Source organism: Megalobrama amblycephala, linkage group LG15 (genome assembly GCF_018812025.1).
Source record: "Megalobrama amblycephala isolate DHTTF-2021 linkage group LG15, ASM1881202v1, whole genome shotgun sequence".
Lineage (NCBI taxonomy): Eukaryota > Metazoa > Chordata > Actinopteri > Cypriniformes > Xenocyprididae > Megalobrama > Megalobrama amblycephala.
The window spans coordinates 31914096-32052636 of NC_063058.1; the positions used below are offsets into that span (position 1 = coordinate 31914096).

The window sequence follows — 138541 nt, forward strand, 5'->3', positions numbered from 1 at the left end:
ATATATATATACGTTTTAACCATAAATGCTCATCTTGAACTAGCCCTCTTCTTCTTCTTCTCTATTTGAATTCCAGCAGTGTAGACACTGCTAAGTGTATTACTGCCCTCCACAGGTCAAAGTTTGAACTAATTTATCATATACAATATGCTAATGCAAGTATATAACAATTAGTTCAAACTTTGACCTGTGGAGGGCAGTAATACACTTAGCAGTGTCTACACTGCTGTAATTCAAATAGAGAAGAAGAAGAAGAGGGCTAGTTCAAGATGAGCATTTATGGTTAAAACTTAATCTTTTAAAACTTGATCTTTTAATATCACTTTGTAGCCTAGGCTACATTAAGCGATGTTAAAAGCTTTTTCTTTATAACGGTTTTCTATGGGAGAAAAACACTTAAAGGGGTGGTTCAATGCGATTTCACTTTGCAACTAAGTGGGCGAAGCCATGTGGCACAGTATAATGGAAGCGGAAGAGTTGTTTACACCGAACGCGAGCTGCGTGACGCGTCAAAAGATAATATAACCCATTATAATCTGTGATATTTTCACACTGGATGCGGCGCTGAAGACAGATTCCAGAATCTACACGAGTTCAATGCTGGATTGCACAAAGGCTTTTACTGAAAGATGAAGCAGTTCCCACTTTAAAAGCAGAAGTTGCTGTTTATCGCTCCCAAACTGTAAGTACGTTTTATTGTTTGTACATGTCTTTTAAACATTTAATGCATCAAGGACATATACAAAGAGCAACTCGTTTCTGCTAGCCAGTTAGCTAAATTCTAGTGCAACAAACACCAACAAACTTCTATGTTCATAGACAAACAGTTGTTCATGCTATAAATTAAACGCTACCTTTACAAAAATGCTACTACTCAGTCATGTATTCGGCTACATAAAGCTTTAATCAGGATAAAACTGTATATTGAATGCTAACAAACAGCAGTGACAGCATAAACACTTTGACACAAATACTAAATGAAATACCATTCATAAACGTCCTTTAAAAGCCACGATTGCAGAGGTTCTGCTTTTTCCTCCTCATCTGGATCTGATTCAGGCTCAATTTGATACAGCAATGCGCTACTTGCATAACTTCTTCCACATTCTTCTCATTACGGCTCAGTCATTTCCGGTTTAGCAATGGCTACGTTTTACACTCGCTGTCTCCAGGATCTCCCGAAGATCAACGTTAACGATGTGCGTCGTATTTGCAGGAAATCAACCACAGCCCCATCAAGTAAGCTGGAGAAAGGTTTCAAATTGTATGCAGCCTCATATATACACAGCTATGACGGTAAGAATATATCTAATATTACACAACTTGCAATGCTATTACTGTTAGCTAACTGTTAACAAACAGAAATACGTTAATTTTTTCAGCTAACGTTATGTGTTTTTGTTATTGTTGTCCAGTATCAAATAAAGACAGGTTGTCAGGGGAAGTCAGTGTTAGAGCCTTGTGTTACAGGTCAATGAAGAAGAACGAGGCCCCACACAGTTTAATAGTATGCTAGAGACTAGTGATGGGCAGATCGAGGCTTCATGAAACACTGAAGCAGTTGAATCAAATGTGCCGTAATGATTCGAGGCTTCGAAACAATCTGACACCCGTCTCCACGGTGACCCCTAGTGGTCAGAGCAGTGCAAATGCAACAAAACTCAGGCCAAACATGCATTAAAAATACACTTTAACAAATGTATTGCAAAAGTTTTATCTAAAGTAAAATCAATCAAATGGAATTAACTAATCATCTAATAAGATTAAATATAGAGTGTCTGTAGCTATAATATGTGTTCTTTTATCAATTTTAAAGGCTTGTATCTGTTCCATGGCTCAAGCTAAAGAAGCCAATAAGAGATTAATAACTACCATTATTCATTTAAATTATTCTAATGTATAATTAAAACATCTACAACTGTATAAAACTGATCAGAGATCAGGTAAAACCATAGGGTAAAGCCCTAGACACTTGTTCAATAGTTCTCAGTGAATCTGCATGATTCATGGGCTCACTTTATCATCGCCCTCTATCGGTGAACCATTGAAATTTCGAACTGTTTCGAAACAGTTATGACGTAATGAAGCCTCGTTTACTAAAATCACGTGACTTTAGCAGTTTGATACACGCTCCGAATCACTGATTCGAAACAAAAAGATTCATGAAGCTTCGGAGCTTCATGAAGCAGTGTTTCGAAATCGGCCATCACTACTAGAGACTTAGGGTTAAGCAAGTTCAGGTGTTCAGATCTGTTTATAATGTGTTCATATGCGTTCAAATGTGTTCAAATGTTTCCTGTTGTTAAACTATTACATTTAACAAGGAGGTTTTGCAGATGGATCTGAATATTGTCAGTCTGAATCTGTAATTCTTAAGATTATCCGTATAATTTGAGTTTAAACATTATTCCATAAACCCAAGTATTACAATGTGATCTGCATCTGCAAAGCCATCTTGTTTACTGTTCTACTAACATTAACACGGTACTAACTTTGACTCTATTGTCAGGAAGTATAATTGGTGTTGGTTAATGATTGTATTTGTATTTTTTAGGTTGGACTAAGGGATGCTTCCCCTGTGGTGCTAACACAAAGCAAGTGCTCATGTGTGGCAGGCACTGCTTTGTGCAACCATACTGTTGCCTTACTTTACCAGACTGCTCATTATTCCCAACTCAATATGTCCATTGTACCCCCTGTGCTTAGCTGTACTGAAACTGAGCAGTCCTGGCATAAACCACGAACAATGGTAAGTGAACATCATAGTTTCTTTGGCCTTTTATGTATAAAACAGTATAGTGGTGTACTTGCAAAATACACCAACAAATTGGTGTACTTGTCCTTTAAGGGAGAGATAACAGCACTGCTCTGACAAACATCTGAATTGTAAAAGTATATAGTATGGTAAGAGTTTCAGTTTTATTCCTTCTAATAATAATTTGTCTGTCAGGGAGTGAAACCAGGACCCATCAATGCCATGGTCATCACAAAACCTGTACCAAATCGTACAGCACAAGGTGGAGTAAGGTAAATTAAGCTATCAAATTTATTTTCATGTGTACAAGGATGTTAACAACAATTATAATAATAATATGTTGGACATTTTTTTGCGAAGACTAATATGCATTTAAAGTGTTCATAAGCATTTAAAATAATCCAGAGTAAAAAAATATAGGTAACACTTTACAATAAAGTTCATTAGTTAACGTGAACTAATAATGAACTGCTCTTATAAAGCATTTATTTATATTTGTTAATGTTCATTTCAACATTTACTAATGCATTATTAAAAGCATGTTAACATTAATTAATGTACTGTGTAAACTAACATGAACAAACCATGAACAGCTCTTTTTTTAACTAACTTTAACAAAGATACAGTAACAAATGAACTGCTCATGGTTAGTATTGAAAAGTGTTACCAAAATATAGAAATATTATTTTTGGGGAATTACAAAACAGTGAAACTTTAGTAACAATAATTTTCATGCTTAACATCTATTTACAGAAGTGGACTCTACAGAGGGATGGTGGGTGTTTTACCAGATCCATGCATGTTCAGAGTTGTGGAGGCCTATGCAGAGTTCACCCTTGAGGACAAGCCACTTGTTACCACTATGAACATGTCACCTGAAAAGCCACTTGTAGAAAGCGCATTTGGGATGGTTCAGGAAGGAAGTATCTTGTCGTTCCAGCAGCCTGTCTTAACATCACGGTACATCCAATTACACGACGCTCCACCCAGCCTCTGGAAGGATATAGTCTTTCTCCATCTAAATGTATGTTTGTTTGCACTGAGGAGCAGCTTTTACACCTTCAAAGTTTAAACACACCATTAGATATGGCTCAGAAAATTGAAGAGGCAACACGTGACCAAAGCTCTTGCCCTGACTGGCATCAGCTTCGCAAACCAAGAGTTACAGCCTCCAGGTTTCGGGAGGTGTGCCACGTCAGAGGCCTGAGCTCTGCTGAGTCCCTCTCAGAGCGCATCATCTGGGGATGCCGGCAGACAGCAGAAATGAGAAGAGGTGCTGAAATGGAGTCAGAGGTAACAGTGGAATACAGCAAGTTGACAAATGTTAACTACTCACCCTGTGGTCTAATCATCCATCCTGATGCTCCCTGGCTTGGTGCGTCTCCTGATGGTGTTGTGTTTGATCCCACTGAATTATCCTCAATTTGGGCTTGTTGAAATTAAATGCCCTAATGCCAAAAACATTGTTGACTGCAAATATTTGCAAATGGACAAAGGGTTGCTCACTCTAAAAAAGAGCCATGCATACTATTGGCAGGTGCAGGGACAACTACTGGTCTCAGGAATGCAGTGGTGTGACTTTGTGGTGTGGGCCCAGGAGGATTATTTTGTCCAGCGTATACACAGTGACACCCACATGCACAAAGTTATGCACTTCGAGAGAAGGTTGATTGTTTTTACTTTTACACATATATGCACAAATACTTGTCTATGAAATAGTTATAATTTTAAATTTGAAAGTCAGTGAAATGAAAAATCAGTAAAACAGCACTGACCAAAAACATATTTATTAACATATTTAATGTGTTCTTTTTTCATATGTACAATGACACAATGTTTCCAGAAAAAATAAATGTACAAAGTTAATTTACCTTGCTTGTATCATGACATATCATTTCCTTTTTTTAGATATACATTAATAGTTGGCATTTATAGAAAATTGACAAAAAACAATGAAAGAAAACAATAAGAATTTGGAACAACACACCTAGTACACACAATGAAAACGGGTAGACTACAGATTTTAAACTATAGATTCTAACCCTAACCCTATAGAAATATTTAGACTTATTTGACCCATGTCTTAACTAATGCCTTGTTTTGATAATTGGACAAAAGGCATGCAACTGTAAAAAGTTGACTAAAGTTAACAGTGTGAGACAGTGTGATGACACCATCAAACAGCTTGTTTTCTTTGATCCTCCTGATGACACGTTCCACATGAACTCGCAGTCGTGCTATGGCTTGTGTTTCTTTCACCTGATGTGCTGGCATCTGCTTTACCTTAGACAGGAATGGTGGACAGTACACTTTGCACTTGACACAGTCACTAATCAGGAAGCCCTTGTCTACCATAATTACCATGTCCTCTGTCAGTCTTTTGGCTATTCCGCACTGTTTAAAGATCTCCTTGTCACTTATTGACTCAGCATAAAGCTGAGAGACGAATGTCACTGCACCATGAGGAGCTATGCCAATGAGGCCTTTCATTGTGCAGTGAGATTTGTAGCTTGAGTACATTTCACTCTGGAGTAGTGGCGAGGATGGTGTTTGACATCTGAGTTCAGTGCAGTCAATGATAACCTGTGTGTCTGGGAAATCAATGAAGTCTTCAGGGAGGTTAGATTTAACTTCAGCTGCTGAAAGCCACACACACACTGATCCCAACAGTGGATAGAGGTAGTTTGTCCATGTTGAAATGATTCTGCTCACTGTGGATGGGTGCACATGGAAACGGTGTGCTAGGTCTCTCTCCTTCAAACCAACTGACAGGTAGATGAGGAAAAGAAAAAACTCATCGATTGGCTGCAGCAGCTGTCTCTGGAAAGGTAAACATGCATGAAAGGTAAGTTTTGTATTCACCCAGGCAGCACAGTAAAATTCATACTGCATTGTAGGCGTTTTGACAAAATGTAAATGTACAGTCACTCTTATTGTGTGTGCTTGTGTTTAAGTGAATAACATACCACTGATGGTCGTGCATGTGTAATCTCTTCATGTTTCCTAGCAGCAGCTTTGGACCTAGAAACACGAATGATTTTGTGGACAGATGGCTCAATCAGCCACCAAAAGGCCATCAGGTGACGGTAGCTGGGGAACCTGTTAAACCACCAGAAGCAGTGTTTTTAATCATAAGCATCACTGTATACACTTACGTATATTTATTGTACGTACATTAACATGTTAAGCATGCGTGAGTATATACAAACAACGTATATTGAGCTCATTTTATAACCATAAGGAGTTTAACCAAACTTCAGGCTTACCTTGTGTAAAATCTAATGTCCTCATCTGAGCTGGCAAATCGTTCCAATCCGAAATCACATTGAACACGTAGCTCATGTAGCTGTTTATTCAGCTCCTCCACTTCTTGGGACAGTTCTTCTATTTTAGCACATGCCATGTCTAATGACGATGCCTCGAGAACGTTACAGTAATCGTGATCCATAGTTACATAATCGGGAAAAATGACATCAAGGTTTTGAAAATAGTAACAAAGTGATTGTAAAAAACTGTAAAGCAACAGGTTTTCAATAACGAAGAATATGTAAAAGTATGGTATTTGGGGTAAAAAGCGCCCCTGCTGTTGAGGCAAAAGGCACAATAATTAATATAATAATGAATAACTGGGTAAATGGTTAGATTCACATAGCAAATATCATATATCAAATTGAGTATCCAACTTAGATAATACCATATTTGTAATGAAACAATCATATTTTAAAATTTGATATTAATCATATCATAATAAAATATAATTTATTGTTACTGTAAATCTATATTAATGTTATGGGATATCCTTCAATGCTTTCAGAATTATTACTTTTAAAAATAATGTATTTTTAAACATATTTTTATATTAACATAGGCCTATTTTAATGACAGTATATTTATTGAACAAAAATGATTTTTTATTTATCAAAATAAACATAAAATAGTACAAACTTTTGATTCTTTGTAAGATTATCACTGTTATTGTCCTGTTTATTACAGTGAATCTGCTTTGAATCAGTCTGTACTGAATAAAGCGCTGTAGAAATAAAGCTGACTGATGTTTCTGGTTGTTCAGCGTGTTGTGATGTATTCAGTGAGAGTCTCTGTACAGATGAAGGTGTCAGTGGATCACAGATGCTGTTTCTCATCTTAACACAGTCAGATCTTCTGCTCTTGTGCTGTCTGTGTAGTTAAGGAGCTCACTGTGATCTCAAGCAGAGCTAGAGAGGTAATGACTAGTTAAATCTGTCATCAATCCAACTTAACAAAAGACATTTCACATTTTATTATACAGTATTTCAGAGTACTTTCCAGTGTTGATGTTTGTTGAGTGTCCAGCAGATGGCGACAAATCTCCATTCAAACTGATGAAGTGAAACAGGAGAGACGCTTTCATTCATACAGAGGCTTCATCAGTCTGATCACGTGAACGTTATTACACCTGTACAGCATCTGGGAGCTTATATTTCTGACCAGAGCTTTTTCTTGCGATCATGTGTTGTGCCGAATTCAGGTAGTGACTTCAACGATGGGGTGATAATTTTGCAGACCCCCCGAAAAATGCGATTAGCTCCGTAATCTGTGCATGACTTCATGATGGCTTCAGTCTCCTTTAACAGAATAATAACACAACCCAGTAGTCGGAGTTCTGCATAGTGACTGATGACTCGATGATCGAGTGGGCGGGGCTTCTGTAGTTCAGGTGCGTTCAGACAAGTGCGTTAAGAAGAAAAGACACCGGCTTCAACTGGCTTTCTAGAAAGATGATTTAAAAATAAGATTGTTACCGACATGTTAAGACAAACATGCGATCCTCTGTGCTTTTACTGCTCGTTGGGATTTCTCACGCATTTGCCGGTGAGTAGTTTATTCTGGGTTTAGATTCATCTTACTTTTGACGTTTAAAAACTAACGCACAGCACTTCCGGTTTGGCAAGAACGGAGCGTACTACTTTTATCTATTTGCATTTATTTACTGTGATCAATATCATATTTATGTGGCCGATTGTGTATTTAAGCAACAAGACTCATATTGGTCGTGTGCTGGTATTTTTACTTTCATTTTTGTGTTGATAGGCTAAATAACCTGTCATCATGTCGGACAAATTAAAATGCTGAACAAAATTGAATTTGTAGCAGTTTTGAACATTGACAGTCTGAGATATGAGTTTTGTGTGTATCTTCGGATAGTTTAATAAATAAAACACTCTTGACATCACAATTGTGTCGCTTTACACCCCACAATTTTTACTTAAAACAATTTTTATATAAAATGAACAATTATTCAGTTATTTGTAATATACAATGTCATTGTAAAAAATAGTTTCAATGGAGATAGCTACTTTTTGACAGTTCGCTTACATTACAACTTACTACTTTTTCAGTTTGAATGTAGCCTAACTAGTTTAGCTGAAAGAAAAGATGAAATCTGAAAAAAAAAAAAAAAAAAAGTTAATTTTCAGGATAATATTTTAAAGATAATTTTGTACAATCCAAATAAGCTTTATCTTTAGAAAGGGTTTAACAATGTTTGTCATGTTTTTCAATTATTGCACATGCACCTATAGGTCAATCAAGGTCAGTTACAATAACTTAGAACACTAAAGAGACCTTTTGTCACGTAAATCACAAAGTCCAGGAAACAAGATCCATTTGCAGCATTTATTGGGAAAATCCAGAAACGTAATCCACAGACAGGCAAGGGTCAGAATCCATAAAGGCAGTCCATACAAAAAACATGAAACATGAAAACCAAAAACCAAAACGGAGAACCGGGAAACCATACATGAAAACACCATAACAAGAGCAGAGACAAACCAGGTATAAATAGACAGACACTAATGAACAAACACAAAACAGCTGGTTGCAATGACAAGGTCTAATGAGTCCGGGAAGTGAGTATGGGTAATGTAGCCCAATGGGTGAAAACAAGAGTCTGGGATGGAGTGCCCTCTAGTGGCTGATTAGGGCACTCTCACTAGTGATCATGACACCTTTCTACTGACTCTACGCCATGCAATGTCAACTGGCGGCCCGCGGGCCAAATCCGGCCCGCCAGAGATTTCCATCCGGCCCCCAGAATAATACTGAATTCAGGAATAGCCTTGTAAGAGGAAAAAGTTTAGGGCTGGTCCGAATACCATTTTTTGATGAACATCGACTATTCGAAGCTTCGGAGAGAGGGGCTGAACATATTTTTCTCTCTAATAAAGGCAGGAATCTGTGTCTGTATGTCCGTTTGCATTTTTATTATTTCGAGAACCGTTGATCCAATCGACTTCACAAGGGAGTGCAGTGTCGCATTTGGTGCAATATAGATGGACACGCGAGACGCGACACATTCAGAATTAATAAACTTTTAGTAAACTACAGTTAGAGCAGCGCGAGCGGGAAGCGGCGCACCTCACGCGGGCAGGGCTTATGCTCCGAGAACGGACACTGCACTAGTGATGTAAAACGCACACACACAGGTCTGTTAAATTAAGCAATACTTTTAAGGTAGTCTAATAATTTTCTGACTAACAAATTGACACAGAAATTTAAATAAAGAAAAACGAAATTAAGTTAAATTAAAAACGAGATTAATTTAGAATAACGGGTAAAAATGCTATTACATTTTGTTTCTATTATTCTATTTTCCACAATGTCAAAGCAACAAAACACAAGCTCAGACATGCACAAACTCTCGGTTCTATTTCTAGCATGCACGCGTTTTCTGCGTGGCTCGAGCGCGCCTGAGACGCGTGTCTCAGTGTGCAAACTCCAACCTGTTAAATATGGGAGCCGAAATAAAACGGACACGCCACGCAGCTGAGACGCTCACGCAGCCAGTGTGTCGCCGGCCTTATTCAAGGGGGAATGAGAACCGTTTTTTTTATTTTTAAATCTAACGAAACAAAAAGCCTTCTGAAAAGTAGCTTGTGCCATAGCCTGCCTTCAGTCAAGAATGACGATAAACGCGTTCTCTCATTGAACATCTTTTATTGTTTCACGTGCTCATTTTTTCACAAATGTCAATTTTCCTTGCCTGGGATTTGCGCACAGTTGCGTGACAGTGATGGACAGCTTGACAGCCTCACAAATATGAAGCCTAAAATATCGCTATCGCCCCCTGGTGGCTTGCTGCAGTACAGGTAATATGTAAAAAATAACATAAATTTGGAATTAGAATTAGTATATCAAATAATAACATATTAGGATACAATTCGAATTTTATTTTATATTACGAGTATCTGGCCCTTACAGTGTCTGCAGTGAAAAATTCTGGCCCTTGGACAAATATAGTTGATGACCCCTGCTCTACGCCATAGCTGTCAACCCTCCCGTTTTTTCCGGGTTTCTCACGTATTTTAGCTCTTTTCCCGCTGTCTTCCCGTTTTAGTATTTTCCCGTAAAATATCCCGTATTTTTACGCTCTGATTGTGTTAACTCAGAACACGCAACTATCTGTGTCTGTGAAGTGGCTTGCACTTGGGTTGCTAGACCTCCAGTCAAGCAGGTGGCAGTATACAGACAGTAGCTTAGGCTCCTATCGAAGAAGAAGAAGACAGTTGCAGCGGCATCACATACCGCAAACATCCCCTCACTATCCGCTAGCTGCCTGTCCCCTGAACACACTGTAAAAAAACGCGGTCTCTGTAGTCGCCACAAGCTCCGAAAACTGCAATAAAAACAAACTGGTGCAGCCTGGACCACAAAACATAATAAACATGCTCCAGCCAATAACAAAAAGCAGCGTCAATACGCAAGCTACTTACATTTTAAATGCGCGTTCATGACTGTTTCAGGAAGCACGGAGGGGAGGGCCAGGAGGAGGAGGAGGGAGGGTCTAGCTAGCCTCTGTTTTGTTTGACAACACTTCGAACGTCAACAGGAAGTTACTCCGCTCAGAATCGCTTAGAGCGCCTTTAATGATTAGTGCTTCTTTTTTTTTTTTTTTTTTAAGTTTGTGGGTAATAATCGTGTAAAACAAAAAAATCCCTTATTTTGGGATGGATTCCGGGAAATCTCCCTTATTTTCAGTGTTCAATGTTGACAGCTATGCTCTACACACACACAAAAAAAAAAAAATAGAAATGCAGGAATGAATAGGCTAATTGTTAAATAATAATTTAGTGATAGTGATATAATAATATATCTTTACTGCTTATCTAAAACATGGAAAATTCTAAATCAAAAAATCAAAAAAAATATCTGTATTTAATAAAAAAAAAAAAAAAAAAATATGTTTCACCTCCTGCCCAATATTGCTAGCCTATAAAAACAAGATATACTATATTATGTGCAAAAAAGGGGTCAAATCATATTAGGCCTAGGTTATATTCTAAAATTGTAAATTTACAATCTAAAAACAAAATGTTTTTTAAAGCTGAAGTTAAATACACTACACTAAAAATGAAAATAAATAAAAACAAAAGAACAGACTAATTATTATTATTATTTTGATTACCCTTGTAACACCGGCCCTGCTGTTCACAGTGTTGTATAAGCTAATTATTATGGCTGATTTCTGTCCACAGGAAAACACTCTCTAAAATATTTCTACACTTCTATGTCTGGAGACGAAACGTTCGCTGCAATTGGTCTCGTTGATGACATTCAGTTTATGTACTTTGATATCAACACAAAGAAAGCTTCACCAAAAACAGAATGGGTGAGAGAGATTGAAGAATCAGATTACTGGAAAAGTCAGACACATTCATTGATTGATCAACATCACTGGATTTTAAACAACATCTGGACAGAGTCAGCAGGTACGCTGGACACACTATCACAAGTACATTTACACATAATATCTTCTGATAACATGACCCAGAATGAATGATAAAATGAAAAATCAGGAATTTAGTGCATATTGTTTATAACATTTACAGTATACCAAGCGTGGTTCAACAGCTGATCCTGATCTAAACCGGATTGAGTTTGTCTAGTTCTGTCAACTCTAAACTTACTCTGAAACTCGAGAGTTTGTTCAACTAGTTTCATTCAACAGGCCTCAGAAGAATGAATGATATATCGCACTTTCTCAGGCAATCTCTCTCTCTCTCTCTCTCTCTCTCTCTCTCTCTCTCTCATAATAATCTGCTCCACACAATACAGTAAGCTTCAATAAAGTGACTCAATGTTCCTTCGTTACTAGTTCTGAAATGACATTTTAGAATTAGTAACGGAGGTTTGGGCTCAACTGTTAAACTGTCAACTTGAGATTTGAATCCATGGCGGAAAAAAGTAGTTCATCACAAAAGAGTGTTTTTTAAAGACTATTCGTTGTTGTTTCTTGTTGATTTACACGCGTGTGCCGTAGAACTGTTGTAAAAACAATATCACACTTGTTTGCTCGCGTAGAGTGTATGTTGTTCATATCCTTCATATCTTATCTCCTCAGGTGAGCACACATACCAGATAACCTATGGCTGTGAATGGAACGATGAAACTGGGAAAACAAATGCATTCCGTCAGCATGGATATGATGGAGAGGATTTCCTGCTTCTGGATTTGAAGAGTGATAAATGGATATCTCCAATAAAGAAAGAATTCAAGGCTAAAGAGAGGTGTAACAATGCAACCATACGTGTTGCTTACTGGAAAAACTACCTTAAAATGGATTGTATTGAGACTTTGAAGAAGCTCCTGACGCTTGGAAAGAGCAGCCTGGAGAAAACAGGTATATGATTATTATCAGTTAGTGCATAAAAATGACACTATAGAAATGTATATTCATATTTATAAGTTTATCATGATATTCATGATGATACATGAAACTTCCCAGAAAGGAACATGCAAAATCTGTAACTGGTGCAATGCTTTTTTTTTTTTTTTTTTTTAATGTAGGCCTACCTATATGGACCTTTTACCTTTTGAACAGGTACTGCTCCAGTGACATCTTTTGTACCTTCATTTTTTGAGTATAGAATATAGAATGTAAGAGCGTTAATTCTTTGTTATTTCTCACTGGTTATTCACCGTCACGTGGGCACAGGTGATCACTTCCATTTTCTTTATTATTTCCTTTGTTGGATTGATTGTTAGTTGGGAAGGGGCGAGTGGTGGGAGCCAACTTTCTGTTTACCATATTTGTGCTTGTTTTAGTTGTTTTCATGTGCTTAAATAAATCCGAAAGCAAGTTAAATCTTCGTCTTCACGAGCCCACTACCTAGCCTCTATGTGGCTATTGGATGCCGCCAATATTAGTCAACAGAAAACGACGCTTAGTTCCAAAGATATTCCTTTTGCGTGGCACTGGAACGCAGTTGTGGATTGCAAGTGAAAACGGATATGCGATGCACAGCACTTTAACCGGTATGTGAATCAGTTTATTATCATGCTGTTTGCTGCTGGTCGATTGGAGATAGCTGGTTGTGCTTATGCGTGGATCTGTTTGTTTGGATAACGATGGACTGGAAGAGCGTAGTTTATGTCATGTGTGTTACATGCAGTGCTGGGATTTGCACAATTCTCGCGTGTGATTAATCGGATTGCTTTGGAAGTTGTATGTGCGGCTGAGTTTGTTTGATGAAGGAAAATGGACGAAGATGAAGGTGATTCGGTTATGGAGAACAGAAGGGAGCGTAAGCTCACATCAAAGGCTTGGGAGTTAAAGGTCGAATCGCTACAAAGTGAACAAAATAAAAAATGTGATTGCTTCAATGAAAGAGCTTATGCAAAATGATGAAAATTCTTCTAAGGTTTATTCTTTATTGGAAACACTTAAGCTTTTGAGAGATGATTGCATTGTGTTGCATGAGGAGTGTGATTCATTTACTTCCCTCTGAGGAACAAATAAAGCAAAATGAATGGTATGGCTCAATTTTACGATTCAACAAAGGGTTTATAGAAGATGTGGAACAATGGCTGTGTGCTCTTAAATTTAAGAGAACTTCACTGACTCAAACTACAGCAGCAGTGTCTAAACAAAGTAAGAAAAGTCCTCTGTCATCTCATTATGCAATAGATGGAATACAGTCAATAAACATGGATGGTCAAGTGCAAGCTCCTTTGGATGATCCATTGCCTGCTGCTGCAACCTCTGATGCACATGCAAATTCAAAAATTCTGAATGCATTGAATGTAATGCATTGACTTGTGAGCATTTCATGGATGTGATCAAACCAACTGATAACATCTCAAATGTATTCAGCAAAAAATCAAGTAAAAAGAGCTCCTCTTCTGGTTCACAATCTAGTAGATCATCTACATCATCAGCTCATCTTCAAGCTGAAGCTGAAGTGGTGACTTTAGCCAGTCAGCAAATGCTGCAACAGAAGCATGCTGTGGAAGAAGAAGAGCGTTTAAGAAAAAAGAAGGAAAAAATTGATCTTCAAACTAAAATAGCTGTGTCTATGGCTAAAGTTAATGTGTACAGCTCTGCTGCATCAGAACAAAGTGTACATTTGGAAGCAAGAAAAGCAAGAAGGAAAATTATGAAATTAGCTCCTCAAATTTGATGGCAGTGGCATTAGTTCAAGCTGACACACATGTTGAATTACAGTCTCTGTCTGTTAACAATTCAACAAGAGGTGCAAGAAATAAGGAGAGTAATTCTCAGCCTCAACCTATGCAACAACCAAGGTCCATAACACCATTACAGACAACTGCATCAATGAATGGCCAGCTACCCTGCAACCGTAGTAGCGATGCACTTGTTTCAAGACCATCATTTACTGATGGAGAGCAAGGAAATATAAAGAGTCTTTGGGAAAAAAAAATGAAATCACTGCCATGTTGGTTCAGCAATGCAATACTTCATTACTTCCTCACAGAGATATTGTATCCTTTGATGGAGATCCTTTGATTCAATGCTTTATATGATCATTTGAAGAGATTGTGGAAAAAAGGGCAAATGATTATGGTGACTGTTTCTATTTTCTTGAGCAGTATATCCGAGGTCAACCAAGAGAACTTGTAAGAAGCTGTCAACATATGGCTTCTACACAGGGTTACTTGAAAGCCAAAGCCTTACTTAAGGAACACTTTGGAAACGAAGTCAAAATATCACCATATATGGATAAAGTGCTCTCTTATGGCGTTATTTTACTGTCAATTGTCGAGAGCACATTATTGTGACGCGAGAGCATATCAATGTAATGCGCGAGCGCAAATCTGTCCGCTCGCGCGCGGATTTCCTCTGCTCTCGCGCAAATCTGTCCGCTCACGCTCGGATTTCCTTTGCTCTCGCGCAAATCTGGACGCGCGCGCTCAAATATACAGTGCTCTCTTATGAACTGCCTCTCCTCTCGCTCAGATATTGCGTGTGCACGCTCAAACTGTTTCCTGCGTGCTCAAACGTGTCCTGCGCGCTCAAACTGCACATGTGCGCTCACGAATCTCTCCGTGCTCTTGCAGAAATTAATTTGCTTTTGGATTAAATGCTGTCAAAAGTTATAAACCAATCAGAAGAGACGACTGATCCATGAAAATGCTACGTGGAATCTTATTGGCTGAGCGTGAACTGCGCCTGGAATTCTTTCGACAAAAATATATATTTTATTTCTTTACAATTTAATAATATTTATCAAATGTAACCTAGTCTAACTGCATCACATTACAGGTCAAACCCCTATTTATCTAAACAAACAAACAAAAAATGTTTCTTAAAGTTATTGTGGTCATACGTTTTGTGTTGAAATTTTTTTTTAAAAATAGGTAACATTTTACAATAAGGTTTTATTTGTTAACATTAGTTAATGTATTATCTAACATGAACTAACAATGTGCAATACATTACTGTAATTATTAATCTTTGTTAACGTTAAAAATACAGCTGTTTGTTGGTTGTTTACTTCACAGGCATTTAATAATGTTAACAAATACAACATTTGATTTTAATAACGTATTAGTAATGTTGAAATTAACATTAACAAATATTAATAAATGCTGAAGAAGAGCAATTCATTATTAGTTAATGTTAACTAATGCAGTTAAATAATGTTAACGCAACCTTATTGTAAAGTATTACCAACAAACATCTTCTGATTTAAGACGAACAAGATCAGGGTCAAATCGTCATTCCCTTAATACTTAATGTGGAGATCACATACCACCATTGTCAATTTCTTTTGAGGTCTGGTATAAAACATGACATACAAAATACCTAAGCTCTTGTGTATGCACGATTAAGCAAAAGAACGCGATCTTATTCCTAAATGACAACGATTCGGTTATGTCTATTAAACCTTTTGAAATTACAATCATACCAGAATATTTAAACCTGCTTTTGCATTGCTGCTGAAAGCAGTGGTCATGTAAGCTATATGTTTTAAACAGCTTCACAAAGTGTTTCAACAACATACTATTGCTACATCTGTGTTGCAAACATTAAATAATAATGCAAGTATTGCAATAACAATTTATAATCTGAATATACACTGATTTCAGCAATTAAATAAGTAGCTAAATGAATGTTGAAACTAATGTTGTTACACTGTTCTGCCAGTAGGTGGTGACCAGTGACTGTTAAAATGTATTTGATGTATCAGAATCATTAATTCCAGACCTCAAAAGAAATTGACAATGGTGGTATGTGATCTCCACATTAAGTATTAAGGGAATGACGATTTGACCCTGATCTTGTTCGGTCTTAAATCAGAAGATGTTTGTTGGTAATACTTTACAATAAGGTTGCGTTAACATTATTTAACTGCATTAGTTAACATTAACTAATAATGAATTGCTCTTCTTCAGCATTTATTAATATTTGTTAACGTTAATTTCAACATTTACTAATACGTTATTAAAATCAAATGTTGTATTTGTTAACATTATTAAATGCACTGTGAAGTAAACAACCAACAACAGCTGTATTTTTAACGTTAACAAAGATTAATAATTACAGTAATGTATTGCACATTGTTAGTTCATGTTAGATAATACATTAACTAATGTTAACAAATAAAAACCTTATTGTAAAATGTTACCTATTTTTTTTTTAAAAATTTCAACACAAAACGTATGACCACAATAACTTTAAGAAACATTTTTTGTTTGTTTGTTTAGATAAATAGGGGTTTGACCTGTAATGTGATGCAGTTAGACTAGGTTACATTTGATAAATATTATTAAATTGTGAATAAATAAAATACATATCTTTGTCGAAAGAATTCCAGGCGCAGTTCACTCTCAGCCAATAAGATTCCATGTAGCATTTTCATGGATCAGTCGTCTCTTCTGATTGGTTGATAACTTTTGACAGCGTTTAATCCAAAAGCAAATTAATTTCTGCAAGAGCACAGAGAGATTCGTGAGCGCACGTGCAGTTTGAGCGCGCCAGGACACGTTTGAGCACGCAGGAAACAGTTTGAGCGTGCACACGCAATATCTGACCGAGAGGAGAGGCAGTTCATAAGAGAGCACTGTATATTTGAGCGCGCGCGCCCAGATTTGCGCGAGAGCGGACAGATTTGCGCGAGAGCAGAGGAAATCCGCGCGCGAGCGGACAGATTTGCGCTCGCGCATTACATTGATATGCTCTCGCGTCACAATAATGTGCTCTCGACAATTGACAGTAAAATAACGCCATACTCTCTTGGAAGTCCATAAGACCTGAGTATACAAAGGCCTTACAAGATAATCATCTTTTGCTCAGAGCTTGTTGTAATGCCATGAAAGATGTTTGTTACATGAAAGAGTTAAACTTGGTTACTAACGTGCAAATTATTCTTTCGAAGTTGCCATTTAAGCTCAGAGACAAATGGAGAGCTGTGGCGTGAGATTTGCAGGAAAACTGTAATGAACCAAAATCATTTAAAGACATTGTGAATTTCGTAGAAAAGCACGTCAAAATTGCTACTGATACTGTGTTTGGAAACATTGTTGGGGCTCCTCTTGGTGAAGGTCGAAGCTTGCTTCATTCTAAGCCTAAGGGAAGTAGTTTCGCTACCACTGTCTCTGTAGCAGGAATGGAAGACATTAGGAAAACAAACAAAGGTGTATCCTGTCTTTGTTGTGGCAAAGAACATTTTTGAATTCCTGTAATGTGCTTACCAAAAAAACCCATAATGAAAGGATGGATTTTCTGAAGAAGAAAGGAATCTGTTTCGGCTGTCTATGCACAGGCCACATTAGCAGAGATTGTAAGAAGCGGATTACATGTAAAGTGTGTGGAAATAAACATCCCAGCATCCTTCATGTCTTCCAGCGAGATGAATCAGAGGAACCAAAGCAAGCAGTAGGTAGTGCTTGGATCTCTGTTCTGTGAAGATGCTTGTGCCTTGTCCATTCTTCCAGTATGCGTTAAATCTAAGAATGGAAACAAGATTTTGAAAGCGTATGCCTTTTTAGATCCAGGCAGTTTGGCAACCTTCTGTACAGAAAGTCTCATGAATAAGCTTAAAACCATGAATCAAGATAAATTGGTTTCCAGTTATGTTCTCAAGGATCGTTGCTGGATTGGATCAGGCACATTATTGTTTACTTCCTGAAGTATATACTAAGAAAAGTATGCCATTATCCAATTCTAATAGTCCTATGCAGAGTGACCTTGTTCGATGGCCTTATTTAAATCACATACACTTGCCTTCATTCGAAGCACGAGTTGAACTCTCAATTGGAGCAAATGTACCAGAGGCACTGGAGCCATGATGGCAGGTTGTACGCAGCCAAAAGAATGGACCATACGGGGTAAGAACCATACTTGGATGGACGGTAAATGGACTGCTTAGAGCAGTGGTTCGCAAACTTTTTAGCGTGGAGCATGGGCGAGGCTAGCCCCTTTTTAGGGGTGCTTCACCACCGGGTACAATGTTCTTCCGCAAGACGCGTGCAGTTCTGTTTATTAACTGCTAGAGCGTGAAACAAAAACAGCAGCGCGACAAATAAACTGCGTATCTGTGTAGTGCGTACGTGTGTCTCTGTTATTAAAGTTTATCGTTAATTTGATACTCATTTTAACAATCGGGAGTCATGTAAACATGACGTCACGTGCGTCTTTTCTGGTCAGTCGTCATGGAAACATGTCCCGCATTTTCATCAGTCTGTTCCGACGAGCATACAGCAGCCTGCTGGAGCAATTGTGTAGTGATCATGTTCTCCAACAGAGGGGGTTGTGCAGCTACACTTGGTCGTGCACGCCACTACTTCATGAGGAACGTAATCTGGATCTGGACCAGAGCAAAGCAAAGCGCCTTTATCGTCAAATATCAAAATAAACATCGTTATCAGTTTCAAGGTTAGTAACTAACTATTCAAACTGTTTGTATGTTTTATAACAGGGCCTCAACAGGGTGCGAGATTGTTTTGCACAATTTTAAACGTCCACAAAAGTTCTGCAGTCAAGTTTTTAGGTACCGATCGAACTGCCTCGATACTACCGAGTATCGAAAAGTGTCTTGTCATTCGGTACCAAATTTCGGTACCTCAGAATGGAGCCGAGGAGAGGGGCGGAGAAATGCTTTCGCTGTCTCGTTGAGGAGCAAGTAACGTTGCGCTACATTGTTATTTATATCTAAATATATAAAACTATACGCGCGAGAGAGACCCTATGTGCGAGAGGGCGATTGAATCAACGGTTTCGTTTTCAGTTTATCTCCGAATGGACGGTGAGAAACGGCTGTTTATGTGAGCAGCCGGTTCACTACAGATACTGTTAACAGAAAACAAAAGTGTCGCACTGCCTGCAGAAACAGCGGAACGCGCAATGTTTTTTATAGTCTAGTTATGGACAGGTACAACACACAGCAGCTTTACATCAGTGTTCGTTCCTCAAGTCTATGGAAACACGCGACCGGTTCGTGACAGGCTCGTTCGCCTGCACGATCACAGGCTCTGCCTCTGGTTCCAGAACGCGAACAATTCTGCTGAAAAGAGGTATCAGCGTCCTCCTGATACTGCGGATAATTTGCGGGTCGGGCCAAGTAATAAAAAAATAACATTCAAATTAATTGCGGGTGGATGAGAGATGAATCATTAATGTGTTGACTTTAATAAAGACACAGAACTCTTATTTCACGGTAAGACGCAACGAACTTGCGTCACTCTTACTTCCGCTTTGATCTTGTTAATAATAATTAATTTTTTGAAGAAGAACAATTGCTGAGTGATTTAAAAAGAGCCTCACATACTTAATTTTTGCATTGAAAACTAAACTTTATTAAAACTATTTGCACTGATTTATTGTGTTGGGTAAATTTTGTTAATTTGTGCTTTTTTATTCCCTGCAGTGGCTCAGGAGATGAGTCTTTGAGTCTGAAAAAAAGTCAACAAAGTTAAAATATAAAACCAAAGATTTTTTTGAGGTTATGTAATCTTGTTTAAACAGATTTTATAAAAACTGGTACCGAAAAAGGTATCGTTTAGGTATCGGTATCGAAGTCAAGGTATCGGTATCGTCTCAGTATCGAAAATTTTTGAACGATACCCAGCCCTTTTTTTTTTAAATATAATATGTTTTTGTAAAGTCACACAAATGTTAGGCTATAACAGTATTGTTTTGAACTGCTTTTACAGTGGTTACTATTAATCGTGTAAAAGGTTTTTTTTGGTTGTATTTTGGTTGTAAATCCTAATATTAAAACTAAATCATAATTATTCATATAATAATAGCCTATAAGGAACCCACAACAATTAAAAACAAAAACATTACAAAATGTATTGTCCCTGTTTTTTAAATAGATAATAACAAATAAGATTTTTGTTCACATAAAATAGGAAATGTCCCCAGTTTTCATTTCAGAATTCTGGTCACCTAATTCAAAAATAGTTATCTGCATGATGCGTGCTGCCTTTAGGGTCAGTGATGTTGAATTTAAATGACATGTAAAATAAAGACAATAAAGTTGAATCTAATCTAATCAATCTGATGACTGTTGATACAAAAGGAGGCACATGGAGTTGACGGTCAGGAAAACCAGCTGAGTGAAGAAGGTTTTGTGTTTGTTACAGGGGGCTGTCTGTGTGAACTCTCACAATTAAGCTGGTGTTCTGAAAAGTTCTCAAAAAAAAAAAAGAAAAGAAAAAATCTGGATTTTGGAGTTAGTTGAATCAATGTTAAAATGATAGTTATTTTTTAATTGACATTTTTTGGGGGTTTTTTTGTGTGAAAAGAGGGTGGGTGGTGGCAGTGGGGTTCATTGGGTGCTCAGCACCCCTAAAGCTCTGACCCTAGAATCGCCCCTGGCGTACTCCGCGTACCCCCTCTCTTCCACTTAAACTGCAGTCACACCTTTGCCATTAAGGGACAATATTTGCCCCTAAATTGATTTCCCAGTGCAGATTTTTACCTTCATGAATAACTTTATAAAATAAATAATGTTTTAAATAAAAATGTTCAATAGAGAAATATGCAATGATGGTAAAAACAAGAAAAACTTTTAAATATTAAACTATAACTTCCAGTAGGTGGCAGCGAGTCACTGTTTTTATGAGTGAGTCATCAAGTCATTCAATTCATTCAGTAATGAAGCAGGTGGCTGTGAATGAATCATTGAATCATTGACTCTTACTAGGGCTGGGCGATATGGCAAAAAAATAAAATCTCAATTTTTCAGAATGATTGACCGATTCACGATTTCGATTTTTTTATTTTTTTTTTTTAAACTGTTTAACTAGTCACCTTAAAAACTTACCTACAATATGATTTAAGTAACATTTTCTTTATTAACAATCTGGTTTAAAAAAGTTCCATTCCAAGTGCACCACACATGAAGTGATCAACATGGTGTAAATGTAAAAGAAATTGTTAAATATCTTTGCAGAAATATGCAAAATGTTAAATATGCAAATGTTGTACAAGCTTATCTTAAACACATCCTACTCAGAAATAATATAAAATAAGAAAATGCTAAATATTTCTTAACCAAAAATAGCAATAAATATCACCAGTAATAGGCTAGTATTAACAGCAAATGCTTTGTAAAAACAGAAAACAGCTTTCAGCCTGTTACATCATGAAATATCAAACAGGTTTACAGATTTTTGTATTCCATTGCGCTATTTGTCCTGTTGCTTTTATGTTTGGTGGACATGTTTAGGTATTGCACTTGTGTCTCGCCTCTTTTTCAAACGTCTCGCCCATGAAACAGCATTCTAAAACCATGGCAGTCAAGTAAAAAAAAAAGCTCAACTCGCGTTCAATAACTTTGCCTTTTTTTCTCCTTCCACTGCCTGCGTCTCATTTTTATAACGCATTTCTGTATGAACAGCTGCTGAATAGTGATGTTTTCTACGTCCATAGAGCGTCACATGAGAGCAGTTAATCAGGCGCGCCGGTGCCATCCTGAGGTCGGATCATTTTCTTCTCCTAAAGGCCCTTTCACAGAGGTTGCAGTATGCGTTGTGAAACCCATTTGTTTCAAATTGTGCCGCGCGTGGACTGCGTTGAGCAAAGTGCACACGCTGCGGTCAGAGTTCAAAATAGATAAACTTTTTCCGCTGTGCTCCGTGACGATTACCCGCGTGACCAATAGCAACGGGGCATCCAAACAATTGGAAAGCAAAATGGATGAACAGCTATTTACTGTGTTGGAATTTCCAGAGCTATATAATACAAGTTTGCTGGTCGCATAGAGACATCGGGAGAAAAGCTGTGTCATGGAGACATGACAGACACTGTCAAGCTGCTCTCTTTTTTTTCTTCTTAGAAGCAGGGCTATTGCTCACTTCTTAGCATGGGACATATACTTTGCTGCTGACCGAAAGGTGAAACAACAATCAAATGACCTCAACTCCCGATACAAGTTTGGAAAACTCTGCCTACTGTGCTCTGGCCAGCACAGTGCAAATCGCTTTGTATCTGAAGGGCTGTGCTGAACCCAGGGGCGAGCGCAGCACATACCGCGTCCTGTGTGAAAGGGCCTTAATGCATTATCATTGCTGTATTGTCAACATGTCTAATTGAATGCTTGCTAACATTTTTATTCAAAATCGCGATTTCTCGATTAAAAAAATAATAACATCGAGGCAAATCATAAATTCAAATTAATCGAAAAAATCTGAAAAACCGCCCAGCCCTAACTCTCACGATTCTTTCAAAGCCGTTCGCGAAACACAGACTTGTGTTGTAGTTCTGCTGTGGTTTTCATCAGAACTATTATTTCATTGCAAAATACAGTAAATACTGACAGTACTGTGTTTAAAATGTACATTTTGTTTTTTGACCTGTTGTATAATGTCACGTTTGCAGTCATATGGATATTTGGGAACAATTGCATTCTTGCTCGTTATCATCATTAAATACAAGAACTCACACAAGGTATGTTTTTGTATCGGAGAAAGTTTGAGTCTTAAATCGAAATTAATCCATTATCTGTGTCTATATTTGTTCTTCATGCAAGTAAATGCTAAATCCCCTCTTTTACAAAGGTGCATTGTCGAGAACGACAGTAATTTAGCACTATTTAAGGCAGCAGATTCTGCACGCAATCCATCATATTTATGTTACTTCAGTGGATGCAGTCATTTTTGACTGCAAATGATGAGGTAATTTGATTAAATGCACAGTTAAAAATACATGCTCGGTTTTTAATATTACTTTAAGGTAGAAACAGGATTTAAGGTAAACAGGATCTCTGTCTCAAAATTGGATGAGCTTTGGAAACAACAGTTTAAGACTGATTTCCCTGAGAATGCCCTGGATGAAATGGTAGGGATGTCTAAAGAAGATTTCAGTTCATGGATCTTGTGTCAGTTTATAAAACTAATAGATGGTCATTATATTATTAGTTTGTCGCTGCCGAATGAGGATGTGGTCTTTCCAAACAACAGAACTGTTGCAGAACAACAGGCTTTGAACCTGCAAAGGAAATTCAGGAAAGATTCAACATTTCAGGCAGATTATACTACTTTCATGGAAGATGTAATTTCCAAAGGATATGCGGAAAAGGTACCTGTGGAGAAACTTGAGAGGTATGATGGCCATGTTTGTTATATACCTCATCACGAGGTTTAACATTTGAAAAAGAAAAAGATCAGGGTTGTTTTCAATTGTAGTGCCTCCTTTCAGGGAGTATCATTGAATGGACAACTACTTCAGGGACCAGATCTAACAAACACTTTAATAAGTGTCCTCACAGGATTCAGAATGGAGTCTGTCGCCTTAATGGCTGACGTTGAATCAATGTTCTATCAGGTAAAGGTTCCTGCAGCAGATTCTGACCTTTTAAGGTTTCTGTGGTGGTCAAAAGGTGACTTGAGTAAGGACTTGGAGGAATTCAGAATGGTTGTACATCTGTTTGGAGCTTCCTCATCCCCAAGTTGTTCTAATTATGCACTCAGGAGATGTGCAGAGGACCATGGAGATGTTTTTAATTGTATTACAGCAGAGGTCATCCGAAAACACTTTTTTGTGGATGATTGTCTTACTTCAGTTCCCACAGAATCTGATGTGATCCAACTATATAAGGAACTTCATGCAATGTGTGCTAAAGGTGAATTTCATCTGACCAAATGGATGAGCAACAGTCGTGGAGTGCTGAATGTCATACCAGAAGAAGAACGGGTGAAAGAAGTGAAAGATCTTGACTTGAACCATGATGTGCTTCCAATGGAAAGAGTACTGGGTTTACAGTGGTGTGCTGAATCTGACACCTTCAGATTTAAAGTAGTAATCAAGGACAGACCTTTAACTAGAAGAGGAATACTTTCTGTGATCAGTGCTATATATGATCCTCTTCCATTTTTGTCTCCAGTAGTTCTTTCTGCAAAGATGATTCTTCAAGATCTTTGCAGGGAAAGGATTGGATGGGATAGTGTTATACCCATCAAATATGTACAGAGATGGAGAAATTGGCTAGAAGATCTTTACGGCTTGGATAAATGTGAGACAAAAATATGTTTGAAACCTGTAGAGTTTGGAGAGGTTACGTTGGCTCAGTTACACCACTTCTCTGCCAGTGAGGAAGGTTATGGTGTTGTGTCCTACCTGCTTCTACATAACAGTCAGAGCATTGTACATTTAGCTTTTTTGATGGGTAAGGCTCGAGTAGCACCAGTGAAATCTATCATCATTACCCGCATAGAACTTACAGCTGCCACTCTTGCCAGCCGAATGGACAGGCTATGGAAAAGCGATCTAAGGATGAAGCTACAAGATTCAGTGTTTTGGTTGGACAGTACTGCTGTGTTGAAATATATTCAAAATGAATCTTCCAGATTTAAGTGTTTTGTTGCCAACAGAGTGTCGGAGATCTTGAGAGCATCTAGTGAAGCTCAGTGGAGGTATATAGGTTCTGCCAACAACCCTGCTGACTTTGCTTCAGGGGGGTTAAAGGAGCAGATGTGGACATTTGGCCCTCCTTTTCTTACTAGATCACAGGAAGAGTGGCCAAACAACCCAATCAATTTGGAAAAGAGTTTTGTACAAGACGCAGAAATCAAGCAAGAAGTTGTGGTTAACACACTACTGGTTCAAACTGAGGAGGGAGGCTTTGTGACGGTTTATAGCACGACATGGTCAAGTATCGGAGTTGCGTTCAGATAATGGAACCAAGTTTGTTGGAGCTGAACGAGAATTGAGAGAAGCCATTAAAAACTGGAACCGTGATAAGATCAATGATGCTCTAATCCAGAAGAGTATCAAATGGATATTTAATCCCCTACAGGATCTTATCACAGAGGCGTCTGGGAGAGGATGATACGATCAGTGAGGAAAATTATGAATTCTATCTTAAGAGGGCAGAGTATAGATAAAGAGGGTCTTCATATGCATTTGTGCGAAGTGGAGTCAGTTATCAATGGCCGTCCTATAACCAGATCATCCATGGGTCCCAATGATTTAGAGGCTCTCACACCCAATCATCTGCTACTCCTGAAAACCCAACCATCTTTTCCCCCTGGTTTATTTCAGAAGGAGGACATATATGTTCGTCGTAGATGGCGACAAGTACAGTACATGGCCGACCTGTTTTGGAGGAGATGGTTAAAGGAATATCTACCTCAGCTACAGGAACGGCAGAAATGGCTTGTAAAGAGAAGAAACTTTCAAGTAGGAGATGTTGTACTCATTGTCAATGATGCTGCCACTCGAATCGCATGGATTATGGGTAAAATTATTCATACTACATCAGATAAAAGTGGTTTGATTCGCCAAGTTAGGATTACAACAAAGTACAACTGCTTAGACAGACCGGTCACCATGATTTGTCTACTTCTTGAATCTGAAGAAGACTGTAATTGATATTTTTGTTGAACGCTCAATGACATACAGACATACTGACATGGATATGATGACTGACAGACTTTCTTTGGACCCTTTTTTTGACAATTTATATGCATTTATTGTTGTTGTTAATTGATGATGATGATTTTTTTTTTTTTTTTTTGTCTATAATAATCACGGGGCCGGAATGTAAGAGTGTTAATTCTTTGTTATTTCTCACTGGTTATTCACCGTCATGTGGGCACAGGTGATCACTTCCGTTTTCTTTGTCGGATTTATTGTTAGTTTGGAAGGGGCGAGTAGTGGGAGCCAACTTTCTGTTGACCGTATTTGTGCTTGTTTTAGTTGTTTTCATGTGCTTAGTCTTCCTTTGATGTCAAGATGACCAAGTGCGAACGAGTCACGAGCCCACTACCTAGCCTCTATGTGGCTATTGGATGCTGCCAATATATAGAATATGAATTTTACTAAATTAACAATAATGTGTTAATAATGTGTTTAAAATGAAGTGGTGTATAAACACAACATTTTAAGATTTTTTTTTTTCTTTCCAGACTTTAAAGACGAATCTGGATAAAATCTGGATATGCAAAAAATAACCTTACAGTGTCTCTCTCAGTCTCTCCTCAGGTGTCTCTGTTACAGAAGAACTCCTCCTCTCCAGTGTTGTGTCACATCACACACTTTTATCCCAGTAATATTACAATCACCTGGATGAGAAACGGACAAGAGCTTAAGAATGTGAAGGTTGGGAATCTTCTTCCCAATGAGGACGGCACCTTCCAGAAGACTGTGACCCTCCAGACTGAAGCTGATGAGTGGAGGAAGAATGAGTTCAGCTGTGTGGTGAAACACCAGAGCAAAACCTTCAGAAAGACTCTGACAGAGAAGGAAATCAGGACTAATAATGGTAAGAGACTTTTAGTGGATTCAATGAATGTTTCTCAGACCACTGTCAGAGAGACCAGAAGATACCAATGAACCTCTGCGTCACAATACAGACACAAGTATGAGCTCGTAACTCCTGTTGTTTCTGCACTGCACTGGTTGCTGTTAAATATAGCAGTGATTTTAATTTTATTCTACTATTTGTTTATGAAACCCTCAACGAATTAAACCCCTTAGTACCTGACTAACCTGCTTCACCCGTACACTCCTTCTAGAGGTTTGAGATCCAGTGATCTCTGTCTACTTAACGTTAAAAAACTGCAGGTCTGAAACTCTGGAACAGTTTTTCTCTTCACATTAGATTTGCTCCCTGTTTCCATCTTTAAATCTGCTATAAAGACATGTTTATTCTCTTTGTCTTTCAATACTTCTTGATCATGGTGTGATTGTTTTATTACTGCTGTGTGTTCCTTACATTTGGTCGTCTTATTTTTTCTTCTTATTTATTTATTAATTTTTCTGTTCAGCACTTTGGTCAACCTTGGTTATTTTTAAATGTGCTTCATAAATAAGTATTGTATTGTATAACTAGTTTTTGTGTCTTCAGATCTTCTTTCAGCAATCTGATGTATATTTTCTATAAACAGAAACATCTGCTCCGGTTGACATGACTGTTGTTGTTGTTCCTGTGGTGATTCTGCTGTCGCTGTTGCTCATCATTGCTGTTATCGGGTATTTGGTATATCAGAGGAAATTGAAGTCAGGTGAGAAACAGTAATGCTTCATGATTATTATCTTAGTACCGATAGTCATATTATGTAGTATTATTTGAATTAGTAGGTCAGAACCAGTTTCTGTTTTAATCGTTCATTGATCCTCTCCCACATAACTGTCCCTTAAAGGGTTAGTTGACCTAAAAATGAAAATTCAGTCATTAATGACCCTCATGTCGTTCTACACCCGTAAGACCTTCATTAATCTTCAGAGCACAAATTAAGATATTTATGTATTTATTTATAAGATATTTTTCAAATCTGAGAGGTAAATGACAGCAATATAATCAACACTGCCAGATGCTCAGAAAGGTACTAAAGACATCATTAAAAGTCATGTGACTGCAGTGGTTCAACCTTAATGTTATGAAGCAACAAGAATACTATTTATGCACAAAAACAAAACAAAATCACTTTATTCAACAATATCTTCTGTTCTGTGTCATTCTCATATGTTGTTTACATCCAGTGCTTCCAAGTTCTGCGTCAAAACACTGGCTCATTATTGGCTGGCTCCTGCGTCAGCATCACACACATACGTTGTGCTGATCACATGACCGAGACAGGATTCAAACGTAGAACCTGAAAGCGCTGGATGCAAACGAGATTGACACAGAACATAAGATATTGTTGAATAAAGTCATTATTTTTGTTTTAGTTTTTTTTTTTGGCACACAAAATGTATTCTCGTCACTTCCACTGTAGTCACTTCGACTGTTTTAACGATGTCTTTAGTACCTTTCTAGATCTTGAAAGTGTTGATTATTTTGCTGTCTATTGAGGAGTCAGACAGCTCTCGGATTTCATCAAAAATATCTTAATTTGTGTTTTGAAGCTCTTACGGGTGTGAAACAACATGAGGGTAAATAATGACAATTTTTAATTTTTGGGTAATGTGGCAAATATCATTTTTTTTATTCAATTTTCAGTAGGAAAGGTGTCATTTAAGCGGCCTCTAAAGTAATAACTAACAATTTTTACAACGGAAGTGATTCAATCAAAAACCAACTTTAGCTCGATAAGAATTTTCCTATTTTCACTGTGAAGCTGCTTTGAAATGATATGTATTGTGAACAACGCTATATAGATGAAGATGACTTGACTTTAAAGCAACAATTTATGTAAATCTGGTTTATGAACAACAGAAATTCATAACTAAAGCCTTTTGAGAATTAAAATGTTGGTGACACTTTATTTTTCAAGACCATTTTTCTTGATTATTGAACTTAGATTTCATTTTTATTGTTTTTCAGGATATGTTCCTGCTAAACGTGAGTATCCTGTAATCTGTGTTTGGTGTAACAGTATCAGAGGTGGACAAGCTGTCTTTACAGAATAATGTGTTACATTTATATATTTAATTAATTAATTAATTAATGTTTTGATAATGTAGAATAATTTCTAAAATGAAGTAAATTAAGATTATAGTATTATACAATGAATCATCGTACAATGAATAGTTCTGTAAACATTGTATAAATAAGATCTCAAATCCAGAAGAAATTCTGGAATGAGTCGGAATGACGTGTCAAGAGTTTATTTTCTGTTGCAGCGTCTCCCAGTGAATATGAAAGCTCAGTTCAGTCATCAACAGAAGCGTGAGACATGAGTTACGGTTTATTGATCACTGCAGCCATCTGGAGCAGATGAGGTGAAGCTGATTTAATGTGTGATTTTGATCATTTCAGGAGATCAGACGGATGATCGAGGAGAATCATCAGATCTCACTAAATCTATATTAATATTATGGGATATCCTTCAATGCTTTCAGAATTATTACTTTTTAAAAAATTATTTATTTTTAAATCTATTTTTATCTTAACATAGGCCTATTTTAATGACAGTATATTTACTGAACAAAAATGAATTATTTTATTAAAATAAACATAAAATATTACAAAATTTTGATTCTTTGTAAGATTATCACTGTTATTGTCCTGTTTATTACAGTGAATCTGCTTTGAATCAGCCTGTACTGAATAAAGCGCTGTAGAAATAAAGCTGACTGATGATTATAGTTTGTTCAGCGAGTGTTGTGATGTATTCAGTGAGAGTCTCTGTACAGATGAAGGTGTCAGTGGATCACAGATGCTGTTTCAGTCAGATCTTCTGCTCTTGTGCTGTCTGTGTAGTGAAGAAGCTCACTGTGATCTCAAGCAGAGCTAGAGAGGTAATGAATAGTTAAATCTGTCATCAATACAACTTAACAAAAGACATTTCACATTTTATTATACAGTATTTCAGAGTACTTTCCAGTGTTGATGTTTAAGTGTCCAGTAGATGGTGCCAAATCTCCATCCAAACAGGTGAGACTGACGGCTTCAGTCTCCTTTAAAGCGGAGCTAAGTAAGATTAGCGAAGCTCCCCCTACAGTTTCCTTCAGTGAATCACACTGTCGTAAATACTCCATGCGCAGCTCTGGACTACAACGACTACAACGCTCACCAGCGCAGTAGATTTGCAAATACAGTACAAGAAAGAGGAGGTGGGTAATTTTTCGAAATTGTCTTATAAAGTCATAATATATACATTGTTTTTGAATTACCGTAAAGCATTTTGTCACACTCGCGTGAACGTGAACATGAGGCGAGATTGTGTCGGGTCGATGCAGCTCAACTTGCAAGTGCTGTTTTCTGGCGTAGACGTGCCAGAGGGGGTTAGTGCTCGCCTCAAACATAACACTACGAGTCAATTAACCATCGTAAGGACTTAGAAAACTATTTATGAAGGTAAAAAAGTTACTTAGTTCTGCTTTAACAGAATAATAACACAATCCAGTAGTTCCGCATAGTGACTGATGACTCGATGATCGAGTGGACGGGGCTTCTGTAGTTAAGGTGCCAGACACAAATTAACGGATGGGCATTACATTTTTTTCAGGGGGGCACAAATGAGATCAACCTCATTGCATACATTAATTACGAATTAAATGGACCAAAAAAAAAAAAAAAAAAAATGAGGAAGAACTAAACATTAGTCGCAGGGCTCGACATTGCCTGGGACAAGTTGATTTTTTTTAAAGGGGCAAGTGAAAGAGAATTTTAATTGCCTGGCCTGATTAATACGGCAATAACAAAAAATGACTAGGGAATCACCAAAATGCGATAATGCCTTTGCATTCATTTAGTCTAAGTGGCTTAGTGCATAATAATATCGATATTATCGATAGTGCATAATAATATATAGGCTGATGTATTGTACTGATGCTAACAAATCGTTGCGCTGTTGATGCGCTCGCGCTGCCTCTCAAGGAGAAATCGAAACAAATGAGCGCAGCAGAAACAAAGAAACTCAGTTAACATCCTGCCAGTAGCGTCTCCTGGCCATAAATTTAGGTAGGGCAGATTCTGGGTCTTAGTGCTAGTTTATGATAAACATTTATTTATTTATTTATTTGATAGGGACAGTGTGTGTTAATGAACAGATATGATAGTACATGAATGTAAACACACCGGATTGTAGCCGAAGGCTAATTTCCATCCGTTGTCCCCGGGACTGGGGTCACAATGGGCCAATCCATAGACAAATACATTTCATATATAACAAAAGAAATACATTACACAATCAACATTATTGCACATCCTCATATTGCATGATCCACAATTATTGTACACAACTCACATTGCACACTACTCACATTACACGATTCACATTATTACACAATCCACTCATTACACACTCCGCTAATTGTACAAATCGTATTTGTACAATTTTGTAAGCTTTCCTAATCGCTGAACACATCAGACACACTTTGGCAGAATTCGAATGTCCTTGCGTTATTCAGCCCGAAGGTGGCGCTCTAATGATGTTTGACAGACTTTAGTACAACAAACAAACGCATAAAATCTGAATTGCCTCAATGTAGTATTTATTGTGTCCAAATGGTGTTTTAGGATGTTACAAGGTATGTAGGAATTGTCTATTCTCAGAAGAAATATAAAACAAACACAACAGAATTACTGTATATAAAAGATATTCACATGAGCATGTTTAAATTAAGGTTTATACTCTCACTCCTTTAATACGCTACTCCACATAGGAAGAACAGACATGCCATCTATAGATGACCTGATACAGACACATATGTGAAGTGGACTGATGTCGTCTTGGTCACGAGCGAGGTTTACGTGAGGTAATGTCACGGCTAAATTATAGCGGGGCAGCCAGAAATCTGCTCTCTACGAGAGGGTGCTGCAGTTCCATTTTACACCACAGATTTACATTGGAAATTTGTGTGGCGCTGTAGAGCTGGGAGGGCTCTGAGACCGGATGCCCCGCTTATCATGATTCATGCCTGACGAATCCTTGCGCTCCGTTTTAACATATCCTGCTCACTTTACGACTAGAACATCTGAACAATGTTTGTTGCGGAATGCTGAACATGTTTATAATTTATTATTAATTCAGTGTATATAGAGGTCTATGTTTGGATGAATATTTTGTTGCAGATGAATCGCCTTCAATAATGAACGCGATATTGCGCAACTTGTCAGTGATCTACGGTTCTGTCTATTAAATGCCGCTCCATTTGAAAGCAGGTGATGGTGATTTAGCGGTAATCAGGGAACCGGCTTTACTGACGAAATGCGCGTGACAATCTCATGCGATATATCGCCCAGCCCTAGCTCTGCCCCACCTGCCCATACAGACGAGCCGCGGCTGAATACTGCAGGAAAAATTCAAAATGTGGAGATTTTTTATTTATGACATGATACAGTTAAGCAACATCACACGACCAAGAGTTCCGAATCATACCATCACGATTGAAAATGTGACACTGATTTCATGTGGCAGTTCTATAAACAAGTAATTAATATGAATTGACTTAGCCTCTTTCGCCTAGCATTACCTCGCTGATCTCTACTGCCAACTTTGGTGGTCTTTGATCAAAGAAACGCTGTATATCCTCAGTCACTGTCACGCGAGATAGCCCAGCATAGTTGTTTAAAAAATGACAGCTAATGTTAAGTGGCAGCGCTATGCTTAGCACACAGCCAAACATTTCCACTCTCACTATCGACAAACCAATCAAATCCGTTTAATTGTTTATTTATTTATTTATTTATTTTTAAATCAGACCAAACACATTTTTATTTTTATCCAGGAGTTATGTACTGTATATACAAAACGATAACTTTTGATAACAGTAGCCTATTGATAAAAAGCAAGGACTGGTGGTTGGTGGGAGTTGATTCGTCCAGGGCGGGCACTAGTGACTTACTGGGCGGGCCAGGCCCCCCAATGCCCGCCCATGGCGCCAGGACTGCACCGGTGTTACGAGATTTTCGGTTTCTGAGATTTTCGGTTTCAGGAGGCGGAGCATACATTAATATTAATGAGTTTGCCAGACATGCGCGATTGCATGTGCAACTGAGAATTTTAGTTCACATTTAGTGGATTATATCCCATAAAGATAATGTTCTCAGCGTCACGGCTGACTTATGCCTAAACTACAGTTGTTTACTTCTAGGTAGTTTAAACTTCTAGTTGTAAACTTCTAGGTAGTTTATAATGTTTTCATTAGTATGCACGATTTGTGCAGTCGTCTGTAACAATGACAGACGTTTCGTGTAACAGCAGAACACCTTCAGCTATCGTCTACAATGAGTTCAGCTAGTTGTGCTCTTCCATAGGCTACCTTGCGATGTAACTGCTGATCCCATAAATGTGTCTGTGTGTGTATTTTTTTTGTAACCTACAGACTACTGGTGTGATTATACATGTGTTAGCTTACGTGTTCAGACTAACATTCTCTGGTTTTCCGGTTGGTGACAAATTCTGAAAATATTGCTGAAACTATATTGTCTTTTCATGGTTTCCATTTATATATATTAAAGAAAGATACACTGACACCACAAGGTTCAATTTTTCAATTGCACAATAAAACCAAGCATCCCAGAACACCTGAATGAGTTGAAGTAGAATATACTGATTTCATATAACAAATAAATGGGAAAATAAATAACATATTGTTAAAAAAAGCTGCCATTTCAATGATGTATTGCTATGGTCTTCTGTTACCTCATCTTATGAAGATTTAAAATGAGGTCATCACTCTGGAAATGAAAGAAATGTCTCAAATCAGTGACCTAATAAAGATTTTTGCAACCTTTTGTTATTCTCTGTCATGCGTTGTTTTGACCATATGTGACATAGGCCTATGTGATATGAACCTGGATATACAATGATGATCAGTGATATAAATGGACAATTTATTTTGATACACAAACATTCATTATTTGACATATATTCAGGTTGATCGGGAAACTTTTTCCCAGTCATATCAATGGTAAAAAGTGTCCCAGTCAACCTGAATTCACTGGTCATTAATGTTCATAAACATGCATGTTCTTCATGGGGTTTTAATTAGGGGCACATAAAATTTTGAAATTGAAATTTTGAAAAAAAGAAAAAAAAATTAAACTATGTCAAAACATATATCACAAATCCTGGAATAAAGATGGCAATATGGCCTTGATTTGCTTTTGATTAATAGATGCTTTGTATAATGTGTGATGGAGTGAACATTATGTGAGACATTTAATGACATTTTGTTTTTGTACATAAAGATGGGCATGGACTTGCCAACAACAAACTTTAGCTACTGTAACAGTCCCTTAATATATGGAAATATGACACATAAGAAAGCTATTCTCAGATCAAAAAAATTAAATTTTTAGTCAAAGATTTTGACATTTTTACCTCTCTTTGAATTTTAATGACTTTTTTATTTACTTAAAACTATTTTTATAACAAAACGTTATCTTTTTACAGACTGGCCCCCAAATAATTTGCACAAATGCATTTGCATTAAAATACTATTTGAATGTCTGGAATCACTGTAGTTTTTTAAGAAATGAATTTCACAAGGATGAAGTTTATTCAACAAGGATTAATTAAATTGATTTTTTTTTTTTTAAAGGAAAAAAAGACATTTCTAATGTTACAAAAGATTTCAATACTGTTCTTCAAACTTGCTGTTCTGTGAATCAACAGGCACTGTATCATGGTTTCCTTGTTTTCAGCACTGATAATAGTAGCTAAGGATGTTTCTGAAAGCAGCATATCAGAATGATTTCTGAAGGATCATGTGACACTGAAGACTGGAGGAACAGGAATAAACAGCATTTGAAATATATTAAAATAGAAAACAAATTGCAGTATTACTGTTTGCCTATTTTTGATCAAATAAATGCAACCTTGGTGAGCTTAAACAAAGAATTTTATTAATCCTTTTGAAGAGCAATAGGCCTACATCATATCAAAATGAACAAGAATTTAAGAACAATACCACAATAGATATAGCTAAGTCCTCAAAAACATTTATACAAGTTTATTTCAGTTGTTACAGGCAGTGACGTACTTAATGATAACAACTAATAAAACACCGAGTTTTAAAACATCGCAAAGGAAGAGCACAACTAGCTGAACTCATTGTAGACGATAGCTGAAGGTTGTTACACGAAGTATCTGTCATTGTTACAGACGACTGCACAAATCGTGCATACTAATGAAAACATTATAAACTGTTACATCTTAAGCCGAGTTCAGACTGCACGATTTTAGCCCCGATTTTGGCTCGCCGACAGGTTTTGAGAAATCGCCGACAAATGCCCGAAATCACAGGCAAATCGGTGCTCGTTCACGCGAGTGACAATCACGCAGTGTGAATGAGCAAAGATGCGATATGAGAGAATCGCCGACGAGTCGCCGACACCCGTGAGATATTTGGCATGCTAAATATCTGGACCTGTCGGCGATTCAAAATCCTGCTGTGTGAAAAGTGTTCTGACTGAAAACTACATCGGCGATGACCGACAGCCAATGAGAGAGCAAGATACAGATCAGCGGGGAGTTCGGGGAGGAGTTATAGACCACAATATCAGCAAGCATGGCTTCGTTTCAGATAAACATTACAATTATATAAAACAAAAACAAAGCACAAACATTTGCTTGACCATCAACAGCAGCACATTGAAAAGTTATGTATTTAGTTCCAACTGTCGTTGCAGAACACACAATCCTTGTTCTTCGCGTCTCCCCAAACATTTCCTTCTCCATATTCTTCTTTTATTTATGTTGTTTTCGCTGCAAATCAGCGCACAGGCAATTCATATTTCAAGCTTCTTGCGGACTACTATTTTTAATAATAATCCCACCGTGTGTCTCAATCAGCTCCCTAGTTCAGTAGTCAGGGCACTGATCAGGGTATCAGCCGCATTCACTTTCATTATATACTGATTCACGACCTAGGGAGCTGATTGAAACGCAGGACCAGTCTCACGTGAGAACTCCGGTCTTGAACGCGTGATATCGCGTTGTTTCCTTGTCATGTCTCGCGTGTGTTTGGTTGTGAAACGTAGTTTGCGTGCCAGACAGAGTTGTCTGCGATTCTTCCTATTGTAAAGTCATGCAGTGTGAAACCTTCTGTCTCCGATCCATCGTGCAGTTTGAACACAGCAGCGACTGAATGCTGGCCAAGATAGTCATGCAGTGTGAAAAGAACAGTGACCCGACTACTTTGAAAATCGTGCAGTCTGAACTCGGCTTTACCTATAAGAAAACAACTGTAGTTTAGGCATAAGTCAGCCGCAACGCTGAGAATATAATTATCTTTATGGAATAATCCACTAATGTCTTGAGATACAATGTGAACTAAAATTCTCAGTTGCACGTGCAATCGCGCATGTCTGGGAAACTCATTAATATTCATGTAAGCTCAAAGACAATTTACAAATATCACTAAATTTGTTATTATCGATCCATCTACTTCTCTGGACCTTGAATGTGATCATTTAATTGCTTTCTATAGGAGATAAAAAGAAAACAGATTTCATCATATATCAAAATAGTGTAGCACACAGAATCTTTGTAATTGTTTTTGAAATTGCTGTTTATTATTTTGCACTGCAGTTCTAGGGTTAAGGCAGGAAGTTAATGAGCCCGGAAGAGAGGCGGACAGAGAGTGAGTTAGTCTGATGCGGGTGTGTTGCAGTTGTTCTGCGTTCCGATTAAAACAGTTCAGAACGAAGCCTCCCTTGTCTGTCGTTCCTCAGATACTACAATATCTTAATTTGTGTTCTGAAGATGAATGAAGGTCTTACGGGTGTAGAATGACATGAGGGTGAGTCATAAATGACAGAAATTTCATTAATTACTCACCTTGAAATGGTTAGTTCACTCAAAAATGAAAATCATGTCATTAATTACTCACCCTCATGTCATTCCACACCCGTAAGACCTTCGTTAATATTCGGAACACAAATTAAGATATTTTAGTAGAAATCCGATGGCTCCATAAGGCCTACATAGACAGCAATGGTACTTCCTCTCTCAAGATCCATTAATGTACAAACAACACATCTAAATCAGTTCATGTGAGTACAGTGGTTCTACCTTAAAGGTCCCGTTTTTCGTGTTTTTTTGAAGCTTTGATTGTGTTTATAGTGTGCAATATAACATGTGTTCATGTTTCGCGTGTAAAAAAACACAGTATTTTTCACATAATTTACTTATCTGTATACCGCTGTTTCCACTGTCATAAAAACAGGCTGATGACTTCCTTGTTCTATGAAGTCCCTCCTTCAGAAATACGTAACGAGTTCTGATTGTGCCAGCGGTTCGTTCCTGTGTTGTGATTCGACAGCTCTGAGCGCACCGTGCCCGGAAAAGTCACGCCTCTTACCATAACGTGGAGATGCACGCGCTCAGTGTTATTGTAAACATGTCTTTAATTTTACCCTATCAATTTGAGCCGGAATCAGACCCGGTGATTGGACTGCGGGATGAAAATAACAGCGTTTCGACGACATGGCGACAAACACGCTCTACAAACGCAACTCTTGTGTATTCCTGTGGGCGGAGGTTAGTCAAAAAACTGTTTTAGTGACGTCATTAAAGAAGGAAGTAGAGGGATGTAGTCCAAACTGGCCGTTCAATGTAGGCGACTTCTGTTAAATAAAATATCTCGCTTGGCATTGAACTTTGAGCTTTAAAATTTTACAGATTTTATTTATACTCTAACAACAACATTACACACTAACTAAAGTTTGAAACATGGGATCACAAATAATGGGACCTTTAATATTGTAAAGTGACGAGGATACTTTTTGTGCGCCATCAAAACAAAATAACGACCTTTCAACAATATAGTGATCGGCTGATTTCAAAACACTGATTCAGAGCTTTACAAATCGAATTGGTGACTCTGAGTGCCAAAGTTGCGTGATTTCAGCAGTTTAGCCGTTTGATAGGAAATCTGAGTCACTGATTTGATTCGTAAAGCTCTGAATTGAATTCGCAGGAACTGATTTAAATGTTTTAGTACATTAATGGATCTTGAGAGAGGAAATGTCATTGCTGGTGATGCAGGCCTCACTGAGCCATCGGATTTCAACTAAAATATCTTAATTTGTGTTCTGAAGATTAACAAAGGTCTTACGGGTGTGGAACGACATGAGGGTGAGTAATAAACGACAGAAATTTTCATTTTGGGGTGAACTAACCCTTTAAGATCTCAAGGACGCTGAGCCTTGTGTGTAGATTAGATCGGTTTTATTGATGTTTAAGACACACATCTGGAGGGACACTAACATCATTTAAAAAATGATCTGGATGTTTCTTTTTCCAGAGTACAGAACAACACGTCACCATTTCACCATCCCCATTTCACATAAATAATGTGTTTTAAAAATGTTAAATGCACAAAACAGCTCAATGTCAATATAGTCTGACTACAGACAGACATATTTTTCCATATTTACCATTCATCAGAATTACATTTGAGAAGTAAATAAATAATCACCTTATCCATCCTGTCAGGGTCATTTTTGTTTTTCATTTCAGGTATTTTTATCCCTTTGATTTAAAAAAAAAAAAAAACTTTTACAGAGAAAAAAACATGAACAAACAAAAATAAGTGATTGGGGTGTTTTGACCCTGTGATTGGGTTAAATGTTTGCCCAACCTTCTGGGTAGTTTTATTTAACCCACTATTAAAAATTACTATATGGCTGGCTTAAAATGAACCCAATGTCTATTAAATATATTAATAAATGTTAATTTCCAGCATACATTGGGTTAATTTTAAGCTAGCAATACAGTAATTTCTAAACAATAGTTGGGTTAAATAGAACTGCCCAGCAGGTTGGGCAAACATCTAACCCAATCACTGGGTTTGTCCATATTTAACCCAACTTGGGTTATTTTTAACCCAGCACTTTGGAAGTGTAATGCAGGTTCTTAAACATTACATTTTTACATTACGTTTTATTTCTGTAATAACCTGAGAAATTGAAAATGAAGTTTACAAATATTATGTCTGGAATATTTCATCATGATCTGTAAATCATCACCAGCCTCACTGTATTGCTGTAAAAGCTGCAGCAGCTCCAGCCAATCCTGCTAATGCTGTAACAGGAAGTTCATTTCCTCCTATAAAGTGACCAATCACAGCTCCAGCTGATAAACCACACACAGCACCTGCTGCTTTCAGCAGTAACTGTCTAACAGCACTGGGACGCTCAAGAGAAGATGAACGGATAAACTGACTCTTCAACATCAATCTCCAGAGAATCCCAGTGAAAACTCCTCCAGCTGCTGCTGATCCTCCAGTATTGAAACCCCTCATGATTGTCCATCCATGTGAAGTTTTCCTTCCACGCTGAAACACCTCCCGTCACTACAGCAAAAACCATAATCACACATATATATTTCAGCTTTATCTGTTTAACAATCAGAAGTTTGAGCTCCTTCCAAGCTTTCTCCTGTTTCTCCAGTATCCTGGCTCTTTCCTGCTCCTCACATTCTTTCCTTACACGCATCTCTGTCTCTCTTCTGACTCTGTCTAATGTCATTTGATGTTCTCTCTCTTTCCTCTCCTCCTCTGCCCTCCTCTCCTCCTCCTCTCTTCTCCTCTCAGTCTCCTCCATCATTTCTAGTGTGTAACGGGAGTTTCTGTTCTCAGTCACCAGTCTGTCGATCTTCTCCATGAGTTCAGTCACCTGCCGTCTGTTTGATCAATCTTTAATGTTAAACTCATGATATCTCTGACCACATCGATTAATAAAACCAGATAATTGAGGATTTGCCCTGATCATTTCTCCTAGTGTTCTCATGTGTCTCTGATCTGCATGAGTGAAGATCACTAGAGTAAATCTGAGAGCTTCTGCTCCAAACTTCTGCTCAAACCAGCTAATGAAATCCATCTCCTTCTCAGTGAAAGTGCTTAAAGGCAGAAAAAGCAGGATCACATGAGCTCCTGGTGAACATAATTCAAGAGCTTTCTTCAGCTCCGAGTCTGAATCAAAGTCAGTGTGAGTGGAGAAGATGAAGTCTGGAGTATCGATCACTGTCACTTTCTTGTTACTAACAGATCCAGTGTGTTTCTGACAGAATCTGGTCACTGATGAAGATCTCATTTCTGACTCAAACACAGTTTCATTAAAGATGGTGTTTCCTGTGGTGCTTTTTCCTGCTCCGGTTTTACCGATCAACAACAGCACTGTGTTCTGAAACATGCAAAAATCACATAAGATGAAGTGCACACATTATTTATTGTGTTTACTAAAGAAACAAATAGGCACTCACCTGCTCCATCATCTGATGCTCCTTTTTCTCTTTGCTTAAAGACTCCACCGACAAACCTGAGACGATTCACAAAACAGACTAAATGTAATAACAACAATGGCTCTTATGCAAGAAACACAAACACTCAAAGATGATTTTTACTTCTTTGTAAATATTTAATTTAAAAGACCTGAAAAACGATAAGCTACAATTTGGTTAAAAAAATCTCTATAGATACTTCAAGTTTTGGTTTGTTTAAGATTACCTTTCCACCTGCAAATTAGCATATTTATGTTAATGTAACTCGAAATAATTAATTCGAATTCAAAGTTAAATATAAATTTGTAATATAATATACACTACAAATATTAAAGGTTACACTCACCGAGAAGCACAAAATGCAGTCGAAGTAAAATGCGTCCCCTCAGAAGCGAGCTTTAACAAAATGACTGAGACGTTCATCTGTATCAAAGGGGTCTGTAGGATCACGTGACGCTCTGAGCAGCGGTTTGTTTTAAGAACAGAAGGGGGCGCTTTGATGCAAGCAAAAATACCCCAGCGAGAATATCTTATTTATTTATTTATTTATTATATGCCACCATGACATAGTTTTAATCAGGACTGGAAGTTTAAAATATCTGCCTAAAATGATCCAAAATAGGCTTTCTTGTGTGTTTTATTACTAACAGATTAAGCAGCTCCAAACAGGTTTCATTTCCTTAACATCACACCACCTGTAAAAAACTAGTCTATATGAAAACTTGGCATCATGACCAGTCAAGACTGGCTGTAACTTTAATCTAATTATTCTGTGGTATTTTCTACATGAGTGTGTATCTTAGTTTAATGTATCAATTGTGTAAACAACACCTTTTGTTCATTATCTCATTTATAATATTTTCTGACAGGCACAACAAGCATAATATGAAAGATATAAATGTTGTGTTTTCTGGTAAATCACGTGCTTGTGTGAATTCTCCTTTGGGAATGGACTCTTGGGCCAGAAAACAAGTGCATAGCAACTACACAGAACAGCCTGCATCGAAACAGCAGACAGCCTTATATCCAGACTGTTTAAATTCAGAAGCACCACATAAATACAAAAACAGTACATGAATCATCACAACTAAATCTGTATTTTCAGTTTGACAGTTTTAAGAATATTATATGTTTTTGGCATCTTTGGTTTGACAAGTTGATAAAATAGTCAATAAAGCAATAAGCTCCAGAAGCTGTGGTTTACAGGGATTTTAGAAGTCTAATGACTTACCAGATATTTATTTCGAACAAGTTCTGTTATATTTCATTTCAAACAGACAGCAAAGAGTCAGTAGATTTGTTTTTGTGTTGAGGAGATGGAGAAGCTGGGGAATTGTGGCTTCTGGGACTTCATTTACCACATCTTCCATCATGGGGAGCTTGAATTCCCATTTCAAACAGAGTCTAACCACAACGAATTTTCCCAACTTCCCCCTTCATCCTGCAGTCAGTGGAAGCCCCAGTCCTCTGATGACCTGTAACCAGAGAAAGAGGGTCTGCATCAGTTGCTGCAGACCACCAGACTTCATTTTTGGCTGCTCCAGACCACAGCAGCCCTCCATGATGAGACGGAGTCATTCGTCTGTGTGTCTCCTCGCCCTTATGAGCGCATTCTGGGGCTCTAGAGGTCTGAGTTTTGGGGTCCCAAGTCTGGCGTCACTGAGCGGTCTGCAGTCCCTGATACGGCCACAGAGGCTGTCCCCGAGCTGCCCACTCTCCCTGTCCAGCCTGGTCTCATTGTTAATACATATTAATATGTAACTTTCAAAGACACAAAATGTACATTTTTGTACGTGTAGAGAGGCGCTGAAACGTACAATATGGACATATTGGCAGTATTTAAACGTAGCATTATAGAATTTTTACAGCAAAAAAACTTAAAATATTTACAAATCATTAATGTCATAAAGATATATGTATAATTTCCCTTTTATCTTTTTGTAGATAAATGTAAGATCCCTAAACCTCACCTGAACCTAAACATACTTATTTTATACAGAATATTAAAAGAATAAACAAAATGGACAGAAATGTAGGAAAGTGACAATTTTAGTAAAAAATATACAGTGCACAGCATAAATGAGTACACTCCCTCTGAAACTTCTGCAAGTCAGCAATTACTCAGTTAATTAGAAGACATGTTAGGGTTCTTTAGAGATATAATGTTCCAGCAAGTCTGCCTAATCAATTTCCAAAGAAGCATGTCAAAATTATTCAGGAAAATAAGATTTTCTTATCAAGGAGATAAAATGTTGTGTAGAAAAAATGAGTACACCCTCCTAAAAGTTACTAAATAAAACTAAATAAAATTAGTTTTATCATGTTTATAAAAGATAGATACACTAAACTGAGTCTTTCCGAAAAAAGCCAAGGTCCTGTAGGCGTGTCTGCTAAAAGAGATTGCATGCTAGCTGTGACAGGACTATAAATAAAAAGGGAACAAAATTTTTTGTGTTTTTTACATTATATGCACAAAACACAAACATCTGATGCAGCTTTACTCATCATCCACGTTCTGCAAATCCAGCACCGAACTGGGACTTGTTTACAAAATATTCATCACCGAAATCCTGAGAACAAACAAACACAGATGTACAACCCCGTTGCTGCCTTGGAAAAACTAAATTTATCCACTGTTTTCCTTAACACTGGGTTCTTTGGGAAGCTGAAAACGGTAATCTTTCCCTCACAACCAAAAACACACTCTTTTGTTGACAGGAGCTGCATCTCATTTCGGATGCTGCATCCTCTGGAGGTCGCATTTGAAGGCTGCATACGTCATCAAAGATGTCTTATTGAAGAAAAAGAAACCGTAATAAAATTGACTGATATTCATTTGTGAGGTGTAAAATACTGTAACTTCTTTCTTACTTTGCAATCTAACAGTTATTTTTCTTAAATGAGACCAATGATGTATGCAGCCTTAAAAGGGTGCAGCCCCTGAATTGGGACACAGCCATTGTTGAAAAATCATTCGGCTTCCGTATCCCGAAAAAAGTGCGTTGATGGGCGGCTCTTGCTCTTGTTCTGGGTAATGTGTGTGTGCACGCTTATCAGGGAAAAGTGCCTACAAGGAATTCCACTCTCTTTTGACGTCATACAGGACACACTCAAAAAAAAAAAAAAACTCTCTGAAAAGAACTCTCCTGTACCAAAACCGGAAGTAGTGTATTTGAAACAAAAATACATCGCCATACATCCAACTCATGTTTTGAAACTTTGGTCATGTTTAGCATGAGAATGCAACTCTTTAACAGTGTAAATAAGTCATAATGCATGAAATAGCATTGCACCCCCCATCCATTTTTTCAACATGACAATGAGGATATGCATTCTCCCAAGGTGAAAAACCTTCTGTGGACATGTATTGCACTCAATCTTAACACTCTTGAGCACCTGTGGGGGATTCTGTAGAGACGAGTTGAGCAACACTCCCCATTAAAGATCAGGGCATTTAAGGAGCTCATCATCCAGGAGTTAAGCAGGACGGATGTGACAATTTGTCATGAACTTGTGCACTCCGTGCCAAGAAGGGTCAGAGCAGAATATTCAAAATTATGGAGGGCATACTAAGTGCTAGAATATTATACATTTGTTGAATTAAATATAGGGTATACTAATTTCTGCAATCCTTAAAGGGTTAGTTCACCCAAAAATGAAAATTCTGTCATTTATTACTCACCCTCATGCCGTTCCACACCCGTAAGACCTTTGTTCATCTTCAGAACACAAATTAAGATATTTTTGATGAAATCTGATGGCTCAGTGAGGCCTGCATAGGGAGCAATGACATTTCCACTCTCAAGATCCATAAAGGTACTAAAAACATATTTAAATCAGTTCATGTGAGTACAGTGGTTCAGTATTAATATTATAAAGTAACGAGAATATTTTTGGTGCACCAAAAAAACAAAATAACGACTTATATAGTGATGGCCGATTTCAAAACACAGCTTCAGAAAGCATCAGTGCACGAATGAATCAGCGTGTCGAATCATGATTCAGATTGTGTGTCAAACTGCCAAACTGCTGAAATCAGGTGACTTTGGTGCTCCAAACAGCAGATATAACACATAACGCTCTGATGCTTGAATAACAAAGGAAAAAACACAGATAAACCCTGACAGAAAGACTATTTTTACATGTTCTAAAGAAAATGTGTTTGCCAGGGCACTGTTATGATGTTCTTAGTGGATTTAGTCCAACGTTTTGTTGTTGGTGTAGATTGTCATGGATGGTTACAAAAAGAAAGTGAAAAGATCCCACCCCAATCCTTTGTGATTTCTGGTCAGAGAGTTTCCTTTGTTGTTTTGTTGTATTGTGTAGGCTACCACATTTGTAGTTGGTCATTCAGGGCAGTTTTTACTGCTGATATGCTTTCCCCTTCAGAGAACACTGTCATTGATTTCATTTTAATTAATCATTTTAATAAATTTATATTTAATATAATTCATTTGTGCAAATGTCGGTTTAAATGAGCGGATGTGTGAAAAATTAATTGTAACTAATAAAAACTAATAAAACTAATAAAAACTAATAAAAAGTTCTTGTTAAGTGAATTATAAATCACTACATTATATTGTTTAAAACACCATTGTTAAAGCTGTTAACAATGGTTCACAATTTGTTTAATTTGCAAATAATCCTATATTTGCCAAATTACATCTTATGTAAGCAGTAGACTCCAAGGTCAGACTTTATTTGGGCTGTCTAAAGAGTGATATTAATTCATGATTATTTTGAGATTCTACAAAACAGAAAAGAAAATACAGAGTTGTTTAGTATTTGTAATGTATTGTTTTATTTCTAATGTTATTTTGACTGCCAAATGTCAAAATAACATTAATTTCTAAATATTATAAGTCATTAAATAATGCAATGCAATGTCTATTTATATTTCTAAGTACTATAAATGACAAAAATGTTTTTAAAAATTAGGTTATGTCTGTATGCTATTGTATACTGTAAAATATTCAGAGTGAGTTCCAAGCAAATATGATTTCATTCATTAAAAGTGAAGCAGATAAATACGAACATCTCACTCTCATGTAAAGGTGAAAAATATTATTAGATTGTGATCAGATTCAGAACGTGCAAGTTTGAATTCTGCCTGGCAACAACATATCTCACATCCTAAATTTAATTTAAATTTAATATGAAACACCTACAGATTGTTGAACCCTACATCTGCATAATTTATTAAGGAATAGACAAAAGAGTCCTGAAGTATTGAGAATTAATTTCACCACTGTGATCAAGCTTATTTTGCATTCTTGCTCATTATCATCATTAAATACAAGAACTCACACAAGGTGTGTTTTTGTATCTGAGAAAGTTTGAGTCTTAAATTGAAATGAATCCACTATCTGTGTCTATATCTGCTCTTCATGTGAGTAAGTGCTAAACTGTCGAGAACGACAGTAATTTAGTGCGATTTAAGGCAGCAGATTCTGCATGCAATCTATCATATGCATGTTGCTTCAGTGGATGCAGTCATTTTTTACTGCAAATGATGAGGTAATTTGATTAAATGTACTGGATTTACGGCATTTTGGCAGTTAGAAATACATGCTCCGTTTTAATATAACTTTAAGGTAGAATTAAATGAACTACTCAGCATTTTGTTTGAGTACCCCCTCTTGTCTGGGGGTACATGTACCCCAGTTTGGGAACCACTGCTCTAGCCTACATCTCTGAGCGTCTTGAAACATCTGATTACTGTAGTGTCCTCCTCCGTTCTGCTCTATCATTGTGTCAATCTTCTGCAGTAGATCATTCACCTGCTCTCTGTTATTCTGATCTTTATTGTTGAAGACATGATATCTGCCTCCACACTGATCAACTAGATCTCTTAAATTATGGTTCTCCTCGATGAGTTCCACTACAGACTCTCCATCTACTTGATCTCCATGAGTGCAGAGAATAATGGAGCATTTTAACACCTCAGACCAGATTGTTTTTCAGCCATCTGAGGAATCTGCTGCTCTTGAGTGAACCTCATATTTACAGGAAGCACAATGAGAAAAACATGAGTTCCAGGATTGGATAAATAAACTCTTCTTGCCATCTCTGTTACAAACTGCTCAGGATTCATCTGTTTGCCAAATAATCCAGGAGTATCAACTACAGACACAGATCTGCCTGAAACAGTGACATGAGCATCTGAGGATTCACAGGTTACTGCATTCTTTCTCAATACAGATCTGAACACTTTCTGTCTCAGTATTGTGTTTCCAGCTGCACTCTTCCCAACACTAATTTTACCCAGAAGAACAATCCATCTGGATAAACGATTGGCAACTGGAATAAGTGGCGATATCATCACCACTCCCCTCACGGATCTCCTAAGCAGTAAGCCCAAGTCTCTGTCCTGGACTCCAGCTATCACCCACGCCTTTGACACGCTCAAGAACGCCTTCACCACCGCTCCCCTCCTGGTAAACCCAGATCAAGACAAGCCTTTTTTTGTGGAATTTGACACCTCCACCACCGGAGTGGGAGCGGTCCTTTCCCAGCAGCAGGAAATGCCTCCACCAACTCTCCGCCAGGTTGACCCCCAGGTTTGCTCTATGTCACCCGGACACAGCGCACTACCCTGATCGACACGTCTCACTCGTCACTGGGCAATGGCCACCCTGGGGTCAATGAGACCCTCTCATTTCTAAAACAATGCTTCTGATAGCTGAATATGGCAGCTGTAACAGTAATTTAATTTGTATTGTGTGAAGTTAAGTTATAGTTTTATTAAAAGGCTCATTAAGGTCAAACTGCAATCCTGACTTCTGGTCTCCTGTTTGTGCTATGGTAAGGTGTAATCTTTCGATTTCAATCTTTGTTTCCATATAGTACAAGGTGCCATATGAAATATTTCATTATTAAATGTACTTATATTTGAATTTCTCCACATTCTTCTCACCACTGATAATGGGCTTTGGAATAAATTATGTCAGTGTTCCATTTTCATTCATTTTAGATACATTGAGTGACAGAACACCCGGATTTGTCATGCTATTTACATATTTGGTATTGCTGGATTCACCACAACCCCACCTTTTCAACAAGTCATCATATGTGTTTCTATGATAATCCCTGGCTAGGCAAACACAAAGTAAATGAAAACATTCTGCATAGATATTCAATTTGTGCATGTCCGCTTATTTTAGGTATGTGTTTATATGTCCCTATTTATTCCATACATCAAAATATTCACATTCAGTCTTTTGTAGTAGGTAAATCAACTTCCTGACAAACATGTGAAGTTTCAAAGCTCTCAGAGCTTGTGTGATTGATCTGCACTAGTTTATATGCCTTAACTCCCATACGGACAGGCTATATTTTAGTCCTTTTTTGGTTTTGGGGTGTATAACAATATCTGTTAATTTAACAATCTTAGCAGTAAAATATGTTTAGCCAAGAATCCATTTCATAAATGGGACACCTTAGAGATGAGGAAAAACACTGTTGGGTTTAGTTCTACCTCCGGTAGGGGTATCTCAAAAACTAAAGAACTTTTTGACCATTTGTCACTAGCCTATAACACACTCTGTCAGATTGGATGATTGGTCGGGAGCTACACTGTAAAAACGACAACTCAAAATTGTTCACCTTACTAAGATTTTTGCATTCACTGACAATAAAATTGCTAGTTGAAACTTTAACTATCTGTTGTAAGCTACTTGAACTCACTTTCAGACGTTTCTGAGGAAAAGTTCATCTTATTTTATAAATTGAGTTGATTTTATTTTGAAATTGTAGTTGACACCCAGTTAGAGTGAGTTCAACTTATCTGCGCATGCTCATTTGAAATTTGTCATGGCAACCGGCTGCGACGGGGTTTCCAAGGATTTTCCCAGGAGCTCCCTGCAAAAGTTTGAAAGTTTGCGTCCGCCATCTTGTCACGATGCCAGCGGTAACTTTCTCTGACGTCTTTGTCGAAGAGAAACATTCCTAATTTCAAAGTTCAGAAAGTTCAGATAATTTGGCTTTTTCAGCTGGGGATTTACACATTTCTGTTCTTAGGCACTATACAACTGTTTATGCATTATTTGTAAGGTCTCAACAAGAGTCGGAAAGTAAAAAATAAAACTGCCCATATTATAGTATTGAAACCTGATGTATTTGCTTTGGGTTTAAGATTACTTGTTTACATTGTGGAATTGTAAAGATGTTTGTGCCAAAGTCGTTCAAATAAACATGCATAAATTAACTGGTTTACTGTCAGTGGATGATTTAATGTGGGGGGGGGGGGGGGGGGGTAATATAAACTCAAAATAGTAAGTTATGGGATGGTAATCTGAACTCAAAATAGTAAGCTTTTACAGACTTGAAAGTTCCAGTAACTTGAATTTAAAAAACTTAGTTGTCAGAACTTGAAAACTTAGCTGACGCAACTTAATAATTGTAGTTCTTCAAAACTTAAAAAATTAAGTTGATATCTTCAACTCAAATTCTGTGCAGTCGGTTGCCTTGAAAATTTGAGTTGAACTAACTTTTTCTTTTTTACAGTGTAGAAGTAAGTCATTTTTCATTTTAATGAACGCAGTTTCTGTGCTATGATGAAGCCTGAATCCTTTTTTTTTTTTTTTTTTGCAAAAACAAGCACAATTGAGGCGACACCACTTTTTCTAGTATTTTTGACATAAATGGAAGATTTGAAATGGGTCCGTAATGTGCTAATACATTTGGATCTAATTGTGGTTTCTTAATGAGGGGCTTAATGACTGCTAGCTTGAATGGTCATTCAAAGTCTATATCTGCTATTTACTTACCTGCATTGCTGTCTGTAACTGCTGTCTGTCCAATAAATACCACCTTGTATTCCTGTTGTCTCCGACCCTGTCCGTAACACAAAGGTTGTACATTTACAATTGTATTTCTGATGCTTTTGATTTTCTCCATTGAAAAAATCATAAAGTCATTGCCAGTAAACTCTAATTGAATATTCAGTTCAGGTGATGTCTTTACTTGTATTAGCATATTTAGGTGAACTGTCAAGAAACTAACATTTTCCCTCCTGATTCAGTATCATTATAAATCTAATCAAATCTAAAAGTGTAACGCATCTTCAAAAGAACAAGAAAGTTCTTGGTAATATCAAAATCTTTAATTTTTTTGAAAAAGAAAAATCAATTATAGGCAAATGAAGAAAAAACATGTTAAAGCTAATGAATTTAGGAACTAAAGTTAGAACGCCTCCACAAAGAGCGCGCATAGGCTAAGCTTCATTCCTGCTCGTTTGAATGTCAATCAGATTCACTCTTTCGTTTTCAAAACCTTCAAGGCGAACGTGAGTCATGGCGCACAGATCAGGTAAGATTTCACTTTAACCAGCTTTAATTAACCAAGCTTTAAATATCCACCATAATCTAACCTATTGTCTCTTAATAAATTATGTTCACTGGCTTGAAATTAGAAAACTCCGAAGGTAATTTAATAAAAATGTGTTTTTTACGTAAAGCGTTTTTAATTTCGTAATTAATTTCGTAAATAATTTCGCCTGTTACTGGCCTGGTAATGGCAATGAAAAGTCAGTTATTAGTCAGTTATAGGAAATGCTCATTTTCATTTTCTTTTTTTTTTTTAAGTGTTAGTGTTAGGTTGTATAGCCTATCGGAATAAATGTACATTAATGTACATTTATTCATTTGGCAGACGCTTTTATCCATAGTGACTTACAAGTGAGGAATACAACAAGCGAGTCGTCATGACGAGGCAAATAGACACAAGAAGTGCTCAAGAAGAAGAAGAAATTAAATCTGAAAAGTAGAAGCTGTATTATGGATGATTTACGCTGCATTATAGAATGATTTTGTGAAAGGTTCGCTACTAAAATGAAAGAAACTTCAAGTTGTATACATATGTTGTGTCATTATCTCATACAGTCAGTACCAGTGTGCTGCTGTTTTTCACTAGGTTTGTTACAGATAATGTCGGGTTTTTGGTTTTGTAATATTTAAGCCAGTAAAGTCGCTGTGTCCGCTCGTGTTTTCATCAGTTTGAGATAATTCGGTGCTGCAGCCTCGCACACACTGAAAGATCTCTCTCTCTCTCTCTCTCTCTCTCACTCACACACACACACACACACACACCTACACACACACACACACACACACACACACACATGCAGGGCCGGCCCGCGGCATAGGCAGTTGCCTAGGGCGCAAAATGACTGGGTGGCGTGCACGAAAGTTTTTTTTTTTTTTTTTCCCCGGAAGAGCGCCCTCTTGTGACCATCGTGCGCTCCTACATCCATATATTAAAGACCCTCTGTGGTGAAAATCAAGTTTTAATGTTGTTTATATGTCTATGTAGTGTTTTTAATATGCTTTAAGACAAACTATGTGCAAATTCAAAAGTCAGCACCATTGCTGAGTATTTTACGTTTAAAACTGCAGTAAACCAAAAACCCGCGGTTTAAAATCGGTGGTGTTTGTGATGTCACAGACTACCTTGTAACCAATCACAACAACGTGCCGGCAGGCTTTAGCATATCATTAACAATAGGCTTTGAGATGCGATTTTCCTGAACTTCAGCCGAGAGTAGGCGGCTGTAGTGAGGGGAGGAGTGAAAAAAGTGCAGGCAATATGAACAGTTCTCTCTTCTTGTAGTGGATCAGACACCTATGAAATCAAAGGCGGATATCGCAGGATTCACACTCGTGCGCTTTATTGCTGATAAACTGGATGTAATTTAAAGGGGTCATGCACTTCATTGGTTTATTGTTTTATAATGTTTCCTGGGGTGCACTTATAATGTTATATGCTTTTTACATCCAAAATTGTAATAATTTATAAATAAAAGGCATTTTTCCTACCCTGATTTTAGCCCTCTGGTTTGAACTCTCTGTTTTAAGGGGCATGTCTGCTGTGAGACTTCAGTGTAAACGCCCACTGCTGTGATTGGCTAACATCTTTGCATATTAAATAACTTATTACTCTCTCTTTTAGCGTGTTTTTATTATTACAGCTCTAAGGTTAACTAATCGTGAAATTGCATTACATTTAGATTGTGGCATGAAAGGTTGTAGAGATGAACTTTGTAGCCGATCACAGACATCTTGAGCGCATGAAAGCAGTGATCTCGTCATTGCAACACGGTTTCTGTACACTAACGAATGCTTTCATCTTCACTAACAGTGCAAAAGCGATATAACTAAAAGATTTGTTGAATAAAACGTGAGTTTTGCACATCAGTCACTGATAAACTTGCGCTGTTTGATTGACAGCTTCAGCGTGCGCTGCTCCAGCGATTGCAAAGGATCGCTTTGATCGCTTTGTTTATATAATTTAATCACCATGAAATAACAGATTATTTTCATCCTACTAAGAGAAACAACGCAAGGTGACGTTTAGTCACTGGTTTGATTTACTGACACACAGACAAAGAACATCTGACTGTACATCATTAATATCAAATCAGGCATAGAATGAACACAGTTACTGACATGTTGCGTTACTGTCGAGTCCAGGCACTGCACAATACTTTGTAATCATCAACGGCATGTTTATTGCTTGGTAGCTTGATCTGGTTTAGCACCACAAAGGCCTATGTTACTATTGCATGTCAAGTGTGGAGCGGTGGGCGGGGCTAAACAGGCAGTGATGAAGTAGACGTTGATCTTCTTCTGCGGAGGTGGTACTTGCTGCCCTTTGATGTCTATAGATCCCCACTTTGAAAATCCTGTCGTTTTCTGGGTCTGGTGTCAATTAAAGCTTTTATTGGACTAACAAGGATGTTTTCAGCTCTAAAACTTACAGGATATTCCTATATTATGATGACCTCTTATATATCAAAAGCTCAAGGAAAATTTGATTTCTCAGTTTTTCACCCCTTTAAATTCTGTTGCTTTTATATGAAAATAAACATAATGAACAATACACGCAAAGTACTTGTTATTTATTTCCTTTTGAAAGCTGTGTGTATCAATCATTTTTACTTTAAAGGATTAGTCCACTTTTAAATAAACTTTTCCTGATAATTTACTCACCCTCCATGTCATCCCAGCTTTGAAGCTGCACTTAAACTGTTATTTTGACCTTCAACCGTTTGGAGGCCATTGAAGTCCACTATAAGGAGAAAAAAACTTATATTCTTTTGTAAATAAAGCAAACCTCTATGCCACCAGGGGACGTAACATAAATTGGGCTCATCCGGGATAATTATAATTAATAATAATTATGTTACATCCCCTGGTGGCATAGAGTTATGAGGAAGACACACATAATAAAATTTAAACACAACCTATAATCATGGAGTACTGTAGGTGAGTGACACAAGGACAATCAACGTAACAAAAAGTGGTTCGCTTTATTTACAAAAGAATATAAGTTTACACAAATGGAAACACCAACCAAATATCCCTATTTACAGCTAAATACAAAGCAAAGAAATTAAAATAAATTGAAACAAGCCATGGAGAAAAGAAAATGAGCGGCAGTAAACAAACGAAAAGAACAAAACCAAAACTTTCACTAACTAATTCCCCGCCCTCTAAACTAAAAACAAAGCCAGAAAATAAAGAAATCTTCAGCGTTCACGCCATAACTAAAGCTTCACTATCTATTAAACAAAACTTACACAAGGTTGTACCTGCTCCTTCCCTAATGTGTCTAAACAGAGTCAGTACTGCATGTTTGAAAGATGTAAGTCACGTGACATACTTTTCTTTTCTTTATCTCCGGGCTGATGAAGTTTTCAGTTCAGATAAGACATTCTCTGTATCAAACACTCAAGAAAGCAAGCAAGCAAGCAAGTGAATCACCACTAAATAACAGCATTGAACAAATGGCACAGCCAACGAATGACCAATCACAGTACCTAAAACAGAAACAGTGGAAAAACATAAAACCAATAACAAAGGGGAGAAAAAACACCATTAACAAAAGGGGAGGAGGCAACAATCTGAACACGTAACAGCAGTGTAACAGCAGTAATATCCTTTGACATCTCAGGGGGACTGAATCAAGATCTTTGGCATTGATCAATGGAATCAGTGGTTTATGGTCGGTTTTCAGGATGCAACTTTCCAATCCATACAGGAGCCGTGAGAATTTTTCACAGGACCACACAGCCGCCAGGCACTCCTTTTTGATCTGGGCTTACCTTTTTTCAGCATCGGTCAACACCCTGGAACAGTAGGCCACTGGTTTCAGCTGTCCGTCATGGTCCTGCAGCAAAATGCCCCCCAGACCGCATCTGCGCTGACGACTGTGGGCTTTGAGACATCATAGAATGCTAGTACAGGAGCGTCTGTGAATTTTTTTTTTTTACACGCTTTACATTTTCAAAGGCCTCCTCTTGCACAGATCCCCAGTACCATACTGCAGCTTTCTTCAACAGCTCGTTGAAAGGTCTAATAACCTCAGAGAGATGAGGAACATACCTGCCCCGGTAATGAATCATTCCTAGCATTCCCCTTAGTCCTGAGATGTTCTTCGGCTTTTCAAGATGTGTGACAGCTTTGATTTTGGCTGTGTCCGGGCGTATGCCCTCCTTGTCTTTGACATGTCCCAGGTACCTGAGCTGACTCTGCCATAACAGGCACTTTTCCTTGTTCAGCTTTAGACCAGCCCGGTCAATGGCTTCCAGAGCCCTCTGCAGTCGCTGCTTGTGTTCCCCTGGAGTGTTGCTAAATACTAAGATATCGTCCATGAAAACTGAAACTCCTTCCAGGTCTTTGAGGATTGCCGACATTTCCTATTGGAAGTTTTCGGGTGTGCTGGTGATCCTTAATGGTAGCCTGCGGAAAAATATCTTCCAAAAGGAGTAATGAATGTTGTTAGTTTAGCACAGTCTATATACAGTGGCAGCTGCCAGAAGCCACTAGCTGCATTGTGAAAAAACTTGGGCATGTGCTAGTCTAGGAAGGATGTCATCAACCGTTGGCAGCACAAATTTCTCTCTTTTTACAGCTTTATTTTGTATGTTTTAGATCAACACAAATTCTTCTTTGGAACAGCCACCATAGGGGCACAGCACTCAGTAGGCTCAGTGATCTCCTCAATGACACCACATTGTACCATTCTCTCTAGCTCTGCCTTGACCTTTGAAAGCAAGGTCACGGACACCTGTCTTGCAGTGTGCACACTGTATGGTACAGCATCTTCTTTCAGGCAGATTTTAATGGGTTTTGTCTTTACTAGTCCCAGTTCAGAAAAAGAAATGGGTTGAAGTTCTTCCAGGATCTTAACTAAACCCATTGCACTTGCTGTAACTCAAACTAGGAGATTGTTTACATGGGGACCAGTCACCACAAATGCTTCAAAACTATACTGCTTATCTTTAAAGGTAGTCTTAGCTCTGATCTGTCCTCTGCAGTGCAATGTACCCTTGAGCTCTCAAGTTTCACATTAACTTTAAGTTGTGGCTTGTACTTCAAAACAGGGAAGGTTTTATCAGAATTGACACTTACATCTGCACCTGTATCAATTCTAAAGTCTATGGTTGTGCCATGAATTGGGAGTGTGACCATCCATGCTCCACTTTTGTCTTCAACGTGACTTAACTCACCCAGGAAATGCGTTAAGTTGCTGCCCTTTTGTGATTTGCTGACATTATGTATTTCTTGGGTTCTACAAACTGCAGCGAAATAACCTTTTTTCCTGCATTTGCAGCACTCAGTACTTTTTTCTGGACAAATTTCCCCTTTTCCATTATTTCTTCCACATCTTTTGCATTTCCACTCAATTACGTGCTCCGTCTGATTTCGTTTTGAGCCACGGTGCTGTCTGCCTCTCTTTTTTCCTGATAATTTACTCACCCTCATGTCACCCAAGATGTCCATGTCCTTCTTTCTTCAGTCAAAAAGAAATGAAGGTTTTTGATGAAAACATTCCAGGATTATTCTCCTATTAGTGGACTTAAATTGGACTTACAGTTTCAATGCAGCTTCAAAGGGCTTTAAACGATACCAGACGAGGAATAATGGTCTTATCTAACAAAACGATCATTCATTTTCACCAAAAAAAAAGAAAAAAAAAGAAAATGCATATGCTTTATAAACACAAAAGTGCTTCCGCCAGACTTCCTAGTGCCTACCGTATTCTTCAAAAAGCTTACATATGTCCTACGCCATTCCCTATAAGTTGTGGAAAAAACGGCCATAAATTATCAGTTGGTTTGTATTATGAGTGTTGATGTCTAAGTGTTTCTCAACTTTCAAATAGTTTTGGACACTTACACAAATCACTTAAGTGTTACAGATGAAGTTTATCAAATTGGTTAACCCTCTACCGCATAGTGTTGCCATATGGCAACATACTCTTTGTGTTCATTTCCTTGCCACTGTCTCTTTAAGAGAACATTCTCGGTTTTTGGTAAGAGAAGACCTTAGTTTAGCCAATGATGTGCTTTGGTTAAGTCACATGACATGCAATTTTTTTCTGTGGCGCGATTTGACAGACTGCCGTCTCTTGTCGGTAGTTGCTGAAAGCAAACTAAAACGTCAGTAACAAACAAGGACCCGCCCATGTCACATTCACAAAAAAATCGTTAACATCATCTCAGGTAAGTTATGATATATTCACCATTCGAGAAAGTTATGAAATTAGTTTTTGGTAAATCGATAAAATGTCTGTGTTGCCATATGGCAACACTGTGCAGTAATAGAATGACATTATTATAATAGGTTAGCTGGCTAGCAAAGGTCAGCTGCAGTCTGTTAAGCTGTAACAATAACAACATTAATGTTAGTGATATAATGTTGATATCGTATGTTAAGGACTGCCATGGCATTTGTGGACTTGGAACAGGACTTGGAACAGGAACTTCAGGAAAGCATCCAGGAAAACATTGGTTACCCCACTTCAGGACATGACCCGATCATCTCCTGGTGGACAGGACATGTTGCTCTAACCATGGGTGCCCCAGAATCACGTCAGATGTTAAATCCTCCAGAACCAGCAGATGGATCTCTTCATGATGTAGAACACCAATTTGCAGTTTTAGAGGTCCCACCATTTAACATACTTGACGGAGAGGACGTCCCGTTACTGAGTGGATCTGGTAGATTTTCGGCGTAACTGTAGTCTTGAGGTTGAGCTAGCGACAGAGGGCTCTGGAGATGAAGTTTCCAGCTGACCCAGAGTCGATGAAGGCATTAACTGGAAAACAAACAGCAGCAGCAGTAAGGTTGGCAACAATAGTGAGTGGATTTTTATGATTCAACAAAGGCAGGATGACACTCACCGTAGCTCGTACTGGAAGACTGGGGCAATCAGCTCTGAAATGCCCAGGACGACAACAATATAAACATAGACTCTGGGTCAGCCTCCTCTGTCACTTGCTGGCTGGTTCTGGGGAGCTGACGGATTCGGGCTGGCGGAGGAAGGATGGAAAAAGCTGCTGGTTTTGGTGCTCTTCAATGCACAGCTGCATACGAGTGGCGAACCTTATTGAGAGTTGGATGAACTTCTCGAGCCCAATGGTATCCTTGTATGCAGCGAGATGCAACCGCACACGTGGATCCAAACCGTGATGATACCAGGTAATGAGGGCTTGTTCGTTCCAACCACTCACTGCTGCTAGGGTTCTGAACTGTAGGGCATAATCAGAAACAGATAATGAACCTTGTTTTAAATTACATCTCTCACCAATTGACCTCTCTCCCTCTAACCTTAGTCTCTCACCAATTGACGAGTCCCATGCTGGTTTTCCAAAAAAAATTTTTGAAATGGTTAATGAAACTTGATAGTGATTGCACAACAGGACTATTCTGAGTCCAGAGTGGTTCAGCACAGCGGAGCGCTTTGTTGAATTATGAAGGCGGCTTTAGCTCTATCGTCAGGATATACATGCGGTTGCATCTCCAAAACCAGTGAACATTGTAGGATGAAACCATTGCAATCCTCCACCAAACCAGAGAAGGGCGCCAGTTTGGCCATGGGACTGGCGATCACAGACGGCGAAGAAGCTGCAGCGGGGAATGCAGAAGTGCACGCTGGTGGTGCTGGCGTGGATGTACTGGTGAGAGTGCGGCGAAGTGCTGTTACCAGGTCTTGGAAAGGATCTGAAGTGCTCATCGTGGCTGTTCAGACGATGATGGTCCGGTCTTCTGTTACAGTACAGAGGGGATCGGAGACACAGGTAAAGGTTAATGATGTTTATTGAAACAACCAGAGCAGTGCAGGTGAGTGAAGCCAGATAGAGTTCATGATCGTAGGTGACTGGAATATTGATACTTGTTTCTTCTAGGATTCTTGGATGGAGGATGATCTTGGGAGCTGAAGACACACAGAGACACTCACGGAAGACAGGAGAACACAGAGGATCTAGGAGACAGGTAAGAAGTCATTCGAGGAGTCTGTAAGGTAAGCATTCAGGTAAGTATGCGTTAACGAGACCAGACAATGGCTGCGTCCGAAAACATAGGTAGCTGTCTTGCTGCCTCGCTGTCTTATAAGAGAATGACTTGTACGGCAGCATTTGTGCATGAAGGTACCTTACGAAACTGATTTCGGACAGACTTCTGAGGCAGCGTAACAGTTTAATGATCTACAGCAATATAGCGCAAGCTTTGGTGAGAACTAAATAAATATTTAATTACTACAGTAGTAATTTCTCGATAGAAATGATATCAAAATTGAAATATGTTGATCAAAATCGTACATTTATACACAAACTGAGCAGCAAACGCAACCTTCGGACGCCATCTTTATTTTTCTAGCTCAACTGTCACAGAATGGAAAGCACAGGATTGTGGGATATCAAAGGCAGCTAAGGATACATCTATGCTTCCTTCAAAAATCGATCTGAGGAAGGTATCTCATGAGACAGGAAGTGAAGCTAACATTGGATTCGGACGTGCCTTGATGCCTTCCTACCTTGAAATGTGTCCTCGGAAGGCAGCATTTTCCAGTTTTCGGACGCAGCCAATGACTGAGTGGCTATAAGTGTCTTTTCTAGTGCTGCTGATTGGGATGGTGATGAATGTCAGGTGTGCGTGATCAGTACTCTGGTGAGGGAGTGCGATGTGATTGGGTGAGTGATGAGCCTGGCGTGTCTGTGACAATGAGGGACAAGTTTACAGATTATGTCGTGTTTAGGCTTAAAATCATGAATTGGTGCTTCTACATCAGTGTTATTCATCTATCATTTCCCTCTGATTTTTGGGATAACTTATGGGTAGGGTTAGGTTTAGGGGTAGGAATAGGGTTAAGACTAAATTTTCAGACTAGAATGTTGTTCCAGGATCAACAAAATATGTTGACCCAGGAACGCATCTAACTCAGCAAAATCAGGACGTAGAATTGTAGAATTAATCCCAGTCCATGATAACTGTCAAATAGCAGTTGATAAAGATCAGTCCAGACCGACCACCACAACAAGAGGAAATTCCTGAAGAGTAAGGCACATTAGATGAGTGAAGTCACGACCGGAAAATCCATTAAACAAGGGTTTCAGACCATCCGAAGATCCAACGGAACAACTGGGCAGATAACAAAAGAAACACCAAACGACAAGACTGAAAACTGGTTAACAACAAAAAGGTACATGAATTGTACGGGAAACAAAATGCACTGGCAAAGAAAAGAAAGAAAACAGGAGATTAAATAGCGAGCCATAATAAACAGTTATAAAGTTATAAACACAGTTATAACAGTTATAAACAGTTATAACATAATAAACATAATAAAAATAATAAACAGCTGCGATATAGTGCAAGTGGCCACACTGATTGCAAAGTGAGATCAGCTGAGAGCGACCGCCACATGCAGTAAGAAAAACAAAAACAAAGTTACGCAAGAGAAAACGGACAGATCAAACCCGAGTCCTGACACTCCCAATAATCCCCATCCATTGAATTGCCTCTATCACTCTCTCTGCTCTCCACATATAGCTGGTGTGTGGTGAGCGCACTGGCGGCGTTGTACTGTGGCTGCTGTCGCATCATCCGAGTTGATGCTGCACACTGGTTGTGGTTGAGGAGAGACCCCTGATAAGATTTTAAAGTGCTATATAAATGCTTCATTCATTCATTCATTCATTTATTTATCCAAGCAATCTAAAATGGGCTTTTAGACATTCTCATGTTTAAAAGGCAAGAGTATTTGGGTGTCATCAGCATGCCGAAAATAAGACATTCTATACTTCTACTCCACTCACCTATGGAGGAATCAGCTATAAGCAGTTCTACAAAAAGCAGCAATGTTGTTGTTTTTTGTAGCTATCTAAATATGTTCTAATAATAAATTTGGTGGTTGTTGTTTAAGGTGTCACCAGAAAACAGAAGCTGAACTTGATGTTGTGTGGAAGTGATGAAAAACTGAAGATGTCTGTATCTAAACTTATAAGAGAGAAGAAACACATGGAGCTTCATGGACGTCTGATCAGTCTGGTGAATCTTCCAGCTCTCAATCAGCTCTCAGAGGAGGAAGTGATGTGTCAGACCTTCAACTGTGTGTCTCTCTGTGATCCTGGAGTTCATGTTTTCCTCCTCATTGTTCCTGATGGCCCACTTAATAATGAAGACGAAGCAGAAATGAAGAAGGTCCAAAAGATATTCAGCTCAAGATTCAACAAACACATGATGATCCTCATAATCCAAGAGAAGGGCATGATTAGTAATCTGATTATTAAAACCAGTCCATTTCATTCTTCAGCTGCTGAGACAGAGACATCTCTTCAGACATTTGGAGGTCATTGTTTTGTTCTGGAGAACATCTCACAGGTTCCAGATCTACTGCAGGATATGGAGAATATGGTACAGGAGAACAAAGGAAGTTCCTACACAACATTCATGTACCTTCAGGATCAAATTGAGCTGGAGAGAAACAAACACAGAGCTGAAATAGAGGAACTGAGAAGTGCAATGGAAAAAACAAAAACAGCTGGTATGTTCAAAAGTTTGTTATATATAAACTGTCAATAACACAGTTTCATAAATAATTTCACAATGCAACTACCTGAATTATGTTTAAGTTATGCCCATTATAGCATATTATATTAATCAGTAAGTACACTGCAGTGTTTGTTCTTGTAATTATTAAAAGTGTTTTCAATTATGAGGCATATTTCTGATTTGTTCATAATCCAAATTTATAATGGCAGAAAAAAATTCCTTTTGATATGACATGTGAAGATGCTTTGTAGTGAAATTGTTTTTGAAGAATATCACTGCAATAGTTGTTTCATCTTTGCTCTTGGCAGCTGAAACAGAAAGTGATGTTGGTGTGAGGATTGTTTTGCTGGGAAAGACGGGTGTTGGGAAGAGTGCAACAGGAAACACCATACTGAAAAAAACAGCTTTTAAATCAAAACTGACTTCAAAGTCAGTGACCCAAGAGTGTCAGAAAGAAACGACAGAGTTCGACAGAAGACAGATAACTGTGATCGACACTCCAGGACTGTTTGATACTGGAGTTGATAATGTTGAGATCAGGAAGGAGATTGTGAAGTGTGTCTTAATGGCGGCACCTGGACCACATGTGTTTTTGCTGGTGATTCAACTGGGACGATTCACTCAAGAGGAGAAAGATGCTGTGAAGATGATCCAGGAGATGTTTGGTGATCAATCCAGAATGTACACCATGGTGCTTTTCACCAGAGGAGATCAACTGAGAGGAACAATAATTCAAGATTTTATTGAAGGTGACGATAACTTACAATACCTCATCCATCAGTGTGGAAACAGATACCATGTGTTCAATAATGAGACAAAAGTTCGAAAACAGGTTTCTGAGCTGCTGGATAAGATTGACTGTATGGTGGCAGTAAATGGAGGGAGTTTCTACACCAATGACATGTTCCAGCAGGTGGAGAAAAACATCAAAGAGGAACAAGAGAGAATCATGAAAGAGAAAGAAGAAGAGATCAAGAGAAAAGAAGAGCAGCTGAAAACCAAATATGAAGCTGAAATAGAACAAATGAAGAAAGAAAAGGAGAGAGAAAGACAAGAGATGCAGAATGAACTGAGAAAAAGTGAAGAGGAATTTAAAAAGAAAGAAGAGGAGATCAAGAAAGAAACAGATGAGAATGTACGAAAAGAGCTGCAGAGAAAACTGGAGGAGCAGCAGAAACTTTTTGAAGAGGAGAATAAAAGAAAAGAAAAATCTCTAGGAGAACAACAACAGAACTTCATAAAACACCTGGAAGAAAAACATGAGAAAGAAAAACAAAAATACCAGGAGAAATTTCAACTTGAAACTAGAGAACAAGCAGAGCGTGAATATAATGAAAAACTTGAGAGAGAAGTAGCTAAAGCTTTAGAGAAAAAACTAACAAACAGAGTAAAGTATGCTTCTGAGTGGGATAACCAAGTTCCTGTTCTTGGAGCAGCTGTTGGAGCAGCGTATGGTGGTGTTCAAGACATGGTGGGTTGGATTTTTGGCTAATTCTCCAGTTCTGTGTGTATTATATTGGTTTTCTTGAAGTTTGAGTTTAGAAATGTTTCATTTTACTTTTACGTTCATTTTTATTTTATCTTTATTTCTTTATGGATTCCAGACCTCTGGTTCTTAGTACAACCTGAATATTACATTTACAAAATTCTCAGATAATTCATTTCCAAATTAAAGATGATTTTCTCCTTTAATATGATGACAAAAACATGATACTGGATAAGAAATAGCTTATCTTAAGAAAAGAAAGAAATATCATGATTATTTAGTGTTGCATTTGTATCTATTTTATCGGATTTTCATCAGAGTTTGTTGTACTGTGGTTTACTTTCAGCTACTTTGTAGTTATCACTGGACAAATATGCTTTGCATAACTGATAAAATAATTATTTTTATTATAACATTATTTACAAAGGATCTCTGTGTACTGACTAATGTCACTCATGGAAGTTAAGAGAAAATATTCAGTGGTTGAAAGAATACTATACAAATGCAAATCTGAACAAATTATAAAGAATATAAATGTATAGATGCCGTCTCTGAGAGAGAGACAGAGAAATATCATACAAACTTTAAAATATTTAAATAGACATATCAAGGAGTAGAAAATGTTTATGTATATTAGCCTGCTCTTGACAGAGCGCTGCATGGTTTTGTTTCTGAGATGTGCAGAGATGCGACGCAGATGATGTGTGAGCTTGCTGTGCTTATATTGTACAAGGTATAAATAATTAAAAAATATCAAAAATCAAATATATCAAGATAAATCAAATATTTAGCCTACAGAATAGTAGAACATGTATGATGTAGTATTTCAGTATTTTATTCCTGCATGCTCTGATTTCTGAGAGACACTCTGAGAGGAAACAGCACAAACTTGGCTGTTTGATTTGCGCTCATTTTTTATTCATAAAGTTGACACTCATTCACATCACACACTCATTATTAGATGTTTATGTTTAATATCACACTATGATCCTATGGCTCACCTGTTGTCAGCAAACACGAGGAATGACTGTCTGCCTCAGATGAATATTATTCAGCAGAATTATTAGTTGTTTGTTTTGAAGCCATTATCCGTGTCTTTGAAAACAAGTTATTAAGCTCTGTAACAAAACTATATGTATGTCATGAGTGTGACGGAAATAAATCCTTATAAAGAATATAACTTTTAATCATCCAAATGCAGTCTTGCGTCTTTCATACTACAGCATTAACTCTTTTGTCAGTTATCTATTGTCAGCATAATAGACACGAGTGTTTACTGCACACAGCTGTGGTCAGAAAGTGAATAGAAAAGTAAAGGTCATCTAGTGAGGGGTCAGAGGTTCAGTTCATTGTCATCAGATGGACAGATGATTATTAGAGAAGAGATTCGTCTAAGGCCTGATTTCACAGACTGGCCTTAGATCAAGCCAGACATAGCTTAAAAACATTTCTGAAAGGGGCACGTTTTTGTTCAAGGTGAGATCATCAAAGATTCATGGCTTGTGGAGCTGAAACTTGTAATACCTGCAACTGAATATGATCTAAAACATTTTAAAATCAGATATATCCATCAAAGTGAACTATTAGGATCCATTTAATTGTTGAAAGTAGCACAAGCACCTTAAATATTTCAGAAATAGAACTTGCTTTAAGTATAATTATGCTCTTTTTCATAGTCTTGTTTTCCATTTGTTTGCTCATTGTCTGCTCTTTGTGACAAACTACCTGATTAAATTTTAAATGTCAAACTTAAAACAGCTGCATTTGTTTAATTTTATTAACAAGACTAGTTTCCTGGAAAATATTAAAGCACTATAGAAATAAAGGTGACGCTATCGTTGACATTGGTAAATGAATTGAACACTCGTTCTCAACATCACTGTACACACAACACACATGAACAGTAATTGAGCTTGATAGCTAGCAGGTTATGCCATATATGTTGAGGAAATAATAATGCAGGATGAAGTTTGTGTCCTCGTCCATTCTCGCAAGATCAATATCTGAAAGGATACAGGTCTGTCTGCTGAGATGACATCTTCTTATATGTTCGACCGAAGAAAGAAACTCATACTCAGCTGTAATGTTTAGTGCATTACATGTTTGCAGTAATATACTGTAAAGCAGGTTACAGTAAATAATGATAAATTACAGCTGCTAGTTTTTAAGTTTATAATGGTGAAAAAAATTTTTCAACTGATTTTTCACTTTAGGCAAATAACCTTTTGTCACGGAAAGAATGACAGATGCAATTGCAAGTTAATGTCTTTATTAGAGCTTCACACACAGGTAGAAAGTCAGCGAATGATGTTGACAACAGGAGAGTGGTGACGCAGGGACTTCGATGGGCAGCGGGAATCCGGTGGTGAGGTGAGTGGGTGCCGTGAGTCCGTGAGTAAATCCAATGTGAGAGTCCAACGAAGAACAGAAACAGGAACAACGACGAGATAATCCACTCCGGGGAACAAACAAACACGAGAGAGCACAGGACACACACCAGGATTCCAAACAACGATTTGACAAACACGAGACGAAAGACAAGGCGTTAAATAGGCATATGGGAATTGCACACAGCTGCCGCTGATCAACAATCAGCGGAGACGCCCATACGAAACAATCAACAGACACACCCACACAAACACACAGACACCAGAATGAGACAGCGGATTCATCAACCGTGACACCTTTCACAACGCCATGTAAAATTATATAAATGATCTTAAAAGCTGTTAGCCAGTGCACATACTGAATGAGAGTTTCATCTTATCCAGTGTGAACATTAGATTTTGTCTGACAGTTTGCTGCCATTTACCACAAATTTTACAATATATTTGAATAATGTATATTTGAATAACTGAATAAAACAATTACCATAAATATGATGAAAGTCTATTTGGTGGTCTTAAAAAAAAACAATAAGCTAAAAGTACTGAATTCATTTTTATTTGTTCATTTGTCTGTTTTAGATATAAAAGGGAGAGAAATGGAAGTAAAAAATAATGTTGCCATATTTGATGCTTTTATTAAATGTAACAATGCTGTAATTACACTATTATTGGTCATTAATTAATTCAGACTGTAGAACAGTTTTTTATAAAAAATGAGACCTTTTCTCATTTTGGCAGCAAGACAATTCAATCAAATAGAATTCCATTAATAGAAATGAAAGAATAAAACTGAAGCATTAATAAAAATGAAGCGTCGGTTTATTGCTGACAATCATCTTTATGATTTGAAAACAATCACAGAATCTGAAAGACAATTTTATATTCAGTTAGCCTATTTTAAATTTAACTGCTTAACACCAGAAACTACAGAATAATCATTTATATTCTTCAAATGTCGGCTGTAATAAAGTGTTTGTTGAATTTAATTCAGAAGGTGTCCAAACTCGGTCCTAGAGGGTCACTGTCCTGAAGAGTTTAGCTCTAACCTGCTTCAACACACCTGTACGGAGGTTTCTCTGACTATGATTAGACTTTGATTAGCTGCTTCAGATGTGTTTAATTGGAGTTGGAGATGAACTCTGCAGGACAATGATCCTCAGGAGAGCCTGCCCTCTGCTGGTGGGGTGAGAAAGACACTCTTCCTCTTCTCTCATACCTCTCCATCATCTTCCTCTGCCTTCTGTCAGAAAGAGTGTTTCCACGGCTCGAGACACAAATGAGAGATCTCAGATTCAAACAAAAACTGTTGATGAATTAGAAACCAGACTATAATGTTATGTCCCTCAGTCTGAACTCAACCCCGTCATGCCAAACATAATTTATACTCTATGTGACAAAATAGACCACATTTTAGTTTCTGTCCTGTAAAAATCTGAAAATTATCATCAGTGTTACATTTGTAATCATTAAATTGTTATGAGGGACACAAAAGCAGCATGTAGACAGTTGTTTTTACAAGTTTTGTGTACAATTCTTTTTAATCCAATAGTTAATGTCTTTAAAGGCTGAGATGGAAAATAAGGACTGAGAAGGAAGTATATTGGAATAATCTTGATCCCTCAAGTGTCTTTAATCCATCATCTGAACTCAAGGGATCTCCCCTCATGTTGTTGATGATGGCTATTTCAGAATTTCATAATAAATAATAATAATAAAACAAGACGCCCTGGTGGAATATGAGAATGTGAGATGATTTATTTAAATGGCAAATGTAATGTAGAAAATATTGTGACATGGAGAGGAGAATTTATACATCAGCTTATGTCTACTATATAAATTCTTCAAAATTACTTAAAAATTTAAGTTTTATCAAAACATGTAGTTCTGTGGTAACATCCTCAAAAGTTTTATAAAATGATGAACATCACATTTCAGCTTTTAACAGGTGTTAAACAAACATATGTTCATATTCTAGATACTTTATTATCCTAATTAATTCAGTTTTTTGAAAGCATATATATATATATATATATATATATATATATATATATATATATATATATATTAGATCCACTGGTCAAAGTTTAGTACAACTCTGAATAAACAGGGAAACATATGGGTCAGTTTTCACACTTATCTGAAGAAAAACAACAGCGAGCAGAATAGAAATGTTCCTCTCAGATATCAGATGGCGCTCATGAAACAGCAGAATTGACAGAGCTGGACAAAATTACACTGGAAATAAATACAAAATGAGATTCTGTTTAATGAACACAAACAATTCATAAAGGTGAACAACATAACTGATTTTTCATGTCTTTTCAGTCTTGTCACTTCTTACAGCTGCAGGTATACACTGCGTTCCAAATTATTAAGCAAGTGACATATCAGTAAGATTTTAGTACAATAAACATTCAGATTTTAGTTTTTCTAAGAAAACGTTTGTTTGTTTATTTATGGAGAGCTTCTTGAGACTCCAGAGACACCAGCAGCTTCAAATACCTGTTTGCTGCTCAACACTGGCTTTTGTTATAGCTGCCCTTTTAATACAATTAATGTTTTTGATAGGAACTTTCATTAATAAGCCTTTATCTGACCGAGTTCTGCTGTGCTCTAAATCACTCACAAATCTTATGATAATTTGATAATCTTCATTCAGTTTTCACACAATATTAGTTGTTTTCATGCCTTTTGCACAACATTGCACCATTTCATGCTTTTCATCTTCAGAAAGATCTTTCTTCCTCCCATATTGCATGAGAACTGTGACTTGCTTAATAATGAGGAATAACCTCTAAGTAAGGTTTCCATAGATCTGGCAAATTATTTTGTCTGAGATTGTTACCAGTTATCTAAAAAGACATGGATAAATAAACAATCATTTTCTTAGAAAAACTAAAATCTGAATGTTTATTGTATTGAAATCTTACTGATTTGTCACTTGAATAATAATTTGGAACACAGTGTATAAGATTATAAGATTCCCAAATTATAATAAAATTAGCCATAGGTGTAACTTGATTAATGACAGTAAACAATGATTAAACAGCTGACTTTATTCAACAAATGTCAAAATCACAGTTTAAAATGTACATTTATATTTCATATATGTTTCAGCTGTATCAAATGTGTGTATATGTTCATTTCCAGCTGTTATATAAATGACAGTGATATATACTGAAGATGGGCATCTAGTGAACAAGTATCACTATGTTAACTGTGTAGACAATCCTAGAAATGATTTATAGATCTCCATCAACTGTACAGCCAAATAAAAACAGCTGTATTTCAGCAGAAGAACATTGTTGATTTAGGGATTTGCTTTCTTTAAGTCGCATATTCACTGTAGAAACAGTTTAGCACCTTAATCTCCACTCACATTTTCTTCAGATCCTCCTCAATCATCTGAGGAATCTTCTCTTCCTGATCAGTTATCCTCATATTTGCATTAAACACAATGAGTAAAAGTGTGTGGTTCAGGACTGGATAAATACACACTCTTCATTATCTCTGTCAGATCCAGCAGAATCAACTACAGACACAATTCAGATTTTGTTGTTTTCTCTCCTCTCTCTGTCTCTCTGATTCAAGACTTTCATATTCAGCTCTCATCTCTGCTCTGATTTTCTCCTCTCTCTCTTTTCTCAATCTCTCAATCTCCTCTTGTATTTGTTTCTCCACTTCTTGTCTCCTCTCTTCTTCCTCACATCTGAATCTCTGAACCTCTTCAAACATCTCAGTACTGTAGTATCCTCCTCCATTCTGCTCTATCATTGTGTCAATCTTCTGCAGTAGATCATTCACCTGCTCTCTGTTTCTCTGATCTTTATTGTTGAAGACGTGATATCTGCCTCCACACTGATCAACTAGATGACTTAATGCACTGTTCTCCTCAATGAGTTCCTCTACAGACTCTCCTTCAATCTGATCTCCATGAGTGAAGAGAATGATGGAGTATTTTAACACCTCCTGACCAAACATCATCTTAATCATCTCAGGAATCTGTTGTTCCTGTTCAGAGAATCTCATATTCACATCAAACACAATGAGAAAAGCGTGAGGTCCAGGACTGGATATATAAACACTTCTCGCCATCCCTGTCACTAAATATTCAGGTTTGATCTGTGTGTCAACGAATCCAGGAGTATCAACTACAGACACAGATCTGCCTGAAACAGTGACATGAGCTTCTGAACATTCACTGGTTACTGAACTCGTACTCCTCACAGATTTAAACTCATTCTGCCCCAGGATTGTGTTTCCAGCTGCACTCATCCCAACTCCACTTTTACCCAGAAGAACAATCCGTCTCAATAAATGATCAGCCACAGGAATATCCTGGATGTTAATGGGAATTCTTTGCTGTGGACTTGACACTGTATTAAAAAAAAAAAAAAAAAAAAAAAAAAACAATTACTTACTATATTGTACAACATATATTGTACATACTGTGCTAAACTACCACAATACAAATAGTATACAAATATACATCCAAATGAATTAGACAGTATCACTGCTGCTAAAGTGTTCATAAAGCAGGAAGTTTATTTTATTAATATAAATATTTTTTTAAAGTTATCTTTTACTGCTAATGTAAACTCTATGTGAACATTCCCTACAAATCCAGAAGGTTTTCAGATGTACCCCTGGTTTCACAGACAAGGCTTAATCTAGTCCTAGACTAAAATGCATGTTTGAGCTTTTTTAACTGAAAGCAACTTGCATATCTTAAAATATGTCACTGACATTGTTTTGTCTCAAGATGCACACCAGTAATGTTTTGTTTTTCTTCTAGTGTATGTTAATAAAAGCTACATAATACCTTAATTGAATTAAAGTCTAATCCTGGTTTAGGCTAAACCCTGTCTGTGAAACTGCGCCTATGATTCAGTTTCTCTGTAAAAATTTAGATTTCAAGAGTTTTTTATTATTATTATTATTATTTGGCAATCCACATTTCAGAAGAACTTCATATTTCCTAAGCTTTTCCTTACTCTCTGTACCAGAAAATCCTGGTGTGTCATAAACAGTGATGGGTTCATTTTCTATGTAAGCAGTGCTGACAGAATTTGTTTCTTATCTCTGTTTTGTTCAGTTTTGATGTTTAGTTACTTGTTTCTTTTTTTTTTTTTTTTTTTTTTTTTTTTTTGTTAGTTTTGTGTTCTTTTGAAAATCTAATAAAAAGTAAGTCACAAAAAAATAAACAGTGATGGGTAATCCAGAAACATCACCAGCTTCTCTTTGATGTTAAAGTTTGTCGTCTTATTGTTGTGTTTCCTGATGCACTTTGCATCTATTCTTCCCAGCAAGGCCAAATTAAAAAGCTGATTTGACATCACAGTTGTTGTTTCCATTTTTATTCCAGTCTCTAAACAAAATTACCTCAACATGGTGCAAGAGGAAGAACACATTTTAAATATCTCCCTTATTCAACACTACATAATAATCCATTGTGATAATCCCGAGGAGCTGATGAGTTGAAGAGTAATAAATTGTGCCAAAACTCTGCGTTAATGCAGAAGAAATGACTCGGAAATCAACGTAGAGAAGTAAAATCACTTTTCGTGAATGATTCACTGCTGAGTGTTAAAACATGAGCTATAATAGTCAATACACATTTCATTATACATAATTAGGCTTGTTATACAAGCTGTGCTGTGTGTAACTGTGTGTGCTGTGTGAAATTTCATATAAAACAGTTAGTTCCTGTCCTTGATTCAATTGTTTTATTCACGATAAATCACGGCTATGACCGCTTCACCCAACAGTTCTGTGTATCACTACACAACACACTTAGCAGCCACTCTTAGCAACGTAAACTGTTTGTTCTCAATTGATATTGTTCATTGAAGCTTACTGTATTATGTAGAAGAGTATTGTGAGAAAGAGATTGAGTCAACGAGTTCATTACCTGCATTCAGATTAGCATTTTCCTTCAGGTCACTCCTATGTTCATAATAAAAAATCTTTTTAAATGTCCGATGTATTAAGGGGTTTTCCCGTGACTGACAGCACTAGTCAAAGCATTTGTCAGTTGTGGCTTGTTCCGTGTTCACAACAATTCAGTCTTTTCAATATAAAAGTCTTAATTACTGACACACTCATAAAGACAGTCTTTGTCACCATCTAATGGCGTAATAATGTAACTTCTGTTGCTGTTCACCGTCAGGGACTATTTTGTCATGTGGAAGGAAAGCTTTTAGCTTTTTAAAATTTTACTTCATGAAAGTTGCATTGATGCATATTTTTGGCTTTAATTTTTGTATTGTGTGGTAACAGTTTTATAAAAGCTATAAGGTACTTGAAGCTAGTGCTGTATCGTGAATAAGACACAGCTGAAATGGTTACTCCGCTTCGCGCCATGCCTAACAACGCCCTTCAGCCATGACTTATTCACAATACAGCACAGCCTCTCCTACCTTATTGCTTACTTATGCTACATGTTCATTTTTTTATAAACATTTTATAATATATGAACTAAATACAGCTAAGTACAGAAACGTACAGAAGCATTCTTCACACTCTAATGTTGCAGTAGATGATTGTAAATGAGAATCAGAGCAGAATTATTGAAACAATGAAAACAGCTGAAGTGAATGTGAATATGATTTATGTTTCACAGAATTTAAAGTTCAACTTACTCTTCCTCTGATCACTAACTGGACTTTGTTCAGATTTCTGTTCTTCTTCTTGTTTCTTCTTCTCTTCTTCTCTTTTCTGTCTTTCCTCTTGTTTCTGTTTCTCCCACTGCATTCGCTCCAGTTTCATCTGTTCAATCATTTTATTCTCTCTTTCCTCTCTGTCTTTAATTATTCTCTTATATCGTTCTTCTCTCTCTCTGAATTCTTCTTCTCTTCTCTTTCTCTGTTTGTCCTGATTCTGTCGTTCTTCCTCCATCGTCATCTTCAGTCTATCTTTCTCTTCTTCATGTTTCTTTAACAGTTCTTCTTTTTCCTTCACTTCTCTTTTATATTGTTCTTCTCTCTCACTAAACTCTTCTTCTCTTCTCTTTTTCTCTTTGTCATGATTCTGCCGTTCATTCTCTATTCTGTTCATCAGTCTGTCTATTTCTGTGTTGTATGTGATCTTAAGATTTTCTTTTTCTTTCTTCATATTCTCCTTTTCTTTCTTCATTTCTTCTATTTCATGTCTGAAAGTCTCTCGTTCTCGTCTCATCTCATCTCGTATCTCTCTCTGATGTTTCTCTTCTTCTCTTATTTCTCCTTTGAGTTCTTCTTCTCTTCTCTTTCTCTCTTTGTCCTGATTCTGTCGTTCTTCCTCCATCATCATCTTCATTCTCTCTTTCTCTTCCACATGTTTCTTCATCAGTTCTTCTCTTTCTCTGTTCAGATTCTCCATCAGGATCTTCATCTTCTTTTCTTCTTTGTCATGTTTAGATTGAAGATCTTTTTTCTCTCTTTTCATTCTCTCTCTCTCTTCTTTCAGTCTCTGATTAAATTCATGCCTTCTTTTCTCATCCTCATCTTCTCTTCTTCTCTTTTCCTCTAGTTTCTGTTTCTCCCATTCCTCTCGTTCTCTCTTCATCTCACACATCTTCTCCTCTCTCTCTTCCTTCTCTTTCATAAATGTTTTTTGTCGTTCTTCTCGCTCATCAAACTCTTCTTCCCATTTCTTTCTCTCTGTTTCATGATTCTGTCTTTCATTTTCTATTCTGTTCCTCAGTCTTTCTATTTCTGTGTCATATTTGATCTGAAGTTTCTCTTTTTCTGTTTTTATTTTCTCTTTTTCTTGCTTTAGTTGATCAATTTCATTTTTAAATGTCTCTCGTTCTCGTCTAATCTCTTCTAGTTTCTTCATCACCTCTTCTCTTTCTCTGTCTCTGTCCATCAGGATCTTCATCTGTTGTTCTTGTTTTTCTCTCTCCATCTCTCTGAACATCTTACATGAGTAGAAACTCCCTCCGTTCGCTGTCACCATGTTGTCTATCTTCTCCAGTAGATCAGACACCTGTGTTCGGTCTCCAGTCTGATTATTATTGAACACATGGAATCTGTTTCCGCATGCTTCAATCAGATTCATCAAAGGAGATCCAGGTTTTCCCAAACACTGTTCAATGGTTTTGTTCTTCAGATCATCTCCTCTGGTGAAGAGCACCATGGTGTACATTAGAGATTTCTCACCGAACGTCTCTTGGATGATCTTCACTGATGTTGCTTCTTCTTTAATGAATCGTTGTCCTAAATTGAGCACAATGATGAACACATGTGGTCCAGGCAGGATCATGGAGATGCAGTGTCTGATTTCTCTCTGGATCTCCTCATTACTCAGTTCAGTATCAAACAGTCCTGGAGTGTCGATCACAGTAATGTGTCGGCCGTTGATTTCAGATGTTTCTCTCCGACTCTCTTTAGTCACTGACTCTTGAGATGTTTCTGCTGTAAACGCGTTTCTTCCTAAGATTGTGTTTCCAGTTGCACTTTTCCCAACTCCAGTTTTTCCCAGCAGCACAATCCTCACTTCATCTGTGTTTTCTCTTGAACCTGAAAATTAAAACCAGAACGAATCATACTAAAATTTAAGAAAACATCTTTATTAATTCAAGTGACTCAGAGATCAACAGGGGGATTGGGGTACAATGAGCACTTTTGACCCCTTTCCCTGAGTCAAATATATTTTTGTTATATTTACACCAAATCCAAAACTAAAATGTAGAGCCTTTTTCCTTTACCATACCTAAAACAGCTTAATACATTTTGGCACAATTTACCCCATGCCTGTAGTAAAATGATGGGTGGGTACAGCCAGACATTAAAGACATTTATTATTAGAAATTATCAAATTAATTCATCCCAAAGTCACAGGTCATGAATGTAACTCGGTTCCCTGAGAAGGAGAACAAGACACTGTGCCATGGTTTTGACGAAATGGGAATGCTCCACCTGATCCGTGTCTGAAGCACATATAAATACACACCAATCTTGATTGGCTAAGGCAGTCAGGTGATGTCACAGGCACACAGGCAGGCTATAAAAGGGTGCCTGAAAAACACATCATCAGCTTCAGATTGTCTGAATGAAGACACACAGACATGCTGTGTGAATCATGACTCAGCGCTTCGTTCCACCTTCAGGGAGATTACAATTGTATTACTCAAAGACTTTCACTGCCAAACCATTACAGATTATACTTTTCCAACCATCAAATCTCCTAGGTATTGAGCCAAAGTATTCCTACAGTCTGCTACCTCCAGAGTAATGTACTGGGGCCACTGAGAGAGTGGGGTGCCATATCGACTCCCTCAACTATTTTCTACCAAATGGCCCCTATCAGTTCATGGTTGTAAGAAGTGCGGAGAGAGTGAGAGTGGGCCACTAATGTGGACTGTATTCACTTTTTATGCTCTGACATTCTATTAATCCACGCAAACATTAGGAAATGTGTTAACATAGTTCCTTTACTGTGTCCACACCATCACCTGCAGATCCAAACTGGAGGGGCGACAGATTAGGGAATAAGACACAAGTTGTGGTAATGCCCATTCTCCTCTTCTGTTCTGCCCATTCATATATGATTACATGTGAAAACTGTTGCAACCTTCATATCGGAGGGGGCAACAGATAGGAAAGCAGGACTGTCATGCCCATTCCTTCCCCTCTGTGAATAGTCCATACCCTCACCATAATCATAAATGCAATAATAATGTTTCCAACTCCATATATATCCATATAATTGTGAATCTTCCTCTGTACTTCAAATGTGGCAAGGGCGACAGATGAGGATGTTGGGTGCAAGTGGTGATATCACCCACCATCCTCGTCTGTACTAGCAAATTCAAAATGATGCACCTCTGAACTGTCAGTACTAGAGGGAGGTGACCAATGATGGTGTGAGAGGAGTGGCGCCACATTACTACTACCTCCATACCTCCTGTACTAGGAGAGGGTAACAGATGAAGAAAGGATGCAAGTGGCGGTATTGCCCGCTCTCCTTTCCTATGACAGTCCCTTTATATGAACGCAAGGGAGCACCTTGCCTCCACCAGAGAAGGTGGCTGTTGAAAATATGGGACGCATGTGACAGTAATGCCCACCAACTTTGCCTGTACTAGCCCTTCCAAGATTACAGAGGGAGCACATTGCTACCATCCCTGAACTCTGTAAAGGTGACAAGAGAGAGGGAGACACTGTCTCCAGCTGGGGTCAGAAGAGGAAACTGAAGGTCTCTGACTATGGCTGGTAATGTACTTCGCAAATGCCACAGTCATCTTCTTCAGGCCATCTCTTCTTCAATTGTACCTGCAATCACTCACATTATCAACACCTCTCTTCACTGAGTATCCCCACTAAAGAAACCAACTGTAAATCCAGCACTTCTAGAAATTTACAAACTGGTATCCCTTCTTCTATTCATTGCAAAAACAAGTGATGTTCAACCAAGTTTCTGCCTTTCTTACACAGAAAAACCTCCTGAACAACAATCAGTCTGGCTTCAAAAGTGGACACTCAACTGAGACTGCCCTGCTCTCAGTTACTGAAGCGCTGAGACTGGAACAAGCAACTTCCAAATCATCAGTACTCATCTCGCTGTATATGTCTACTGCCTTTGACACAGTTAACCACTAGATCCTCTTGTCAACTCTCAAGATGACAGGAGCTGCTTGCATCTCAGCCTGCCTGACATACATTTCTGGCTGGATAAAGGACCATCGTCAACTCAACCTTGCTAAGACAGAACTGCTTGTGGTCTCAGCCAATCCAATACTTCATCACAATTTCTCCATTCAGCTAGGTTTTTCTGCCATAACTCCCTCCAGGACAGCCAGGAACTTTGGAGTTGTAATTGATGATCAGCTAAAGTTCACAGACCACATTGCTAAAAATGCCTGGTCCTGCAGATTTGCCTTATTCAACATTAGGCAGATTAGACCCTTCCTATCAGAGCAGGCCACACAACTCCTTGTCCGCTCCTTGTTCTATCCAGACTGGACTATTGTAATGCTCTCTTGGCTGGCCTTCTATCATGCACTGTCAAACCTCTGCATCTGATCCAGAATGCCGCAGTAAGACTGGTCTTTAATGAGCCGTTGAAAGCGCATGTCACGCCTCTTCATAAATTTGCTTTGGTTGCTAATTGTCACTCGCTCAAATTTAAGGCACTAATGTTTTACTACAAAACAACCACTGACTCGGCACCCCATACCTATGTTCATTACTTCAGACATACATGCCCTCCAGATGCTTGGAAGTGAATGGTGACTTATGGAGCCATCCCAAAGAGTCACAAAATCACTTTAATGGACCTTTACCTTGACTGTTTCTAGCTGTTGGAATGACCTGCCTATCTCAACCCGAGCTGCCGAATCTTTAGCTATTTTCAAGAAACTGCTGAAGACGCATCTTTTTTGTCAACACTTGACCCATTAATACTAACATACAATACTATTTTCTTTTCTTTTCTTTTTTTTTTTTAAATCCTGGCGGTGTGTGCTATGCTAGAGTAACTGGGACTAGTCACAGCATATTGTTGCTCTATTGTTGGCTTGATTGCTTCTATTGCTCTCTATTGCACACTACAAAATACAAATGCATAAAACACTACTATAAAATAAAAATAAAAAACTGCTGTAGAATTTAAATGTAAAATTCAATTTGTTTTGTCATTTTTCTAGCTCTAATGATTAAGACATAAACTGATTTTCTGCTCATTACCTTGAGTCAGTAAATGTGTCTCCAGTGAATGAATTTTCTTCTTCATCTCTTTATATTTCATCAGTTTTTTCATCTGCGCCTCCAGAAATGTCTCTGTGGAGTAAAACTCTCCTCTGTTTTCTTCCAGCATCTTCTCAATGTTCTCCATCAATGTGGACACTTGTGTGTTGGGACCAAAGAAATGATGTCGTCCTCCAAAACTCTCAATGACAGACTGTGTTTCTTCATTAAGTTCTGCTGTCTGATGCTCTGAACTCTGTATTATGAGGATCATCATGTGTTTGTTGATTCTGGAGCTGAAGATCCTCTGGATCTCCTCCATTTCTGCTTTATCTTCATTATTGAGGGGAGCATCAGGAACAATGAGGAGGAAAACATGAACTCCAGGATGACAGAGAGACACACAGCAGAGAGTCTGACGCATCACTTCCTCCTCTGAGAGACGAGTGTTGAACAGAGCTGGAAGATCCACCAGACTGATCTGACGTCCATGAAGCTCCACGTCTCTCAGGATCAGCTCTGATATGGAGGATTTTAATGTCCCATCACTCCCACACACAACCAGATTCAGCTTCAAACACTCTGAAACTGACAGTAGAAGAAGAACATTTAAAAACTGTTCATTTTTCACTAGAAACATCAAATATCATCACACTCACGTCTTTCTGTGGCTTGTTGCTCCATTGTGAAATACTGTGAACCTTCTGCACAAACCAGGTGTCGTCCATCATTAATTGTCACAATGTCCTCAAACATCTGCAGAAGATCATCAGGAGAGCTGCTTCTCTGAAGACTGAAGTGTCTGTTGAAGCATTTCTGAATGATCTTCTGTAGGATGTCATTGGTTTCAGTGGGCTCTTGTGTGGTGAGCACCATGGTGTGTTGATAAACGCACTCAGAGAAAGAGTCCAGCACCTTCTGCACACACTCCTGATCTTCTGCTGAACACTGATCATGTTTGAGGAGCAGAATGATCACATGAGGTCCTGGATCAGACAGATTCACACACTCTCTCACTGTCTGTGTGATCTGATGATCTGAGATGTTTGTCTGGAGCAGCTGAGGACTGTTGATGACCATCACGTGTCTGTCCTTCAATCTTCCTCCGACTCTCTCTACAACATCTGGAGGAGCTTCACTGTCAAACGCTGCTCGTCCCAACAGGAAGTTTCCCACTAAACTGTTTTCTGACACGCTCTTCCCCAGAAGAACAATCCTCAGATCACTCACTGAAACACACACACACGAGTAACATGTTGAGAAACAAGCTGAAACATTCCAATACCACAGAAAACACAACAGCAGGAGCTGCTTTTAAGGTCTGAATTTTATATTTGTGTTTTAGATGGACCAATACTGCCCACATTAGTTCCATGTTGTTCATCATGGTCATCAATATTCATCTATAGACTTACTGTCGGGTGCTGTCTCTTTGCTCCATCTTCTCCTGCGAGCAGAACTGTGAACAACAGCTGCAGAAAAAACAGAAATTTGATTCTGGAATATAACAATTAATAGCAACTACCAAAAAACATTAATGAGAACAGTTTAAAAATTAACAGATTTATTGATTATCAAAAGAAGTTTGCCATGAACAAACTCTGCTTTTACAGGTGCTGGTCATATAATTAGAATATCATCAAAAAGTTGATTTATTTCACTAATTCCATTCAAAAAGTGAAACTTGTATATTACATTCATTCATTACACACAGACTGATATATTTCAAATGTTTATTTCTTTTAATTTTGATGATTATAACTGACAACTAAGGAAAATCCCAAATTCAGTATCTCAGAAAATTAGAATATTGTGAAAAGGTTCAATATTGAAGACACCTGGTGCCACACTCTAATCAGCTAATTAACTCAAAACACCTGCAAAGGCCTTTAAATGGTCTCTCAGTCTAGTTCTGTAGACTACACAATCATGGGGAAGACTGCTGACTTGACAGTTGTCCAAAAGACGACCACTGACACCTTGCACAAGGAGGGTAAGACACAAAATGTCATTGCAAAAGAGGCTGGCTGTTCACAGAGCTCTGTGTCCAAGCACATTAATAGAAAGGCGAAGGGAAGGAAAAGATGTTGTAGAAAAAAAGTGTACAAGCAATAGGGATAACCACACCCTGGAGAGGATTGTGAAACAAAACCCATTCAAAAATGTGGGGGAGATTCACAAAGAGTGGACTGCAGCTGGAGTCAGTGCTTCAAGAACCACTACGCACAGACGTATGCAAGACATGGGTTTCAGCTGCCGCATTCCTTGTGTCAAGTCACTCTTGAACAACAGACAGCGTCAGAAGTGTCTCGCCTGGGCTAAAGACAAAAAGGACTGGACTGCTGCTGAGTGGTCCAAAGTTATGTTCTCTGATGAAAGTAAATTTTGCATTTCCTTTGGAAATCAGGGTCCCAGAGTCTGGAGGAAGAAAGGAGAGGCACACAATCCACGTTGCTTGAGGTCCAGTGTAAAGTTTCCACGGTCAGTGATGGTTTGGGGTGCCATGTCATCTGCTGGTGTTGGTCCACTGTGTTTTCTGAGGTCCAAGGTCAATGCAGCTGTATACCAGGAAGTTTTAGAGCACTTCATGCTTCCTGCTGCTGACCAACTTTATGGAGATGCAGATTTAATTTTCCAATAGGACTTGGCACCTGCACACAGTGCCAAAGCTACCAGTACCTGGTTTAAGGACCATGGTATCCCTGTTCTTAATTGGCCAGCAAAGTCGCCTGACCTTAACCCCATAGAAAATCTATGGGGTATTGTGAAGAGGAAGATGCTGATATGACAGACCCAACAATGCAGAAGAGCTGAAGGCCACAATCAGAGCAACCTGGGCTCTCATAACACCTGAGCAGTGCCACAGACTGATCGACTCCATGCCACGCCGCATTGCTGCAGTAATTCAGGCAAAAGGAGCCCCAACTAAGTATTGAGTGCTGTACATGCTCGTACTTTTCATGTTCATGCTTTCAGTTGGCCACGATTTCTAAAAATCCTTTCTTGGTATTGGTCTTAAGTAATATTGAGATACTGAATTTGGGATTTTACTTAGTTGTCAGTTATAATCATCAAAATTAAAAGAAATAAAATTTGAAATATATCAGTCTGTGTGTAATGAATGAATTTAATATACAAGTTTCACTTTTTGAATAGAATTAGTGAAATAAATAAACTTTTTGATGATATTCTAATTATATGACTAGCACCTGTATTTTAAATCTTGACATTCAATGTGATTAATGCCATTAAGACAACCGCTGCAGCTGTTAAATGTATAAACTTTTTACTTTAAGTAAAGATTACATGAATCGTGTCAATAAATCATCTTATCTTAAGGACAAAGATAAATTTTCCCTTTAGCAGATGCTCAAACAGGTATCTGAAGTTTCACTGCATGCATACAACAATCTGAAGATCTTCTGTAAACTTGTATAATGAACTACTTTCACTGAGCTTCGTGACGCACTTCCGTTTTGAGAAAGTACAAATTTATTTCCGGCTTTATATATTTTCGATGTACAGTAGTCACTGAGACTAAACGCCACCTAAAATGAGTGTCTGCAAGAAGATTTAAAAATTCAGACATTTTCAGTGTCAGTAGAAGAGATATTCTGATTAATAATATCAGAACGAGCCTTTAGTTATTATTTTTTTAATTAAATGTTTAAAGCACTCGGTTTTTTTTTTTTAAATTGACAATCATTTAATTGTATGTAATTTACATGTTTATGCCAAACTTTAATTTTCATAGTAGTAGCGCTGGCAATGCATTATTGTTTAAGATTAATTCATTATTTAAAATCGTTACATTTATTTAAGGCACGTAAATTTAAATATGTAAACTCAACAGGTACGAAATATGATCAGCAAGAGAAAAACACTGTTAAAGAGAAGACTGTGGCAGATTATGGGAGAAATATATTTATTTATCATTCTGAATGCACATTATTTAAAAGGAAAATATTTATTATATTTATATGAACATTTCAACAGGTTCAAGATACTTCATGTTAACGCATAGAGAACATGACTTATTGTTTTAATCAACTCACAGCCATAAAACATATAATAATCTGCATTCTCATGTCTGAATGTAAGTGCGCTGCCAGACATACCGAGTTGTATTAAACTGAACGTGGAAGTAGTTGTGCAAGTAGTAGTCCATTTTTTAATCAAACTGTTGTTTTCTTTTAAAGCCTTTTGTTTAAAAAAAAAAAATAACTGTTTATTCAACTATCAATAAGTTTCATAGATCAAACTCTTACCTCTGCTTTCTCTGCTGGACATGTTGATATTTTTTCTTCAGTCTTCAGTCCATCATCTTCTGTGATTCCTTACATCTGTCTGTTCATCAGCCTGTCAGAGATTCACATTCATTTTACTTCATTAACAGTGAGATTTACTATGTGGAATATTTATAACAGTGAGATTTACTATCCTGAGCCCAGCAGTAATTCAGCAGTAATCTGGAGGGATTGCAGCTATTGGATTGGATAAAATCTTAAAAATTGGTTGTTCAAATCTGGTAATCTGATTCAAATCACCAGTTTGCGTTGTTCAGAACTTTTTAGTAAGATTGGGATACATTTGATTCCCAACAGTCCTGATCCCAGCAAAAGGAAGGATTTCAGGAACAAACATGTAATAAAACTTTAAATTTTGTCAAAAATACAAGATGGTAACACTTTATTTTACAGTGTCGTTGTTACATATGTTACAATAGTAATAACTTTAAATTATGCATGATTACCAAACCAAACCGTCTTACTCAGTACTTAAGTGTAAAATTAAAGTGTAACAAAGACACTTTACAATAGGGCTCTTCAAGTAGTTTCATTCAAGGGCCAATGGCTGCTCACTACCACTGTCAAATGATATTATATTATGATATGTTATATAGGTTTATAAAAAACACCTAAACACAGGTAAAAACTATACACACCTACACAAAGAAATGAATTATATATTCCCCTACCCACCTAATAAATATATTGCAATATAAATGGCTATAACATAATATTCAATATAAATATTTCACATTTCCACAAACCATGGTAATTTACTACAGTTCATTCAATGTTTGTAAGGGTGGTGATTTTGGGATTTAAAAGGCTTCTATCTTCATTCATGGCACGTCTCATCAGTCTTGTTGGGAATGTTGAAGCTGTTTAATCCGATTTAAAACTAGTTTAATCATCGAGTGATTTGTTGTTTGTAAACGAGAGGTATGTGTCGAATTGAAACGCTAATCTCACTTGATGTCGCAATGCTGTTTTATTATGGTATTCGGGAATACAGCTTCTTTAAGTTTTCGTTCGTTCAGGGGCGGAGCCAGAGGGGTGGCTTGGGGTGGCCCACGCCACCCCTGAGATTCGATTGGCCACCCCAGGTGCCACCCCAAAATCCTACTCTACGATTGGCCATTAACGTGGTCAAAGGCGGAACCTTTGTTGACGCACTTTGCTGCCTTTAAATCAGCGCGGGAGCTTGGACAGTCAGACACCAGAACTCAGAAATGTAAGTAGCAAGTGTTTGATATAAGCTAACCAACGATACATGGCTTATTGTTTTTTAGCATGTGAGTTTACAGCACTACTACTTGTGCTAGCACGCAAAGATATCTATTTATATGGAAGGCCGTTTCAGCATAAAAACGTTCCAGCGTTACTCGTCGTAATTATATTTTTACTAGTAACAATTAAATTAAAGAGCTCTCTAATTCAGTTTTTACTAGTAACAATTACAATTAGAGAGCTCTATAATTCAATTTTTACTAGTAACAATTATGATTGTAGAGCTCTCTAATTGAATTATAGAGCTCTGCAATTGTATTCTTACTAGTAACAACTGAATTGTAGAGCTCTATAATTCAGTTTTTACTAGTAACAATTCCAATTAGAGAGCTCTGCAATTCATTTATTACTAGTAAGAATTCAATTGCAGAGCTCTACAATTCCACTAGAGAGCTCTCTAATTCAATTGTTACTAGTAAAAACTGAATTATAGAGCTCTCTAATTGTAATTGTTACTAGTAAAAACTGAATTAGAGAGCTCTTTAATTCAATTCTTACTAGTAACAATTCTAATTACAGAGCTCTATAATTGTATTATGACTAGTAAAAACTCCTATTCATGAGATGCAAAACAGATTGCAGATTTCCCGCCTACAAAAGTGCGTTTCAAAATAAAAGCCATGTAGCGTGGTTCTAAAGTATCCTGAAATATTTTACAGACTTAGGTAACATATTAATCATGTTCACATTAAAGCAAAATTAAGATGATGCCTGAGATGAAAGCCTATTTAGTTGTTATATTCATTCACCTTTGTATATTGGTAAAGCTAAGAGCCAAGAACACTCCATGTCACTGGACATAATATACGGTGAAATGCCCTAAGCCACCCAAAGTGTTTTGACAAACTTGATATTAAGGAGTATAAATTCATTTTAAATATTTACAGTGTTTAGTATTGTTATGCAATAATAGAATGATTATCGCGGATATCTAATACAAAATAAACACCTCTATTGAATTGATTATCAATTTGTGTTAATAATAGGCGATTTGGCGCTGGGATATGTTGTTTTTGAAATTATGTTGTTGTTGAGTGCTCGTTGTTATCAGAGGCGCGTGCAACAGGGTTCACAGCGCTCGTGCACACGGATTAGCACTTCAATCTATCGCTTTTGCGGAGACTCTCTATTCGATACGTTGAAATCACAAAAAACAAAATACATATAAACGTGTCCCTGCTCTTGATATACAACCACTGATGAAAATCTTTGGTTTTAATGAGAAAAAAAAAAATTCACTTGGTTGGGTTAGAACCGGGAACCTCTTGCATCCTAATCGGAGAAACTGCCACTAATCCATCAGGACATTTAATTATCAAAGGCGGATCGTCGTATTTATTAACTAATGTACATACTCTCGAGACTAACGACATTGTATTATAGTAGATGTAGGAAAACTTTCATATTTGAACACATTTATAATTTAATATCATATCATTATTATTGTAATAATAATACAACATTACCCCCCCCCCCCACCCATACACATTCTTGTCCCACCCACTTTGTAAAACAAAGTTACGCCACTGACCCCAGTTGAATATGCATAAGGCACGATTAGCATAATGATATGTCGCCGAATACAGAGCTCTGTAATGCAATTGTTACTAGTAAGAATTGCTATTGTAGAGCTCTGTAATTCAATTTGTACTAGTAAGATTGCAATTACAGAGCTCTCTAATTCTTATTGTTACTAGTAAGAACTGAATTATGGAGCTCTGTAACTTAATTCTTACTAGTAACAATTCAATTAGAGAGCTCTGTAATTCAATTAGAGAGCTCTATAATCAAATTGTTACTAGTAACAATTGAATTAGAGAGCTCTATAATTTAATTATTACTAGTAAGAATTGCAATTAGAGAGCTCTACAATTGAATTCTTACTAGTAACAATTTGATTATAGAGCTCTCTAATTGAATTACAGAGCTCTCTAATTCAATTGTTACTAGTAACAATTATGATTAGAGAGCTCTGTAATTAAATTGTTACTAGTAACAATTACGATTAGAGAGCTCTCTAATTCAATTGTTACTAGTAACAATTGAATTAGAGAGCTCTGTAATTCAATTATAGAGCTCTGCAATTACACATATCTTTAATGTGTATTTTTACTAGTAATAAATCAATTAGAGAGCTCTGTAATTCAATTGTTACTAGTAAGAATTCAATTAGAGAGCTCTATAATTGTAATTGTTACTAGTAAGAATTCAATTAGAGAGCTCTATAATTGTAATTGTTACTAGTAAGAATTCAATTAGAGAGCTCTATAATCCCAATTGTTACTAGTAACAATTGAATTACAGAGCTCTATAATTAAAAATGAATGGAAGTCAATGGAGACATATGACTAGTAATAAATGAATTGTAGAGCTCTCTAATTGGAATTGTTACTAGTAACAATTGAATTAGAGAGCTCTATAATCATAATTGTTACTAGTAAAAATTGAATTATAGAGCTCTGTAATTGTAATTGTTACTAGTAAAAACTGAATTGTAGAGCTCTATAATTGTTATTGTTACTAGTAAAAACCGAATTAGAGAGCTCTACAATTATAATTGTTACTAGTAAAAATTGAATTATAGAGCTCTATAATTGTAATTGTTACTAGTAAAAATAGAATTATGACGAGTAACGCTGGAACGTTTTTATGCTGAAACGGCCTTCCATATATTTACCTATCACATCTGCCTTGATATCTAATCGCACACACAGCCCAGTATCACGTCTGTTGGATCACGTCATGTAGGTTAATTTATCTACTGTAAGTTACCCGCCTATTCTGCCTACTCAGTCGACATTTGCTAGGTCATTAACTGTTAACTGTAGGCTACTTTTGTAAAAAGCATTTAAAGATTTATCATTAGCAGATTAGCAGACGCCATTTTGTGCAAAAAAACGTAGCCTACATTATATTTTAACCAAATTAAACACGCCATAGCTCGGCCCTACCTTCAGTAAGTTAGGCTTAGGCTATATTCCCAGATAAATTCCACGCAGGGTTTCATTTTTGTTTGTTCTATAGGCTATACAGTCAATGTTTTCAAGCCCTGTGTTGCTAACATACCTATGCTGTGAAATTAAGGTCTAGCCTACTGGTGGGTTTAGTTGAATTTGAGTAATAGGATATGCAACCATTTACATCTGGAGATAGTTATTTGTGCTCGCCAAAATCATAGAAATTATCATTACAAGACACTTACAGTATCTCCTGTAATCCAAGACAGATTTGCTTCGAGTTGTTAGGCTTTAGAGCATTTATTTTAACAAATGACATGGAAAACATAATTCATTTCATCCACATATCCTATGCACAATGCACAACAACAATTTAGCTTAAACCGTGAGAATCAAGCAAACCTCACGGCCGTCAGGGCCTTAAAGTGACAGGCACTGAATTCGACTTGCACATCACCAATGCAGTAATGACATAAAAGAGTAGTCTATATCGTTTAAACTTTATAAATATTAATAGTTTAGCTCACAGGTCAGATGTGGCCTTTGATTAAGCTTTAATTTTGTGTAATAGTATTTAGCTGAGAACTTGGATTTTGGATGTTAACAGCTATAGAAATAGATGGCCAAAGATATTATGTTTGAGTTGTTATTGTGAAAAACAAAAAGTCTTGAAGGTGTATTTTTATGTTTGAGATGTTTGTTTATTTATATTTGATTTTATTCAAATAAAAAGAAATTTGATGTAAGAGTATGGTGTTCGATGCATGATTTTATGATGCCACCCTTGAATTAATCAGTGCTCCACTAAGGCCACCCCTGTTAAAAAAAAGTCTAGAATCGCCACTGGTTCCGTTATCCACTGGGCCGTGATGCGTTAAAAGTGACACGCCTGAAAACGGCGCTATTTGTTCTGTATTTATTGTTACTGACCGAGAAACATCCTCGGATGATTCAGTGACAGAGCGGAACGAATCCAAATCTATTCAGATCTTTAGGCAAGTGCGTTTGGCATATTCACGGAAAAGAATCGAGACAAAAGAATGATAAATTCACGAATGACAGATATCGCTGGTTCCGTTGACAGAAATACGGGACACACATAATAACTGCTGAAATATTCGCACATTTCTCAGGTCAGTCAGAGCAGTGTGCATGGTACGAACAGTGTGTGTGTATATATATAATAATATATATATATATATATATATATATATATATATATATATATATATATATATATATATATTAATAATAATAATAATTATTATTATTATTATTATTCTTGATTAGTTTAATCATTAAAAAAAACGCCATAAAATAATCCCCATTTAATCATTTTTTTATAATTAGTTTAATCATTAAAAAAATGCGATAAAATAATCCCCATTAAACAGCTGTAAATATCAAACAAAAATATATTTAATTCAAAGTGTTTTAGCCTAATCACTGTTTGTAAACTACATTGACACTAGAGATGAACCAGTCAATAGGTCTTTGTAAGCGAACACAAGGTTTCTCAGGTGAACACAATGCAAAACTTTGCTGAGAAAAAGGAAAGGCATTGATTTTTTTTTCCCCCAATCTAATATTCCTTCTGTCCCTTTATGGGCTCCGTAGTAGTAATCTAGATTTAGTAATCTGAAAAGTGTGTATCTGGATCAGGGTGATCCAAAAAAACGGCACAAAGAAAGATGAACAAAACATGGGATTTCTAAATCTAGATAATAATTATGATCCAGATTAGATTTTCTGAACTGGGACCTGCTGTTAAAAAAAAAAATCGCTTTCGGTTTAATCATTTTTTACACTCATGTGCTCAAGATATAAAATATCTGAATATAGCTGTGGGCTATAGGCTATGCTAGTCACAAACCGGTTGAGAAATGTGTAAGCAACATGTAGGCTACAATTTTTAATAAAAGAGTATGCAATAATTATAAGCTTTATCTTTACACTTCATAACAACCGATTACAGTAGAATCTTAGACGTACAATCTTAAACTGTTTTTGGTTCTCTGACACAAATGAAAGTGAAACCAATTATTTCTTGCATCTTATAGGCTACAGTTACTTCAATTACACTCCTTATTAAACCTAAATGATAATTTTGTTGTTATATATCATATTTATATATTATTCTACTCCATACAGTGAGTATCTTTTAAAGTAGTCTAAATGTGATACCTGCATGTCGATGTTCGTTATTTCCTTCATGAAAGCAGGAAGAAGTGGGCGGGATTTGTGACGTAACACTTTTCTCTACACAGAAAGGTACACATATATGGTACAAATAAATCATACATTTCCCTGCATATTAGTGAATAACTTTACATATATAATTTTCAGTGTTTTTTCTTATTTTACTTTCTTAAATTGATTCTCTAAATTTTAATTGTTTTTTTTAACTATTAGTGATTCATGGGGCTTTTTGATCTATTCGCTTCTGTATTCTAATATTTCTGTTAAAGGATCTTTACAAATTAATTTCATTTAAAAATGTTGTGTGTGTGTGGGGGGGTGTAATTTACATTAGTAAACACTATTAAATATCCTAATTTATCTGTATGTGTAACGTTTATTAATTTGTAGCAACAGATTTGCAACAACACTGAACTTTATTAAACTTTGTAGTGGTTCGTCGAGCCACTTTCCTTGAAATCACGTGACTTAATATAAACGGTTGCGAAGCTTCGTGAAGCAGTCAGCACTAGTTATGCCGAATATTATATCAACCGCGGTTTTAAAAGTGTCATATTAAATATCATATAAGTTTCGCTTCTGTTGCTTTTTCCACTGAAAGATACTTTTTGATTCGTGTGTTTTGGGAACGTCAGTGTTGTGGCGCTCGTGTTTCTGTACGGACGCAAAAACTGCAGCACAACCGGAAGTTCATTCCACGCTCTGCAGACTTGGGTAAAGTTGGTTTCATATTCGCACATTCGGACATCCGTATTCAATAGTCTTGATAATCACACTACATTGGACATTCAATGGACATTCACAAGTTTTTTTTTTTTTTTTTTAATGCTTTATTAACGCAAAATATGGACAGAGTTGTAACAGGATCAAAACATAATATGCATCAGAATACAATCTGTATTACATAAGGGTAAACCGAACAAAACAGAAATAAAGAAAAAAACAAGAGGAAATAAAAGAAAAGAGGGTACATTCCATACTTTGTTGCAGGAAATACATGCATTCTATCTATGTAAGAAAATACATAGATTTCTATTATCCAAATATGTTTAATGAAGAGCATATTGTAGTAGTTTTAATTGCTTTACTATTTTTAGAATCTGACATTGCATCTAAGCACAATTTAATCTCCTTCTTAAACACTATGAAATTGGGCTTGCCGTTTGTAAACTTGCATTTATGGATATGAAATTTACAAAAAAATAAAATAAAATTAATTATAAATCCAATATCCTTTGAGCATTGGGTTTTAACATAATAACCTAAAATCACATGCCTATAGGATAAAACAAAGGTTTTTAAGATATTGCCAGCAATAAAGTTCTCAACATCTTTCCAGAAACACTGTGTATCTTCACAGGACCAAAACAAATGGGAAATGGTTTCAGTGGAATTTTCACAAAAGGAGCATTTTACTTCGATATCACTTTTAAATCTTTGTATAAATTGTTTAGTAGGATAGACTCTATTAATTATTTTGTATGAAATTTCCTTAACCTTATTTGTAAGGAGCAACTTCTGGGGCAGTGACCAGACTTGAGTCCAATTTACATTATGAAAGAGATTGTTCCAATAAGAAATAACAGGAGGAGTAGAAATATTCTCTTTTAAAAATAAAGATCTAATTTTATGATTGTTGGACTTTAACCCAGAAAAGCAAATTATGCCAACTGGAGTATTTTCAGGTCTTGGAGGGCATACAGATAGTGCAGATAAAAAGGTATTATTTTTAAAAAGCATTTCTACTCCAGCAGGAATAGCCTTGGTAACCACATTGAATTCTTTTAGTGTGATAGGTATTTTGTATTTTGAGATAAAGTCTGCGAACTCAAGTAAGGTTCCATCATTATTGAATAATTGGCTAACTAATATCAGGCCACTCCTAAACCAATTGTGAAAAAATAAAGATTTATTCCTACACAAGATATTTCCATTATTCCAAATAAAAAACCTTTGGGGAGAGAAGTTGTGTTTGTAAATTAGACTCCAAGCAGCAAGTGCTTGTTGGTAAAAATGAGATAGATTAATTGGAAGTTTTTCAATTTTATAGTTACACATTAAAAGGAATTCAATGCCACCCAAGTGAGAGAAGATATATTGGGGTATTACATTCCATACAGACGATGGGTTTTGGAGATATTGTCTGAGCCAGTTTATTTTAAAAGTGTTATTTAGAGAGCTAAAGTCAATCAAATTTAGGCCACCTTTATCGTATGCATTTAATATGACTGATTTCTTAATGTAATGAATTTTATTTTTCCATAAAAATTTAGTCAACATAATGTCAATTGATTTACATGTTTGTTTGTCGACATATAATGACTGGGCAGTATACGATAAACGAGAAATGCCTTCTGCTTTAGTGAGCAGAACTCTGCCTTTGAGCGATAGATCTCTCTGTAACCAGTTATTTAATACCTTACGTGTCTTCTCAATAATTGGAGTAAAATTAGAGTGGCATCTAGTCTTATTATTTGTAATAATTTTAATCCCCAAATAGGTGACACTTTCTCTTATAGGAATGTTGCAGATTGAGGACACCAAGCATTTACCCACTGGAAGCAACTCACATTTATTGATATTGAGCTGAAGGCCTGAGGCTTTGGAAAAAGGCTTGAGAGTTTCTAATGCTATAGCTACTTGAGAGACATCCTTCAGAAACAAGGCAGTATCATCAGCTAACTGACTTATTATCACTTCAGTGTCAGCAATGGTGATTCCTTTTAAAGGGCTTTTCTTAATATGTAAATTTAGAAGCTGTGTAGCTATCAAAAATAAATACGGAGAGATTGGACATCCCTGTCTGACCCCGCGATTCAGAGAAAATCTAGGAGAAGTGCCACTGCCGAGTTTTATAGAGCTATTGCCATTGGTATAAAGCATTTTGACAGATCTGCAAAAAAATTCACCAAATCCCATCTTGCGGAGGGTTTCAAATAAAAACTCATGTTCTAAGGAGTCAAAAGCTTTGTAATAGTCCAAGAAAAGGATAAACGAATCATTAGAAATAAAATCTGAATAATCTAATATATCTAAGACCAGACGTATATTATTAAAGATATGCCTTTTTTGTAAAAAGCCAGACTGGCATTCATCAATCAGATTATTTAAAACACATTTCAGTCTTTTTGACATAATCAAAGCTATTATTTTATAATCATTATTTAGCAAAGTAATTGGCCGCCAGCTATCAATTAAAAGAGGGTCTTTATTCGGTTTAACAAGTAGGGTAATAAGTCCTTGACACAAGGTTGGAGGAAGCAAAGCTTTATCAAGACTCTCAACAAAAACTTCAAACAAAAAAGGAGCTAAGGTCTTACTAAATGCTTTATAGAACTCGGCTGTTAGACCATCTGTTCCTGGAGATCTATTATTCTTCAGATCATTTATGGCATCAATAATTTCTTGTAATCTAAGAGGGGAATTGCATATAGTAAAATCCTCAACACTAAGTTGCTTTATGTTAGGCAGGGATTCAAAAAATTGTGAGGCAGATTGTTGACAAAAATTAGAAGTATATAGATTACTATAAAAATCGGAACAAAAATTAGCAATGATTTTGGGGTCTTTAACAATATCACCATTAATATTCAACTGTTCAATACAATTATTTTTGGCTTGTTGTCTCTCAAGTCTGAAGAAGTAAGCAGAGTTCTTTTCGCCCTCCTCAAGCCATTTCCTTCGAGACCTTATAAAAGCTCCTTCAGCCTTTCTATTGTAAATTTCCTCTAATTTAAGTTTCTGCTCAGTAAGTTCTGCTTTATCAATGTCAGACATTTCTTCTACTTTTTTAGATAATAAGATGGAAATGTTGACTAAAATTTTATCCTCATCAATCTTCCTTTTCTTTGCCAAATCACTACAATATTTCCTAAAAAACTTTCCAATTTCAAATTTAAAAAGCTCCCAATTACTACAGTAATTTTTATCACTTTTTGCTTTATCCCAATAAGACAAGATTAGTTTCTCTACACCAGTGACTACTTCCTAATGATGAAGTATTTAATTATTCAGTTTCCAATATGCAGAATTTCTATTTATATTTTCTGGAGATTTAAAGGGAGTACTAATAGAGATTGCCTTATGGTCTGAGAATGGAGATGGTATTATATCAGTAACAGTATTTTCTAATTCTTTAGAGATGAGCCAATAGTCAATCCTAGACTGACTTGACAGTGAATTATTACTCCATGTAAAAGAAAGTTGTGATAGGTGTGATTTTCTCCATGCATCAATTAGGGAAAATTTCTCCATGAATTTAACTACATAATTAGGAATTGGACTGCTAGGCTGTGAAGGCCACCTATCTAATGTATTGTCAAGGACAACATTAAAGTCACCTCCAAAGATCAGAGAGGAATTTGGATACATGGCCAACATACGAGTCACCCGCTCATCCAATCTATCAAAAAAGGCCTTATTGTCTTTCTGCAAGTTAAAGCCGTAAACATTTATAATAATACACATTACATTAGAAATTTCAACAGTAAGTAAAATGTAGTGTCCAGATGCATCGCAATCAGAACTTAAAATTTTCCCTTTAAAGCGATTTTTCAAAATACAAACCCCAGCAGAGTGAGTAGTTCCGTGTGAGAACCATAAATCTAATCCCCACTGCGATCTCCAAAAATTAACATCTTGAATATTAGAATGGCATTCTTGTAGAAAACAGAAATCTGTATTAAAGTGCTTAAGATACAAAAAGATAGCTTTTCGTTTAATAATATTGCATAACCCTCTACAATTAAAGGAAACAATAGATAAAGACATAAAGACCGTAAAGAACACGAACAAACCTAACCAAAAGATTTCTATATAAAGTTATAACAGATCTTTAACGGTTGCAACAACTATACTCACTAAAGACGAGAACAGCAATCCCTTTTTAGAGCAAACAAAAATATTTTAGTGTTATGCCTTTCAAGACAAAAGAAACATTTGAGCTTCTCTTATAATAATTGTATAGGTAGGCTACTTAAATAAAAGAAACAAATACCTCTGCATCGGTGAGCTAAATTGTCACCAGACCCACATGCATAAATCGACGTAACATTCACTCATTTTATGTGGATCTCAACACCGTCTACAAAAGCACGTCCACGAACAAAAAAAGCTCTCTTATTTTCTTTGCGTGCCTTTTCGACGGCGGGCCACAACTTTAGTCTTCTTTCTCTGTCGGCGGGGGACAGATCCTCAGTGATCCTCAGGTGGTTGTTCTTCAGAAAGTCCGCATCTTTGGCAGCGCGCCAGACAGCATCCCTGAAGAATCGTGAAGTGAACTGGAAGATTATTCCTCTAGGAGCATTGTTTCCCGGGTTATTACGACCGAGTCGATGCGCCACATCCACAACATCAGGTAGTTTGTCTTTATACTGCGGTAAAAGACACTGACATATCTTAATGACCTCATGACGAACATCTTCACCACCTTTCTCTTGAAGCCCATGAATTCTCAGATTCCACCTGCGCGAATAGCCTTCCAGCAGGATTAGACGTCTCTCTTGCTCCTTAACACACTTGTCAGCCTGTATCAGCTGAGTTTTATTTTCCGCAACCTTCTCTTTCAAGGCGTTGATGTCGGTGCAAATGAACTCAATTGTTTCCTTTAGCCCGGTAATTTGTTTCGTGTTTGCATTGACTTCCTCTTTCGTTTCGTTAATTACGCGTGAGTTTTTCTCCACCAACTTTTCTAACGCATCTGACCTATTCTGTACCAGTCGAGAAAGTTCCGAGATCTGAGAGAGAATGACCGTTGTGTCTCGGTCTACAATTCTGCGTTGCTTGGGCGCTGGAGACTTGCATGGGGTTTCAGGGAGACATGGAAATTCTTCCTCCGCCAGCATAAATTCGTCCGGTTCAGCATCTTGTTTAAGATAGTCGTGTAAATTTTCTGTAATCACAACACTGGGAGTGACTTTCATCAAAGTTTCTGTCACCTGCGTACTGCAGCTAGCTTTGTTAGCAGTGTTAGCATTTACGCGCTGATCAGACTTTCCAGCCTTCTTTCCAGCACTTTTCCTTTTTTCAGACCCACCCATCATAGTATCCGATGACTCACTATAATGTCAGAGTAAGCTATATTTCAAAGTCTTATTTGCAACAAAAATATGGGTCAATTTAAATTTTGGGGAATGCAGAGCTCGTTAAAACGCGTGCGATCAAGGAGCCATCTTGGAACCTCCCTACATTCACAAGTAAATATGCCATTAAAACAATACTTGCCTATTTTGATCGACTGTGAAAAATGTTGTAAGTTGACAATTGTTGGTTGTCAATATCATGTAGCTGCTTAAAATGCGCAAACATTAATTTATTGCACATTTATTGGAAAGTCTGAATTTATCAGAAGTCCGAATGTGCGAATATAAAACCAACTTTACCCAAGTGCTCTGCAGTCAGTCTCGAGCAAGCGGCAACCTCCCCCTGTTTCTCGTGAAGCCAATACGGAAGTGAATTAAACTGCAATTCATCGACTGACCGCTAGGGACAGGCTGCAGAAGTGAGCAGAATCTCATTGACCATCATGTTAAATTAGCCAAGTTTACAGCAGAAAAAAACATGTTTACAGTCTGGTTCATATTGTGGTTTTGGTCTATACTGCGAATTTGCCCTTCATGACAACTCTGAGGGGGGTGAATTTTTTTATAGCTCATCCGTTTAAATTATATTAAGCCTTAAAGTTCTGCATAATTAAGGGCGTGGTCACTTGAGTGACAGGTATGCCGCTGCTGTCTGTGAACCGTCATGTTACCTCAGCAGCTCATTTCAGCCGCTGAATTTGGCATCTCACTCGTATTTGTGCTTTTTTCTGTATTATTTTATACAATATGTGGCTTGCTGCATACTCGAGACAGATGTCAGTCTGTGTACATGTGCTCGCATGCGGATCGTCGTGGCATTGGCTAAAAGTTTTGTTCCTGAGATTTACTACAATGACAATACCAGGAGGATATACAACTCCGACAGCACTGCTTGGATATAACTAAAACTGCTGCACTATTTTGAAAAATTATACTTTGGATACGTGCTCATTAGTTTGAGAGAACATTTGAGAGATATACATCTGGTACATATATATATATATATATATTACCCAAGTGCCACGGATTGGATTCATCTCGCGATCTCTATTTCATTATAAAGGTATGAAATCCCATTTGATTTGTGTTATTTGCACACCCCACACAAATTAATTAGCCTACTGGTGTTGGAGCATCTATAACGTTATCGTAAAAAAATCACCGTAGATTGACAGTAAACCTTTAGTACTTTCTAATGATATTGTTATCTTTATTAATATTTTAGATAGTATCTAAGATAGATAGCTAGGGCGGGCGTGGTTTCAGCAACAAGTCGCATGGGCTCCAACTTCGTCCTGCCTCTTTGCCCATTTTCAGTTATCCGTGAGTGACGTGCGGTCACGTGCAGCTAAGATGGCCGCGGCCTCATTTGCGCGTCAAAACTGCTATTCAGAACTCTATGGGTGACGTCACGGACACTACGTCCATATTTTTTTACAGTCTATGGTCTCGAGACGCAACAATAAACTTGAATTATTGGATAAATTAACTAGTAAATCGTTTTTAATACGAAAATGTCTGACAACGAAGACAAGTGAGTACCAATCTCCTCTGCTACAGTTGTTTCTGAATGTTTACTGTCGTTTAAAGTTTGTAAAAGCAACACAATGAGATCACTATATTTGTCTAGTATATCTATTTTAAAAGTCTAACTATAAACTATATTATGACGCGAGTAATTCATTATGTCTACATCAAGGTTTAGTAGAGGTTTAGGATTTATTTCTTGAGATCATCGTGTGTTTGTTTATTAATTTCAGTGTTTGTTTGTTTGTTTGTTCAGTTTTGATGACGGAGATTTTGATTATGTTGAAGACGAAGAGCCTCTGGATGATCTGGAGAATGTGGAGGATGTGAGAACAAACTGTTTATAGTGTTTGTTGACAAATATGACAGGTAAAGGATTAGTCCACTTTTAAATAAACTTTTCCTGATAATTTACTTACCCCCATGTCATCCAAGATGTCCATGTCTTTCTTTCTTCAGTCGAAAAGAAATTAAAGTTTTTGATGAAAACATTCCAGGATTATTCTCTTTATAGTAGACTTCAATGGGCACCAAACGATTGAAGGTCAAAATTAGTTTCACTGCAGCTTCAAAGTGTTCAGCACGATCCCAGATGAGAAATAAGTGTCTTATCTAGTGAAACCATCGCTCATTTTCTGAAAAACATTGAAAATTATATAAGTTTTAACCAGAAATGCTTATCTTAAACTAGTTTTCTTCTTCACCTCTAATTGAATTCCAGCAGTGTAGACGCTGCTAAGCGTAATACTGCCCTCCACAGGTCAAAGTTTGAACTAATTGTTATATGCAATATGCTAGTTCAATAGTATATAACAATTAGTAAGTAATTATAAGAAAGACATGGACATCTTGGATGACATGGGGGTGAGAAAATTATCAGGAAAAGTTTATTTAAAAGTGAACTAATCCTTTAATGAATCTTATATAATATAATAATTTATTTATTCATGCAAAATCTAAAGAAATGAGAAAGTCGTTGTATTTTGCATTAAATAAATATGAAGCTTGTTTTATAATTGTCAGGATTTTATTTCTTGTATTGTTATTTTATTTACAAGACTTTCGCTTCTGATTCTGTAATGCAGAAAATTACATATTTCAAAATATATCGGTGTAGATTTTTGATTCTCATTAGTATAATGTAAATCAAGATTTGTTAATGAAAATATTAGTTTCTGTTGATTTCAGCTCATAATCTCAATCCCAGTAAGGGTCATTTTAGGACTACTGAGATTTTTTTACTCACTTTTTGTGACTCATTTTCATGTTAAATTCAACAAGTTTGTGTTTATTGAACAGACTTTTTTATTCTCATTATTGAATTACTGACATTATTTGAATTTAGGGAGTTTTTGTAATGAGAATAATATTGTTTCTCTAGTTTTTTCGGCTCATAGTCTCAGTTTCAGTCCCTCCTGACAGTCTTTGTGTGTGTGTGTGTGTGTGTGTGTGTGTGTGTGTGTGTGTGTGTGTGTGTGTGTGTGTGTTAAATAATTTCTTATTTCTTGGGCTTCACTTTTTGACTTTCTCTGTGTCTTGGGGTTTTTCCATTGTGCACATCATGTGCTTACCTAGACAAAACAACAAGTAGTAGTCCTTGGACACACTGACACTCTCACATGTAACCAGAAGTTGAAGACACACACACATACACACACACATTTACGCACATACATTTCTTATTTGTTATTATATTTCGTGAAATGCCGTACATGGTAAGGTTTGATTCTTAAGTCGTATGATTGGATGCTCAAGCCACCCTGGAGATTGTTGTTTGACCTATGTCTATAAATATGACCCTTCTTCCTGAATAAATCTGAGAATGCTTTGTACCACACTTGATCTGTGTCTGCTTGGTCATTCTCCCGAGATCTCGCGTTGCTGCTGCCACACATCACAAGGGTTGATGCGCCTGTTTCTTAACTGATGACTGAAACTACAAATATTCTACCTATTATTGTGATTTTGATCTAATAGCTTGGGGGCTCGTCCAGGATATTTCCAAGAAACACGGGACTGGGGACTGAGAGGTCATCCTTCATCACAGGTAAGTTGTTTTTAATAATTTCCTGTGGTGGTAGGATTGATTGAACTCATCCCATAACATGTAGTGTTATCCTTGGATGCAGCTCTAAGAGTTAGTCCAGGAAGATTTGTCTGTAAGGGTACTGTTAAAACGCACAGCTACCTGGCAAATATTTTGGTTATCCCTCCGGTGCGAGGAAGATCCGTGCAGATCCACTCTGACAGAAAACAAAGTGTTGATGGGAATATTCCGGTTGAGGAATTAATAAAATTGGAATAATTATAATTGAGGTTGACGAATTAATACAATTGGCTGAATAATTATAATTAAAGAATTATAAAGAGACCCCTTTGGTGTGGTGTGGCAAATTAAAAATCAAATTAGGTGAAGGATGGGTCAAAAGATATCAAGACCAATACAAGATGAGACACCCCGAAATTGGATGTTTAGAAATAATTGTGGATTTTGGACTGAACCCTATTTATCAAATTTAGAGGGGTGGACTCAAGGAAAAATACGATTGGATCCTTTCCCCAAAGAAGGCTTTTTTTAAGCCAGGGGATATGGAAAGTGCAAATTCGGGGGTGGGCGGCTGTAGCTGCTAGTAAATGGGCAGACTGCAAGAAGGCAAAAGGTGAGAAAAAAATCAAAGCCTGCTTTTATGTTTGTGAGACAGGGAAATCAAATTTCCATACATCCTGCTAAGGCAAGTGACATTGAGAGCATATGTGACAATCTGCCCTCTCATCCGGTGAAATTTGTGCAGATTCTGAATAGTCATACCCGTTATGCACAACTGACGGGTCCAGATTTTAGAGTAATACTCCTCAGAACTTTAGGAGATGATGTGACAGAGACAGAGATAATTGATGTGTGTCCTTCTCAGAAAATAGAAAATGATAAAATGACTGGAAAAGGGACACGAAGGCGAGGGAAATGTCATTATTGTGGCAAACCTGGGCATTGGGCAAAAGAGTGCAGGAAACCAAACTATGATGAGCAAAGATGCAAACAGGGAGAGACAGGAAAAAAAAGAGAATTACAACTCCAACCAAGAGTAACAAATACCAAACAGAATGAACTCCCCAATAGGGATGCCTAAGGAGTGAAGGAACCCCAAGTACTTCTATGCTCACTGTAAAATATAAAAATAACAAAATTGATTTGCCAAATTTGGAATTGAATGTAGATGGTAAAAAATATTGCCTGTGTTACGGCATGTCTCATTTGTTCTGCTCTGGTTTAAGGCTCTTTCACACTGAATGTGAAATTCGTCGCAAATGTTCGCCACAGTGACGCTCTTGAATCGAAACAGTAGATCCCTATGGAGCCTCTTTTCACACCGGGTGCAAGCAAGTCTTTAGGGTGCCATTTGGGAGAGGGCCATTATCTTTGTTGGCTATCTGAGAACAGATTACTGTCCGTTTTCTTCTATGTGCGTGAGTGTTACGATTATGAGAGAGTGTTTTAAATCTGTCAGTCATCATAATCTCAGGGGTGTGATTCTTCCGGAAAAATCCGGAAATCCGGCTTTTCCGACCTGAAAATGATGCTCTCGTAAATCATGCAAAAAAAAAAAAAAAAAAAAAAAAAAAAAAAAATTGGGGGCTGGGGGGTCAGGGTTGCGGCGGTTGCGATGGGTCGAGTATTGGTAAACATAATGACCGCTCACTGCTGTCAACGTTTTTTGTGCCTCTGATTCATGTCGTCATGTCACTCCGCAAGTTGTCCAATCATTTGTCACGATTGAAGTTCAAAGTGTACGCGCACCGTTATGAATGCGCACACACCCAACCGCGCCCAACCATCTACTCACGTGAACAGCTTCAGTGAACATGGATGATTCAGATAAGCAAATCCATATTGTCTTTCATTTTTATATGCAGGTCTAGTAAAATTTAACCAATCTATTGATCATTTTTGTCATGATTCCATAACATTAATGTTAAACGATTCTGGGCTAATTTAGCAAAGTAACGGCAAGGCTGCCAACTCTCACGCATTCAGCGTGAGACTCACGCAATTGACCCAATTCTCACGCTCTCACGCCACACCCCCATATTCTCACGCAGACTCGTGCAGCAGTGAGGAAAAAGAAAATCGCGCCGCATGATCTCGCAAAGCAACGCGCAGAGAGACCAGACAGACAGTGTACAGACTACTGAGTTTTTGTGACAATTGTGAGGGAAATACACAATTTATTCCCAAACCGTGTAGTCAGCCGTTCTCCCTCCCATCTGCACCGTGTGAATTGTGAACGCAGGCAGGTCAGTGAGTTACAGGGCGCTCCGTGTCTCCGTCCAGTTTAGGCTAGTAACTAATAGGCCTATGCTGTTATGTAGTTTATAGGGGTGTGACGAGCGAGACTAAATTGTGACGAGATTTCTCGTCGAGGCGAAAAGTAGTCTGTGATGTTGCCATGACAGAGTGTTAGGATGATTAGGAAAGAATATGCCACCTCTACGTTTACATTACGCCTCCACTGTCCTTTTGCTTTGTATTTAAATAAAAAAAAAAAAAAACATTTAATTCAGTTGGATAACGGTTGCCGCCGCTCCATATTTACAGAGTACGCGCGATCACGAAAGTGAAAGTAAACGCGAGCGCGCATTCAAACGAGATTTCAATACCCCGCATTTTGAAAGCTGCTCCCTGATGAATACAGATATCTCTCAATATGAAAGCTATTTTAGGTTGGGCAGTGTAGTTGTAACCATGTCTTAGCTCTGTATCAAAGAAAAATTGGTCCTATTTGCACTTTGAATATTGAGAGAGTGCGATTATGGTTGCATTTATTGTAAAGTGTTACCATCAAAATTAATAACAGTTTTCTCTTAATCTTATTAAGCACAAACAATAAGGTTTCATTTGTTAACATTATTTAGTGCACTGTGAACTATCATGAACTAACAATGGATGACTATTTTTATTAACTAACATTAACATGTTAGATTAATAAATACTGTAGCAAAGATATTGCTCATTGTTAGTTGATGTTGGTAAATACATTAATGTTAATAAATGAGACCTTATTGTAAAGTGTTACCATTTTTATTTATACTGTTTTTATTTCTATGATCAGTTTGTGGAAAGGTGTTCAGTTAGGAGGTCAAAAGTTGTAGAAGTTCATAAATCATGTACAGCAAGGTCTGAAGAGACTGAAATCATACAGAAGAAAAGTCAGTCAGTTGAGTTAGTGGCAAAACCTTTTACAGTGCTTGAGTATTGTTGTCTTTTACTGCATATGATAATTCATACTCAGAAAGTAGAACTGAAATGACATTCATTACAAGATGATTAGTTAAAACATTTCAAATACACCTGCAGACTATTTTTTCTAGTCGTGTATTTCACCATCTTGTCTCGTCACACCCCTAATAGTTTATATAGAATTAAGTTAGCATTAGCAGAGTTGTCTGTTTTGCAGCACTGAGCAGTTATTTTACATAACTTTATCATAAAAAAAGTACAAAAGCAAGCCACGCCCCTCCATAAGCCCCTCCCCATAGCAAAGCCCCGCCCCCATGGTAAGTGCACCATATAGTTTCCTGCTTTTTTGTCCTTTGCCAATCACACCTATGAATCATATCTCCTGCTCCTCTGTACATAAAAATTGAGAGAAGAATTTTTCTACAAATAAAATATGAAGGCAAATAGACATGATAATGATAAAATGTTTTCTGTGTTTTTTTTATGCAGCTCATGATATTTTTATAACAATAAAGCATGTTTGTGACAAGCAGATTTAGTGTTCAATCTATTATAAAACACAAAAAAATGCATGTCATTCATCGAAAACCCACTTTAGATTATATCAGAAGTTATTACAAGCACTTGATGGTTTAAAGTGTGCTTCGAGCAAAAACATTAATCATAAATTTTGAAATGTAGCTTGATGCTAATAGACTCTATGCATGATCACTCCCGCATTTTGTCTCAATTCGTTTTGGCTTGATGTTTATTTAGCTTGAATAGGCCAACTGTTAACTTTGGAGTTGTGGTAAAATAAAATGGGGCAGTTTTGTCATAATTTAGCCTATGTTTACAAACACTATAAAAAGGTTATAGGCTAGGCTATGTGTTAACATTTTACTTTATTTAGGCCCTATTTCAGAATAATAAAATGCTACACGACTTTTTTTCTGTTTAGGAATATCGTCGGTATATTTTTAACCATGCAACAAACATTTTAAAATATATTGAAAAAATACTTTAATTTATAAAGGTTTTTCATTTTGTTTAATAGGTACATTAGGACAGAATCTTGTTATAAAGCTACTTGTAGGCCTTTTGGCTAAGATGGCAAATACTCTGTTTGTTTTGTAATTAATAAAATTCTGTACATAATAATAATAATAATAATAATAAGTAGGTTATATGCAAATTAAATAAATAACGTTAATAAGTAACCGTTATTTTTTCTAATCAAACCGGTTTCGGAATGTTTATAATACAGAAGGAACGCTGGAACAGAAACGTTAAAAAAACGATTCTGCTCGGAGTGAAACGATTGAATATTTTTTTTTTCGTTTTTAATGCCGCGTTCCAGGCAACCCGTAACCCGTGTTTTTCCAACCTTCTACCCGTGAAAGTGGACTGGAACAGCAGTCAAAGCCGTGACTTCCCACCCGTGAACTCGTACTAGATCGATGTACTCCCAGTTACGGGTTCTGACGTCACATAGCCCGTGAAACAACAATGGCAGCACCTACGGATGCGGTGTTTATGCAAGTGCACGGTAAAATAAAAGGTATAACAGCTTCTCTTGCCTTATGTGCCGTTTTACTCCTCTGTTTCCCTCAAATAAGCAAGGAGTAAGCACCTTTGGCGATATATTATTGTTAATGAGCATAAGCCCCATATGGTCTGCCATGTTGGTTTGTTTACACTTTTACGCAGTTTGGCGTGATTTTCCTGGAACGCTACAAAGTTGTCGTGAGTCGTGATTTGAAGTCGTGACTTACAGGCTCAAAAACCTGCCTGGAACGCAGCATAAGCCCTGCTCAGAAGCGAGCTTTATCAAAAGGGGTCTGAACGATCACGTGACACTCTGAGCAGCAGTTTGTTTTAAGAACAGAAGGGGTCTCTGTGATGCAAGCAAAAATACCCCAGCGAGTATATCTTGTTTATCTTTTTTTTCATGTCATAATGATAATTACATAGTTTTAATCAGGACTGGAAGTTTAATTATCTATATAAAATGATCACAAACAGGCTTTCTTGTGTGTATGTTACCAGGAGCATAATCCTCTAATCAGGTTTAATTTCCTATTACACTGCCTGTAATAAACTAGTCTATGCAAACTTGGCACCATGACCAATCAAGACTGGCTGTAACTTTGATCTAATTATTCTGTGGTATTTTCTACATGAGTGAGTATCTTAGTTTAATGTCTAAAGTGTGTAAACAACACCTTTTGTTCATCATCTTATTTATAATCTTTTCTGATGGGCACAACGAGCATAATATGAAAGATATAAATGTTGTGTTTTCTGGTAAATCACGTGCTTGTGTGAATTCTCCTTTGGGAATGGACTCTTGGGCCAGAAAACAAGTGCATAGCAACACACAGAACAGCCTGCATCGAAACAGCAGACAGCCTTATCTGTTTAAATTCAGAAGCACCACATAAATACAAAAACAGTACATGAATCATCACAACTAAATCTGTATTTTCAATTTGACAGTTTTAAGAATATTATGTTTTTTGTCATCTTGATTTTGACAAATTGATGCAAAAGTCAATAAAGTTATAAACACCAGAAGCTGTGGTTTACAGTGATTTTAGAAGACTAATGACTTTTTAACAGAAATTTCCTTTCAACAAGTTCTGTTACATTTCATTTCAAACAGACCTACAGCAAAGAGTCAGTAGTTTAGATTTTTGCCTTCATGAAAGTGTTTCCAGTTTTGTCTGCCATATATTCACCATATAGTTGAAATCACTTCATGTTGATGATCTAATTTAGACTATAGGTGTGTCCCAATTCGCGTACTTATGCACTATTCTATGACGTTTTTAAGTACAAATAGTGCGAGTAGTGCGTTTACACCGAAAATTCTAAAAATAAAAAGTGCACTTTAAATACCCGGATGATGCACTAAATTAACAGAAAAAATGAAGTGTGGAATGTTGGACACTTCATGCACTCAACTGTCACAGCTTTAATTATGTTGCAGAGTCGATGTTAAATGACAAAATAACTTCAGAAAATTTACACAATAATTGGTTTACATTGATTACATAATTGTTGGGTGGACCATCAAAATAATTAGTGTTTTACTGAATAGTTTTGACTGGGTGGTCTGGTTCAGTCCCAGACAGCAAAAGACCGGTCACACATCTGGTACGTGTGGATCTGGGCCGACACTTGTTGCCGTCTGGGGTGCATGTTTTGTGTGAAATAGTGTGAAATAGTTCCTGGCTTCAAATTTCTAACTCTTTTTATTATTTAATTCAAGCAAAATTGCATCACAACTCGATAGGTTTCAATTAACCATTATTGATGTTGCTAATGATAATAATAATAATGCTGGTAATAATAAACATGTTAAGAGAAACTGAGTGAAATACAGCAAAATAAATCGACGAGAAAGGGCTTGGTTACTTAGTCGCAGAAAAATCTCCACAGGAGGTGTTGAAGTCACGCAGACTTTGACGGACAGATCATTAACAGCTTGTCTATGTGGTAGTGGCAGTACATTGGGCAGGACATCGAAACATTTGCCCTACCATTCATCAACCTTAAAAATGTCTTATCACCTGACACATGTAAGTAGTAGCTTTAACATTAACCTAAAAAATGTGAGCTATTCAAGTGTTTGTGTGGAGTTTGCAAGCTGTAGCTATATTAGGCTAGCTCACTTACTGCAAGACAGCTAACAACATGGAGGCGCCGGTGCGATCACTTGCACTTAAAATAAAAAATCTTTTGTCACACAGATAAGAATAATACATTGTTCAAAATTGTTAAGGGTCTACTTTTATTTGTGTGCACTCACAATAACAACAAAATGTTGTGCTTTTGTAAAATAATGAAAACGGTGCGCTTTCTGTCGTCTCTCTCTGTGAACTTGAGCGGTTCAAAAGACAAAGCGAGACTCAGTATAAACTTGCCTCACAGACATGAAAAATATATCTATAGAAAGCGAAATGTCTATTTTTAAACGAACCAATTCAAATGGAAAACAGATGATGTAATCTGTATGAAACATGCATATACGAGTCCATTACTGCGGAGATGACGAGTCAGCATCGTCGATTTCATCACTACGACTAAAAATGCAGAAAAAAAACTAGTTTATCAATTAATTATAAAAATGTTCAGACAGTCTCCTTTCTGTTTTTCTCCAATGCATTCATAATCATTACTTCTGCCGGTGCGCTGTGTCAAGCTTTTTGTGTGCGTTCGAGCGCTGATTCGGCTATGTATGCAATTTGAAGTCGCATTATTATGATTTATGGTTTATTAATATAAATGTGTAATTAGTCAACTAATCTCTAAATATGAATGACAGGGCAGCCCTAAAATTTGTCACTGTTAATTTAAAAATAAAGATAAATAAACAGATTTATTCACAGCAGTCTTATTTATTTTCAAAGACCTCAAAAAACACACATGAACAGAATAGCAAAAAGAAATATGATTAAAAGTAACAATGATCAAAATGAAACACAGGGCTTAAATACAAATTCAAACCAATCAATATAATGAACAACTGCTGCACTACTAATCAAACAATGAATAATCAAGGAAAAAACACAGATAAACCCTGACAGAAAGACTCATTTTACATGTTCTAAAGAAATGTGCATTGTTATGATGTTGTATGGACTAAATCCACTGAGAACATTTCTGTGCTGTTGTTGTTGCTGTAGGTTGTTAAGGATGGTTACAAAAAGAAAGTAAAAAGATCCCATCCCCAATCTTCTGTGATTTCTAGTCTCTAGAGAGTTTTCTTTGTTATTTTGTTGTGTTGTGTACCACATTTATAGTAGGACATTCTCTCACAGTGTCATTCAGAGCAGTTTTTACTGCTGATATGCTTTCCCCTTCAATGAACATTGATATTTACTTCATTTTAATTATTGAAATCATAGAGGTTCACTGTAACCCAAACTGAAAGAAAATATCCAGCACATCTTCTTCAATCACAAATGCCTTTTCCCGCCTCACTGCTGAGCTCCTCCTCCTTCACTTTTCCCACTTGAATCCTTGACTTGCAGTCAGATAATAATTCAGAATATGAAACTGAAATGAGTGTACTGATCTTTTTTCAAGTTTTTAGCACAAGACTTTATTTCACTTGAATTTTGAAGTACTTTGCAGGTAAGATTGACTCCTATACTGCTTACAAAAATTAGAAATAATGTTGAGCAATTAAACTGCTATTTGATATTGATTGATATAGTTTAAAACATAATTGTTAAAACTGTTAATGGTTCATAATTTGTTTAATTTGCAATACATCCTTATTTACCAAATTACATTAATAAATATAATCTTGGCTGCGAGCACTTGGCTGGAATAACTGGGACTTGACACGGCACCTGAATACTGTTGCCCTCATGTTGATATGATTGCTTCTATTGTTCTCATTTGTAAGTCACTTTGGAGAAAATCGTCTGCTAAATGATTAAATGTACATGTTAAAATTTAAAATTAAAATATAGGCAGTAGACTCCTAGTAACATACTTTTCAGACTTTCTCAATATGCGTTCTTGTGGCATTGTTAAACGTCATCAGTTGCTGTCCAAGTACTGATCCAATTCAAAGTTCACATCTAGCCAAGTACAGTCAAAATCCCCGGATGTGTTCTTGATCCGTCCCTTTTATTGAGGATGCATCGAGAGGTGACTTGTGCAGACTTGAGACAGCCAGGTATCCCAGAATGCATTTCGCACTAACCAGCAAGCGTCAATAGTAAAGGAGAAAACCCGCATAATTTAAACATGTTATAGTTATTATGTCATGATATGTTGTTTTCAGGTGAATGTACTGGTTTAAAGCTCAAATTTGTGGTTTATTGATAAAGATAGCGCCTATTTGAAAAGTTGATTGGATGTTTTTGGAGTTGTGACATCCAAGTGATCACTGGTTGCTCAGCGCTCATGTACCCTACCGAGAACAACCTTAATGTGGCTAGTCCTTATGACATTTGCCACTGGCTCTGTCTTGTGTATATCTAATGAGTGATCTTTGGTCTCATGAATCTATAATTTGTTCCCTAGCGAATCGTTTTGGCTGAGGGAAAAGTGACGTTAACTTAACATTCGTTTAGGCTATTTAACTTTACCGTTGTAGCCACTGACTTTGTATGTTTGACTGAATTGTTTGCTTCAGTTTTTATTGTAAAGCTTCCTCCCAGCTAACAGATTTTTGTTATAAGAACATTCTCCAAATATTCAGTGTTGTTCAAGGAATGTAAAAATGACCAGTATTATTGAGGTTTGAGAAACATGTTTTAAAAAGTATGATGTTCCTCAAATGTTCTTTCAACTTTGATTAACAATTCAGCATTCTGGGAACATTGATTTGTAACATTCCAAGAACATAAAAATGTCCAGTTTTCTTAAAGTTAATATGTTCTTTCTTTATTCGTTTATGTCCCCAAAGCGCAATTGTTTTTGCAACAAGACCAGCATACATACAATAGAGTTTACAAAACATTAGAAACTCATAAAAACAACACAAGACAGCAGCCAACGCAAACATCTATTTGCTTCTCACAGCTCTCCCCATACCTGAATTTAACAAAGAAATAGCAGTGAGAATAAATGAATGCTTACCTGTTACTCCTAACAGTAGGAAATCTAAACCAAAATCCTGAAGGTAGAAAATGAAACTCAGAATGTAGGGGATGGGAGATATTCGTTAAAATGGATTATACAAATCATAGGGTAACTCCTAAGATCTTATTACTGGTAATGACTATTTTCACCACCACAGACATTGCCTTAACACTAAGACTGCCATACCAGCATAAAAAGAGAAATTTATAACAAACTCAATATAAGACTTATAAATCAAGGTCATCGGAGGCCTATTAATATTATATTTACATAATATCTGTAAACAAAACAGGCAATGCTGGCCCTTTTTACAAATAATCTTCACATTGAAATTAACATTCAACTTATTGTCAATCACACACCCCAAATACTTATAAGATTCCACCAACATCCTGCTCTTTAATAACTGTACTTTTAAATAATTTTGATTATTCCTAAAATCGATAAGCATATCCTTCGTTTTTGACACATTTACTTTGACACATTTACAGAAATACACTGTCACACCACTGCACAAAATCCTACCACTGAGCCATGGACATTTTCTCCATTACGGGATCATTATTTCGAGGTTAGTATGATGTTCCTGAAACATTATTTCAATCATTCAAACACTTGCTGTGAATAAGCACTGAAAGAAAGAGAAATAAGAACATAAACTACAACTTTCTTCAGCCTCAGCCTGTACACACCGGGATGAATATCACACGCTCTTATCACCAGCGTTTCTCAAGACGTTTTTCGTGTTCATAACCAAGCGATTTTCACTGGCGATGTGCAGAGTGAACATGCAAATTCACAGTATATGGCGCTTGTGCTGAACGACAGAGCAAATAAACCTATTTATGAATAAACCTATTAAATGTAAATATATAAAATGCAGTTATAAAATGGCATATATATATATATATATATATATATATATATATATATATATATATATGTGTGTGTGTGTGTGTGTCACAATCCCAGTTCTGTTTTGTATGGACTCAATAACAACAATAACTTTTGCACTTCACCTCGGACTACATTTCCCATCATCCACTGCACTGATTACACACACACCTGCAGCCAATCACACACCCTACATACACCATGCACTTCTACTCTGTCACTACTGAGTATTGTTTAGTGTTTATGATGTGTAAGTGTAGCAACTTTACGGAGCCAGTTATCGGTCCTAGAGTTTGTAGTCAAAGTCTAGATATACCGGTACTAAAAAGTAGTGATGTCCAAATGAAGCAATGAACCAAAATTGAACCACTTCATCAATTGTTTTGAAAATGGGTTCATTCATTCAAAGCTTCGTTTCAGTGACATCTAGTGGCGAAATTGTAGATAGCAAAATAATGTCTGTATGAGTGTAGGGTTTGTGTGAATGATGTAAATAAACTTTGATTGAAACTCCTACTACAACAAACCCACATCTTGTGCATCATTTTGGGTGTCTATATAGTCATATTACGCGCCAAAAAAAGCTGCTGAAGCATGTGCGCAGCAAAGTCTCACGTCACGAAGCCTCTCGCGATGCGAAGCAGTATCGACTGGTCTGAACCAGTCACGTGATTCACCCAGAGAACGTCATCGGTCACATGGGTTTTTCCGCACCAAAGCAAGCTTCGAAGCAGTAGTTCAAGAAAAATCCTGCTTCGAGTTCGAAGCTTGTGTCGGAGCATCGGTGTCAGACGGCCATCACTACTAAAAAGGTATTGCGATACCCTGCTTTTAAAAATTGTCCGGTTCTTCATTTTATTAGTATCGGTACTTTGAGTGTACCAGCTGCATTTCCTAATGCAGGACAGCAGGGGGCAGTGTGCGTGCAGCGCGCTGCTTCACATTAGGTGTGTTCGACATCGGCTGCGGCTGGATGTAACCGATCGGCGAGATTAGCCGCGTGCAGGCGGGGAGGAGCTGAAAACGGAGACGTGAAGTCAGACACGCTGTGGTTCCCGTAGTTTGCTGCATTTACGTCAGTCATGGCTGATCGTGTGGCGTTTGCTGTAAACTTATGCTTAATACTGTAAAAGTTTGTATGAAAGTCCAAAATAAACCTATACACAAAACCTTTATAACAAATGAATCAAATAATAATAATGTAAAAAAAAAAAAAAAAAAAAAGATGAAAACGACATGAAATATGAATTGTAGGCTACTGTTTTGAAAGTGCGTGTATGAGCATGAGTGGAACTGAAGAGGCTTACACTTACAGCATCTGTTTTTACAAGAATAAAGTTCAATATAAGCATATATTATTTAAATACCAATGTTGTGGGGTCTACGTTTCTTATCAGTTTTATTTTGATAAACATGACACAATAACATCGTGACTTCATGAAAAGAGCTTTAACTGTTATAAAAGTACAGATTTGTAAGCATTCGTGGAACTGAAGGCGTGAAATAAACACGAAACACACGTGATCGTTGTCATGCGGTGAATCCGGCCAATCGTGAAACAGCTGTGTCGTCATCACAGCTCGTGCAGCTCCTCTTGAGAAACTGCGCTGGCTGCCTCAGGCGGCTGATCTCGAATCGCTCTCGTGGTACTTTGAAGCCATACGTCACAGTCACATGGTGTCGGCGCTGTCTCAAGTCGGACAAAATTTCTTACCGGCATGCACTGCTTCAAGTCAGCCGCCGATCGGTCTGTGCGGCGCTGCATGAGCTCGAACACACCTATTGAGTGCGTGTTTATTCCTCTCAACTGCGTAACAGCTTTTATGGTGACGAAATGAGAGGTATGGCTGCAAATACAGGTGCTCTTGCAGACCGTCCACAAATTGTTGAGAAAGCAGATGCACAAAGTGAAATATGGCATAATTTTGCTTACATTGCCGACAGTAAGTTCAAGCCCACGGACACCACAAAGCCCGTCTGCAAAATGTTAAATAACGCAAGCGAAGGGAGCATCGAACATCTTGCCGACAAACATCCCGATTTGTATGAAGAATTTAAAGAGCGACAGGTACTTCGGTAAAGTTGGTTTTATATTCGCACATTCAGACTTCTGATAAATTCAGACTTTACAATAAATGTGCAATAAATTAATGTTTGCGAGTTTTAAGCAGCGACATGATATTGACAACCAACGATTGTAAACTTACATTTTTCACAGTCGATCAAAATAGGCAAGTATTGTTTTAATGGCATATTTACTTGTGAATGTCCATTGAATGTCCAATGTAGTGTGACAAGACTATTGAATATGGATGTCCGAATGTGCGAATATAAAACCAACTTTACCCAAGTGCGACAAGTTAGTGAATGTGTTACCAGCGTTATGTTTATGCTCTCAAAAATTAAATGAGTGTTATTTATATTACTCGTGCAAGCAGACATCCGTAAAGAGGTGTATTATTGAGTCTAATAAGTAATATCTGGTTGCATAAATAAAATTAATTTTAAAATACATAAATATGTGAAGGGAATATACAGTTATTTTAAACCAATTTATGCTTTAAGAACATTGCTCTAATTATTTACAGTAATCAAATTTACACAATAATCTTACTGTCAAAACAACTACATGTATAAAAAAAAACAGGAAAAAAGCATAATAGCAAATAATTTACAATTTTATTGAGCATGAAAATAATAAACATTAAAACTTATATTAAATCTAACTCTAACTTCACGGCAATAAAACTCAAATCCAGAATTATCAGCTGCACACTGGTGAAGAAAGAAGTTCTGTCATGTGTTATTTATTTACTTTTCCTGCTGTTTTAGGTTTTTGTCATAGTATTGTTTAAGTATCAGTATTGTGATTGGGTATTGTATCGAAGTCAAAATTTTGGTGACAACACTAGTTTGGACTCTGTTTGATTATTCATTAGCCTAGCCCTCCTGGATATTGTTTGCCACTGTTTGACCACACTTGTCCCTGATATACTCTGTCTCGCCTGCTTTATTCCTGTTTGCTGTTGCCAACCCATGCCTGTTATTGACTATGTCTTTGTCTAATAAAAGTTTGCACATGGATCCACAAGTATTGCTTTTTCAGCCCGTAACAATATGGCATATGAGAGATGGTAGTCAGAAACGGTAGTGCAAATAAACATATTTATGAAATAGACATTCTCAACTATATTTCTTGAATGTAAAAGAAAAAATACAGAAATAATACACATCTATTGGTGTGGCCAAGAAGTGTCAGAGCGCCCATAGAGTGCATCTCAATCAGCTCCCTAGTTCAGTAGTCGGGGCACTGATCAGGAAGTAGGCCATATTCATGTACACGGTATACTGATACATGACCTAGGAAGCTAGGGAGCTGAATGAGACACATGCTATGGATGTTAGCACACAGTTTGTAGGGGTCTTCCTTGTCTACTTACTTTCTCTTCATCCTCTTGGTATCAGTGAGTGCTAGGTAAGACCGTTTTGTGCTTGAGCGCCACCAAGTCATGTTTTACTGTAACTTCAGCAGCTCCATGCACGTGAACAAATGCGCCAATCTCATTGGTCTGCCGGTTTTTAACGTGGCACGTCAAACCAAAAAACGAACCTGAGGTGTTAAAAAATTACGCTTTTACACCAGATGTTTTTCTTGTCGGTGTGCACGCTCACATTGGTGACCTTTGCTTAGTCACGAGGCATTAAATGTCATGTCTAAACGTAGATAATTGCGCGCGATTTTCGTCCCGCTGTGTACAGGCCTTTAGATAAACTGAAGATAAAAGGCTCTCAATCTGATAAAGCAACTTCACAAACAACATTACCAGATTCACTTATTTCTAATCTCTGACTTTATTTCTGTCACACATCTACAGAAGTTCTTATGGAGAATTAACAGAGGTTTAGATGTTATCGTTTAGTTAGAGGTCACCATCATGGAGTTTACTTTTAGTTGGGTTTAAATTGCTTCTCTTTCACCAATTGCAGGTGTTTTCAGATAACATTTGTGCAATTCTTTTAGAATTTAATTGTTTCTTTTTTAGAAGAATGTAATAAAGTCAACATATTCGATAATGATTTTTGAGATTCTACAAGACAGTAAAGAAAATACATTTTTAGTAATGTATTGTTTTATTTCTAATGTTATTTAATTTTATTTATTTATTTTTTTTTCATTTTATTTGTATTATTATTGCCAAATGTCATATAACATTCATTTCAAATTAGTATCATTGAATTATGGAATGTAATGTCTATTTAAATGTCTAAGTACTATAAATAACAGAAATGTTTTTAAAAATTAGGTTATGTCTGTATACTTTTGTAGCAGAGTATCATACACTTTGTGTTAGAATGATGATTTATTACACTAATTTATGACTTAATTTATGGACCCTAATTTATGTCCGGCTGTCACTCAAATCGACTGGTCAGTGGATGTCAAATAAGTTTTATGAGTGCTGTCAGCCCCGATTGGCACGTCAGTGGTTGTCAATGGCTGTTTTTATGGCTGAATTTATGGGTGTTGTCCCTCTGATTGGAGTGTCAATAAGATACAGTGTTAGTTGGATTTATAGTTAGATATATGGGTATATTTATGGGGGTTATATCTCACCACAGATTGGTATTTTTTTACATTTGTGAGTCCTGGGTATCTGACTCCTTCTAATCTGTTGGGAACTGATAGTGGCCATGTTTTTCATTTGATTGTGGGGATGAAAGTCACCCAAGCAAGTTTTACACCTCAGTGTCAAAATCAGTGCTGTTTGGTCAATGTTAATTGAGTCAAAATATTTGAGTCAAGACATTAAGGAAGCATTACCCCCACACCACACAGGCTTTATCCATTAAAAATATAATATCTGGGCATATTCTTTTTATAACAACTGTGTGTATGTGTGTGTGTGTATGTGCGTTGACATATTTTGTCAGGGCTAACTTTCCAGCTATGATATGGGATCACATGAAGCATCAACATGAAAAGTCATGCTGTTTTACACTTAAAACTATTATGATGAAGCACAACTAAGTAACACCCTGAATGCTGCACATTTATTAAAGTTTGAGATTGTTAAACAGCATACCACATTCTGGTAAATCCCGAAGATGAAATTCAAGAATGATGTGTGCACAAATCACCATCACCCAAATCACTAAGAAAAGGGTACAACATAAAAGAAAATCACCATTTATAATAAATACAGAGTACAGAAAAGGCCATTGATGAGCACTAGATTTAGTCATCTTGTTCAGATAGCAGATGATATTCAGTTCCCATTCAGTCGGTCATGTTCGTCAGACAGACAGACGAATAGGAATCTCGCTAGAGAGGCCAATCTGCTTCAAATGTAACTAAACAAGCCAATGCACATTGGCATGCAATCATATGCATCAGCTGCTCGCCTCGCAGCGCGGGTATATAATGAGCAGCAGGTGTGTTGCATCTTCAGCTTTTTGCTTCGGAGCCGAACGGTGTTTGTTCCTGTTCTCTGCAAGCGAGTGTCTGCTAAAAGACAAGTCAAGCTTTTTGGTTGAACTTCTCTTTTTTCCGAGTGCGGGCGAACAGCACAGCAGTGGGGTCGAACCGTCGAAGTCCTCTCTTTATTTTCTGTTTTTTGTTTTGTTTTGTTTTGTTTTGTCAGCATCAGAAGGCTGTTCTCACGGCCGGTACAGAGTGCTGAAAAGCCGTTTCTACGGCTGGTAAGACTGAGTGCCTTCAAAGAGAGAGAGAGTTGATCACATGATGGTGCACCAGAAGAGGTCTACTTTGGTGAAATAGCTTGGGTGACTTAAGGTTGAGGGTTTCCTTCAGGAAATCAGATGCCAGATGTTGGCAGACATCAGGAAGCAGCTGGCCTTTCCAAGAGAGATTGTGACAACTACACACTGGCCAGATATCATCTTGTGGTCCACGTTGAAGAAAAGGGTCCTCCTCATTGAACTTGCCATCCCCTGGGAAGAGGGCATGACAGCAGCCCATGAAACGTCTCAAGTACTACGAGCTGGCAGCGGAGTGCCAAGAGGCAGGATGGAGAGCCAGGGTCTACCCAGTGGAGGTTGGGTGCAGGGGCTTTGTTGGCAGAAAAGCATGTACTGGAATAGCGGTGAAACATCAGTGATCGGCGGCCTCCAGCTGATGACCCTGCAGCTGACCGTATGGTGCTGGCGGAGGTGCGACAGGCTGGAAAGCAAAAGCAGGAATAACATCTCACCTGTATAATGATTTATATAAAGATTATGTTTGAAAATTATATATAGCCTTTGCAAAAGTGTGGAACTTTGCATCACAGTGGTGTGACTCAAATATTTTGACTCAATTAACGTATACCCCAGTGACCAAACAGCATTTTGACACTGAGGTGTAAAACTTGCTTGGGTGACTTTCATCCCCACAATCAAATGAAAAACATGGCCACTATCAGTTCCCAACAGATTAGAAGAAGTCAGATACCCAGAATTCATAAATCTAGACTAAAAACGCATCTCTTTAACCTGGCATACACATAACACATTATCAATTTATATTTTCAAATCCGTTAAAGGATTATTAGGCTGCATAATTTAGGTCAGCCGGAACCGGGAACACTTCCTATAACACCAGATGTACTCGTTACATCAGAAGAAGAATGGCATCTACGCTAATATTAGTATTTCTGTTTATCCCGAGGTTTACCGTAGTCAACCGGATCCGGGCCGTATCCAGCTGAGACCAAGGACCGGTGCCATGACACGACCACAACGCAGCCCTGAAGTATCAACAGAGATCGAGTCAACTGGATCATCCATTGTGAAGGCCTCATCGACAGGAAAGCCAGTGCCACAGTTCCTCAACAGACCGTCCGTAGCGGCGTGATGAATACGATCCTCAACTGGATGGAACTGAAATAAATACTTTGATTGTTGCGATCCTATCAGACTTATGATAGCAACCTGAATTGTAACAAAGCACTGTTTGCCAGAGGAGAACTGGCCCCCGACTAAGCCTGGTTTCTCCCAAGGTTTTTTTGTTCTCCATTTTAACAACTATTTGGCACCTGTTTGCCACCTGATGTCACCTGATGGAGTTTGGGTTCCTTTCCGCTGTCGCCTTTGGCTTGCTTAGTTGGGGACACTTGACATTTGACTTGACATTTGATATTCAACAGTATTCTTGACATTTATTCAACAGTGCTTCTGATCTGCCTGCATTGACACTATTCTTTAAGAGCTGCTGTGCAGCCAAAATTATGTACCAGTTATCAATGTAAAGCTGCTTTGACACAATCTGTATTGTAAAAAGCGCTATATAAATAAAGGTGACTTGACTTGACTTGACACAAACGTCATAAAAATGGGGTGAGATATAACCCCCATATAAAGCCCATGCGGGCTGAGCACCATGAGTGCGTGACACTTAAATAAAAAAATTCATTCATTCATTCATAACCCCCATAAATATACCCATATATCTAACTATAAATCCAACTAACACTGTATCTTATTGACACTCCAATCAGAGGGACAACACCCATAAATTCAGCCATAAAAACAGCCATTGACAACCACTGACCTGCCAATCGGGGCTGACAGCACTCATAAACTTACTTGACATCCACTGACCAGTCGATTTGAGTGACAGCCGGACATAAATTAGGGTCCATAAATGAAGTCATAAATTAGTGTAATAAATCATCATTCTAACACAAAGTGTTTATTCTACTTATTGTATACAGTACAATATTCAGAGAGTTCTAAACAAATGCGATTTCATTTATTAAAAGTGAAGCAGATAAAGATGAATGAACATCTCACTCTCATGTAAAGGTAACACAGGCTTTTTGTGTTGAAGGTGCTCTTGGTGCCTGTGGAGTAAGTGGAAGTGTTGCTGGAGCTGTTGAGGTCAGAGTGGCTGTTGGTGAATCATTTTTTTTCTGGAATGGCTGTTGGAAGTATGGCTGTTGGTGATGGACCTAATAGTGGTGGACCTGTTGGTGGTGGACCTGTTGGTGCTGGACCTGTTGACCATGGTGGACCTGTTGGTGGTGGACCTGTTGACCATGGTGGACCTGTTGACCATGGAGATAATGGTTGTGGTGGACGGTCGTGCTGGACCTGTGGTTGGTGCAGGACCTGTTGCCGACGGTGTCACTGAAAATGTTAGAACCGCTGGTGTAACTATTGTTGCTTTAGCTAGGGTTGCCACCTTCAATACAGAAAAATAAGGGACGCCTGCCGCAGCGGGGGCCACACCCCTCGGGGGCCACGATGACCACAGTCCTGATGGCGTGCCAGTGGTGGTATATCATAACTTAAAACATGTTTTCATAAAAATATTAAGATTGATACCAATGGACGTTATAATAAGATATCTGCTATAGAAATCAGTGTGAACAGATGCACTCAGTCACAGACTATCACAACTTAAGTGATCATATTGAATACACAGCTATGACAATAGCTGTGACTGAGACCACAAAAAATAAGCTTTTGGAGGAACTTGTGAGATGTGAACCATATTTTATTAACTTATTAAATTAACAGATCCATAACTTAGTAATTATAAATTAAACAAATGCTTTGATACTCAAAAAGGTATATTGGGAAAAAATATAGTGCAGGAGACTTGCAAAGGATCTTCCATGAAGTGGAAGCGTTCCGCCCTTCTCTGACTCTGATTGGCCGTTATTCACGGCCTGTGAACCTGAAACAAACTAATTAAACCAATGATGGCAGCGAGTATTGCCCAATCAGGGGCAGAATAGGACGTGTCTTCACACAATGCGGGTGGGGTGATTTGCATGGGATGCTGCATAATGTGGACCTATGTAAAATACGGGACAAATCCCGTCCCGTATCAAATCAATACAATCATTTTGCCTGTAAATACAGGACGATTCCGTATTTCACGAGATGGGCGGCAACCCTAGCTTTAGCTGTTGTTAGTGAGCACACACCAACAATTTAGGAGAGCTCATTTCAACTGAGGAAATACATTGCATCAGGTCATTTAATGTTAGTACACAAAAAAAGTTTATTTCTTAATATACAGTTAAACTATATACTCTATTGAAATTCTTTGTGTAGCTGAATTATAAACATTAAATTGACTCTCTTAAGGGTAACTGTAGCACACATGTCAAGTATGTCGCGGATACTGTATTTAAATAACAGAGCATAAATATAATCCTGATAGAATCTTGAGTCTAGCTGATCCTTGACTTAGCCATAACACTAATGTCTCTCTATATGTGCAAAAATATACAAAATAGCATATTTTCAACATTAGTAAATGACTTTTAGGATCATTCGGTGTCTTCAATATCACAGGAGATGATTTTATTTCAGATCAGGGGCCGGTTGCATAAACTACTTAGACTAGTTATGACACTAATGTTTTTTTCTTGAAGAGTGGTCCTAATTTTTTAAAGTCCATTACATAAAAAGGTAGATTGGTGTAATTTAAATTGGAAAAATAACATTGATTACCCAAGTTGGTCAAACTAGTTATTATTAATATTAAGAAACAGTCTTAAGAAACAGTCTTAATATAGTGACTAAGTTTATGCAACTGGCCCCAGATGAAGTCTGATGTATTTAGATTATTTCTTATTTCTCACTACATCTGCCAATTAATTTTCCTGTATGGCTGTTACAAGAGCTAACTTTACCAGCACTGTTGGCTTATGTTGAATTTCAGATAAAAATGGAAAAGGAATCTGCAGATACTTATTACAACATTTGATTTGAAACACAAGTTAACTTCAGTACAATTTATATTATAGTCAGTTATATTGGGGGGTGGAGCTTTCTCTGTTTAAAGGTGATATTTATTGGTTAGTGGTTCCATTTTTATTTTTTTTATTTTTTTTTACCTCAAATCATATTTATATGTTGCTATACTTTGTTTTCAAGATGGCCTTTTCTTCTTTTATTAATCCACAAAAAAGTTATTATTTTTGTTGTTTTTGATCCATATAAACTTTTGTAACAAATAAGGTCAGTATAGTATTTGTATTGTAACAAATAAGGTCAGACACCAAAATTATTGGTGTTGATTCCCATTTCGATACCAAAGCTAAAACTATACCAACCTGATTATGCTCAGCAACACAACTCTATTGACATTTTGTTCATTAAATACCAACTCTGTGTTTCAAAATGCAAAAAAAAAAAAAAGTTCTGTCGAAACACAATGTTTTTTGTCCAACAGGAACATATGACAAATAATGCAATTTTTTCTCATTTGTATAAGTATTTTTACAGTCACTGTGCTATGATTGTTTATGTTTCAGCTCTATCTGCATACAAAAAATGTGAAATCTGTTTGTGTTTTTTGGGGTTTTGTAAACCATTCTACATACTGTAGAATATGTGTATTTATGGCAATGTACTGCAAAGATCAGGGAACGTGAGTGTGTGCGTTTCTTTGTGTGTGTGTGTGCGTGTGTGTGTGTGTGTGTGTGTGTGTGAGCGTGTGTTTAACTTTAATGGATTATTTTGTTTCTGTTAGCTGTAGTTCCTATTAAGTTCTGGCACGTTCTCATTGGTTGTCATAGGCTCTGTTGTTTGTTAGTTTTCTTTTGACTTCATGGAATGTAGTTATAAGTAGTTTGATGTTTTAAAGTTTTTATTTGAAACTTTGTCATGTACGTGTGTGTCCAGTAGGGGTCACTCTTGAGTAACTGGTTAAAGAATATAGGTGGGAACCTTCCTTTCCTTAGGAAACAGGTGTTGCTGGAGGGAAGGTGCACACAGTTTTTTGACCGCTATACGCTTATGTTAAGTTATGCTATACCACTCAAGTAGGAAATTTGTACTGGAACTGTGGATTTATTGAGTTTGTTTGGATTTTTGCTTACATGAAATGTAGACCGTTATGGTAAAATAAATATATGATTGTGAGCATATTAACTTGTGTGTGGAAGTTATATTATTTTAATGTCATAATCATTAAGGCACATTTTGAAGAGTAAATAGTGTGATTGTTTACTGCACTTTGCTGTTCTATTTATCCGGCTAAAGAATCAGAAGTACTGGACATGCACAGGAAATTTTGTAACTTCCTTCCACTTGACAAAGTACGGTGGATACAATGTCAATGAGATTGATTTAGAAATGTAATATTCAGAAATTTAAGACAAGATTTGCCTTCTCTACACATACAATCACTTTCAAATGATTCTAAGTAAAATCATGTCACCTTCTCCTTTTTTTCAGCTATCAATAATAATAATAATAATAATAATAATAATAATGACAATTATTTATTTATTTATTAATTTATAATATTAACACTTTTAGCTTTATCAGCAGAGGTAAGCATAACATCTTTTCATGATCCTTCTCTGTAGATTTTGATGGAGTTCCAATAAAACAAATTATTTACGTTTTACATTTGTACGTATGCTAATGCATGTTCATGTATATGTTTTGACTGCTTTGTGACACATAATTTAGCATAAAACTATCAGTTTTCAGTATCAGATACACTAATTAATTTATGCTCTGAAGCTTTCTGAAGCAGTGTATTGAAATCGGTCATCACTATGTAAGGCTTGATTTTCCTGCTAGACAAAAACTGAGATCAAGCATCCTGCAATAAAGTAATAAAACTTATCTGGAAAAAAGATCTCAAAGAAGTAGCAAAGGACAACGCCTCCCCCACCACACACACACACGCACACACGCACACACACACACGCACACACACACGCACACACACACACACACGCACACACACACACGCACACACACACACACACACACACCTTCCCTTCCCCCTGACTCAAGTCACTGAAACTTATTCAAAATGTATAATGTAACTTGTGTATTTATTGTTTTTCCCTTTATATGTTTGGTATCATTTTAAATCTCTCAGTGCGACTGGTAAAATGGTCTCAATCTGGACGAGCTCACAGAGACTGTAACTTCATATATCAGTTTCTGTGAGGATTTGTGCATTCCTACCAGGACTCATCTAACTTCCAACAACGACAAACCCTGGTTCACTGCAAAACTCAGCCAGCTCCGTCAGGCCAAAGAAGATGCTCGCAAAGCTTCAGAGTCAGTTCTCTTCTAATGACACAGCTTTAGTGTGGAAAGGTCTGAAAGTTATCACCAACTACAAGACACCATCCCCCAGCTCTGTGGTGAATGGCAGATGATCTGAACGAGTTTTATTGCAGGTTTGAAAAATCACCATTAACACCTCCAACAACCCCCCTCTTCCCCACACCTGCAATTCAGTTCAGTGAAGATGACGTGCGGCAGGTCTTCAGAAAGAACAAGAGAAGAAAGGCACCAGGCCCAGACAGCGTTTCACCAGCCTGTCTGAAAACCTGCGCTGACCAGCTGGCCCCCATCTTCACACAGATCTTCAACAGATCACTGGAGCTGTGCGAAGTCCCCTCATGCTTCAAACGCTCCACCATCATCCCCGTCCCAAAGAAACCCATAATTACTGGACTAAATGACTACAGACCTGTGGATCTAACGTCTGTGGCCATGAAGTCATTTGAAAGACTGGTTCTGGCTTATCTGAAGGACATCACTGGACCCTTACTGGACCCCCTGCAGTTTGCTTACCGAGCAAACAGGTCTGTGGATGATGCAGTCAATATGGGACTGCATTTTGTTCTCCAGCATCTGGACAGACCAGGGACTTATGTGAGGATCCTGTTTGTAGACTTCAGCTCTGCTTTTAATACCATCATCACATCACTCCTCCAGCCCAAATTAACTCAGCTCTCTGTGCCCACCTCTGTCTGTCAGTGGATCACCAGCTTCCTGACAGACAGGCAGCAGCTAGTGAGGCTGGGAAAACTCTCATCCAGCACCTGCACCATCAGCACCGGCGCCCCTCAGGGCTGTGTCCTCTCCCCACTGCTCTTCTCCATCTACACCAACGACTGCACCTCTAAAGACCCCTCTGTCAAGCTCCTGAAGTTTGCAGATGACACCACACTGATCGGCCTCATCCAGGACAGTGACGAGTCTGCTTACAGACTGGAGGTTGAACAGCTGGCTGTCTGGTGCAGTCTTAACAACCTGGAGCTCAAGACAGTGGAGATGATCATGGACTTCAGGAGAAACCCCCCTGCTCTCCCCCCACTCACCATCATGAACAGCACTGTGACTGCAGTGGAGTCATTCAGGTTCCTGGGCACCACCATCTCCCAGGACCTGAAGTGGGACATTCACATTGAGTCCATTGTGAAAAAGGCTGAGGAAGCTGAGGAAGTTCAACCTGCCACAGGAGCTGCTGAAACAGTTCTACTCTGCCATCATTGAATCCATCCTCTGCACTTCAATTACCATCTGGTTCAGCTCAGCTACCAAATCTGACCTCAGAAGACTACAGAAGGTAGTCCGGTCTGCTGAGCGAATCATTGGCACAACCTTCCCCTCTCTCCAAGAACTGTACTTATCCAGAGTGAGAAAAAGGGCAAAGAAGATCACTCTGGACCCCTCACATCCAGCACACTCCCTCTTTGAACTGTTGCCATCTGGTCGACGCTACAGAGCCCTGAGCACCAGAACGACCAGACACAAGAACAGTTTCTTCCCTCAATCAATCCATCTCATGAACACTTGACAAACACGGAACACACAACACTATTATACATTATTTACTTAAAACACTTATTTATATTTCAAATTTGCACACATCATAACTGTACATACAAATTGTCTATATTATATATTGTTTTTTGCCTTTTTTGCACTTTGTCTATCTTGTAAATTTGTATATTATTTTATTATTTTTATTATGTGTCTTGTCTTGTCACTGTCACTCTGTTGCACTGTGGCACTTCTGTCACTAAAACAAATTCCTAGTATGTGTAAACATACCTGGCAATAAAGCTCTTTCTGATTCTGATTCTGATAATTTGTGATTGAGAGCTACTGCGTTATATAGTATACACACACAAAAGCATCTCAAACAACATTGGACCCCATTGACTTTCACTGTATTGACAAAAACACATGCAAACATTTCTCAGAAAAATATGGTGTTGATGTTTGTGTTTTTATGTCTGTGTGTTCCTCAGAGCAGGAAGATCCCCATCATCATTCGCCGGTATCTTCCTGACGGCAGTTATGAGGACTGGGGCTGTGACGAGCTCATCATCACTGACTGACGTCCACACACTCGCTCTGATCACGTGATCATCGCTGTCAGACGTCAGATCTGTGTGTTACAGCAGTGTTCACAGCAGGTCTCATCTGCTCTGCTCTGGTTTAAGGCTCTTTCACAATGAATGTGAAATTCGGCTCGAATGTTCGCCACAGTGACACTCTTGAATCGAAACAATAGATCCCTATAGAGCCTTTTTTTCACACCGGGCGCGAACATTCGCAAGTGTTTAGGGTGCCATTTGAGAGAGGGCCATTATCATTGTTGGCTATCTGAATTATGAGCACACATGTATCTCTGAAACGGGGCCTTTAGAGTGCGGAGGTTTCGTTTCACTCTGCACTTCTGGTGTTTGTCCACACGAGGGCAGCACAAACACACCATAAGAGGAGAAGACTTCTCTCTGAATCTCGTATGTTTATTTGTCTGTTTTATTCATGCGTAATTAAACCTTTTTGTAAATGATACCTTGTGTTTTTCTCTTTGTTGTTGTGAAAATACTGCGAATGTCAGTAGATTCACACTGATTAAATACAATTTAAACTCGATATACAGCATCTACAATCTAGAGCTGTTGATTGCCTCAAAATAACGTTGTACTTAAGTTTGTAAAACATGCAGAATTATTTCTGTTACATTTCTGAATAATATTAATAGAGGGCAAAAACTATTAAAGTACCAAGGAAACCGTCAATTAACTAAATATTGATTACAGTAACTGACTGTCTTTACGATATAATTCTGCAATGTTTAAAACTGTTCCAGAAAATACTAAATTACTAATTAAAATACTAATTAATATATAATAAGCCGCTGCATCTGTTGTTCCTAAAAAAGTTGATGCCATGGTACAAGAAACATCACATACTGAAAGATTTGATAATTTATTTAATAGTTTCTCTTTAGTTGTGTCCCATATCTTCTTTAAGATGATCATGTAGCCTATAATTTTTCAAAACTCATGACTCAATGACTCACCTTATAGTATCTCGGGTCTGTGTTTGTGGATGATCGCACTGAAAGTCCATCGGTGAATGAGGAGCATATATCTGTGATGAGGACATTACAAGAATATATCTCTATTTGCATGAACTTTGAGCATCATAATTTTGCAGATGTTGTTTATGCTCTAACAGAAACTGCACACTAACTAAAGTTAAAAAAGTAAAATCATAAACAACCACCCCTTTAAATAATTCATGTGGTTCAGATAACAATTTTTTGAGTCTCTGTTGATTAAACCAATCGCTTTTATTGTATGAACTCAAATTTTGAATTTCAATGAACTCAAAATTTTAAGGCAACCAGGAAACTTTTTTTTTTACAGTGACATGTATCTAAGTTTGCAGCTTGTTTGCGCCCCCTAGTGTGATAACCACTGTATTAAAATCTCTTAGAGAATGCCTAAACAACTCACAGCTTGTACAAATTGTCTTTCCTTGTTGTGAAAGTTTGTATATATAATATTTTTTATATAATAACCTTTCTTTCTGAGATGTTGGGCAGTGGAGGTTGATTCACAGGAGAGATGAGGACAAATGCAGCTTTATATCACTCATTTCCATTTATTGCAAAATAGTTTTTGTCAGAATTATATGTGAATAGCGTTTTTGAGGTGTAACAGTGACATTCCTCATCACACGAGTGATCAAATTGAATTTAGCTAGAGAAAAAAGGCCCCTGAATTTTACTATGCTGTTCAAAGATGGCACAGGCAGTCTTTTGACAGTGATATATATGTGTGGTAATGTCATATAACCTGATGTTGTATGGAATGTACCCCAAGTATCGCGTCCAACCAGTTTGTGAGTTGTGATGAGTGCACAACTTGATTTAATACACACACACATACTTAAGTTAACGCAGCAGTACTAGTTTGTTTCTTACTGTGCGAAGTGCTGATCAGTACAAAAGTGACAATTGTGTGAAGATGGCCTACTGGGACAGACAGTCCAGACAACATGGTGAGTCAGTTTATAAGTTTTTGAAATACTGCAGTTCTTTGAAAGTTTATACACAAGGTGCACAGAAGGGTTTTATATTGAAAGAAAATCGAATAGAAAAATATATTGTCATGGTGAATATTATGTTAACAGATCTGATGTTAAATTAACTGATGTTTACTACTTTAAAACTATAAAGACTGTCATGATAAACAATTTACATGTACACTGTAAAAATGTAGTTTTTCACTTTTTGAGTTATCTTTTTACATTGACTCAGTTAAGTTGTATTTATTTAGAATTTTTATATTTTCAACTTGACAAATGTAGTTATTTGAACATAAAGTGGTTTGGTTCACTGATCATATCTAACCTCATCACTGATAAGTGTCATTAGTGCCTCTAAACTTTCTACTGATCTTCTGATACTGCAGCATTTGCTCAAGCTTTGTCATGACAATCTGATAATTTGAAGAATTAAAAAAAGAAGAAAAAGATGAAATCAACAAAAAGCTTCATGCAGTTCATTCTGGGTGCACCAATCAAAACTCATCTACTGTTTCCAGAATGCATTGCAGCATGAATTTTAGTAATTGTTTTGTCACCATTGTTGAGGTTTGTGTGATGAGTGTTGATGTCAAAGTGCCCAAATGTCCAGTTTAAAATTGTTGCACATAAGATATTTTGGACATTCTCAGTTTGTGTCAGCGTTAATACATTAGTGCTCTTTCTATTCAGCTATATATGTTTAGTAAAAAGAAAATATTTGATTTTGATAGTTCAGTAGTGCCTCAATCTTACTATTGCTGTATTTGCTTATTGATAGCAGTAGATGCTATTTACACTAAGCAGCATTGTCTTAGCGAAATGTTATTTACACCAGGTGAAAATAGCGATAAATTTTATTTACACCATGTCAAAGTATCAGTTCTTTGCAATAAGAGTAAATAGTAATATGCTATCTATAATTTATATTGGCAGATACTATATGCATGTTAGTATTTTTATACATTAACAGGATGCAATAACATAGAGTGTAAATGATTATATTTGTTAAAATTATTAAATGGATGTTGCCTTATTAGGAGTATAACTCCTAAACAAATAAATACTTTTACTATTATTAAACACTGGTTAGACAGTTTATTTCCTATTTTAGAACATTATTTTCATTTTTATTGAAAATCAATGCCTTGATGGGAAAACAGAGAAGAGTGAGCTTCACAAAAGGCAAATTTGAACCCGAATTTGCTGCACCACTGAAGATGTTGAATTCTGCGTGTCATCCATTTTCTTCCGCTTATCCGGGGCCGGGTCGCGCGGTCAGCAGTCTAAGCAGAGATGCCCAGACTTCCCTCTCCCCAGACACTTCCTCCAGCTCTTCCGGGGGAATTCCGAGGTGTTCCCAGGCCAGCCGAGAGACATAGTCCCTCCAGCGTGTCCTAGGTCTTCCCCGGGGCCTCCTCCCGGTGGGACATGCCCAGAACACCTCCCCAGGGAGGCGTCCAGGGGGCATCCGGAACAGATGCCCGAGCCACCTCAGCTGGCCCCTCTCGATGTGGAGGAGCAGCGGCTCTACTCTGAGCTCCTCTCGAGTGACCGAGCTCCTCACCCTATCTCTAAGGGAGCGCCCAGCCACGGAGGAAACTCATTTCGACCGCCTGTATCCAGGATCTCATTCTTTCGGTCATGACCCAAAGCTCATGACCATAGGTGAGAGTTGGAATGTAGATTGACCAGTAAATCGAAAGCTTCACCTCACGGCTCAACTCCTTCTTCACCACGACGGACTGGTACATCGACTGCATTACTGCAGAAGCTGCACCGATCCGCCTGTCAATCTCCTGCTCCGTCCTTCCCTCACTCCTGAACAAGACCCCAAGATACTTAAACTCCTCCACTTGAGGCAGGACTACTCCACCAACCTGAAGGGGGCAAGCCACCCTTTTCCGGCTGAGAACCATGGCCTCGGACTTGGAGGTGCTGATTCTCATCCCAGCCGCTTCACACTCGGCTGCAAACCATCCCAGTGCACACTGAAGGTCCTGGTTTGATGGAGCCAACAGGACAACATCATCTGCAAAAAGCAGCGACAAAATCCTATAGTCCCCGAACCGGACTCCCTCCGGCCCCTGGCTGCGCCTAGAAATCCTGTCCATAACGATAATGAACAGGACCGGTGACAAAGGGCAGCCCTGCCGGAGTTCAAAAGCGCACCGGGAACAGGTCTGACTTACTGCCGGCAATGCGAACCAAGCTCCTGCTCTGGTCATACAGGGACCGGACAGCCATTAGCAGAGGGCCCCGGACCCCATTCTCCCAGAGCCACCCCCCACAGGGCGCCACGAGGGACACGGTCGAATGCTTTCTCCAAATCCACAAAGCACATGTGGACTGGTTGGGCAAACTCCCATGAACCCTCTAGCACCCTGAAGAGGGTATAGAGCTGGTCCAGTGTTCCACGACTGGGACGAAAACCACATTGTTCCTCCTGGATCCGATGTTCGACTGCTTTTCGAACATTGAACATCTGATTGTTGTTTGTAATGTCTGCTATTCTGAGAGTTCTTTCCTTTGTTCCTGTGGTCCTAGTTTTGATCTTTGCCTGTTGATTTCCCTGTTCTTGCCTGTGTGTTCTTGTCCTGTTGTTTGTTTGGACTGCCTGCCTGGATTATGACCCTTTGCCTCTCTTTGACCTCAAGTTTGCATTACCCTTTAAATAAACCCTGCAGTTAGATTCTCCACTTTGGTGTCCCTGTGCATTCCGTTACAATAATGATGACTAAACTTTTTCTTTTTTTTTTAATAAAAATATGTTTAATTAGAGCTAAATCTCTGTTAATTCTCAGAAACAACTTATAAATGAAATAAAGGCAAATTGGTCTGTAATAAGTGAAGATGGTAAAGCTGTATTTGGAGTTGTTTAATGATCCTCTGCTAAGATCTTGAGAGATTTAATTTAATTGTTTGCAGTTGATGTTTCAGTGGCTGAAATCAGAAGAATTATTATTTGCAGCTGAAATTAATTTAAATAAGAATAAAGTTCTCAACTGAAACTGGCTGAAACATTTGAAATAAAACAATATTTACAATTGACATGAAACAACAATTTAAATAAAATAATTATTTGCTTAATAAAATAAGCCAAATCTCATCTTACTCTCCAGAGCCTCATGTTTCAGGAGATCTTCCAGAGCCCTGTCACGTCTTAGCAGATCTTCCAGAGCCTCGTCACGTCTCAGCAGATCTTCCAGAGCCTCGTCACGTCTCAGCAGATCTTCTAGAGCCTCGTCCTGCCTCAGCAGATCTTCCAGAGCCTCGTCACGTCTCATCAGATCTTCAAGAGCCTCGTCACATCTCAACAGATCTTCCACAGCCTCGTCACGTTTCAGCAGATCTTCTAGAGCCTCATCACGTCTCAGCAGATCTTCCAGAGCCTCGTCATGTCTCAGCTGACCTTTCAGAGTCACGTAATATACAACAATATATAATATATAACAATATAACAATATTATGAAAGCAAAAAGACAAATAACCTTGATTTATTAACCCATTAACCAAAGTATACCCCATTTCCCCAGGATATGTACTTAAAAGTCATTATTACAAGTTAACTATAGTTGCCGCTTAGATTTTTGACTAAGTATACAAAAAAAAAAAAAAAAAACTATAGATCTCTTGTAAGATTCGTCTTGTTTGGATGATTATAGAGACCTTCATGATATATATCAACAAAAAAATATTAGTAACATGAAAATGACAACTATACACTGTGGCTGTAACATAGGAGAGCGGGACAATGGAGTTGAAGATCCACCTGCAGGCTTTATTCATAAGAGCGTAGTCGTACAGGCAGTGGGTCATACACCAGCAAACAGATCCAGAAAGGCAAGGCAAAAGAATAATCCAAACACAGGCTATGGTCAAGGCAGGCAGCAAACAATCATCAAACAAGGAAACAGTCCAGGGTCAAAACACAGGCAAGGCTAGGCAAAGACAAGGAACACAGAGACAAGGTAGAACAAAGGTTAAACAACACTCAGCAAAGTGTGCGCGAAGGAGTGCAGCTTAAAGGGAACCTGATGGGAAACAGGTGTGAGTGTGATCAGTGCCTAGCTGAGAGATTGTGGGAAATGTAGTCCAGATTGAAGTGACTGTGTGTGTGCAATGAGAAAGTCTTAATGATGAAACTGAGACCTCTGATGGGGAGTGGAAGGAAGCAGCAGTGGGCAGAAACGTGACAGAACCCCCCCCAAAGGAGTGGCTTCCAGACACTTCTAAATCTTGGAGGGAGGTGGAGCGGGGGCGGAACAGGGGTGGAATGGAGGGCCAGGTCCATGGAAAGGAAGACTGAAATAGGGCAGACGACCAGGGCGAAGAAGGCTGGACAGATGACCAGGGCAACAAACTTGAAGACCCCCACGGCGGAGCAGACAACCACCAAAGCAGTTCAGATAAGCTTGAAGACCCCCACAACAGAGCAGACGACCACCACAGTAGATCAGATGGTCTTGAAGATCCCCATGATGGAGCAGATGACCACCACAGTAGATCAGCTGGGCTTGAAGACTCCCTCTGCAGAGCAGATGACCAACAACATGGCTGAACAGGAGAAACTGAAACATGAAGCACAGAGAGGTTAATATAGGCCACTAGGGCCATGACAGTACAGGCAGGGAGCTCAGAAAAGCCCTCCAGGACTCTGACTGGAAGGTCCCCTGGTCATGTAGAGGGGAGCAGACAGTTCAGGAACAACCTCTGCGGTTGCTTTGGAACAAACGGATAGCTCTGGTACGACCTCTATGGTCATGTCAAGGCAGACGGGAAATTCAGGGATGACCTCCGTGGTCATGTCGAGGTAAACGGTAAACTCAGGGATGACCTCCGTGTATCCAGGCAGACAGGAAGTCCATAGCCCACGAGGCTGGGTTCTGGGACCACGGCAAACTCTGGAGTGGACTGATGGACTGGAGGGGGCTCTGGAACTGGAGCTGATGTGTGTGTAGCCCACATGCACCAAATGGTTGTGGCTATAATGGCCAACACTGCAATCTCTGATGGCTCAGGTGTGGCAACCATCTTGGCTGAGGTCTCACAGATAGCCACCTTAGCTGTGACAGGACAAGGCGAAAGTTCATAGACTGCTTCCTTAGCCGTGACAGGACAGGGCAAAAGTTCATAGACAGCCTCCATAGCCATGACAGGACAGGGCAAAAGTTCATAGACGGCCTCCTTATCCGTAACAGGATGGGGCGAAAGTTCATAGCTGGGTACCACTGACACCTCTTGAGGGTCTGCAGCGGATATACATATAACAATATATAATATATAACAATATAACAATATTATGAAAGCAAAAAGACAAATAACCTTGATTTATTAACCCATTAACCAAAGTATACCCCATTTCCCCAGGATATGTACTTAAAAGTCATTATTACAAGTTAACTATAGTTGCCGCTTAGATTTTTGACTAAGTATACAAAAAAAAAAAAAAACTATAGATCTCTTGTAAGATTCGTCTTGTTTGGATGATTATAGAGACCTTCATGATATATATCAACAAAAAAAATATTAGTAACATGAAAATGACACCTATACACTGTGGCTGTAACATAGGAGAGCGGGACAATGGAGTTGAAGATCCACGTGCAGGCTTTATTCATAAGAGTGTAGTCGTACAGGCAGTGGGTCATACACCAGCAAACAGATCCAGGAAAGGCAAGGCAAAAGAATAGTCCAAACACAGGCTATGGTCAAGGCAGGCAGCAAACGGTCATCAAACAAAGAAACAGTCCAGGGTCAAAAACACAGGCAAGGCACACAGAATACGGAGCCAATGTTGAAAACAAGGCTAAACAATACTCAGCAAAGTGTGTGTGAAGGAGTGCAGCTTATAAAGGGAACCTGATGGGAAACAGGTGTGAGTGTGATCAGTGCCTAGCTGAGGGATTGTGGGAAATGTAGTCCAGAGTGAAGTGACTGCATGTGTGCAATGAAAAGTCTTAATGTTGAAATGGAGACCTCTGGCTGGGTGTGGAAAGAAGCAGCAGCATATTTTTACAGTGATTGATTCTGAAACACACTGTACCCGGATTCTACTTTTGCTATAGCAACAAACACATTTCAGCAAAATGTTTACTTCACTTAATAATAAAGTTTACAATAAATAAATAAATACATGTAGGCTGATCAATCACTGTTCAAGAAATGTACGCTAAACATTTTATTTGTGTAATTAACATGTTTAATAATCAACAGAGCATTCAACATCTCAAGCGCAGGCAGATTGCCTTCAGAAAGATGCCAGATTATTCTATAATCCTAAAAACTTTTAGATTAAATTTATTTTACTAATTTGTCTGAAATAAAATTATATTAGGCTACATAATGTTTTTGTTATTTTTATTCGTCATGTAGGAGAGGCTGTGATATCATGTGCGTTAAACTGTCTTCCTCCTCCTAGCTCTTCCATTAAAATGAGGTGCAATACTCCAGATTTCCAAAAAACAAAACTTTAATCCAGTTGATATAGGTTAAAACAATCTTGGGATGCTGTTTGAGAAGAGTGTTTATATGTATGTGTGTTGTTTCCTAGAAAATACAATAGGTTACACACTGAATTAAATGACATAGGCTATAAATCATATTTCTTATTGATACTGAGTGACATAGTGAGGTAAACGAACACTGAAACTGCGATGATTAAAATAGCATCTTAAAGATACACAATAAGGTGCAAACAGAATACTAAACACAGTGACATCAAAATTAGTTTTAATAATCAATAAGTTTAGTATCACACTGAACAATTGCGGTCATGAAACTGTGGTGAGGGAGTCATGCAACAACAGATACACTTTCAAGCAAAATAATTATATTCAATCATTTAACAGTTAATTTAAAGGATTAGTCCAGTTTTAAATACACTTTTCCTGATAAATTTACTCACCCCCATGTCATCCAAGATGTTCATGTCTTTCTTTCGTCAGTCGAAAAGAAATGAAGGTTTTTGAGGAAAACATTCCAGGATTTTTCTCCTTACAGTGGATTTCAATGGCTACCAACAGATTGAAGGTCAAAATTACAGTTTCAGTGCAGCTTCAAGGGCTTTAAACGATACCAGACGAGTAATAAGGGTCTTATCTAGCGAATCGATCGGTCATTTTCGAAAAAAATACAACCGTTTATGCTTTATAAACAAAATATCGCCTTGAACGTACTTTCCGCTTCCGCATTCTTCATAACGCTTACGCTGAATGTCCTACGCCTTCCCTATTCAAGTCACGGAAAAAAACTAAACTGGCGCCGCGTTCGTTCGGTAAGTAGAATAGGGAAGGCGCAGAACATTCAGCGTAAGCGTTATGAAGAATGCGGAAGCGGAAAGTACGTTCAATGCTATATTTTGTTTATAAAGCATAAACGGTTGTATTTTTTTCGAAAATGACCGATCGATTCGCTAGATAAGACCCTTATTACTCGTCTGGTATCGTTTAAAGCCCTTGAAGCTGCACTGAAACTGTAATTTTGACCTTCAATCTGTTGGTAGCCATTGAAATCCACTGTAAGGAGAAAAATCCTGGAATGTTTTCCTCAAAAACCTTCATTTCTTTTCGACTGACGAAAGAAAGACATGAACATCTTGGATGACATGGGGGTGAGTAAATTTATCAGGAAAAGTGTATTTAAAAGTGGACTAATCCTTTAATCACTTAACGCACACAATACTGCACAAAATAAACCAATAACAAAGACTCTCTCTGTCCGAGACTCATACAATCTGGGCCAGTATGAACTAATACAGTAATGTGGATATTTACCGCAACCCATCCGTTATATTTGGTGATATACTGCCACCTTTTGGCACATTTGTGTATGTAACATTATTCTTAAGTTCTTAAACTCTTGTTAAACGTGTGTTTGTTATTGATGCACTCATTGAAAACCATTCAGGACTCACAAAGGAAAGATTGTCCTTTTTGATAACAGCCCTTTATTCCTCATGACCTGCTGGATTCTGTCAGTAGCAAAATCAGATACTATTAAAAACAAAAAGTCAGTTCAATCATGACAACTCTCGGAGTGGATTTAATTCAACCAGCATTTATTGGCATGGGGTATGAAGTATACATGGCTTGATTTTGGCGTACGAGATCTGCTACGCTGCTGCTGTTGCTGCTGCTACTGCTGCTGCAGTTACTGCTGCTGTTGCTGCTGAGCAAATACAAATTGTTTAGCTTAGTCAAATAAAACAACAAGGAAGAGGCTGCTGCAAGAATGGTAGAACCCCGTAGCAGATCTCTACAGGTGGCGCTGGGGAGGAGGAGGGATAACAGCGCTTCACATTGCGCAGCTTGTTGATCGCAGGCTAGGGTACGATATATATGGTTACGTGGATATGGAATTACTCCCGATTGGCTGATGCCATGGTGTAGAAAGAACCAATCAGCGCTTGGTTAGAGTTTCATGACTGAACTTTGTATTTTGGAAACTGCTCAGTAATAATTGATTAATAATGTTCTTCCTTCTTAGATCCCATGATGAATTCATTTCAACAAAAGACAGAAAAACCTGTAACCCATTTAATGCGACCGAAATGTGAGTATTAAACATTTGCATTTCGCAGATGCTTTATTCAAAGTGGCTTATACAGCATTCAAAGTTCACATATAATCAGTTCATGAATCGAACCAATGACCTTGGCGTTGTGAGCACCATGATACTGTTTGAGTCTGATCGCGCTCTGACAGCAGCAGTGATGTCTAGCACTCATTTAAGTATAAGTGCGAGACATCACTGCCATTGTCAGAGCGCGATTGGACCTCACTAAGTGAATGCTGAACACAGTTGGACATAGTGGTGTTTTAGATGTAAAAAATGATATAAATACTGTTCAGTTTCTCACACAAACTGATCGTTTCGTGTCTTAGGACATCAGTGTGTTGTCACGAGCCGCAGGGTTTAATTTGGATTTGTCTATGCACGTTTTTTCAACTCTTATTAAAGAGTTTTTTCAACTCTTATAGAGTTCCCATTCACTCGCATTATTTGACTGACAGACGGCAATGGTTGCAGTTAAAAATCATCATTTGTGTTCTACTGAAGAAATAAGTCACCTACATCTTGAATGCGCTGGGGGTAAGCAGATAAACATCATATTTTCACTTTTGGGTGAACTATCACTTTAATATACACGGATCAGTAATTATGCAAATTAGCCATGCCTCCACTCACTCACGCCAGCTCGGAGAGTCTAATGTTGCTGTAGTGATGAGCAATTTGTTGTTTGTTTTGTGGATATTTAAGAAAAAAAGCTTGCGTCGCTTCATATATTCAGTTTAACAGCTGTGCAACTGAACTGCACAGATGTTCTGACGCTTAAATTGTGTTTTTAATTATGAATTGGTAAAACGCCTTTGCAAAACGGTCTGAATCCACTTGTATTCGTTGGACTGCTCTCTCACTGAATCACATGAAGCGATTTCTCAGTAAAACAGACAGTATCGAGAGAAGGCTCCGTTTTCCTCTGTGAACTTCCGCCAAATGGATGTTTGACAATTTCGTTGCTTTTTGGAGGTTTCAGATTTAAAAAACATTCAGATGAAATCCTGCAGGCGCCCGTGCCTTCTCCGTACATGAAATAAATGCACTTCCTTGAACGAGTGCGAACTTCCAGCGTATTTACTTGAACTTATCAGGTCGGCTAATATCTATGGTTTGATCCATTCCAGAGGCGGCCAAAATCAGAATTTATAATGGACTGAATAGCTCTCTCAGAACTTGACATGTGAGGCCACACTGACTGACATATGCACATGAATCACGCTCACACGCACACGCTCAGATATTGTTTTAGCTGTGTTTTATAGTATTGAAATATTTCAAAGCACAAAAACATGAACTTTATTGGCTTTACTTCAAGTCAGCTGTCACTTTACTTTGGCGTGAGCCGCTATGAGCTCGCACACTTGACACAGCCCTTGCGACGGTTCTGTCATTAATTTATATGAATTAATATGATTAGCCTTTTGCTTGACTATGTTATCAAACAGCTAATAATGTGTTGCTAATGTTACACAAACCATGTTCCTGTTCTTCATCTCAGAGTCAGACAGCTGCCTTCTAACAATCAGTATCCTTACAAACGCTTTGAACAACTCAGAACGTCAGTGGAGAAAGGCTTCTAGTTCATCATAACATCGTAATAGACTTGCTATATTGCTAAATCTACACAATTTTTCATATCAACTGAAAATATACTGGGATAACCTGGCTTCTTTCGAGACTTTCCTGCTTCAGAGCAGTCATAGTCAATGATATGCTAAAGCCTGCCGGTACATTGTTGTGATTGGTTACAAGGTAGTCTGTGACGTCACAAACATCCACGATTTCAAACCACGGGTTTTTGGTTTACTGCAGTTTCAAACATAAAATACTCAGCAATGGTGCTGACTTATGAATTTGCACATGGTTTGTCTTAAAGCATATTTAAAACACTACATATGCATATAAACAACATAAAAAACTTGATTTTCACCGCAGGGGGTCTTTAACAGGGTAACAAGAGGTCGAGGCAACAATAGACAGTTGAACGCATGGCGCAAACAACACAACAACACGTGCCAAAGCACATGGCGAAGCGAACAAATACACCACGCGTCGGAGTGCGTGAGTGGACAAACGAGACAGCCATGCGCTTCGGACAAACAGCGGTAGAAACACAAGGCAGATCAAACCGCCTTTCCTCACAGAAGGATCAGTATTCTAAAGTGTTACCCCATCTTGATGTCCATTGCCGATCCTGTTCCCCTTCTTTCTTTTCTCTGGTTTTTATAATAGGGGATTTGAAAAACACATTAATTCAATCCCTATTTTACTTAGCATCCTTGGATGGGTGAAAGTAAAATCACTACAGTTGATTCTGTCATCACCTATAAAGTAGCTAGATTTGCTGATCTAAAATTTGTTCTGTAGTTAATATATAGAGTGACACTTTAAAACTCTGTAAACTCTGTAACTGCTATAGACACAGAGCAGTGTTAATTTAAAGGTGCCATAGACTGTAAAATTGAATTTCACCTCAGCATAGTTAAATAACAAGAGTTCAGTACATGGAAATGACATACAGTGGAGTCTCAAACACCATTGTTTCCTCCTTCTTATTGTAAATTTGATTTGTGCAAAATGACCTCCGAAGAACAGGCGAATCTCAACATAACACCAGACTGTGACACAACAGTTCGGGATCATTAATATGTACGCCCCCAATATTTGCATATGCCAGCCCATGTTCAAGGCATTAGACAAGCCAGTATTAACGCCTGGATGCTACACAGCTGAATAAACAGACTTTATGCTGGTAAGCAAGCAAGAACAACAGCGAAAAATGGCAGATGGAGCAATAATAACTGACATGATCCATGATAATCATGATATTATTTAGTGATATTTGTAAATTGTCTTTCTAAATGTTTTCGTTAGCATGTTGCTAATGTACTGTTAAATGTGGTTAAAGTTACTATAGTTTCTTACTGTATTCACGGAGACAAGAGCCGTCGCTATTTTCATTTTTAAACACTTGCAGTCTGTATAATTCATAAACACAACTTCATTCTTTATAAATCTCTCCAACAGTGTGTAATGTTAGCTTTAGCCATGCAGCATTATCAGACTCATTCAGAATCAAATTGTAAACATCCAAATAAATACTATATTTGCATAATCTGATATGCTGCATAATAAACTCTTTGTAAAGATCCATTTTGAGGGTTATATTAGCTGTGTGAACTTTGTTTACGCAATGTATTATAGACTTGCGAGCTTGGGGGCAGGGAGCGTGAGCATTTAAAGGGGACACACATAGAATCTGCACATTTTTAATTATGCACCAAAATAGGCAAGTTAAAACATGGTATAATAAAAAATCTGTGGGGTATTTTGAGCTGAAACTTCACAGACACATTCGGTGGACACCTTAGACTTATATTACATTTTGTGAAAAGGGGTTCTAGGGCACCTTTAACACCAGGGATTTTGATGTGCTTCAGAGTAAGGAGCTGAGTTTTAATCTCTCCCCTCTCTCTTTTTCTTGTAATAGTAATGACGTCTCTTTTCTCAGACTCTGAATGCTGTTAATAAACAGTGTAGGAAATGGCAAGTATTGCCCTGGCATTGCTTCTCACCATATAATGTATTACTACTTTATCAACCCCATCTGGTCCCAAGGATTTCAGTAGCCCAAAAAAGGCTCAAATTTGTAATGCAAGTAGTCCTGCGATTTGTGGCGTAGCGTACTCAACAAATGAAGTTCATGTAGTTGATCACTAACATTCTCTTCCTCCATTGCAATCTGCCGAAGTGATCATTATTTCATTTATTCATTAAGTGCATAATCCTTAAATACGCAACATGAAATAGCCAAGAATTCCTCAAAAAATGTCACACCATGTCTACACCAGACGCGACAAACCAACCGTTGCAAAGCATTTGGACTACATCAAAAATAGGACGGGCAATCCATTTACTGTCGGGAATTTGTTGTGTTGTGCCGCTCACATCTGATTTAGACATGTTGTTAGTGTGCTTTCTGCACTGAGTTAAATATCTCCATACCAGAACTCTGATTGTCAGATGAGAGCCAGTCAGAATGACCGACGTGACCGAAACTTGTTTGTTACGATGAACATTGATATATTCACCTCAGAGAATAGGGTACATGTATTTTACTTTATGTAACATTATTCTTAAAGGTGCCCTAGAACTTTTTTTTACAAGATGTAATATAAGTCTAAGGTGTCCCCTGAATGTGTCTGTGAAGTTTCAGCTCAAAATACCCCATATATTTTTTTTAATTAATTTTTTTAATTTAATTTTGGGCATAATTAGAAACGAGCCGATTTCAGGTTGCGGTCCCTTTAAATGCTCGCGCTCTCTGCCCCCTCCCGAGCTCTCGACTCTATCACAGCATAAACAAAGTTTACACAGCTAATATAACCCTCAAAATGGATCTTTACAAAGTGTTCGTCATGCATGCTGCATGCATACATCGGATCATGTGAGTATAGTATTTATTTGGGTGTTTACATTTTATATTGAATGAGTTTGAGGCTATGGTCTGTGGCTAACGGCTAACATTACGCACTGTTGGAGAGATTTATAAAGAATGAAGTTGTGTTTATGCATTATACAGACTGCAAGTGTTTAAAAATGAAAATAGCGACGGCTCTTGTCTCCGTGAATACAGTAAGAAACGATGGTAACTTTAACCACATTTAACAGTACATTAGCAACATGCTAACGAAACATTTAGAGAGACAGTTTACAAATATCACTAAAAATATCATGTTATCATGAATCATGTCAGTTATTATCGCTCCATCTGTCATTTTTCGCTATTGTCCTTGCTTGCTTACCTAGTCTGATGATTCAGCTGTGCACATCCAGACGTTCTGCCCTTGTGTAATGCCTCAATCATGGGCTGATGAACATATGCAAATATTGGGGGCGTACACCCCGACTGTTACGTAACAGTCGTTGTTATGTTGAGAGATTCACCTGTTTTTCGGAGGTCTTTTAAACAAATGAGATTTATATAAGAAGGAGGAAACAATGGAGTTTGAAACTCACTGTATGTCATTTCCATGTACTGAACTCTTGTTATTTAACTATGCCAAGATAAATTCAATTTTTAATTCTAGGGCACCTTTAAGTTCTTAAACTCTTGTTAAACAGGTGTGTTTGCTATTGATGCACTCATTGAAAACCATTCAGGACTCACAAAGGCAAGATTGTCCTTTTTGATAACAGCCCTTTATTTCTCATGACCTGTTGGATTCTGTCAGTAGCAAAATCAGACACTATCAGACACACAAAAAATCAGTTTGGAAACTGCTCAGTAATAATTGATTAATAATCTTCTTCCTCCTTAGATCCCATGATGAATTCATTTCAACAAAAAAGAAAAACTGTAACGCGACCGAAATGTAAGTATTAAACATTTGCATTTCGCAGATGCTTTATTCAAAGTGGCTTACACACAATTCAAAGTTCACATATAATCAGTTCATGAATCGAACCAATGACCTTGGCGTTGTGAGCACCATGATACTGTTTGAGTTACAGGAAAGCCTCTTATTTCACACAATAACACATTCTGACACTATATTTGCACTATTATTAGGGGCCAAGCACAGAAGGTGTGTAGGCACCTATTTTATCTGTTGCCAGTCTTATTTTTCTTCTTCTTCTTCTGCTCTTGAGTCTATGGCAGCCCATAGAAACGCTTGCAGGAAAATTGAAATTTGGCACACAGAAAGGCTTTGCTCAGATTTGAATGAAAATTGAACAGATCATCTTCAACCAGCCAACAAAAAATTATGGAATTCAAGTTGATTTGTCAAACTGTTTTCGAAAACATGTGCAAACGAATTTTATGTAGTGCCTGTGAAAATAGACATTAAGGCTGTATCTCCTCAACGCTTTATCATATTAAGACCAAACTTGTCATTATAAGCATGACCTGAGGTTATATGCTGTGTTTTGATGCAGCACCACCTACTGGTCAGGAGATTCAAAAAAATGGCTATTTTTGCATTAAACTGCTTCAGTGTTACTTTTAACACCCTGCTAGTGGTTACCATATTAACACAGAGAGGTGTTGATTTAACACCGGGTAATTTCATGGCTCAAGACGTAAGCTTTCTGAACAGCAATGAAATTGTTGGTGTTTTATTTTATTGAGATAAATTTTCATTGAACTCAATGAAATAAAACACCAGCAAAGGAATGGTGTTTTTTCCTGTGTTTTTATTAGACATGCCACCAAGTTTCTATAACTCCAACAAACTTTGGATAAATTTAACATCTGATATCCAACATAAGTCTCTCCCACTTTATTGCCCTTTGAATGGAACATATACGTTCTCTCGGTCTGGAATCATGGTGGAATATCCTGTGGAGTCCACTTAGTGTCAAATAGAACAAACGTCTGAAGTGATACGAGATACATACAAAATGTGTATAGTGGGGGGTCATGAGGAACAGATTTGAGAACCCCTGATCTAGATGTAACTTGAATAGTTTAAAGCCCTTCAACATTTTACTGGATGGTGTGATAGCTGACAGCCTCACAATGTATCAGACATCATCAACAATCGGGAAGTTCTTGAAAGGACCAGATGCAAATGCATTCCCTGAGAACAAAACTAAAGTGACCTTGTCATGACCGTGCATACAGCTGATGAAAATGAGCAGCCAGCAAATGCCATCTACTGTTTTGGAGAGAGGAAGTTGCTCAGCTGCATTTGTGAGAAAATCAAACCAAGAGAATCTCATAACAATTTTCTTTCACAAACGTAACAGAGATAATTATATGCATTTGTATGTTTTGGTTTTATCTTAAAGGTTATATGCAATTTGTACAGATTTATTTGTATTTATTTATGAAATATGTTTATATTTGTAAAACTGTATATTTGAAGAGTTTTGTTCCAAAACGCGATAAACGGCATTTAAAAAAAAAAAAACATAAAAATTTGAGTTTCCACCAAAATCAGTATTGTATCTGGTCGGTACTGAAAAGTCATTTCATTAATTTTGCGCAAAATGCGATATCCGTCGTTTTATTCTGTCATGTCAGAAATGTTATTCTGTCAAACGGCAGTCTCCCTTCTCCGCAGAACGCGATATATCCGCTCAAATCACAGCGCTCCATTCCACCCACTGTAAACAGTAATGGCGGTGCTCTCAATACACTTGACATCCTAGTTTTCCTTATTTACTTTGTGATCAACAAAAAGAGTAAAATTAATAATTTTGACAGCATTGATGAACCTGTGGTGATTTCTACGGTGGGGAAGAAACGCAAGTCATCGAAATGTAATCATTTACTAGGGGAGATTAAGAAGATGAGGCACTCAAGTAATTTATAACATTAACAAGATGACTC

At 37.6% G+C, this 138541-nt stretch overlaps 6 protein-coding genes and 1 long non-coding RNA gene across 10 annotated transcripts; 5 read left to right on the forward strand and 2 right to left on the reverse strand.

Moving 5' to 3' along the window:
* The first annotated feature begins 973 nt into the window (after nt 1–973).
* LOC125246981 lies at nt 974–4625 on the forward strand. 2 transcript variants are annotated; one of them, XM_048158142.1, is made up of 4 exons: nt 974–1296; nt 2555–2749; nt 2951–3027; nt 3509–4625. In XM_048158142.1, exons 1-4 carry the CDS (start codon nt 1198–1200, stop codon nt 3825–3827), a joined length of 690 nt encoding a protein of 229 aa, XP_048014099.1. In that variant the 5' UTR covers nt 974–1197; the 3' UTR covers nt 3828–4625. The 2 variants fall into 2 exon arrangements, with proteins under 2 accessions (XP_048014099.1, XP_048014100.1); XM_048158143.1 differs by having other exon boundaries at nt 3512–4625.
* Nucleotides 4626–6938: 2313 nt separating this feature from the next.
* On the forward strand, nt 6939–29294 carry LOC125246976 (DLA class I histocompatibility antigen, A9/A9 alpha chain-like). Of its 3 annotated transcripts, XM_048158137.1 has the most exons (7): nt 6955–7606; nt 11269–11502; nt 12135–12413; nt 26455–26745; nt 27371–27487; nt 28750–28767; nt 29049–29294. In XM_048158137.1, the coding sequence occupies exons 1-7, from the start codon at nt 7555–7557 to the stop codon at nt 29096–29098; spliced, it is 1041 nt and encodes a 346-aa protein (XP_048014094.1). In that variant the 5' UTR covers nt 6955–7554; the 3' UTR covers nt 29099–29294. The 3 variants fall into 3 exon arrangements, with proteins under 3 accessions (XP_048014096.1, XP_048014094.1, XP_048014095.1); XM_048158139.1 differs by lacking the exon at nt 11269–11502 and having other exon boundaries at nt 6939–7606; XM_048158138.1 differs by lacking the exons at nt 6955–7606; nt 11269–11502; nt 12135–12413 and adding an exon at nt 25166–25719.
* LOC125246975 lies at nt 22918–25157 on the forward strand. The gene is made up of 2 exons (XM_048158136.1): nt 22918–23584; nt 23682–25157. The coding sequence occupies exon 2, from the start codon at nt 23760–23762 to the stop codon at nt 25155–25157; it is 1398 nt and encodes a 465-aa protein (XP_048014093.1). The 5' UTR covers nt 22918–23584; nt 23682–23759.
* A 9357-nt stretch (nt 29295–38651) lies between the features above and the next one.
* zgc:172090 (uncharacterized protein LOC565611 homolog) lies at nt 38652–40524 on the reverse strand. The gene is given in 3 exon segments (XM_048158140.1): nt 38652–40005; nt 40085–40140; nt 40449–40524. Coding segments are annotated over 2 exon segments (999 nt in total). The 5' UTR covers nt 40097–40140; nt 40449–40524; the 3' UTR covers nt 38652–39018.
* An 8291-nt stretch (nt 40525–48815) lies between these two features.
* On the forward strand, nt 48816–62616 carry LOC125246974 (immune-associated nucleotide-binding protein 9-like). The gene is made up of 3 exons (XM_048158135.1): nt 48816–49411; nt 59312–59932; nt 60249–62616. The coding sequence occupies exons 1-3, from the start codon at nt 49396–49398 to the stop codon at nt 61430–61432; spliced, it is 1821 nt and encodes a 606-aa protein (XP_048014092.1). The 5' UTR covers nt 48816–49395; the 3' UTR covers nt 61433–62616.
* A 4238-nt stretch (nt 62617–66854) lies between these two features.
* Nucleotides 66855–86247, reverse strand: LOC125247451 (trichohyalin-like). The gene is made up of 7 exons (XM_048158754.1): nt 86200–86247; nt 79751–79841; nt 76898–76954; nt 76142–76711; nt 75483–76070; nt 70455–72314; nt 66855–68189 (listed from the first exon to the last, which is right to left on the reverse strand). The coding sequence occupies exons 2-7, from the start codon at nt 79770–79772 to the stop codon at nt 67342–67344; spliced, it is 3945 nt and encodes a 1314-aa protein (XP_048014711.1). The 5' UTR covers nt 79773–79841; nt 86200–86247; the 3' UTR covers nt 66855–67341.
* A 17738-nt stretch (nt 86248–103985) lies between these two features.
* Nucleotides 103986–118806, forward strand: LOC125247930. The gene is made up of 3 exons (XR_007180203.1): nt 103986–104178; nt 106134–106213; nt 114365–118806. It is a non-coding gene; the product is annotated as an uncharacterized LOC125247930 (long non-coding RNA).
* Nucleotides 118807–138541: the final 19735 nt, after the last annotated feature.

What these genes read in the sequence shown, in the direction of transcription:
- LOC125247451 (XM_048158754.1), bottom strand. Translation starts at nt 79,772, where the DNA reads ATGTCCAGCAGAGAAAGCAGAG. An exon ending in GCAACAAGCCACAGAAAGAC is followed by an intron (nt 76,071 to 76,141) that starts GTGAGTGTGATG and finishes TTCTACTGTCAG; the next exon opens with TTTCAGAGTGTTTGAAGCTG. An exon ending in AGTTAGTGATCAGAGGAAGA is followed by an intron (nt 68,190 to 70,454) that starts GTAAGTTGAACT and finishes TTTTTAATACAG; the next exon opens with TGTCAAGTCCACAGCAAAGA.
- LOC125246975 (XM_048158136.1), top strand. Translation starts at nt 23,760, where the DNA reads ATGGAGTCTGTCGCCTTAATGGCTGACGTTGAATCAATGTTCTATCAG.
- LOC125246981 (XM_048158142.1), top strand. Translation starts at nt 1,198, where the DNA reads ATGTGCGTCGTATTTGCAGGAAATCAACCACAGCCCCATCAAGTAAGC. An exon ending in GGCATAAACCACGAACAATG is followed by an intron (nt 2,750 to 2,950) that starts GTAAGTGAACAT and finishes TTTGTCTGTCAG; the next exon opens with GGAGTGAAACCAGGACCCAT. An exon ending in ACAGCACAAGGTGGAGTAAG is followed by an intron (nt 3,028 to 3,508) that starts GTAAATTAAGCT and finishes ATCTATTTACAG; the next exon opens with AAGTGGACTCTACAGAGGGA.
- LOC125246976 (XM_048158137.1), top strand. Translation starts at nt 7,555, where the DNA reads ATGCGATCCTCTGTGCTTTTACTGCTCGTTGGGATTTCTCACGCATTT. An exon ending in GATTTCTCACGCATTTGCCG is followed by an intron (nt 7,607 to 11,268) that starts GTGAGTAGTTTA and finishes TTCTGTCCACAG; the next exon opens with GAAAACACTCTCTAAAATAT. An exon ending in GGAAATCAGGACTAATAATG is followed by an intron (nt 26,746 to 27,370) that starts GTAAGAGACTTT and finishes TTCTATAAACAG; the next exon opens with AAACATCTGCTCCGGTTGAC.
- LOC125246974 (XM_048158135.1), top strand. An exon ending in GGAAAAAACAAAAACAGCTG is followed by an intron (nt 59,933 to 60,248) that starts GTATGTTCAAAA and finishes TGCTCTTGGCAG; the next exon opens with CTGAAACAGAAAGTGATGTT.